Source organism: Haemorhous mexicanus, chromosome 1 (assembly GCF_027477595.1).
Source record: "Haemorhous mexicanus isolate bHaeMex1 chromosome 1, bHaeMex1.pri, whole genome shotgun sequence".
NCBI lineage: Eukaryota > Metazoa > Chordata > Aves > Passeriformes > Fringillidae > Haemorhous > Haemorhous mexicanus.
The window spans coordinates 84,436,052-84,565,257 of NC_082341.1; the positions used below are offsets into that span (position 1 = coordinate 84,436,052).

The following is a 129,206-nucleotide window of genomic DNA, read 5'->3' on the forward strand; positions in this document are numbered from 1 at the left end:
ACAAAGGTGTAAAAGTGTGTTAGAGAGCAAACAGAAAGGACCCCAAGTAATTCCTAGAAGGAGGAGGACAAAATTATCAGTGTGAACATCTTATTCCTCCTGGCAAAGGACATCAGGTGCTGACAATTCATCATAGCACCCAGCATATCCAAGGATAAAACCACAGACAGCAGGATCCAGAGGAGCAGGGAATGGGTATACAAAAAAAGGATATGAAAAAGAACAGCATTCACCACACCTCAGGAATGCTCAAGACAGCTGCAACAGGTTCATAAAAAAAAAAAAAACACTCAAAGAGAAAGTCACAGTCGGCCTCTGAGGCTTTTTCCATATTTAAATGAAGCAAATAGACAAGAAATATGGGGAATATTCCTAATTAGCTAAGCTGACTCCTATGTTTTTTGATTTGGGACACACTTGCAGGAGTGGCTGTAGAAGTAAAAAGGCTCTGTAAGGTGTCAGTCTAGAAAGCAGTAAACACTCCTATTAAGAGAAAGAATTGTTATAAGAGGATTAAACTTCAGTTTCTCATTCCTACTATGGATAAAGTAGCTATAGGTTTAAAGACAAATTATATAAAGAGATATTTGAACTGTTAAGTAGGTGGGAACAGAGATGCTCACATCCATTGAAATTCCCTGGCAGAGAAACTGAAATACCAAAGCATAGAAAACAGCTTTCTTCAGTTCACCCTGCACAGACCTGTTTAACAGGAAAGCTTTCCTCACTTCCCTTCACCTGCTGAGGGTATAAAATGTGATGAAGGAAGGGCTTCCCCTCCGAATAGTATGAGCTTGATGTGAAGAAGAAAAACAAAATTTATTCCTATTTTTATCTCAAGCAAAATGAAGGGGTCTTTTTTTAAGAGGAGAAACACTCTCTCGTTTATGCAATTCCCTACATATTCCATGCAGCTATCTCATAAAGTCAACCAAATTGGACAGAAAAATTGGGTCATAGAATAACACAGACTCAGAGGGACTTCAGCCTCTGAAGGTCATCTTATACAACCTCTGATCAACACAGGATCAGCAAAACAATCCCCAAGGGATTCTCCAACCTGGTCTTTAGTACAGAAGCAAGAACAGAACAGAAACAGGAGCAGTACAGACAGACTGGAATGGATTATTTCTGCTGCTCATAAAACAACCTGCTTCTATGGGGTTTTGTTTTCTTTAGATACAAAATTAATTCAAACTCATTATGTAAGATTTGTATTCACTGTTACCCTTTGAGCATGTTGCTTCTGCACAAATGTTATATTTAATCACTGTTCACCTCTCTACAGTTAAAATGGAACATGGAGCAGAGATCAGCTTGAACAATTTTACTCTTCATTGTTCAACTCAAATAATCAGTATGTGACTTTCTCAGAATTATGATTGTTTTCCAGCTTTTGAGAATAAAAGTAACTTCTGCAAACTGAAAAGAGTTTATAAGAAAATGAAAACAGCTCCAGTTGTTTCCAGTGAAAGAATACACAGTAGTTATTCCTGGTAAATTACAATCCTGTGTATGGACATTTTACTTTCTGAGATTCCCTGAGGTTAGCTACATTTTTTTTAAGAATATCATATCAAATAGAGAACAACTTAATTAGCAGCAGGATTTATATTCTAAGAAAACACAGAATGTACCTAAGGCAACAAAGGAGACAAATTTAATCAAATTGTTCTCTGCCTCCAATCTTGGTATCTGTCACACAAGAAAAACTGCACTTCAAGATGTAAGGGTGGGATGCAAGACCCATAAATAAGTCTAAAAGGCCATATATTTTTAGGGGAGTTTCCTGAGAAAACAAAGCTTATGCAATTCTACATTGTAGTTGTCCCATCTACATATCTTCTATTAGAAGACATCATTCTCTTGGCCTACTTCAGAAAGGCTCAGTGGGGGTGATTATCAAGAAGATGATCGTGTTACTCAAATTCACAGGAGTGTGAGCAGCCACACCTGATCACAGCAGCCTACTTGGGAAGGGAAAGTGCAGATTTCAGCTTCCACACACTCCATTTGCCAACAACTGACAAGATGCTGACGTTTAAATACATCATCCTACTATCTCCCTTTCAGATTTTTATAAGGACTTACCAATTACTTCATAAGGAAATAATTTTATTTTAAGTAAGTCCTATTTTATAAGGACTTACTAATGATTTCATTATTTTATACTTCTCAAGACATTTTACAGACATTATATCCTGCATTCAAATTTTTGAGAGCCCTTTCTTAGCTGCTGTAAATCAGCTAATCCAACAGTGGCATTCTGACATGCACCAACAGAGGAAGAATTTCCACAAAAAATAAACACTGCATCTAAGGAGAAAATAATTCCCCTGATGGATTAAATAGTCTATCTGATATAATTCTTCTTCCTATACAGGGGTATACTAAATGTTTTTATAATGAAGAAAACAGTCATACAGATTTCACCCCGAAAGTCCATGTATAGACAGAGTATTTACAAAATAAAAATGGAGTCATTCCCTGCATGTGAAATCCTTGAAAGGAAACCGGTTTAGTGTCAGACATTATTAAGCACAAAGATTAAGAATATTGCTGCATATCTCTGGTAAGTATTGTGTAGTATTGACTAAATACATAGAAACAGGGGGACATATTTAGTCTTAAAATAAAAAAACTCTTTAAAAGCATGACCAAGGGATTACCACAGAGGTTACAGCAGCTGTCAGGCTGCCCAAACCTGTACCAAATCAAAACAGACAACTGCCTAAGCCAGAGGGCAGACCCAGTAAACAACACTCCAAAATTTGATGCAGTTAAATAATCAGTGGTACATTGAAAGAATAAAGTACAGATTCATACCAAAGAGGCTTCTACACACTACAGAGAGCTTGTTTTCACATTCATAAGTGCATTAGCCTTACTAATATTCACCCCAGGCTGCTGGTGTGAATCCCACAGGTGGCCAGGACCTCACCTAAAAAAGCCTTGGCCACCCAGCAGGGTGGTGGCAACAGAGACAAACCAGAGAAGAGATGGATGGCAGAGCAAACAGCAGCTGGAGGCTGTAGAACCACAGAGCATTTTGTGCTAGGTGGGCAATTGGGGCACAGTGGACAAACAAAGCATTTAAGCCCCATAAACAGCTGCCAATGTTCTCTCTTTTTATTCTTCCACTTTTTCCTGACAAGTTCCACTAGTTCTACTTATCTCCTCCCCCCCTCCACTTCCCCTCTGTGCAATTAGCTCATTCTTAATTTTTCTCTTCTCTTCTCTCTAAAGCCTTTTACTGCTCTGCACTCTCCTGTACAGTTGAAGAAGTCAGTATCAACAGATTCCTTTAATGTAATTTTCTTTAATTTAACCTTATTATGCTTTTTCCTGGATCCTTTTCATTGTAACAACTCCTTCTCTTCTGTCCCTTTCCTTCCCCCTTCAGTTTATCTGGAGACAGTTTACCTCAACCTGAAGCCAGCCAAAGCTCTGGAAACAGTTGCCTGCCTCTGAAGGGGAGTGAAAAGATGCTTCCATCTGCACCACAAAGCTCCTTTTCCAAACCAACTCCTTTGCAGCTCTGGTTGCTGCATCCAGAGGCGTTATCTCACATTGAATAGTCCTGAATGGATTTCTTTTCTTGGGATTTGTCCAACTGATCTTCTAGCTCAAGATTTCACATCCAAAAATCTTTCAGGAAAAAATTCTACAACTAAACCAGGAGCTACAAATATTGTTCCCTTTGCTCTCTTTCAACCTGCATCTACATGATTTGTTAGATGATGTTCAACTGCTGTCAGAAGAGACTTGCAACTATTACCTCACCTGATAGTTTAGACCTTTGTCAAATCCACCTTCATTTATCTTTTGTCATAGGTGAAAAGTCCTACCTGTGTATCCTGTGTAGTCTTATGTGGAAACGATACAGTTTACATAGAAACTAAACAGGGTATTACTTTTCACATCCCCAAATCTGGCCATATTTGAATAGATGGCTTAGATTCTTAAATTCATCTGAATTGAAGCATGCATGTAATGATTGGGAACTATGTAAAATTTTGTGGCAAAAAGAAAAAAAAAAAGACATCTGCTCTAGGCTGCACTGCTGAAATCTTTTTTAAAATGTGTGTTGAATTCAAATTAAGATAAACAGAAACCAAACTAGAAATCTAAAATATTTTATGAACATTCAGCATACAAAAGTTTGGTAAAACACAGTAGGTTTGATACACAGGACTGACAAGCCATGATTATTTCTAAAGGACTACTCATTATACAGCATATGAAGTAGCTGGAGAAAGAAGCAGGCTCTAGGAAAGATTAAGTCCTTTTGCTATGGCAAAACAAATGCTTACTTCTGACAGTGAAAACCAAGCTCTGCAAACGCCCCTCCCATTACTCAGTGTTCATATAAACACAAGAAAATGAAAGTCTTAGATGCTCATTCTGAATGTGAGTCCAAATGGAGGCAACACCCCAGCAAATGGTACAGGAGAGAAACAGATATCAACACTCTAATCTCTAGTTACTTCTAGGGAGAAGTGGGGTGGGAGCTTTTGGGGTGGGGAACCCCGAACATAAAACCAACACCCATAGCTTGATTGAAATAATTCTAATTCTAATCTGCAAGAATGACCTAACCTTGTGAACAAACACAGTTGTGATTGTAAGTTCTTCAACTAAACGTAAGAGCCTATTTAAATACAATGCCTACCAATGCAGCCTGTTTCACTTGCAATTCCAATTCTTCTTTAAAAGCACAAATTTCACTCTGAAACCAAGGGTAACACAGACTCCCTGCTTTCAGCCTGAACTGCACTGAAGAACTGAATCAAGTTCTGGGTTGCACGTCTCTGCTCTGTGTTAGAAGTCTTACTCCTATTTACTCTTTCCCATGCACAGTTAGTGAACACAAACTTGTTTGCCAGGGTGATTGCTGATATTATGTTACTAAATAAAGATTTTGCTCTACCAATTCTAGTCTTAGAAAACTTTTTTAATGGTAAAGTAACCATTGAATTAAAGCTGGGTAACAGAAGGATCTGTGTTAGCTGAACACAAGTACTGGTTTGCACAAATCAATGAATCCCCAAACTGGATGATGCCTGGAGCTATTTTCAAGAGTGTCGTTTATATCCATGCTGAGTATATTCTATTTTTAGCTGAAATCTTAACGTTGAAGGGGAGGGAGGGGAAATCAACCTGCAACAGCCATTTCAGGCTAACTGGACAAAACCTGTCAGCATCCCAGTTCCATTTCGAAGAGCACTTAGGAAAAAAGAGCCTCTTCTGCATGCTAAAACAATTAGGAGCTCATGCACCTGAGCTGGATGTGTGTAGTAAAGGGACCGAGAGAACCATAAGAAGGAAACAAGAATTGAAGCTCTGGAAGGGTTAAACATTTTTCTATTGGTACAGCTGCACAGCACAAATCAAACGTGGCCCTCCCAAGTACAATTCTGATAGACAGAAAAACAACTACCTTGCTCAGACATCCATTACTGTTTATAAGTAAAGTGTTCTGAGCCTTATCCGTATGAAGCAAAAGAAAATTACCTTTAAAGCTACCCTGTGCCTCAGGAAAGGTTTCCCATCATGATAGCACCACCTCCAACCCAGAGACTGTCGAGCTGCTGCTTTTGCAGTGGGAAGTAAGAGTGATGCAAGAGCGCACCCTCCCCGTCGCTGGAGCAAATTGAATTTAGCAAATCGCATTTTCCTGATTACCAGCAGCAAAATCTTGTAATACCCTGTAAGAAGATAAATTAAAAAAAAAAAAAAATCCTCTGCTTGAGTCAATTTAGTGTCTTATTGCTAGATGAGCAACATTCAGTTCCCTGACTCCACAGGGACTTTTACTTAAACATAAGATAATAATAATTTAAAAAACCAAACTCTACAAAATGCACAAGAAAAAAAGCGTTTTTCCCTCTAGATTCAATATTCACTTGGAAAAGCACAAGGACAAACTAATTGTGAAGTAACAACTGACAGCAATCTGCTCAAACAATGTTAGAAAATTAATTTATGTTCACCACAATCCTTTTCATAAAACATCTTTAGAAAGATCCTGCTGAGCCTCTTTTTACCTCCTGCATCAAAAGGGTCTCTAAAATTTAAATGCATAATGAATGAATAGCGCATTTTTCCTTGGTAATTTTAATAGGATTCATGCTTGGACTATTACAGTCCTCACAATAAGATGCCTCCCCACCTCTCCTTCCCCATGGTTCTCTCTCCTCTCAGTTCACCAGAGCCAGAAACCACAGGTTTTTAGTTCCTACAGAATATAAAGGCTTGCAGGGACAAGTAGAAGGAAGCTGTGAGGTGGATGAACAGGGGGTCATTTTGAGAAGTGTTTATAAACCTTTTCTGTCTTTAAAGTTTGGCTGCCATTATTGTTTACAGCCTCAGATACTCCAGGCATCATCCTGAATCTTGGGCTCTGCCCAGGCATTTCCACGTCTTCCAATGAAATAGCTATCTCAGCACTGTCCTGCAGAATGCTGCTGTACACTTGGATGTTTCAGCATTTCCACAATGTTTGATGAAGACACAACCCATCTGGCTGCTCTGAGTCCATTGGAGGTAGAGACATTGGTGGTAAGAAGTGCCAGAAATTCTGCTTCATAAAGCTGTAAAACCATGCTATAATCTAAGGGCACATTGATGACAGATTTTTCTTTCAAGCATCAAATTTAGAACTGCAGGTAATGTACAGAGGGGGGAAAAACCTCCTCAACCATATCCTGCATAAATCTGAGAATGAGGAAGATTAAGTAACAGGTAAAGTCAGCCCAACAGTCATTGTCCCCTTCGGGACAGTATAGACTACATTAGGACAATAGATTCCAAGTGAAAGCAAATACACTAAACCAGTGGAGAAGAAAATTCTTTCATGTCACTAAGACCAGACTGTACAAGCAGATGGGAGGGGCAGCAACATTTATTCCATTTAAACACAGCAGTCCTGGGGTAGCTCTCTTCCTCCCTGTGGGAGGACCCTTCTCATTGATGAAGAATTAGCCATTTTCAAGCCATTGCAGACAGCCAAGTGCCACACAATGAGAATTTAAATACTTTTCATGCCTACAGGGTTACATTCCTCAAAATGTCAGATGCCCCCCACCCCTCCTCTCCTTTACTTTTGATATTGGGCCTATCTGTGCCAGTAGGCCAATGATCAGGAATGGGAAGCAAGGCCCATAAGTGACCAAGCTAGGATACCAAGCAAGGTCAAATTGTGTCATGAAACTCACATCCAGTTTTATCCACTAAAGTGGTCAGGGTTATTGGAGCGGTCTGAAATGTTGCATTCCTTTTTATTCCAGATACCACAAAAGCATCTAACAGAAAACCCAGAAAAAAGCCACACATATTTCTCCAACAAAATTGAGAGAGGAAGGCTGACTACCTCAGTCATACCATAGTCCCTAGACAGATTACATCCAGTCTGATCTTCCACTTGTCACCCGGAGATCTGAAGTGACAGCCAGCTAGCACGTTCAGCCATCCCCAGGAGGTAAGTCACTCCTACACCAAAGCCAAAGATCAAAAGTTTGTCAATGCAAGAACAGTGCAAATGGGTGCAAAAAGCTGGGTGATGGTATCTGTCATCTCTAGAACTTCACAGCATTTTGACATGGCATCATAAAAGCTAGCTTGTGCTTTGATGAATCTCCAGCTGAAGTAGATTCTCAGGTGTCAGAAAATTCTTTAAACCTGTGTCTGTAGCTGCTACCATAAAGAAACATGAATAAAGAAAACAAAAGGATTGGGCTTGTTTTCTTTTTTGTCTATTTCTTTCTCCCCCCCCCTGAAATGAGGAAAGCCACAGGTAGTTTAACCAGTAAAACTCTGGACTTGCAATAAAAGGAAATCATTAACACTAATGGAAACATTTCATCTGTTTGGTTCACTTATCAGCTCTGTGAGACAAGCTGGTGAATTTAATCATACTCTTAACAAATATGCCCAGGTGTCTCTCCTCTTCATAATTTCTAACCCATCAGCTTTCACTGTTTGGAAATAGCTATAAATTCTCATTTTCCAGCCCTGTGGTTTATACTTCATCCCATACCTATTTACTCAGTACTACAAAACTCCAACTCTGTGTACAGGCCACGTTTCCCATATTTGTCATATTAGGACACTCAGCCCATGCATGGCAGTTGTTGTGTCACAATCATTAGTAAACACAGATAAAATAATCTCTTTCCAAAGTTAATCTTCAACTAACTGCACCACTTTGGCCCAAAAATTTGCACTCAGCGCCATCTATTGATGCTATTCGGGTTCAGAATAGCCTGGCTCAGTCACCACCTAGCACTGAACCACACCACAGGCTTTACCAAACAATTTAAATATACAGATATTAACAGCAGCAATACTGGCTTAGGCATTAAAAACATTTGATAAATCAGTGTTATAATTTGCCTCTGTTTCTAATTAGCCTAGTTTGTTACGTGACAGAAATAAAAATTAAATACAGATATGAGTTTTCCAGATAAGGACTTTTGGCATGTCTTGCCCTTATTAGTGTCTTAGGCATCCTGGAGTTGTGCTCCATACATCATACTTCTAGTAGTAGCACTAACAGCAGTAGGGGGTGATTAAGTTCTTATTAATAGATCTGCAGCTTGGCATGTCACAATTCCCATTCTGCTGAAATGGTTATTTTATATTTCAAGTAAAGATCATTAAGGTCTTGGATTCTGCTTCCTTTTTCTTGTGCAAATTTTCTTTTCTACATATCCACTCTTAAAAAACATTGTTCAGTCTCAGACTTCTATGATGCATGGTAAGGAACAACTCTGATCTAGGCAGATACAACCTTTAGTTATTTAGGTAAAACTTAGGCTAATAGCAGCTTCCAAATCTTACCTCTAAAAAAACCTTTTCATGATGCTTTCAGCTCCATCAATACTGTTTTACAATTTTTCAGGGAGTGTAAGTAATCTACATATTCATTAATTGTAGAATAAAGACAAACAAGCAAATTTTAATTATCAAAAGTTTCCCCAGAAAAAAATGTGAAGGGCTTGGCAATTTGGAGTATTTTGCTGATGTCCTACACAAACTACTACTCCCACACACCTTCATTGTGTTACCATTGCAAATGCAAGTTGACTGAACTCAGAAAAGAAAAAATTGTTACCAGTAGTAATCATCATCATACAGAGAAGATACAAAAATTGTATCTCTTGATTAATAATTTATGCTGGAGGACTATTCATTTCCAGGGATTATCAACTTCAGAAATCACTAGGTTTTTACCTGTTTCAGTCTATTGGTCCTAGAATTTGCAGATATATTTTCACAAGTGCAGGACAAAGCAAAAAACCAAACAATACCTACCTGACTTATGTCCTCATTAAAAAAACTTCATAAACCCAGCAGAAAGTAAAATTTAAAAAAAAAGTTTTTTTTTTTTTGTGGTATCAGAGAAAAATCTAATGAGGAAAAGTCCTACAGAGGTAAAGTGGTGCAGCAGGACTGACTGAAATTAGAATAGTTTACCTGGGTTTTTTACAACTTCAATGGACAGAAATCTTACTACCAGACTAGAGCATTTATATCCCAGTGCTTAATCACTGATAATTCCTAAAGCTCACACCCACACAGCACATTTCCCATAACCTTCCATTCCCTGATGATTCTTTTCTAAAAGAGGAATGGGAGGAAAACAGCAAATAATTTTGTTCAACCACTGTATAAGGAACAGGTCAGAAAACTCTTGCACAGACCTGCTCTGTTACCCCCTAACCTGAGGGGCAAACACAGCTGCTGGGCTGCCTTGCCTCCCTCCAGGGCCCTTGTGAGGACAGAAAAAATCCTGCTCGTGCAGCTGGGAACCTCCACAGCACTCTGCTCATCTACAGAAGACTGAATACACATGTATGAATGACTGATAAAGTGATCTTGGTTTCTGCTCTTAAGTCTCCTAAGAAATTCCCCCAAGAGACCAGAGATAATCTGTTGATCTCACCCACAATTACACAGTAAGGGGTACCCAGGTGACTTTTACAACCTGGACATGCAAACCTTAACAAGGGTGAGATTACATGTACTCGTTTTGGCTCCTGAAATTAGCCAGATGTGTCCAACAGCAATCCTGAAGGAGTGGATGTAACCCATCCAAAGATTTGTTTGGTTTTTTTTTTCTGGACAGGGGGAGACTGAAGCAAGGAATTTTCTTACAATGATTTTCTCAGCAGAACATCCATCGAGGATCAGTGCCAAAGTTTTCACTAATAAAAAGTGGCAACTCCAGCACAGAGGTCATGGACTTCCAGTTTAAATATCACTTTCACTCTGTCACACACAAAATCCTGTAATAGGAGCTCCTAAATCCTGTTTGGTTTAGGTTTGAATATGAGTGAGTGAAGCGTTTATTTGGAAGACATGTTTGAGTAAGTCCATTAAATCTCCCTAGTGTTCAATTCCTTTAAGTTACTGAAGCAGGAAGCAGCTTGCTGCTTCCTAAGAATTCACATCAGAAGAACATGTCACATTTTGGTGGATAAGGGTAAAAATAGCTGGTGTTGGATGAAATGCCTTTTGTCTTTCCTGACCTCACACACAGACATATCATCAGTATGTGCTGAGCATGGGCCACTCATAATTTCTTTTTATACTCAGGCAACAATCTGTCAAGAGAAAAATATTATGAAAAAAGCAAATCCTTTTTTGAGAATCCTTAGCTGATTTCAAACCAAAAGGCTACTGCACCACAGGCAGCTCTAAGCCAAACTTTTGCAGTAGCACAACACTGAGAACTGCGAGCAGAGCTTTAGACAGGCACTATCAGTTCAGGTTCTGAGGCACCCTCTGGAATTTTCCTTCACACATTTTCCTGTTAACCCAGATGCTTCTTTTCAGACTTCTAAGGCTACTTCCAAAATCCTCCTTTTTTGGTACATCTGCTGTCCACAACACTTCAAGCTCCAGTCAAAACAGTGTAAGTGCACAAGAGCAGCCACCTAATCAATAGCTCTGACACGTCTTTCAATTGAAGAATTCAGGTCATAACTTTGGTTTAGTGCAGGTGTTACTAAATTTATAACCAGACTATACTGGCAGCAGTCAGCAAATAGGCAGCTTCCTGTCTTTGAGAGCGCAGAAGCTGACAGATTTACTTTCCCACAGTATACACCAAGTGATCAGTTCCCTGTTAGCTCACAATTTAGGCTTTTCTTTTTACCCACAATTGAGGAAGAGCTCACCTTGCTTGAAGGCATGCTGTTTTCCAATGCTACTCGGAGTATTGCTATGCCCATTCTCAAGAGGCTGTTCCCATGGAAAGAAACAGTGCTGAACCAGGAGCACAGTACCAGCAGTCACATTTCTGTCTTCCTACCCTGCCTCAGTGCACAGGGATGGAGTTACAGGGGAAGTCCAATGAAACACCAGCATTGACATCTCTTGTAAACAAGAATAGATCACAACTGAGCTCTTTCTACAATGGAATCTCTGGGTCCCATCCCTCTATTCAATTTGCAGCCTCTTCCTTTCACTTTTCAAATCCATGACTAGTTTTGCCTATGAACACCGTACAAAATAGTCACTAGGGCTGAGATCAAGGGGATTTCTCATTTTTTTTATCAGAGAACAGGGGGTCAAGGGAGAACACAAATGCATTAAATGCAGACTACTAACAAGGATAGACAGTTGAGCAGAATCTCTGGGAGGAATAAAGCAAAATCATCATCTGGGACAGGAGGAAAAAGGTGGAGTCTAGGAAGTTACAAAACCAATGCTGCTGCAGTTAATCTTTGTTTCTGCAGAGATCATATATCCCTCTGTCAGCCACGTCACACTGGCTAACTGACTGACAAAAAAATAATCATTATCCAAGCTACTGCTGAGTGGTTATTATTTTCCCTTCCCACTACTTCTCTGCTTTGCTCCAGCAGATACTCATTAAGATTGACCAAGAACGTCCCTGATTGCTAAACTCTAGCCCTGCATTGCTGTCTATTAAAAACACTTCAGCTCCCTTTCTCAGCATTCACATAAATATATATATATATATATACACACACACACTGGTTCCTTCCAAAGACTCATTTTTAAAAATTTTTTATTAGAGTCAGCTGCTGACACTTTCGAGTCCTTTCACACTCCACAAAAAAAAAAAGACAAGATACATCCAATCTCTGAGGAGGCTGAAACCTAGATTAAGTAAGATTTTGAAAGGAATTTAAAAACTACAGGGAGGAACTAGGAAAAAAAAAAGTTAATTAAAAGTTAAGGCATCCCAAGGAATTAGTCAGCTGATCTCCTCTCGAGAATACTGCAGGCACTGCCTCCCGCTCCTCTGCATTATCAAGGAACCAAATCCACAAGTACAAAAGAAATATCCATGCTCACTGCTCCCTTCAGAAAAACATCACCATCATTGGAGGGCACCCATCCACCTTCCAAGTTCATTCTGAAGGTGGTCAGCATGAACAATTTAAAGCAGGTGTTCAAAGTGTACATCAAAGAACGGGACAAGGTCAAGTTTCACTTCATCCATTTAGTATCCCATAAAAAAAATACAGAAGAGTGACTGGTCTCCAAAGTTTATTAAAAATCAAAGAATAGAAAACTTTACATAAAAATATGTCAATTTTAGCTTCCACATAGTTGTCCACACAAAAAATTTAAACATTTTTTTAAACCTGTAGCACATAACCACAGTGATAGCCAGGCCAATTCATTTGGTTCACCATGACTGAAGTGTTACATGATACCACTTTTCAAATGAGTTTTGCTTTAAAATGGACACTAGTATAAGACACCAATTAAAGCCTCTGAAGGCTCTTTAATGTAGTTATGCTCAATATTGCTAGTGTGTGAAGACTAAGCAGTACAGGCTCATGTAACAGCCCTTAGATATTATTTATGAATCAGCTCACAATTTTTAGAACTTTGTTATTGTGATGAATCTGGAGCATTAAGACAAACTTTCTGCAAACAGATATGCACTACTCTAGTTTGGAATGTTGCCCTCTCTCCCCTCACAAAAGGACCTGTTTGTGTTTGACAGATTCAGTAATAACATGAACTACTTCTGCTTCAAAGGCATACAGCATATTAAAAAGCTTCATGCTTGACACCTCATTTCAATATTCAGATACCAGTTTTAAAACCTTCTATATCTGTACACAGTATAGATGTCCTGTTAACAGGATTCTTCAGCTTTCTCTGCTAGTGGACTTACATAACTCACCTGTAGTTTTCTGTATAGCTTAAGAACTCTCACTTAAAAAAAGGGAAGTCAGAGGGCATGAGATGTGACCTACTCCCAGGACAACTATGGTGCTTTAAAAACTCAGGGTTAGGCAGGATGTACATTTTTCAAAAAGTTAGACAGTGTTTGTCATGGCAATACACACTTGCATAGTATACCTGTATGCATCTGTAAATTAAGTGCCAGCCACTCATACTGTGTACAACACTGGGCTGTGCTCTCCTGCAACACATTAAAAGATACTTCTTGTAATGCTTAGAGCAGCTGAAGTACTTTTTATATATTTGCTCTTAACAGAACTAATGCATACTACTATACAGATTCCTTAATGGAATCAACATATTTCCTTTCTCCACATTCCTTAAGCCGGGTACCTCTGTTTAATAGTGTTGTTTCAACCCAAACATTAACAGGTTATGTTACTAAAATGCATCAAAGCATGTAGTTCACAGCTTTTTAATTTCATATCAGGACTTGAACCAACCTTTTTCCCATTCCTCTCAAAAGTTTTACTTCTGGTACTACAAATGTTCGATTTGTTGTCTAGTTAAAGAAAATTAAAACTCATTGGTCAGAGCAAGACGATTGATAAAGGCCAGACAATGAGCTAAAAAACACAGGGTCAAAATGCTTTGGAGCTTAGTAAATTCTTAAAACTGTAAGCCAAATCGCACTTTCATTGTGAATCAGGAAGCCTCAAATATTACCAAATGTCATGTTTATAACACTGCTCAGACAACCTGCCAAAACTATGACCCCAACTTAGATAATGCAACCTGGGAAAGGATCTGTAAATTAAAAAACCTCTTCCCCTTAAATATAACTTATGTGATAATATGAAATTAAATTAAAAATTCCAAGTTATTGCACAAAACATACTTCCAATATTTACAGAGAAAAAAAACTGAGCTTTGGGAAAAAAAAAAAAAAACAGGAGAGCAGCAAATTCACTTTCATGATTTCCCAGCTTGATTTGCTGCAAAGAAGAAAAAAAAATAATTCCAAGGGGCTGAAGTTTCCTTCACTTCTGAAATAAAAGAAAAGGAACAGATATAGCCACAGCAAAAAAGCTACAGCATTTGTAAATGTCCTTGCAGTTCTATTGTCAGAGCTGCTTCGGCACTGAATGAACCATTGTGGGAAGGCAGAAAACAAACTTCCACATTGAATAAGGCTTCACAGATAAGCACAACTACTTCTTGAAGATGGACTGAACCACCACACAAAGAAACATGCAAAGAAGTCAGCTGCAGATATTTGGCAACACCAACAAAACGATGTGCTGGATGCTGGTCTCCATCCCTCAAGTGGAGTGGCATTCACTCAGTTTGTCTGAACAGGGAAGGTCATTTTGGCATCTGCCATTATCTGCTCAGACTAATAGGCAAGCTGTCTCTGTGTTTTTTCCTCCTCCATATATTACGATTGTACTGGTGGTGTCCACGGTTACCAACTGGTTGCCTCATGCCTCCACTGCTGACAGGGCTGTAGCTGTTGCCTTGATTATGAGTTCCTTTCATGGAAAACTTCATTCCGCTGTGCTGCTAAAAAAAACAAAATAAGATCAGCATTTGCTTAGGCATAAAAACCGCAAAGAAAACATATATTACCAGTTGTATTTCCTCAACATACAAGTCACTTCCACAAAACACTGCTTGAAGCAATGGGTCTTTTCATGCTTGTTTATTTGTAGCTGTGCAAGTCCCAAGGCACTAACAGCTTACTAAGTGTTTTCTGAAGAAAATGTCCTCCAAATGTAATGGTGTAGATTTCAAAGCATCCTTAACACCCTCGGATCTCAGGATGAAAAATACTCACTGTACAACTCCCTTATAAAACCACAAGAGAACTTCCACATTAAATAGTAATTGTGACAGATGAGTATATTTTGGAGTATCTCAGCAAGAGCATGACCAGATGAGATACTTCAGTCCTTCAGAAACTTCATGGAGAACTGTAAGGGCATGATCACATGAGCTGATGCATGGGGAGTACAAGTCGGCTTTGCCCGTAATCTCAAATCAGTGAAGGGTTAACAAAGTATGGTTTGTGAGGAGCTTGAAAATCCTACTGGTCTGATCATCAGCTTACACAGCTCCTGGACTGTACCTCATATGCAGACCAAGGCAAAACAATTATGTGATCAGAAAAGTAGCAGAACACTTTCTTTGGGGGGGATTTGCAATAATCATAAGGCACTACAAGTATCTCTATCACTTAATGACATACAGTAAATAAGTTGGCTTAATGTGTATGTACTTAAATTGGGTACAAGAGTTTCAGAAGATGAAACTGAAAGACTTCCTAAATATTGGTAACATCAATGCAAGCAACCTTTCCTGATGTCTAACAGCAGTAACTCAACAGGCAGCTGACTGCCTGTAACAAGAGCTAATTCTAACCTTAAGGGGTTTCACAGGAACACAGAGCTAACATTTGGGACAATTGCTTGGAACACTGAAGTAGCTGCAGGTATTTCATATTCTGTATTTCCCAACGAGTGCGAAGTTGAAAGAAATGAGAACACCAAGCCACAATTGTGTGCACAAAACAAAAAGAGTTATTGAAAGCATAATTCCATAAGCAAACTGCCAAACTGTTACTAGAAGAGACACTGAGCATCCAGAAAGACAAACTGGTGAAGACCAGTGTTGAAGAACAACCAGTTAACTGCAGGGTGGCAAAAAAACCTTAAAATTATTTTTGATTTATACAGTGTCCTACAGCAACCTAATCAACCTTCACCATGCAACTTCTAAACACCAAGTGTTGTTCTCAGACTACCACTGGCAAAATAATTCAAGGACAAACAGAAAAAGGAAACGCAAGCTGAGAATTTTCCATATTTAGGAGATACCACTCCCCAAACATTATTTAACAATATATCTTTCATAAATAGCTTCTAGTAGATATTTTAGCGAGTAAACAACATGAAACTATAAAAAATCAGAATGTTTTCTATTTTGGGCAAGTGGTCCTTCAAGCAAACACACCATGTCACATCCTTGGGCAAAGTTTTCTAGTTCAGTAAGTATAGCTCTGACTCAATTATATACAAACATTTACTTGAAATGACATCAAAATACTAAAAATTACCCTAAAATAGTAAAACACTAAAAGGAGCCAGTCATCACAGTGACCGTCAACTATGTGCTGAAGAAAGAGGAAAACTTTAGTAATGCTACTGAACAACCAGAACAAAACTGATCAAGGAGCATAAAAACTTCCAGGAAGCCAATCCATGCACTTCAGCTGAAAATGTGAAAAATCTGGGAATTTCTTCTTCAATATCAGTGAGGATTCACCAAAAAAACCTACTGGGAGCAGGATGGCAGGTGACCCCAAGATCAGACAAGCAGCACAGCAAGCATGACAAGTGCATCCACCTGTATCCTAAAAGATGTCATACCCCTTGTTTGCTCAAAAGGTAAACAAACCTTCAAAGAATGATTCATAACCTAGCCAGAACGTGAACTCGAGCTTGTGATGAAGCATTCTGCATTGTTTTTAGGCCATCAAGATAAACACTGTCAATCTACTGGAGCAGGATCTGAATCCATCAGTCTTATGACTCACCAGCTGAGAGAGGTGCTTAAGGAAGTTGACTCAGGGACCACTTCAGTCAGAGATGATACCTTTATCTTACCAGTTCTCACCTACACTAGTTTATTGAAAGTTCAACAAGTTCACAAGTTCTCAAGTTCACTAGTTTGCTCATTTTTTTGAAACCATCAGCTTTTAGTATCCTGCATCCTGTGCTATGGCATTTCACAGCTTAAATGAGCATCACATTTAATTTGAGCCTACTATGGGATGAATAATCAGCTCTTGGAGTAAAACATTTCTTGTCATTCTGCTCTCTTTTTCATATACAGCTGATGACCACACAGACCTAGCTCATATACCTCCCCTTGTCGAGGTTAAACAATCATTCATTCTTCACAGAGAAGCAGTTCCATGTGTTTGATCACTATTGACAACTTTCCCTATTCTGCTTTCATTTGTGTTTTGACTTTCCTCTGATGAGGTAAGAAATGGAAAAATTATACTCACTGGTGGCATTCTGCAAGATGTCATCTTTATAAGAAACTGTCTGCTCAGGGCCTACCACTCTCTACCAAGTTTAAATTATTTCTCTCCCTCCTCGCCATCACCTTGAAAGGACCTTTTCTCAAGTAGCCCTTAAGGTGCTTCACACCACCAGCAAACTTCACCAGGCTTCATCCAGTGTCTTTTAGATATTAGGCAGCACAAACTCCTGCAAGGCTTTCCTGATGAACTCAATCTTTTAGAAAAACTGAATGTTTTGTTCCTCATTTTCCGATTAGTTAATTTTTTAAAATGGGACACATATCATTCACTTAGCTTCCTTCAGAACCTTTGATAAAAGAAATTTACTTCTTGTTTTTGGAAATCTCCCGTGCACAAACCTCTGGACGTTCCCATGCTCAGGACACACAGTCACTGAGAGACGACATCTGCAGTAGATGATGTCTAGAGAGATCAGATAATCTAAAAAGAAAGCCCTTCCTCTGTGATATGACAGAAATCTTCAATTTAGAAGTTTCAACTTCTTTGGATTTATTCCTCTAGACAGAACAATCTCTCCCATCTTAAGGCTATTGATTCAACAAATAGAACAGGTCGAACTGGTTTGGTTTTTAGCTGCATTGAATAATCTGCTACATCTGGAGGGTAAACTAAAGAGTTCACATTTAAGACAAGGCTGGAGGTGGGGGTAAGGTGAAATTCTTCATCACATACCCAGTTGAAAAAGCTTCCAGGGGGAAAAAACCAACATAAAATAGAAAGATCAAACAAAACTCGCAGAATCTAACAAAAAAAAAAAACCCAACCAAAAAAACACCCCAACAAAGAAAAGAAAAAAAAAAAAAAACAAAAAAAACCCAAACAAAAACCAAAGAAAAACAAACCCAGAGGAAAATTTAAAAAAAGAAAAAGCCCCAGAAAAAAACCTCAAGAAAACAATTATGATTGCAATAGAAATTCCAAGTAATTATTTGCTAAGGAAACCAAATTTCTATTCTTAAATACTGGCAAATTTACTGTACAAAACTGCTGACATTTAAAGACTGCCATTATTCAAAAAGAAAGTTTTTAGTCAAAAAATCAATCCCCTGCAATTTGAAATAACACAAGTAACATAACAGAGCTGAAGTCTAAACATAAACAGCCTTCTGAATTGTTCTGGTCTTTAGTTAGGTTTCTTTTTATGCCTGATAGAACTTGTAAAGTAGGGAGAAAAGAAAGGCAGAAAAATGTTGGTAATATATATAGTACCAACATAAAGTATCTGTGCTAAAAAATATCTGTGCTCAACTTAAAAATTAATTATGCATACAGTGCTCCAAAATGATTGCTAAGTACTTACAGAGGTAAAGGAAAAGCTTAGAAAAGGCATAAGACAGTTTTGAAAGATCACATATTTAGTATTTTGTATTAAGAGGATTAAAGGCCATGACTGAATCTAGTCTGCAGCTGATCAGACTTGTAATCATACTCACACACCTCAAAACCATTTCATGTGAAATACCAGAGCAGTATTCAGTGCTACCTTAATGTACCATTAACATTTTAAGTATCCCTTAAATAACCTAGCATGCATTCTCGAAATATTTCACAAAGTTTGCATTATTTCCAAATTCTCTAATTTAGGCTTGTAGCACTCACCGACTTTCTGATCATAATATCTGTAAATACACCAAAAAATTTAACTTCTTTATGAAACAGATTTGTTGTTTTGCAGAGAAATAATGGACAATGACCTAACCAACATTTTAGTCACAACTACATCAGCAATAAGCCAATTATTAGGCACCCTAGCCTCATTACTTTAGATTAGTTAACAGGATTCTGCAAGATATTTGCATGTGCTATCTGGGTGTACTCTTAACCTGGTAAGATTTCTATGTGGTTTAGAATTCTAAGCTGAAGTAGAGACAAACCAAAATAAGTTATTCCAAAAGTTGTTCAGTAATGGCAATCTAGGGAAATAGGGTTCAAAGCACAGCAAACAAAGACACTTCTCTTTTTGGGACCTACAGGCCACTTTCAGCTAAAACCGATAAAATCTTGAGTCCTGAATAGATTTTATAAAATGAGCCCAAACTCTTTTCTGCCGTTACTAAAAAGGGAAATTTATGGACCCAACCATAAGAACAGCAAAGAAAAGGAAAAACCACATGGGGACTAAAAAGAGCTCAAAAGCAAGAAATTTTAGATGTTTCTTACTTTCCAGCACAAGAGAACTTGGAAAAATAAAAGCTTCAAGGGAACAGATGATTTCAATATTCCACCTCTTATTTCACTCCATTATAGATTACTGGCAGAGCTACCACACAAAGGTCAAGGTTCTCTTCACCTTTCACAACAGGTTAGGCAATATGAGTATGAGCAGCTCCAAGATAAATTAGTATCTGAGAGAGCAGAGGGCCTAGTCCCCAAAATCAGGGACTGACAGTGGACACTACCATCAGCATTGCAGCAAATAGTGAACTATGTTATGGTAAAGAAACTAGAATGACACATGAAATAAATACCCTTTCTGATCTTGTCAGTACTCAAGTTTCAAAACTGAGGGGCAAGAGTCAAAACAATGCTACCAGAAGACAGAACTCATACTGCAACTTTGCTGCTGTTGTGACATGGGCCATGAAGTGTATCTGCATACTTGTCACTACAGTGAACAAGAGATAATAGCTTCTTTAGCACAAAGCTGACAGCTTCAGACCTTAAAGAGAAATCTTACCTCACTGAGAATTCTGACTTTTGATTTGGAACAGAAAAACTATTACTACAGTAAGAACAACTCTTTCCAAATGATGAGGTGATACCAATACATGTGAAAAAGTCTGAAGAGGAAATACATATGTGATTAATCAAATCTATCTCAGTTTGTGAGCAAAAATCTGATTACAATGACACTGGAAGATAAAGGAATACTATGTTAACAAAAGGAAGGTATGGCTTCTGCATTTCCATAAATCTTTTATTTATGGTGGGGTTTTTTATGTTTCTAAGAAACTACTATGTAGACTTTCCTGCAACTCAGGAAGCAACCAACAATGCGGCCAGAGGATTTCATACAGTCCTTTAAACATCTAGACTAGACATTTATATGGAGACCTCTGGAGAGCACTTAATCCAACATTCTGTTCTAACAGTCAGATTAAGTTATCCAGGGTCTGGTCAGGCTAAATCAGTTTCCATAAGGAAGGATAACACCACATAAAGACTGTCTGCATAAGCACAGGGCAACCTAGATGAAAAATCTCCAGTACTGTTTTCAGCTGAACAATCTCTGAAACTCAGATCCAGTTTTTCCTTCTCCTCTTTCCTTAGAAAAGGAAATAAAATCCTTTATCATCCTCTCCTAAGTTTTTCATGTGTTAAAAACCAAACAATGTTCTGTCACACACAGAAGATTGGAGTCTGACACTGAGAATCAAAACTGTTTCCAAAGTAGACAACCATAGCCTACTTCCTATGAGAACACACGGACACTGAAAAATTATTCCACCCTAAATGAGAGCATTCTCAATTAAAAAAATAACAAAAATGTCATTTGGTTGAATGAAGAAGCCTTCAGTACCTAAACAGCTTAAAAATGCCATTGAACAAATCAGGTAATTTCTAAATTGAAGCTGACATACTGAAAACATGGAAGTATCTCAATATACCAAGGGAATTCAGCATACTTCTGTACTGACACAAATTAAAATGTATTTTTACAAACTTATCCTTCATCCAAGTGAGCTACACTTTACTGTTTGCACTCATCTAAAAGAAATTTTGACTCAAGTCCCCGACCAATTTTGTTAGCAAAGCTGCTAACCCTTCCAGCAATCATCTCAGAGATACAAGCAGTGTCAGCAGTACTAGTGAGACAAAGCAACACCATTAACAATTGTTCTGGATAAAAGAAAACTCTGAAACAAAGTATGCTAGCCACAGAAGTGCCTAAAATGCAATATGAAAAAGCAGTTTGTAAGTTTAAATGCTCTAATGTTCTGCCTTATTTGGCCAAACTCAAAAGAATCTGAAAAAAAAGAATCTACTCCTGCAAGTCTCTTTACAGGTTTTGACTGTGGTATTTCAGCAATGACATTAAGGTTTCACTTCCTAGTTGTCTCCAAAGCTACAAACATATTCCCGATCAGACACCACTCATCTTTACTGGAGACTTCCTCAGACACACTAGAAGCCAGCCAGTGCAGCAGAGGGACTGGTGTTTGCTGGCTTTAGATACTTTGGAATCAAAACATAACCCCCTTTGGGTGAAAAAAGAAAGCATCTTAAAAGTTAAATTAAAGAGTTCTTCTGACAAAATAAAATTCCTTCTGTCTTCATCTTGGTAACCTAGTGAACAGCAATCCAGCATGAATTAAACTTATCTCAAAGGAGCAACAGGGAATGTAGTCCCCTTCTCTCCTTGGGAAGTTACCAAGCTACTTCTGCCCCCTCAACTCATCTGGACACGCGTCTCAACATCTTTTTTTCTGCTTATTTCTAACGGGCAGCACTGCTTCATAAACTTCAAGTAAAATTTCAAAATGCTGTCAGCAGAGTAGAAAAATTATTACCTTGGAAAAATGATGGATGATAATGATCCTGAAAAGCACACAGACCTGTGCCAGGAGCTTAATCAGTCCCTGAACTACCTGGAAATTCTCCAATTAATTATGCAGTACATAAATAGAATTGGCAATCACACCAAACATGTTTCAAAAATGAAAATAGCAGGAAGCTTTAACAGCAGCAAACTTGCCTAGAAGGCAGTAATTTGTTCAAAATACAGTTAAATGCTCTTGGCACCTCCTGCTTTTGAGAGTTGTATTCAATACCTAGGTACAGCTTTCCAAGCTGAACTGAGGTGGAAAAAGTTGCCAGGGAAAAAGCTGAAGACACCATGCAGACAAATGAGTCCCTTTCAAAAATTTTTTAATGTGAAAGAAGACTTGCTTTTAAGAAAGTCTTACACATGCACAAATCTATCAGGGCAGGAGTCCTCTAAGATGGTAAGAGTGTACCTATTAAGAGTTATAAGCTAGCCAAATCTCATCCACTCAAAAGAAAAGCCACCAGCCTAATCTAGCACAGTCATGCTCCAGAAAGTTGGAAGTGGAAAGGAGATAATTACAGTATTCTGGGTAAAATGATTTCATTTCCTACTTCTGATTCAATCATAAACTTCATCAAAAAACCCCACTTCTACTTCACAAAATAAAAGCTTTTGGTAAATTCAATGCAAATAGCCTATTATCCCATTTCTAAGCTACAAGTAGCAAGAAATCCTTCTGATTCAATGTGATTCTCAAAGGCACATCTTTGTTAAACAAAGCCACAAAAAAAATTCCTGTTTTTAAACATTTAAGTACTATAAAACTACTAACAGAATAGTTAACAATCACTCGAAAGGACAGTCAAGGAACAGAAAGCCAGAAAAAGTGCTACAAAGCAGTTGTTTTCCAAGATTCAAAATTCTAGCAGACATCCAAAATTCACACAACACATTGCCTCTTCCCAACTGTGGGAAACACTCAGGGCCAACTTATTTTGTACTAACAACTGCATGCCTGCTAACTAGCTCCAGGGTACTTCAGAAAAGCAAAGCTGTTAAGGAAAGAATAATTTGCACCAAGTTTGTATTTTAGATGAAGTTTAACTTAAAATAACTCTCCAGTTTTATTCTTAAAAAACTTCTGAAGTTTCAGACTGGACTGTATTCACTAGCCAGTGAATATTCAATTGCAGACATTATAATAGAAGAATATTTATTCTATTAGCTTCTCACTAATACATTTCCTGTGCAGCTAAGCTGGTATTGCCTAGATGGGACTGAGCAGTAGGGAAAGAAAGGAGGGGAAGAATCTGTGCAATCAGTTAGAAGCTTAAAACCAAAGGCAAGTCAAGGGAAGTGATCATTTCCCCTCTACTCAGCATAGGTGAGGTCACACATGAAGTGCTGGGCCCAGGTCTGGGCTCCCCAGAACAGAGATAAGGACAAACAGGAGAGTGTCCAGTGAAGATCCATGAAGTAAGTGCTGAACCAAATTTTAAAAGGCATTAAGTTCAAAACCTCCTGGCCCTTGATTCCCAAGAACTCTCATAGAGGGACTTGGAGAAGTAGGAAGAGAAACTGACCAAAACTAAGTTTCAAAGAAACCAGCTCACTGTTTTGTTACCACAGGCAACCTACAACCCACAATTTGCATTAAGCCTCGTGTGAGGCATGTTTGACTAACAGCTGTTATTATCAAGACTGGGGGAGTGTTTTCCTGCAGAAAGAGGCACTGAGGTTGTACCAGAATAGATACATTAGCCAAAATACATTCAGGTCCCAGCACAATTATGCACACATTTAATTTTTGGTAAAAAACCTTGTGCACATATCCATAATTAATCTTCTGTTCTCTACCCTTAATATGTATTACAGAATATTACAAGTGTAACCAAATCTAATAATTCAAAATCAAGACAACAAAATAAGCCTAGAATGGTCAGTACTATTCCTTAAAATTCAAAAACTATCTTACAGCTCCACCACCTATATGGTGGTGGAAATTAAAGAGCCTAAAGATGCACAAATATCCCACCAGTTGGGCACCAGGATTCTCAAATACAACTTAAGGAGTCACACACCTGACACTCCTCCTTTAAGTTACTCCTAGGTGTCTGTGTTGTGGAGGGGCTCTTCTACACCAAACCCTTTCCCACCCTTTGCTCTCCCCACAGCTGTGACACAGCAGGTAAGTACTTTTATGACCCCAGCACATGCTCTGTGAAGGCTGGCTATGCTCAGAGGCTGACAGCCCAGCGCACATGACCTGCGGCTGCGGTGCGATCGCTCGCTCGTGACAGAGTTGCTGGCTCATACCTGATTACTGGCGGCCATTATCAGGGCTCTCGGAGGCGCAGATTGGGGTTTACCACTTGGCAGGGGCAATGCGGGCGCTAAACTGGCCATAAGCTGAGTCGGTGCTTGAAGACTGAACTGGTAAACATTAGGAGCTGTGCAAGGTGGTGTATCTGATTCCTTTTGGCAGAGAAAAAGGGGAAAAGAAAAGCAACTTTACAGAAAGTACAGTATATACAGGCTATGCACGTGAAAATGCACCCAAATATCAACTCAAGTGAATACTGTAAAACATAATGATTTTTGTTCAATAGTAAAAAAAAAATAAAATAAAAGCCAGCACTATGTTTATTTTATATATCCAGCAAAAGTTTAACTGAATGTCCATGAAGAAGACAATGTCAACAGGTCTATGGCAATCACAGGTCAGTTCCAGTCAGCACAAATCTAAAGCCAAAGTTATGTCTCTAGCAAATTCAAACTAGAAGATGAGAACAAAAGCTGGGAAAAAAACAGAACAAGAACAGCAACACTCTGGGTGACAGAAGGGCAAGAATTTTAGTTGTCATGACAGATTTGGTCCTCAGAACAGTGTTCTGGAGTGTACTGATTTATATGGCAAAGTGGCTCACTGTAATTGTTATAACCTTCCCCTACTCCACCCAGCAACAGTAAAGTTAGGGCTCCACCTCCCAAGAAAGTAGTTGATGCTCTGCCCCTCAGGACCAGTATATATGCACCAGTCACACAGGCCACTGCTCTCGGGGAGTTCTGCTCCCCTCACTTTCCATCTGAAATCTGGGGGATAGTTCTTCAGGGAAAGCAAGATGGATGCAGGATAACAGAAAAGATACTGCAATGGAACTGATCTCACTGATTACTGTTCTTCCTCCTTCCAGCCTGATCACCTGCTACCTCAGATGCATCCTAAGCAAACATATTGGTGATGCTAAAGTACTGTGTGTCTGGAGCACCTAACAGCAAGGAGAAAAACGCAGATCCAGGGCTTTGCAGGAAATTCTGAAGTCTGAAAATACCCAACTACCTGAGCTCTTAAATGATCAATTATTTTCTAAGTTGAGAAAGGTGGAAAGCAAGCTGCAGCCTTTTAAAACAACTTTAAACACAAAAACTCTTGTAAAACTTATTTTTCAGCCATAACATAATGGCAGAAGTAGCATCCCCTACATTTCACTGCTGGTTTTTACCACATTCTTAACTCCAAAGCATTCTGAACTTAAAAACAATGGAAAGACCTATTCTTTATCCCAAACCACTAGCCTTTTTTCCACTGCCAGCTGTTAGGTTCAAAATATAGCAAGAGATTGGGGTTGGCCAATTAGTAGTTTAGAAATTACCACATTAAAAGGCATTATTGGCTCAGGTCATCATGGATCTTTACTGTTGAAGTAATTACTAAAGTATTCTATTGCTCTGTCTCTAAAGATTAATCGCCTGGAAGCAAAGACTCTTCACTTAAATCACAAACTTTAAATATCTCTCCAGCACTATTTGCCCTCAAATGGCCTTGTTTTCTAAATTAGATTCTTCAGTTAGAGAATAGGCTGCTCAAGAACAGAAACAAGAGAATGTTTAAAAGCTTTTCTTGGGAAGAAGATGATATAAGTGAGACTGACAACTGTGAATACTGAGCAGCCTAAGCAATGAGCTACTACAAAGCAAAACTTGCATCCCAGCTGAATTGAATACTCACGGTAGAAAGAGTCCTCAATAAAACCAATTTGTTAGAACAACCAGTCTTTTATTGGTCTGTATAAAGTTGTGCTTACTAAAAAATAAGATCTAGAAAGGAAGGAGCTGCTCTCCTATTAGTTCAACTAGTGGTAAAAGTTACAGTATGCCTTTGTGAAGCAGATAACTGCATCATGAATTCACTAGAGACACATCATACTTGTAAAAAGAATCTGTGCAGAAATCAGATGAGATGAGATCAGATATTTATTATTTAATAAATATGTTCATCATCGAGGGAAACTACATGGTGTAACACTGACCAAAAATTAAGCTTAATTGATGCCTGGATTTAGTGGCATTTTTCTCCTTTGCTCAATCTTACAGCATCAACACTGTGGGAATAGGTTAAAGTCTTCACAAAGATGAGTTTCCTTGGACACTTTTGGTCATGGAATTTATTAGAAAGCTAATGAGAAGAGAGGGAAATGAAGAGACAAGTTCTAAGCATGCTCACAAGTACCCATGAGCTAGCAAATGGGATGGAGAAAGGAATCTTATTGTCTAGCCAAACCAATGTGCAAATCTGCAATGCAGCCTTCACAAACCTGACCAAAGAACAATTTTAGTATCTCCACTCAAAGGATTTCCCCTTCACTTCTGCTTAGATCCCTGAAGGTTCACATACCTAACTCAGATGGGACACTTCTCATTAATGAGATTTCTAAGAGGCTTTAAAGCAACAAAAAGTTGCTCAAAAGAAAAAGAGTAGCAGATGGAAGAGAAAAGAGCATCACAACATTTAACTGAGATTAGAATTCACCAAAAACTAAGCTTGTGTTTCTTTATTCTAATTTTTTTTAGGTATGTTTTTCTGCCTCAAGTGTTATTTACTGAAACACATCTCATACAGGCAGATTGTATCTTTTTTCTAAGGCAATCCTGGATTGCCAATGGCATTACTGTATGGAGTTGGTACTGACTGACTTATATTACTGATATTTTGATGCTCTTGACTTATTGAGAGTATCAAAATACTTCTGTAAAGAGCAGTATTACCCTTCTTAAACTGAAAGATTAAATTTGGATCAGAAAATTGAGCCCGATGTGAACAAATCTGATTTTCTGTAAGCACAGCCTACACAGAAGGATTAAATCTTTCTTGGTCTTCTGCACCAGATTCTTAAGTGTAACATGCAAACCTGAGACACTACAGAAGTTCAGATGACCTACAAGTAAATACATGGAGGTAACTCTTTTGACACATTAGGTACACATCTGGAAGACAAAAGCTCCAACCACTACTAGGGTGAGAGCTACAGAGGTCACATTAAAAAAGATAAATAAAGGGGTATGATCCCTCAACTGATTTTAGCAGACAATGTAGGGATGAAGCTACAAGACTGCGCCTCACAGCAGTACCTCATCCGGCAAGGAAAATACCGTGTAAAGATATCCTTTTGGAAACCAAGAAAGACTAACAGATGCAGGTTTATCCTCCTGGGATGTTTCCATTTTAAAACATGCTCTTTAACCAGTTTCAACTTCCTGATTAAGAACTTGTTATGCAGAAGGAAGATTTCTACTACTCACAGCCCTGATTACTGTGGACTCTAGTTTACTTTAATGCTGGAGAAGGAGAAAGTATGGAAGACACCTAGAAAGACTGATGAACTTCTGCCTAAACAGAAACAGTGAAGCACTGCAATCATACAAAACATGAAGAACTTAAATCCATACTTTTCTTCTTGACATAGGATGAAAACAAAGTAAAATAATTTACTTCTCTGCAAAATGCATCTCCCATTATAAGAAGACTAAGGACCCCATCACCAAGAGAATATTTACTTGTCAAAACTTCATTACTGACTTGTCTGGCCATAAGAGTTTATTTCAATTCCATCAATAACTCAAGGCTTAAGATACCTAGTAACTTCTCAGTTAACAACAGCTACCATTTCAGAACTTTCGATTTTCAAGACAGTGTACCTTCCTAAGAGCTGAAGTGGCCTAAGATTAATTCACGATCCCAGTGTGTTTAAGTCTGCCTCAATGCTAAAGGAGTCTAACTATCCTAAAGTCAGTACTCAGAAATAAAAACTTAAAACAAGAGAAGGCAAGTTTCTTGATAGCGTGATGAGTTTGGGTTTTCACCCCCATCTCTAAGAATGAACTACAAAAGTCTTGGCAAAAAGATCCTTATTGTTTCCACCCTCAAAATTTCTTCCATTAATTAAACAATATTTTTTCTCTTTCCCACAACATTCAGGAGCTGGAAGCTGTGAGAGAACAATGATCACTTCAGTAAACACTCTGTTCCATCTTTGAAAGCAAAGAACTGAAAAGTCTTGTTTTATAGTTAACACTTGACAGTGTACATTTTCAAGTGTTCCTCTCCTTACTTACAATTACAGTGATTTAACAGATGACTGCTGCCAGTCTTACTCCTTCTGCCTCTTTTCCCGTTCCATCCTTCTCCATTACATCTGTCTTAGCATCTGACATTTTGATGTGCTAATTCACAGAGGTGAACCACAGAAATCACCTTCTTACTAGCTTCACTTTCTGAATCAGCTCACCACAGGATTAAGTGTACACCAGTACAGAAAAGCAGGAGCAGCTAATGAAAGGAAATTTGGCTAGCAAATACATCCTATTGCTGAATTGGCTTAGTAACATGCAAAACCACATTCCTTTCAACATAAAGCAACACCAGAGGACTTCAGACACATCCTAGTTTGTATCCAGACATATCCCAGTTTGTATCCATGCACAGGAGAAGAACTTCAATGCATGCTCTCACTCGAATGGCTTTAGCCCCAGCCTACTTAACTGTGCTTGAGAAATCACCATGCTTCCAAAGGTGACTGTATGATCACCCCCTGCCCTCATTCCATTTCTTCCACATTGTGTGCCATTTCCTTTCTTGGTAGGTGGAGCCATAACTTCAACTATGGTGTAAATAAAGTAGAATGGAGATGAACAAAATTTCTACTTCTACGGAAGGTCACAAGATAATCTGCATCAATATAGTTGCTCCACTTCCACTGGCCAGCCTATAAACAATATAAGTCTTGAATTAAGGTGAAATTGGTTGATTTTTCTGCCTTTCATTGCAAAAAGAAAATATCTTTGTCATTGTGTTTACAGAAGGACAGAAATGAAAGAATATAGGATACACAAGCAAACTGAAAAATATGCATCCTCCAAAAGCATTAGTGTTTGTTTTACAGAAAGACAACTGAAAACATTATCTAATTAGCATGTACCAGATTAAACACAAACCCAGTACCCCTTCGACCGCACCTCATTACACCCTGAGAGACCTGACTGCAAGCTTATCCCATGTTTTATCAATACTCACTGTATTTCAGATAAGCCATCTTAAATAAAAAAGGTCCCAAGACTGTGTAATTTAAAACTTCATTTGTAGTCCCAATACTCTTATTTCACAGGCTTTCAACTGGTCTGTATTGCTAACAATATAAAAATATTTCCACTTTGATTTTTAAATTATGCACAGGACTCCTTATGAAAGCTGAACATGCACCATAGTAAACTATAATACTGAATTTAGGTTTTCTTCCATCCTAAAATGGCTTAGGTACCTCTGTGAGGTTTTTTTTTTTTTTCATGGGAGGGAATGTTTAGGTATGCAAGATTACAGTTTATGCTTTGGCATCAGAAATTAGTCTGAAGTCAACTTCTAAAAAATTATGTGCTCGTCTCCTTACTTCACTGACCTCACAGCAGTAAAATCCCACTTTACTTGCTGAATTGCAGATTCCCTCTGCAGCCTCTGCTGCTTAGAATAACTTATTAAATAAAATTACTTTAGAATTTGTATTCAAAATTGTGCCTCCTGCAGCTTTGCAGAAATTTACTCTTAGTTCAAGTGGATATGGAGAAGAGACTGCTCAAGGAACTGGTACAGAAAAACTGAAGAAAAGCATGAGACAGTATAAAATTCCACACTCTCAGAGATACAGGTTAAAAACTTTGAAAACAAACATGGGGCCATACAGTGAAAGAGGAAAATAGGCAAAAGCAGCACTGGAAAAGTCTGTTCCCCTCTAATTCACAGAAGTGTTCATAATCTGAACAGCAAGAATAAGAAAAAATAATGGCATTTCTAAGGATTTGGAGGCTTAAACTCTTAAATGCCCCAAATCGAATGTCAATTAAATGCTTTTCCCCAGTAAACACCAGGTTGTCTGTGTCTCTGCACTCAGTGTTGCCCACTGCTTTATTTGAAGACAAGCTTGTCTGCAAGTCAGCACTTAAATCTCTCCGAAGGCTAAACATTAAGAGAGGCTTTTTTAAGAATTTGCCTCTATTTGTTCAGGAAGGGGAGAAGCTTAAGACAAAACCTGCATTATTATACACAAAGATGATCAACTACTCATAACAGTTACTTTGGTTAGGGCACAAGAATATACAAGCACGTAAAAAGAAGAGAGAAAAAGTTGTGTAGCTCCTGCTTTCAAGGCTAAGAATTTTATTAGGCAACCTCCTTTTGCCCCCACTCCTTATACACACAATTTCAACTGCAACTCTAAAAATTAATCTGTCATTACAATGGATTTAACAAGACTTCAAGAAGAGCTGTTACATATTCTGAAGTGTCTGTCTCTCTACTGAAGATAAGCATACCTCATGCCTGCAAATTTAATCACTTTTAAAAAGCACAACATCTATCCAGACAAGATATGTCATGTACCCATGTATCACCTCTCTGTAAATATGGAAGCACAATAGCTCCTGCTAATAAGCTGAAATTTAGTCTGGCTAATAGGAAGGAAGGTGAGATGGTTGATAACTTCATTAGTTATGTTGAGTTCAAGTACTAAACCACCATTACTGTAAAGCAAGTAACAGCTCCAAAAATCAGTGTGGATTTTGTATGCATTCAGCAGAACAGAAAGAACAATGAGTCTTATTCTTATCAGTCATATTTATATATTAGTCTCAGAATGTAAGCATCCAGTCAAGGTACTGAACACAAAATACTTCAATACAGTGAAAAGACAGATTCACAGAACACTGAAGGTTCTGCTCAGCAGCATATTCTCTAGCTGATCAAGAGAATATGGGCAGACCCATGGGCAGATCAAGCACTGACATTCTGATGAAAGGGTTACAGTTAATTTCAAGAACAGTCTCAAAGAAGCTATTGGAAATGTTAAAAAGAGGCAAGGATTGTGTCATTTCCAAAGGTAGACTACAGGGGTACCTTGTTCACTGAAACTTTAGCTACATTGGCTTGACTGCAGAACTCAGAGGTCTTCACAAAATTATCTCATCACAGAAGCCCACACAACATTATCACCAGAAACACTGAGATAAGGTGTATGAAATTTGGTAGAAACACACTTCTAAGACTACTGTTTCTGTGATGGACTGGACATTATATATCCATAAGGAAACAGAAAAGGGCTTTAAGAATTTCCTATGGGCCATTTTATCTGCTACTGATATGCAGCCATCACTGTCACATAAAATCTTAAGCTTTACTTGGCCTAACATTATCAGAACTGCACAACATACTTAGCACCAGAAATCAAACCAGACCAAAATGAGACTGCAAAAACATACCTAGGATTATTTCTTACTTGGCAGAGACTGTTGATCACACAGTAGATATCCTCCAGCACTACTCTTGGACTTCCTGAGCTAATGAAGAGCATTTTTCCACAATGCTTAAGCAACAAGAAATCCTGGTCACCAGTTATAGAGTGCAGGTCCAGAATGAAAAAAAAAAATGCACCCAGAAATAGAAACCAAACCAACATAGCATTTTCAAGAGGAATTTGTTCACTGCTTGATTGTGAGACTGACATCTGTAACTACCCAAAACAAGTAGAGAGCTGGGGGTGAACATAGCTCATTTCATCTGGTTTCAGATCCTCATAGCAATGACTTAACTCAGTACCACGGTGAGATTTTTTTTAAATGCCAGAGGCTTGTTTTCTGTTGTTAAACAGTTTGACTCTGGCTTCCATAAAGTAAAATAAGGACACTTTGCACTGTCCTTGATGGCAAAGACATTTATAAAACATCTTCCATTACTCACTTCAACATTTGTTGGATCATGTAGGAATGCATCATATTGTACAACTTACCTGCTTGCAGGAGTGAGGAATATACCTGTTTTTTTCAGGGCAGCATAGGGCATTTGAAATCAGCAGAAAGCTTCATTGAGAGAAGACTTACTACATAGATCAGTTTGATAATTAACATAATTGAAAAAATATATGAATAGTCTGATATTTCTGATAAGCAGATTCCTTGTATCCATTAAGTTTTTTAATACATGTTCTTTAGTTTGCTCCTGATCACTAACATTTACATTCTTCACAGAGCCAAGGTAACACAGCAGGAATTTTAGTACTCAATATTTAGCACAGAACTATATTAGAAGTATTGCTAAGTGAGAGCTCTGCATTGACATGTACAGTAGGACAATCCCATTAACTGAACAGCTCTCCCACTAATAATTACAGCGATACCCGAAAACAGGCTTCTCTTCCACAATGTCTTTGATCCAAAATTTACTGGCCCTTTGAAAAGCTGTCCTTTGTTATTAAGATTTTACAGTTGGCTAGAACACCTACTAAAGACAGCATGGCTAGAATTTCATTGGCCAGAGAGTGCTAGACTAAGGCATTTTGAAAAAAGTTTTGCTACTTTGGGAAATTCACAAAAGGATACCTTTTGTTCAAATTATCATCTGGTCTCATTAGATCCAGTTCTTAATTTTGGGCTGTGCAGACATACAGTGGCCCAGAAGCATGTTCTCCTGCAAATTAGCCCTAAATGTGCAAAGATGAAAGTAAACATCCTCCTGAGTTTCACATGGTATGCTGAGAAAAAGCACATAGATCTAAAATATATGGGCAAAGAGAAGACTGTCCTTTAAGAAGACAGTTCTCTTGTTCGTCAGTGACACTTAAGTTCTCATCTTTAAAAGGTTGCCACCAGTATGGAGAACTCAGGGTAGTAACTGTAAGCTCTTATTTTCTTCCAATTTTCTGAGCATAACAGACATTGAGAGGCTGGCTTCTAAACGTTAGCTCAGGTTTATGACAACCCTTGTCTTGAGAAAAACATGCTCCTTGTTATTGTTCTGTTTTCCTGCTGCCAGAATAAATCTATAACCATTGCTTTAGCTGACAGACCCATAAGTCCAAGACACCAGAACAATTATCCATTCAGCTGCTGAGTCATATTTACAGATTATTAATGCAAAACCTGTAATGCTGTCAGAACTCCAAGGGAGCAAATCTTTAAAAACCAAACAGCATGCTGCATTGCAACCAACTATTAAACTACAGGGTTTAAAAATAAATTCTAGGATCCCTGTGAGCAATACTGCACTGCTCTGATAATGCCTGCACACTTAATATATACTGCCAATATTGCTTCCAGGACATGTTGACAAATATATGCAACGCCTCCAGACTTATCACCAGTGAACAGTGATGTGATGATTTCAAAATACAACTACTTCAGTGGACGGCTGGAGAGGGGCAATGTGAGAAAGTAATGTCACAAATTTTCAAGCCTATTTCCTCTTCCTCAACACTAGTAAGCTGACTTCTATTATACTGGCAGGTAGAACTCAGAACGGAGCACTTGATCACTATTACCAGTAAAACTTTAGCAGTAAATAGAAAAGCAAATATGCTATCTAATGTCTACAATTTAATAGATAGGATCCTGCACCTCATAAACAGCAAAAGATATTCTGCAGAAATGAAGAAAACACTTCCTGAAACAACGTAGAGTTTGTGTTTAAGGTTAATAGTGACAGAGGTAATATTATCTTGCTATTAAAATAAAACCTTAATTATTGGGAAGAAGTCAGCAAGCTCTAACTCTGGGGTGTCCTCATCTCCTGCACTTTCTTTATAATCTATACCTTGCTTTCAGTCTTCCAGTACCAGAAAATTTCAGATGATTTAACTTTAAATAAATAAAGAATCCTTTCTGAGGAACAGTCCTTCCACAAGATCAGAGGTAACACTGCGTGTAACTCTAAAGTGATGAGATGCACCATATTCATAATTACCTTCTTCTGAAGCTGACTGAAAAGCTCATCACATCATGCCTATTAATAATGAACCAGAAGTTCTGGCACAAATACCAAGTTGTCACACATGCCAGATGTTCTTCTGCTGCAACCTGGGCACAGCACTATGCCAGATCATGGCACACATCACATGAGTATGGCAGAATAGACTTCTCTTCCTGAATCAGGTGCAGCTCAGGACTGCTCAGCCAGAACTTTCTCCTCTTCGCACACCCGAGTAAGAGTAGGATGAACTCAGTCATTTTTTAGAAACCTGCCATTCCATTCCAAATTAAGTTAACATTCTATCAGTCTGCTAAGGACATAATGCCAATATATGACCTGGCCTTTCTCACAAGGACAGGGACGTGGTTTTTTATTTTGTTAGAAAACATAGCATTTCCTTTTACTTTGTGAATGCCCAAGTTGATTTCAGTTCTATCTTGTTTAGATCCTTTTCACTTTTCATTAATTTCTCTGGCATCAGGCAATGAAGTTTCACCTTCAACATCAGGCTAAACAGGACTACAGGGAGTTTATAACAACTCACCACCCAATACTGTGCACTCCCAATGTAATAAGCAAATATTTGCATTTTTCATAAAAATTTATTACAGCAAAATCTTTTCCACTGATATACTTAAACCAGGAGCACGGCTAATAGTATCACTGGCAAGTATCATGCTGTTCTTTGCTCATTAGCCAGATGGTAAAACTAAAACATTTGTTCTGTTTACTGAAGGTGGCATAAAAAGGCAATTCAACACCAAAAGAACAGTAGCATAAAATACTTACAGAAAGTAACCAGAACATATATAGGCAGTGCTTGTCCCTCAAAAATTACTAAATTTTTATTGAATACAATTCCCAATTTTTAATTCCATATTTGATTAGTTTTTGAAAGCAGTCAAGAAACAGGTATTTGGACCTCTCTTGGCATCATCTAGTTATTCACTGTCATAGCTGACTGCATATTACATCTCGTTCCATCAATGCCTTTACCTAAGACAAAATGCTTCAGAAGTTTTACAGTGAGCCGCTCATGTCTTGCTTTGCTGTGCTTTGTAATCTGCACTGCCCAATTCTGCACTGATTTAGCTTTATACCAAAACAAAACCACCTGGCAGAACCTTAAAAGAGTCTGGGAACATAGTTCAAGAGACTGCAGCCTCCTCTTCCAGGAAGTTATAATAAAAGCCAGCAACTACTTTAAATAAGGAAGCTGACAAGAGTTTATGCAAGTGCCCTGTTACCATTAAAACATGAACTGACTGCTTGGCTAAAAATAATGAGTGTTATTCACCTTTCACAGCACAATATAATGTTCATGTTCAAATTCAGGCATGGGGAACAAGGATCAGAATTTGACAATGGAAGATTTTGCTTAATGGAAGGATATAAGACGACATTTCTCCTCTTCAACTTAAGTAGCTACTGTTAAATTGGGTTGTTATATTTCATTGCATCTAACTACTAACACAAAGGGTACCAAAGATTTAGGATGGAAGTAAGACCCATTTAATTAATAAACAAAAAAAAATAGATTTCAGTAGTTTTTCTGAGCAGAGGACATTACCGATTTGCTGTTTAGAGACAGTATCCCATTAACTGCTATATATACTGCTGCATCAATTGAGGCTTTGAAGATAATATCTGCCACTCACTAGTTTAACCCATTAAAAGAAAAAGCTTACAATGTCACTGCTGGAGAGCGATGACACAGAAGAGGCAGATGAACCAGAGGATAACTGTTGTGTGCTGGCCAGTGACAACGCCAAGTGCTGATTGTAAGATGGTTCGGAGTCTCTGTTCTGCTGCTGTTCTCCATTGCAGAGAGCTATCGGGTCTCTTATTTTCAACCTATTATCTGTTAACAGAAAACATAAGTATCATTTAAGAGCACAGAATACAAACACATGGGCCTTGAAGTCTAAGAAGAGCTGCAATTTAACAAGCTAATTGAAAAACAGGCTCAGAGAAAACTAATCTTGGGTTAGAAAGTTACAGGCTCCTTTTATTTTTTTTTTCCTGTATATCTGAATGATTAATTTCAAGGCATGAGTATTTTGAATTACATCAAAGTCAAGAAAAAATTTTAAGTTGGTTTCCTGCTATACCTACCAAGTTCAGGTGATAAATTAATTTTGCTCCCCCACTTCTTTTTAATCCAGGCCCTGTAGTCAATCACTTCTTGGGTCACTTTGATGATTCTACCTAATGTGCTAAAAAAATTTTTCAATTAAGTATTAAACAAAGACTGTTCGTTACATATTTGCAAGCATTTTAACAAGCTACCAAATTACACTCAAAGTCAGTTTAAGATATCCCTAACCAAAGAATCTTTTTGAACCTTCTTTTTTTTAGCACACCACTTATATTCATATTATTTTTCTTTTACCATACTAACATGCAAGCAGCGACACACAGGTAAGATTTTTACTCCGTATTTCTAAATGGAATGCATATTAACTATAAAGAATGCACATGCTGATAACAGTATATTTGATAAAAGCAATTTATAGTTCTTGCATTTCTCCATACAGGAAGTTTTTCCACAAAATCTGGATTATAAACAGGTATGGGATGTACAGAAGACAAAAAACATCCCAGCATCACAACTGGTTGTGTGGAGACAGAGACCTTCACTAATCCTTGCTTCTGGATTTACAGAATAACTTATAAGGTGATAATGCTCCCACAATTACAAAGTACCATGGATTGTGAGGTAGTGGAATAAGAAACAGACTGGCTCCAAAACAAGGTAGAATTTCAATAAACTCATAACAGTAAGAGGCTCAGAGAAAAGCTTACCTGGTCCTGCTGAACAGTGACCAGTTATCAACAAAGTAGTGTTTTTCCAACACACTTTCCCAACATTCAGCTATTTGAATCATACTTCTTGAGTCTTCTTGTTTGAGAGATAAATTTTCAAGGTTTCTTTACCTTAGAGACTAGTCACTGAATCACTAACTATAAACTCCACACTCAAGATACATGAGAAATTACTATTGTACAAAAACGGGCTGTGCAAAGTTACCACTGTGGAACAGGTAATGTTATTTTTTTTTAACCTTCAAAGGTTACATTAAAGTTTATCTTGTATTTCACATCATAAAGGTACCTTGTACCGGTACTGGAATTTTGTTTTAGTTTAGGTGTACAATGGGAAGGCAGGACATACAAAAACCTAATATATTTAGACTATCTTAACTAGTTTTCACAGCAACCCTTTAGGTAGCAATAATTCTCCTATTATCCTAGCAATTACTATTTCATGCAAGACCAAATATCACATGTTCCATGTTAGTCTTCTGACTTTAAAGACATGTTACTGTTAGTACTGAAAAGGTCAGTCCAGCAAACATTGAACCAAATAATATCATCTAAATTACAAGTCCAAGTGCAGCTGCAGATGGGCCACCAGGACACAATGATCATCATCCACCATTCTATATGTGTAATGTGGATAAAATGATGGATGCTGGAAAATAAAATCTTGAATTTTACATGTAGAATTACAGGTGTGCTTGTCACCACTCAGAAATTAAAGATCTGGGTTATAATTGAAGATCAACTTTGGGACCCACAGTTCAATAGCTAAGCAGAGCACACTAAGAAAAGAATAAATAAATCAGAGGATCACATTTTGTTGATGTATACTCCCATGACATAACAAGCAGTTCTGGTTTCTCAGTCTCAAAGATGAGCAAGAGACAGAATGAAGATAGGGATGACCAAAACTGCAGAGGTTCAGCTGTGGCCCTAAAGCTGCAGCTCCCAAGAGAGCAACACCAATATAGGACTCAAATATGCACCAGCTGGGTCTCATCAGCACCAGGACAGGGAAGGAAATCTTGCAGTTAAAAAGTTTCATCTGAGAAGGCCTTCAGAAAGAGCTGAGCTTCTACTCTAGGATTACACAAATTTCAAAACTACCACCAGCTGTGGTCTCACAACCAGAAAGTGAACATGGGCTGACTAACAAGCTTGTTACATATAAGGAGTTTGTCAAACCTGATGCTCCTTGGAGGACTGTCCTGGAAGTGAACAGAGACTCATAATTTCATATAGCAGAAGCAAAATGAACAACAGACATTGGCATTTTCATCAGACTGGGTGACTGATATACCAAAGAACAGAAAATTTTAGGCGAAATGACGGCTACACCAACAATTGTGGAAGAGTTGTGTGCATAGAATGGGGGAATATGTTCTCTCACTACTTCATTTCAAAGAGCACAGAGATCAAAGCTCTGAACTCTCCTTTATGGTATCAAGGTAGAAAAAAGGAAATTCTCCAAGTTATAAGGTCAGGAGTCCAAAGGCAGACCCATGCTACAATGCTTGTGCAGCAAAATTAAAGACGTTCATTATGAGACATCAGAAGCTGAAAGGTGATCAAGGTTAAACTGACATAAACTTAATAAAGCAGCAAAGAGGAAGCAAGTGTGATCAAGCCAGGTATTGATCTCAAAAGAACACCATTTCCTATGTATGGGACTCAAGCACATCCATGGGTTCAAAGAACAATTTTTTAAAATAAGCATTTGAAAATTGTGCCGAAATTGATTTTCAACACCAAAAATGCTTAGGAACAAAACAAAGAGACCTATTAATCTACCCTGCCTTTATTGTGAAAAATGTCATGCTTTTGGGGCTTTTATTTTGACTGAGGCCACAATTTCTACAGATGTCTGAGACAAACAGTTCTTCAAATATGCTTGTTTGGAAGACATGAAAAAATACTGTTAACTGCTTAGTAAAATCAGACAGGTCTCCTGAGAAAGATGCCCCTTTAAGTTTTTTCCCTTAATATTATCATATAGTTAAGACCAGGAATAAGCTATTTACTGAACTAGTTTATTTTATATATTTTACATATATATATTTATATTTTCTATATTTCTATATTTTATATAAGGAAGAGACCCAACAACTTTCCAAGCACAGAGATGGAAAGATCACTTTCTAGCTGGCTGTGGTTGTTTTGAAGAATATCATCTGTAAATGACAACTCCAGACACGCAGTAGAAAACTGCCTAGGCTTTTGCAGACTCTGACTTGTTGGCATTACAGGTCTTTCCCTTATCCAGCTGCACCGCATCTAGCACAATACAGAAGATTTCCAAAGTTTAATTTATACTGAAGGGCATGTGACAGCAAAACCAAGTCTTCCATTCTTCCCTGCATATGACCTCCTCAGCTTCCCAAACGTGGCTGCAGAGCTGTTTAGAGATGCAGTCTGAGCACACATTCCTAGCCAACTATGTGACAGAACAGCGTGTGAGCCAACATCCCAATCTGCAAAACATAAATATTAACCTAAGGATGGATTTTTGTCACATTCAGAGCAGCACAACTTAGGGTTATGAAAGGGTACAAACTTCTCTCTCCCTCTTGCTCCAAATGTGAATTCCTGATGCTTCTGTCGCTTCTGATCTACCCATCATCAGCCACAAGCTGGATCAAGCTCTGGACATGACAGAAGCATTGAGATAATCGCTTTCAGTCAGACCAGAAAGTCCATCTGACTCATCTTCTGACTGCAAGGCTGCTAGATCTCATGCAAGGCAAGATTCAGACTAAGAAGGAAGGAACAGCACAGCTGACATTGGACAGTACACAGGTACTTAGCCTGGGCAAGGTATAATATGAAATTACACCTTAATATGAAGGCCATAGACAGGGTAACAGATAATCCACTATTTAAAGGTACACAAATCAATAAGCAGAGTTTATTGAGAGCTTGTTGTCAAATATCTGCTAAGGTTTCCTGTGGTTCATCAAGAAACAGAACTGGAAAAATGATCTCAAAACCAAGTCCAAAGAAGGGCAATAAAGCTGGTGAAGGGCCTGGAGCTTGAGTCCTGAGAAGATCCGAGTTGTTTGGCATGGGAAATAAAGAAGCTTAGGGTGGACCATATAATTCTCTACAACTACCTGAAAGGAGACTGTACCAGGTAGACATGGGTCTCTTCTCGCAGTAAGGGAAAGTATAAGAGGCAATGACCTCAGGCTGCATCACAGAAGGTTCAGATTAGATAAAAGAATGAATTTCAACAAACAGGTTGTCAAGCACTGGAACAGGGTGTCCAGGGAAGAAATGAAGTTACTGTCCCTGGGCGGACTTAAAAGCCATGTAACTGCGGCACTGGGGGACACGGTTTAGTGGTGAACACAAGAGTGGCTGCTGGGTTAACAGCTGAACCCAGTAATCTTTGGGGTCTTTTCCAACCTAAATGATTCTGTGAAAATATCATTCCTCACAGACTGAAGAAGTGAGCTCACTTGAGATGGCACACTCTTTCCCAGAGACAGGCTAGGAGCAAAGATCACATGAAAGCTGTTCAAAGCACATACTAACACCAATCCTTAAGCAGGAGATATCCTGCCCATGACTCTATTTCACAGCTAGACTCATGTCTCTGCAGCCCTAAATATTAAGAAATCAATCACAACTTTCAGTCACCTTGGCTGAAGACAACACCAAATTTTATCTTGCATACAAGCTGTACAAGTTCAAAATGGATCAGTCTTGTTTTCCTAAGAGGAAACTCCTTTTTCCAAGATGACAGGAATCTGCTTGCTCTAATAAAATCAACCAAACTGTCAATCAAACTCTCCTCAGCCATTCTCAGAAGGGGATAGGTAAGATTGACTGAGGACAAAATAGTGTTAAGGTAATTTCTGTAACTGTAAGAAACAGTTACAGACATTATCTTAACACTTCAGGATTCAACTGATTACTGTTTCCACTGAGAAGAAAGCTTTTCCATAATAGGACATAGCTTTTAATTCCCACTACACCTCAGATGTTCTATTTGGAAGCCTGAATGATGAAGGTAGTAAGTGATGTGAATCTATCCCTTATTCTGTGGGACTTGCTACCACACAACATGATGAAGAAAAAGGCCTATGCTGCAGAAGGACTACTATCTGACTTTTTTTTTCCCCCCCACTGGGACTACCAGAAGCAGCAACCCTTTAGAAAGCCTTCAATTAATGCAGACATTTTTGTGTTGGACTGACCCTGAAAAAGAACTACAACAATCACCAAGAAAGATGTGAAATCTACTGAGTATCATCTACAAAATAGAACTCTGTACACAGAAACCTTCCCTGGGAAGAGGAAATATAAAGTCAAAGCCATCAGACAGTTCAAGAACCATCCTACTGAGGAAAAAACTAGCCCAAAATTAGGACAAAACTGAATAAACTCAGCCTGGGGAGTTCAGCCTCCTGCAACTTCCTATCCTGTCAGGTAATCTTCATTTAGTCTTGATCCCTCTAGTAGAATGTGATGTTCTACTAGAAGCCAGTCCCTGCTCTTAAATGGAGCCTACTGTTTATAGTTACAGCTATGCTATATTTTAACCTACTTACTAACAAATCTAGAAAAGGGAAAAAATGGATCAGGACAAAGAGCTCCCAGATGGCCAGGCTTTAGGTCAAGCCAACCAGAAAGGTCTTTACACAGAGCACGGACCACTCTGCCTTACAGCAGGAAGAGGGATCCACAAACATACCTGGATTACCCAAGCACATCAGGTTTAACTGAGACCAAACATGGAATGTTGACTTCTGAAACAGATTTGTTACCAAACAGCTCATCATCCATTTACAAGTCCTTTGCACTGACAAGACTGGTGCTAGGGGAACTATTTGTATACAGTAATTTGTTGAATGCTGAAAACCTTGTAAGCCAGTGGCATGATGGGTTCTGAGATTCAGATGTCACTGGCAGAGACAGCCCAGAACTCAAAGACAGGTCAGACACGACACCTGAACACTGCTGCTGGGACTGCTCCACGAGTTTGCAGTTGTGAATAAAATTCAAACATTTCCCAGATACAGTAACAAGTGCAAGTCCATGCAAAGTGCATATAGTGATAACATCTGAGCCTCCCACTAGATGCTATACAAATATACTTTTTGATGCCTGTAGTAAATAAAGACACCTCATAAGAGAATGGCTATATTCTTCAGAGAAAAACAGAGAAGTTAACGGAGACCAGGACACAAGACAAGCAAAACTTCAGGAATCCCTAGGCTAGTCTACCTGTACTTAGATAAAAACAAAGTTTCATTCAGTATCAAGAACTGTCAGCCAATACACATTTAACAGTGACCTTTAATATCTTAAGACAGCAGTCTCAAATGTCAGTGTGCAACACTCCATACCCCTCCTTCTGTACCTCCAACACAGTGCAGTCTCAACCTCTGTGAATTTAATACCACTAAAAACCTAAAGGATTTACAGGCACTCCTCAAGTACTGTCAGTTTTCAACTCACAAGTGAAAGACTGTGTCCACTTTGATGTAAGCTTACTAGAGGAAACTATTTCACCTTCCAATGACATTAATGCTGAAAGTTTACATCATGACTAGAGTTTGCAGTTGTACTGAGATGGTTTATGTGACATCTTACAGCCATCCTTCCCTGTGATTATCTGGGGAGCTCAAAGCCACTGGGATTTTAGGGAAGTCTCGGGGAAGAGACATCCTCTGATCTAGCCCAAATTCACACTAAGGGTTAGAACAAAAGGTGCTAGAGCAGATACATGAATGGAAAAACCACATGGCAGCCATGCCTTCATTATCTTTCTCCCCTCTCTTTCAAAAACCAGAAGTTGCAAAGGTGAGAGCTCAAAGCACTGGTTGTATTCTATGAAAGACATTAAGAACTGCATTAAAAATGGCATGTCTAGAAGCATGCTACTTTTAATGGCAGTTCTGGCAACATGATCAAACTGGACTGATTCTATTAGGTTTTAATATAGTATTTTAAGTCTTTTTAAATCCTTAAATACATATCAAATCTTTTAAAACAGCTTATGGGAGCATTTATTAAAGAACCAGGGAAATTCTTAGCCTTGTTGTCTAGTTTTCTAATTGTCTAAACAAGTAATCTGATCACACACATTTCTTTCTGCCACAACACAGACATGCATCATACTAAACATTAAACCAGCAAACCCTCCTTTGAAATACTACAAGCAGAATGTTGGACTCATCCTGGGTTTTACCATACTCGCTTCATTTCAGTGCTGCACATTGAGGCACTGCACTCTCATATCCCTGGGCAGGTTAAATTTCTGGGCAGATTTCAATACAACCACAGTTAAACAATAAATAATAACATTCCTTTTATGAATCTAGAACCAAACATTCCTAACTGATTACACAGACAAATGGATATTGAAAAAGTGAACTAATTACCTCTCAGAATCTCTATTTGGATATGATCTTGCAAGTGGTGATACTGCATGGCTAAGAACAATGTAGGCATAATCAAAAACTTGCTTCACTTGCATGGCACCGTAAGAACTTCTGCCAACGTCGTTTCCTGAAATAATGTGACAGTCATCAGATCAACTTTTTTAACATCAGTTACCAAAACATTACTCATACTTAAAGCTCAGAAGCCTCACAATACAGCTTAATTCTGTTTAAACCAGTTATCCCATCCTAGCCACATCAGGAACGCCCAAGTGTGCCTACTTCAACAAAAGAAGTCGACCTTAGGAATAACACTTAACAATACGCACTCCATTTAGCACTTCTAAAATACTCATATATAGTCCTTGAAAGAAATAGAGCATAGAGATCAGCTTAAACCTCTTAGAGCTGTCTTCCAGAGGGAACCTACCAAGTTCAAAGTACCATGTCTCACTTACCAGTAGAGTTCTGCAGGCCAAATTCAGTTTAAAATTTCATTTGTGTAACCTTCATTATGTCATAGAGACTTACATAAAACCCTACTTAACCTTATCAAAACTACAGATTAATAAACCAGCACATACAGATTTATCTCCACAGGATAAGCCAGTTTTTAATAACTATCATAGAAGATTCCAGAAGCTTTTATAGCACTGTTTTTGATCAAGTTCGTAGCACTCTCAACTGCCCTACTTTAGGAATGAGTGACATTTTAACTGGAACTCTTACCAAGTCTATTGCCATGTGAAGAACTACAGATGTTAAGAACATTGTATCAGTGACAATGTACAAGAACAGATCACCCATCTGATACCTAGAACTATCTTGCTGTTACTAGCAGAAGGCATTTGGGAGGTTCATGTGGATGGTTTTGGCATCAGACATCAAAATTCACTGTCAGCATTCAATTTAAGAAACATAAATAAAACTGCTTTCAAATGGTATAAAATATGGACTAGGTCTTGAGTAGGTAGAAAACTGCTTACAGGGCAAGGGTCCTTCCTTCAGAATGATGTGTGAAATGCTGTGAGAACACTAGAAAGGGGTGAACCACCAAATATGAAAATAAGATGAGAGCCCATGAATTAAAAAAAAAAAAAAAAAAAAAAAATCTGCTTTGAAAAATTGATGGGTAAAGGACAGAATCCATCCTTTGGAGGACAGAATCCAACAAGGCTGAGTTTGACTTTAGAGGAACACTTCACTCTCGAGTGTTTTTTCCAGCAAGCCACTATAGACAACCTGCTGAAATTTGTCATCCAGGGGAAGAAAACAGATTCCTTTCAAAATTCCCCAACCATAATGCCACTCTAACAGAAAAGCATAATCAATGAAAACTAACTCAAAATATAAAAGCATTTTGGGAAAACAGAATTTTTCCAGTAATTCACATGGTCAAATAAAAACCGATCAAGAAATACTTCCTGTTTACTGACATAACTGAGTATCTTGCTCTGAAGGCACCACTGTTGTATACAGCAGCCACTAGGCTCAAAGTTAGAGAAGCCTCTCCAAATGGTTTATTTGCTTTTGGACTCTACTCTGAAGTAAAAGCAGAGATCAGTGTGGGCCTAGGACAGTGAATCTAGGAGGAAACACATGGTAATGTTCTTCACAGAGGACTTCACAAAGGACTTAGTCCAAAGGTGCTGAAAAGTGACCAAAATGTTTTAGTGGTCGTGAAACCAGAACACAATGCTAATTATACTAAAAAAGTAATGATTAATTCTGCAAGGGCTTTTCAGAGGTAGGACACTTGTGTCTAGCCACATAATGATATTCTAAACCTAGATATGTAAGAGAATTAAACTGAGAAGGAATACAGAAATGGAATATATACAAGTGGCGAAAAACACACCTACCACTAAATTAAAGTCATTCTATGGTTAGACTTAATGTTAGGGCTCTTCTCCAACCAAAATAATTCTATAAATTCACATAACACTAACTAAGAATACACACTCAACGTGCACTCAAAGAATCTTTATTCGTTTAGTCTAACCCAATGCTAGGCAGGTACATTTGGCATGTATCCTGCATAAAGTTATACCAAAATGAAGACAGGGCTGCCACAAAATATTGGCTATTCCTTTCAGCAGTCGCCACTACCTCCTCCGTTGTGCCAGCAAAAGAAATCACAAGCCTTTCCTAAACCAATTACAGCAAACCTGGGCAGTTTAGTTTAAATCAATGAAGTTGTGTTTGAGTCTTGATTGAAGCAGATTTGAGAACAGAGACAGAACAGCTCATGCCATACCATGGCATGCTTGGGTGCCTGGATTGCCTCATTCTGCACCTGTAACTCCTTCATAAAAATGTCTGAATTAACGGGTCTTAATGAATTATACAGTCTGCAGAGCTTTTTACTTGGGCTGCAGCAGGAGCTACTGTGAACTGACCTGTCAAGTCTGTATAAAGATGACCCTAGCCAATCCACAAAACAACATATTAAAGAAGCCAGAAGATCACACATTTGCATTTGCTGCCCTGAATAGATTTTCTTCTGAGAGATCACTCTCATTAGAGAGCCACGTCTTACGTAACTGAGCATCCTTCTTTGGTCACAATCTAGACTGATCAGTTAAAGCACGCAACTCAAATGCTGTCACTCTTTAAAAAAATCATACATACTTCAATCCTCAGATGTACATTAGCAGACAACAATGGTGTGTGATTTCATGTATAATTCAATCCTTATTCTTTCTTACAAAGCCTTCATCCCTAAAGGAGCATGTCCAAAATTTCCATCACTTGCTATCAGTATTACCACTCCATCAGGTAGCCTTCCTTTACCTGAAGCGGTTTTAAGAACACGGCCTGAAAAGGTAAAGGTAAGACCATGAGCTAGAACTGAAGCAGACCCATTCATGTTAAGCTATTAGCTAGTAGACAGCTTTTTGCAACATTCAGCATTAAAGAGGTTCTTTCAAATGCTAACTTCAATGAACCTGTGTATTTTTATAAACATTTATGCTTTATACACACACACATATATATTTACAGGTTCTAATGACAGATAGCTGATACTGAAAAGCTGCAACGAATCATTCTGGGCAGCCACTGAGGCTAGAAGAGAATCTCATAGATGTTGCCAATCTCAAATCTATTTACTTCCCATACTTGTGGCCTATCAAGATGCAGAAGCAAGCAACATGAAACATAATAAACCCTGCAAGTTAAAGATTCTCTTTTCCAAGGAAACACATTGAACTAAAGGTTTAGAACTTTCATTACTGCCCACAGCAATTCAGAATGAAGAACAAACTTGCTCATGAATGGAGCTGCACAGGTGGAACTCCAAGTTTTCAACTTGGTGTTAAAGAGTAGCAATTTAGCTACTCTAGCTACTGCCAGTCTGAAACTAGACCAAAAATTATTTCTGTTCTGAGCATCACAATGGTTGGAGGACCTTGATAATCACCTGATTCACAAAGGTATAAAACAACAAGCCCTCCCAACAGTCTGCTGGGTAAATGCCAAGTCTGTTTTACAGCCAGAGATTAAAAGATTTGTCAACTGCAAAGTTATGTCTGACAGGACACTGGTAGACCAACTCCAGACAAACCTCCAAGATGACATCATCTACCCTCCTCCAACATATTCCTGTGAACAAACTTCTAGGAGCCTGGCTTTGCAGCTCTCTTTAATAAATGCTTTTACTTTTTTATATATTTTTCAAAAAGGACAAGTGCTTTGAGAAACTGAAACGGTGCAGCTACAAGATGTTTATGGAAACTCCTTTAGACAATGCTAAGGGAATGATTTTCATTTCATTACCCTGTCCTAGGACACTAACTCAAGATGAAGGATCTTAAACTATGTACAAAGACCAAGTATAAATGACTACTTCAAAATGCATCACCGCTACATTAGTCTGATAACTCAAATCTGGACCTCAACAAGGTCCCCACTTGAAGTGTCGACTTCTGACATTTTTGTTGGAATCCTGGTTCTTAAATCACACAAATTATCTTCTGGCACACAATGATCAGTCTCTGAGAATCTCTGAGGAAACGCTGCAGTACCTAAGAGAACCTAAGAAAACCCACTGCAACCAAAACAACAACACAATATGAAACCTGGATGCCTGTTCCTCCCAAATCCAGGAACTAACACAAGGTAATGAGCAGGTTAGAGTGATGTATCACATCCTTCTGATGACACCTTTCATCGCTTAGCCAGACATCACACCATTTCACACTGAACAAAAAACAGTTCCTTCAACTTTAAGAAACTAATCCCACTAAACACATTTCTGTTCCCTGCAAGACCACTTTAAAGCTGTTCTTTTGAGTTATACCCTTCAGTATCCCATTGCTGAACTACTGCATACACTGACAGGAGTGACTTTTACACTACTTTGATAATCTTTGAGAAATTGAAAGGGAGAGCTTTTTTCATCCCTGTACTTTTTGTCTCATTTTGGGATTAAGAAGCTATCTTTCCAAGTATTCTTCCAAGGTTTAAAAGGAACCTTATAGACAGTGATCAGGCTACAAAAACAAAAGAAAGAAAAAAAAAAAAGATTGAAAAACAAAGTTAAAAACCTGTGCATACAGTGCAAACACAGGTTTGCAGGGGTAAAATTCACCAGCAGCTTAAAGTGGAGACATCTGTGTCCACTCTTTATGAAAATAACTTATTCCCATCTCCTTCACAGTACTACCACCAACCCTCAGAGTCAGACATTGAGTGGATCTGAACACAAACTCAGAGATGACTTGTAAACTGGGCAAGGACCTGAACCCTTGGGAAAGATTTTTGTACTGGGACAGAAGGAATAACAGAATTAAACTAATTAACAGAATTCTAGACGCTATTAACATACACCTGACAGGCAATTTTAGATACTGTACGAATATGTGATTAAGTCTGAATCTAAGGAGGCTGTACTCATCAGATCTGATTCAAAGAGATATCCTATATGTGCTATGTAATTTTCCTCCTAGCTTCTTCTGGCAAGTTCTGAAGGTCTGTGGTAGCTGCTGAAAAATATCCCTATGAGACACAGTGGTCAGATAACTTCAAAATATTGTCAGTTTTCATTTCCATTTCCAAAACACTATGCCCTGTAAGAATTATATTATCTCACACCATATAAACTCTTTATTTAATTTAATTCTTACCAACTCTTTGACAGCATACAGCTATTCTTTCTTCTAAACTACAGTTCTTTGTTTCTGCAAGATTAATGCTAGGAGGAACAGTTCAGAGTCCCTACTAGACTTTTTTTTTCCTTCTCCAGAGTACTATTGGCAGTGATTAAAACATGGCATAGCACACACAATTTATTCCCCTTCAGTCCCCAGCAGATAGAAAGGAACAGAACAGAAGGGCAGTAAGGATTTTTGACTCTAAACAATTGTGGCTCATGCTGCTATTCAAATGGGTCTTCAGGCAAGTAAGTACACAGCTCCTAAAGGAAATCTCAACGACAATGACAGTTCTGCACAATCACACCCTAACCTCTGCCTTGCCAAGTACAAGAGTCATGATGGACACAGAGTTACAAACATATCAGAGACATGGTTAGACCAATGAGCATCACAGCCTGAAACCTGTTCTAGGCAAGTATGAACATTCACCATATTGAGTATTTAAAAGGTGCCAGACTTCAGCTCCTGATCCATGGTGTTTGCTTTAAAAGTGCTGTAAAATGTCTACACACAAAATGTGACAGTATGGACTTGGACTGCCAATTACATTATAGAAATACTTGTGCTGAAGTCCAAATTAACTGAAAATTGACTTTGTTAAAAAGCTGGTTTGGAATTTCAGCTACTTGTGATGGTCTAAATAGAATACAAACTGAGTACTATAAAGCTGGAAATTTTCCCCGAGGCATTTAGCCAAAATTAAGCTCAATTATTTTGAGGGTTACTGAATTAAAACCAAATCTTAAAAAAAAAATTTTATGTTAAGTACTATCAAAAGAACATGCAACTCTAAAACTCTAACTGGCATTCCCTAAAGATCCCTGTGCAGCACAGAAGCCAGTTATGTAAAGTGCTCTCCACACCACCACTACTGCATCTGTTTTTTGCAGATACTCACCCCTGTTCCTGTGCAGTCTCTATGGTACCACCCTGCAGGACTGGCTCTGCACCTGGGGCATTTCTTTCCCATATGGTGCAACTTACCTGAAGTATGGCACCACACACTGTGGCAGTAAAACTACACCTTCCCATCTCATTCTCACAGCAAATAATGGAGAGCTGTTCTGCCAACAATCCCCCTAGCAGGATTTCCTGGAATTCTTTCTTTCACTACCACTCAATGCTGTCAGAGAATCTCATTATGTCCTCAACACAGTTCTGGATTCCAAAGCACTATGCAACTGCACTGTTTGTATGTAATCCAATTTACTCAGGCTAAGAATCTTGTGAGACCTCAGGCCCATATCCCTCAACCCTCCTACCTGGCTGTACCTCTACAGCAGCAAAAGCCTCTTCCCAGTGCAGCTTCTTAACTCATCTGACGGACTAACGCAAGCTGAGAGCACAAGCTGAGCCAGAGCTCCGGAATATTGCAAGAAGTGTGCAGTCTTACCAGGCAGAAGAGGATCTTCAATACATAGCATGGATGGTCTGTATCCATTAGTCATGACTTTCATGATTTCTTCTTTGGCAATATAGGCACCTCCATTTTTTATTCTAATACCAGTTTTCAAGTAGTTAAAATTCCTTCCATAAAGTTCAAAAAATTCTATTAGAAGCATTCCAAGGTTTTCATCAGCTCTTCTGGCATCAATTCTTGGATGTAGCTGTAACACAAACCAGTTTTTGCATATAAAAAATTAGTAGTTTTCAGACCATAACACAGGGCAACAAAAAGCTCATTTAAACAGCTGAGTATTTCACTCTTCATGTACTTAAACCACTCTTACACAACCTAGAGGGGGCAGCACTTCAGCAGTATCTGAAAGCCAAAGAATTCTTTCATCTTTCCTCATGTAGCTTTTTGAGGATTGTGGAATTATTTTCCCTAAGTCAAAAACAAGAAATAAGTACTGCATACTAAATTACAGCCTACTTAGTAACAAAGTAGTACCTGATTTTCCACAGCTAATCCATCCCTCAATGCTTTCAGAAAGTGGGGGGCAATCTAGTTGCCCCAAATGAAATACAGTTTGTGTCTCTATCTCTACTTATTACACTTGGTACACAAAATCCATAGCAATATATCAGTCAACACCACCAGCAGCAGAATATTTAAGTTTTCCATTACCACAGCTGCTGAGAGATGCTAACTCCATACCTCATCATACCTATAGGAGGCTCACTGTCACAAAAATGTATTAAGAGAAGTTGTAACTTGTTTCTAACATTATAACTTGTGACTATTTCATCAGTCAAGTACAGCACCTGCCAGTCTTAAGCATGTCAAAACCTAACCAATATATAAGGAAAAAAAAAGAACTTGACTGTTGGATTTCATCATTTTAATAAACATTGAAATCAACTACTCTGCACATTCAGTACCAGTAGTCTGGGAAGCAAAAGACAAAAATGCATCCTGCAGATTTATGAAGCACCATTAAGATGATTCAGGTAGAGGCCCTGGTGTAGAGAGCAATGCACAGCCTCTATGCCTTTCACAAGGCAATTGCTGCTGTTCCAGCTCACACAGGATAGATACTGGATGTTTGAGAGGTACTCCACAGGATCTTTAAAGAGTCCAACACTCAGAGCCGTAACAGCATAACAGTAATGCTGCACTTTGCAAGGGGCATCTGAAGAAACAGTACAATAAAAGGGCATAGATACAGAACCTAAAATATTTTGAAGAACACGGAAACAAATAAGGAACAGACTTACCTGAAGGAAACTAATTGCCATTAAAATTAGGCTGTAAGAGCTAATTCCACCAGTAAAAACTTCATTCAAATCCCTCTGAAGGAGGAACTGTTTTAATACTAAAATCAAGTAAGGTAGCAAAGAATATTTCTGCAAAGAAAAACAAGTTTTATCAATGAAAACGTCAACATTCCAAAACAAATAAAGAAGTACACAATCTCACCACACATAGATTCATCTAATACAAAAATATTTCCAGTGGTGTGCTATACAGTGTTTCCAGAGGAAGAACTGAAGCTTGTTTTTTTTAATTCTAGAAAGAGATGATAGACTTCAACTCTTATTTGATCAAAGACCTTACGTATCAAATTTATTTCCCACCTAAACAGTAAGACTTTTAGATCCTTCTTTGAATGCCAATGTCACTTACTATAGTCAAAGCTTTTACTCTAAATAGTACTTTTACTACAGAGCATGAAAGGAAACTTTTAAGTGTGTAGCTACACAAGAATTGTTTTTGATAGTTTAGCAGGACAGTATTCATAATGCAGCATCACTTAAATTCAAGGTAAGCAAAACCTGAAAAGAGACTTGCTTCAGAAGCAAAGTTTAGTGCCTATCTGTACATCTAGACATGACCAAAGTTTAGTGCCTATCTGTACATCTAGACATGACCATTGAAGCTCTTTCACAGTGTACAGGTTTATTCAAACACCTAGCACTCAAAGGGAACGCTGAATGGACACCAATAGATAATCAATTAAAATATACATGTTTAATTACTATTAATGAAAACAGTCTTCAGCAATAAATTGTCAGGCCATACCAAAAAAGGTTAGCTAAGCATCTAGCACATCCTTGGTAAGTAGCATAACATTCAATACATGGCTGATACCTTCATGTATTCCTTGATAAATCGAGCTGCCTTCACACCAGTTTCTACATTAAAACTGATGTCAACTTTCACTTCTGTCTCCTGGTCAGTGAGTTTTATTATTGGTACCTGAAAAGATTAAGACAAGAACGTGAATCCCCAGCAATACAACACTGGTGCTGTTCCCTAGCTCACTCAAGACACATGAATATAAACAGTCCAAATGATTGCAACTATCAGATCTGCCTGAGAGGAGGTAACAATCCTAACCTGACTGACCACTGAATGCTTTCTAGGGAGGTGATTAATGTACAACCACATTAACTTACCATCACTCTGGTACTCTACCATAGCCATTAGCTATGTGCCTTCATAGTTGCAACAGCAATGTTTCATATGACAATTTACTTAATTTAATGACTCATTCTAATTAATGGAAGATTTGTAATCTCATAACCTGTGGGAACTGCATTCCTGTGACCCAGTATTGCACCATTCACTCACTGAACTGACAGGAAACCAGCCTAGCAGAAAGTAATGCCAGATGGTTTATCAAGATGAACTGGTTCAATGCAGAGTCAAATGAAAGCCAGAAGAATTAAAGCAAAGCCACCATAGTAATATGGCAGGAATAAATTAATATAAAATGACTGAATATGTAGTTTAGCTTCACACCACCACCTGGAAGGCAGTGCCCTATGAAACCATCTAACAATCATAACCTAAACTTCAGCTGATAACACTTATTTTAAACTGAACTCCTCATATTTTTAATCTGAAACTGAAAACAGAAAAGAGCAGAAGTATAGCATCATTTTATACCAATATCAGAAGAAAAAAATAAGAAGGAATAGTAGAATTGTAAGCCTAGCCTAGTGCCATTTTCCATCATTAACTGGTAATACAGATTCGGAAAATCCCAACAGTTCTCAGTTAAACCAAAGACTATCAAACCTACTGTTATGTACTGCTACTCTAATGAAAGCCACAGGAATATTACGAACCTAAAAGAGGAAGACTGTTTTAAAGACAGAAGCTTGCTAACAGAAGTTTGGAATACTCACCTTAGTCCCCTGAAGAAAACATCACTTGCTCAGTAACATAAAATTCTCATGCATTAAGTTTTTAACATATTCAACATGATTCAGGCTTACAAGAAAGATGCAAGGGATACCACACATCAGTCTCCCAACTGACATAAAGCTCTCACATAGTATATATTGGACAGGAAAACCCAATGTTAGGTTTGGAATACTTCACTATGCCATCAGAAACAAGACAACCTGAAAAGCATGCTGAAAGCTAGACAGCTCTAGTTACTGGCTTAACAAATCTCCCTCAAAGGTCAGTGGAAAAATATTATGCAGTTAATTTATTTTACTGGATATTTTGCAAATACAAACTTTCATATCTTTATTGTCAACCTAAATATAAAGTATGGCTTTCAGCAAACACAGTACGCAGAATTACCGACGTCCATGCAAAAGACTCCATGCTATTTCTAAGGATATACAGATTACACTGAAATCTGGCAGAGAGTTTAAGACAATATAATTTGCTTCAGGAATTAAGAATACTATTTATCACCAATATCGGAAGGGGCCTGAAAGTTTTTCAGTTCAGTATTCCAAAGCTATGACTTACCGTAGCTTTGTCAAGTACTTTAATGGAATATGGCTCAGCCACATTGTGTTTTCTCAGTGCTTGCTCCAACAGCTGTAAAGGGGGTCGTTCCCATTTCCCAAAAACAACTAGATCAATATCACTAGACAAAAAGAACACAGCATGAAATCCAGTAAATCTAAAGCACAATACACTGCCAAAAAAATATGGTAAGATTGGCATTCTACATATTACAAGTCATACATGGTGATCATTTTGCAATTTACAAAACAGGTTACTAATAACCTTCTTCTAGGAGCATTAAGCAAGACAGTCCACGGTATTTTAGGACCCAAAGCAGTATTCTAGTTTCTTGCTTCCATTACTGATGAGTTTTTCTCCAAGTTCCTTTCCCTTTTACCTTTCATGCTCCCTCCCCTCTGACTTAAACAGTCCAATTCCATCCATCATCTATCTACTCATGTTGACAGGCATTTTAATAATCCAAAGAATTTTATCAGTGATTGGTATACACAGAAATGAAATTTCCCGTGCTTTCCTTCTGAAAATTTAACTTATATAAAGACAACTTCATCTTCAAGGCACAGCTACAGAGGTTTCCACAGCCAATTGAACCATTAAGTGATCCAAAATACCAAATTAAGTAAGACATTTTGCTCCCCAAAAAGATGGAAATACAGCACTGTGATGTTTCTTTTGACTTTACACAGTAACTCTGTGTTAACTGACACATTCTTAGTAATTTATCTTGTTTAACAAAACAATCTTTGCAAGGGAAATGCCAAACATTCCGTTTCACTGTCTGTTTTAAAAAAAAAGCCAAAGACTAACCCCAGACACAAGGAAGAAAAGGTAATTCACCAAAGGGTCAACAAGCAGAGCAGTAAGATAATACATCAAATACTTATCACAAATCTTGATGTTCAAAAGCTCTTCCCTTTGTCACATGTAATATAAAAGTTTTACTATAAGTTTGACACATTTGCACATTCCAAACTCCTCTTTGAAATTTAGCATTTCTCTAAAAGAAGACAAGAGTAAACTATTACTTACCTAGTTGGAAGATAAAGCCCTGTACTAAAGCTGCCAAATATCTGGACCTGAAAAGAAGACAGCAGGAAAACATCTTGCAATTATGAATGCTCACTTCCTTTTACTTTCACAAAACTTCATACTGTTCTTCAGTTGTTAAGGTTATAGCCAGTAAAAAAGTTACTTTACGATATACTCTCTGTACAAACACACTTTTTCTTAGAGATGCAACTTTAGAGGAAATTTGGCTTCTTTACCATGAAACAACTACCAATCCAGATAGCAGAGAGTAAATTTAAGGAAGTTCTTTTCATTACTTATTTCCAGTTTGACAGACATACAAGCTTTAATCAGTCTCCTTCCCTCCTGCTCCTTCCTTTCCTTACAGGACAATTTTACTGAAACTGAAAGAGTTTAAGGGAAATCTTTTCCACATTTTTATGTTTAAAGACCAGCAAGTACATCTAAACATATCATTCAGATAAATATGAATACTATAGATTTTTACTGTCAAGAACAACTATGAAGTAGCAGCAGTTGTTTGTGTGTGGGAAAGCAGGCACAATTAAGATACACCCACAGACCACATAAAATATTTTCAGTGAACTTCCCATCTAAAGAACTGAGATGTCCTTCTCTCTCTGATACAGCAGAGCCCAATGCACAAGCTCACTTAGTTTCTGGCCAGGCAACACACTCCCATTTCAGTGTTTATATCAATCTCAACAAGGTAGAAAAATCTCACTATGAAGGAAAAACATGGGTGAGGATGAAGCAGATCAGCTCTGCAGTATTTTTAGCTCAGTGCTGTAGCCTGAGCCCTCACTGTCTGCCATGGAAGGCTATGAAATCACCATGGTCTCAAACATTTTTCTGGTGGCTAAGGACAATGCTACAATCTGGCAATCACAAAGGTGATGCTAGAAATACAATTTAGAGCACATTCTTTTTGAATAAGCAAACTTATTCACTGGGTAACAAAGTGTTTGAAATTACTCTAGCTTAGATTGCAACATGTCTCAGGGAGTGCTATTTTCCCACTACAGTGGGGCTAAAGCAATTCTTGAATGTCAAATTCATGAAGAGTACAAAAAATCTGAGTTGAATTGCTCTTTCATAAAATATTTTGATTTAAAAATATCCACACATTCAGGACTCCTTGCAGAAATGAATACATAGGTAGTCAGTCTCACTTTAGTATTCAAAATTAAATTATACAGAGACAATCAATTTAATAAGCTTTTACTTTAAGAAAGGCACTACTAAAAGCTTCACATTCCCAGCTCTCAAAATGAAAAAACATTCAGTAGAAGTCATTAACCCAAAATCTAGGTTTGAAATTTCCCCATTTATTTTAAAATGAATTTCCAAATACTGCAAGAACTGCTATATTAATTCAATTGCCTTAAACTTGAAGAGCTACCTGTTCATTCCTAAAGGAAAGAAAGATAACAGCAAGGTTAAGTGAACCAAGCTCTACAATTTACTAGAGAAGCAAATCACAACTGAAGCTACACTCACATCAGCGGTAGGCCAAAGATCTTTGATGACTGTTTCTATCCTTTTTACCACTTCTCTTCTCATAGCTGCTTCTTCAGGACGAGGGGACATGAAGTCATAGAAGTCAATGATTTCTTCATGCAGTCTAATGGAGAAAGTAGAATCAGTTAAAGTGACAATTGAACTATTTAACTATTACCATGAATTTTACAAGAAACAGGCCATAGGCTTTATTTAATCTCATCCTTTAACCCAAGAGCTCAGAACACTAACTCTAGTAGATATTTACCAAATTTCTTACCAACTCATCAGTGAAAGCCAAAGTCAATTCCTGATCCTTAATGATTCTTTTCTTTAGAAAACAAAGCTGAGCCTTAAAAACTACATAATGATGCAAATGTGTAGCAGCACAAGATCAACCAAAGTCTCCAAGTAGGTTTATTCTTCCAGCAGTTCTTACTTCTGTGTATGCAGTAGTTTACACAGACTGCAAACAGGCCACTGGCATTAGTGAGTTTTTGCAGAGGACATTAAAAGGACATTTGAATATTTCTTGATGTAAAAACATAACACTTTGACACTCAGGCCCTTCATTAACCATTCATTCATATAGAAAGTGACCTTCCAACTGAACTCAAAGTGAGAAATGTTAAATATATTCTCAAGTGTAAAGTATTTTTATACCAATATTACATCAGGAGTCCTGACACTGGAACCTTATACACCTAATAAGCCCTTTTGTTTCACATCTACCAGTGCTATAGAACTCTTGCTGCCAAATCCGAGTATTCAGGTGAATGTCATGTTTGCCTTCAATGGAAAAGCATCAAGCCATGCCAAACAAAAATGCAAATAACTACCACTGTGACATTTTTTCCAAAACATCTTTTTGATGTTGACGTATTTCTAAGATTTCTGTCTAACTCGCAAAATGTATCTAGTTAACACCGTAGTGAAATCCAAATGCTGTCCTAAACCCAAAAATCAATCTATAGTTTATATACTTAGCCTTCCAAAAGCAAAATTTAATACCTCTCTAGTAGAACTCAACTCTTCAGCTGAGACTTTTGCAATTCATTTTACTCAGCAACTCCCCTGCTAGCACATAACTTCCAAGAGACCACATGCCTAATTTTTTAAATGTCAGTATTCCTTCCCATACACAAAGAGATTTTCGCAGCACAGCTCAAAGATACTTCCAAAAAGCATAAATATTTTGAATTACAGTTTGCCCTTTCTCTTTTCTTAAACTGAGCTTGGACCCAACAACCGAACATTTAACTACACAGCTGATTTAACTAACATTTCAATTTGCTGATGAATCCATTTGATTCCAAAATTTTAGAGCAAGACAGAAAATACAAACTAGCATGCTCTTATTTTGTTTTGCTTATAGAAAATATGCTTTTTTCCTACCTTCCCAAGACAAAAAGACCAATGAATAAAATACTTGAATACACCTAACAGCAATGGGGACAGCCTGAAGACTTCCTATTCTTCTGCCTATAATAATCTGCAGTAGGCAGATACAGGGTGAAAGCAAGAAAAGGCAAGAAAAGCCAAGGGGCAGCCATCCTTCCAAGCCTCCAGTAATTTCATCTGGCATACATTCAGGGTGAATCCCAACCTGATACCTATTAGCTCAAAGAGCTTCATTCCATACATTCTTCCAGGTCTTTTAGTCCATTTCTCTTTTGTTATTTGTAGCATTCAATGAGAATTTAAGTATGCATCAGAATAAAGAGTGCTTGATTTTAAACTGATGCCTGGTAATGATTTCATCTGATGTTTTTTCCTGGGGCAAAAAAAAAGTTGTTACTGGCAGTTCATCTCAAAACACAAGACTTCTCAGGCTCTCAATCCATTTATCTCTATCCACCAGTAATTTTCCAAGCTACTAATCCTCATAGGTTTTTGTCTCCTTTGATAAGAGGAAGTCCAAAGTTTGATCGTTGCTAACCTTCTTCAGCTTGTTTTCCATTTGCACCACATTTTCTGACAGGTGGGCAGAAACACAAACACAGTCAACATGTCATTCTGCCATTCAGTCCAGGACACACACCTGTTTTCATTTTATTGTCCCTACACTTGGGAATATTGCTGCTTGAGGGTACCTGAGCACATAGCTGCTCTTTAAAAGAAACCATAATGACGAAGCTTCAAACTGTTTTCTGAACAAAACTCTCAACATAGAGCCCACTCACTGTGTGCATTCAGCCTGACTTATTTTTTTTCAGTCATTATTCTATATTTACTAGAATTTAATTTTACCAGCAATTTTATAATCTAATGAACAATGAACTCCCACTGTGCCTGTCTGCAGTCAGCTCTAGCTTTCTATTATCCTTTCTATCCTCTTCTCACTCATTTCTTCCCTCCAGGTATTTATGAAGATATCGAGCAACAGGCTTGAGTACTTCTATTTGTAACTTTCCCTTATTATAAAGTAAATAATTTATTCTTCCCTTTGGTTATTTCTAAGAGCTAACCCAACAAACCTGTAAATGTTCGGTTTTTACAAAGTCTTCAAAAAGAATCTCAAACATTCTTCTGGAAAAAAATCCAGAAGTTATGTTATCAAACTGAACACAGGAATATGGATTAACAATGAATCTTTCAAGAAAAAGAGACCTGTGAGACACAACTACCTTAATCAAAACATGTACTAGACCCTTTCTTTATGTTTGGTCATGCAAGTAGTTCTGGGTTTTTATGGTATCAGCCCCATCCATCTGCTCCAGGAGATCTAGACATTTCTGGGAAAAAAAATGCATTCACAGTAGCCATCCTGTATTAGGGAAAAGAATAAAAGGGGAACTGTCCCTATCACAACTTCTACCACACACAGCACAGCCTTTCAAAAGCAGCCCCAGTGCATCAGTGAGCTCAGGAAAATAGCCAACACACAAGTACTCTCACTTTGATGCCACACTGAGCCTCTCTTCCAATGATTAACACAGTCACAATTGTTAATCACATTATGAAAGACTCAGAAGAGTATCACTGATCACTAGTCTACATGTCCTTCCCTCATCTGCTCTTTAATAGGAAGTCAGGTTCATATTTTCTACTTCACACTGGCAAGGCAGTACTTGGTTTAATGCTTCAATCTGCACCGGACAACAGCAGAGGTCTAGATATCAAAGCTCACTTAGAGTTCAAGCCATACTCATGGCTAATTCCCCTGAAATTCTTTGGCATATAACACAAGACATGGGTGTATAACCAGTATTATTCTGCTGACTGGATTTAAACTCTTACTGAAATTTAAAATTGCAGTTGCCTGGAGTCAAAGCTTTCTTAAGTCTCTGAAGTCCTTCTCTGACAGAAAGCAATTAGTTCACTTAGTTCTTACTACATGATTGTGTTCCCCCTAGTGCCCTCTCACGTCTCTTTCTGAGCCCTACTGACTCTGGCAAGTTTCTTGCTTTTGATGTGCAAGACTTTCAGGTCTTAATGCATTTGGCAAACCAGTTCTTAACCCTCTGACTTAAAAGACTTCTACTTTGCTTGCTCTTTCCAGTTTTCCTTAATTCAACAGTTTCTAAAGGATCATCTTCTTGGTCTATGTCCTTCTGGATAAGAATCAATGCTATACTCACAGTTAGATATGGCAGTGCAACCATTGTAGCATTTTACCTTCTGGTTTACACCTGAAGCTTTTCAAAACAGAGATGCTTTTTTAAAACTTAATGTTACAGTAGTTTGCATTTTTGTAAACATCTTAGCTCAGATAAAGTTATTGGAACACTGTCACAAAAAAAACCCCAACTCATGTATATAAAACAACATCCTGTATGCTGTTCAGGAGTAATCCCAGTGTAACTTCTCATTAGCTGAAAGAATAATGCAATGTCTGAAAAAAACCCACATAACCATGGAACAGTGAGCCAGCCAATACAGGGACAGTTTTACTTAAGTATTTTGTCCACGTACACTCTATGATTTTCATAAGCACTTTTTAAGTCAGGACTGTGACATTATTTTAACCATTAGGAACACAATTTCCATCTGCAGCACATAATGTACATGCAGATACAAGTAACATCCGACCTCCTCTTTTTTTTTTATAGAGCTTCCCTTAACATATAGATAAATCAGTCTTCTCAATTTCCTTCGGGCTTCTTAAAGAATTTGGATTCCCAACAGCATCACAGCACCTAGCAATCTTCTGTAACATTTTAGGATGCCCATTGTATTACCTCACTAGCAAATGTAGGCCTTTTAATCGACTTCTTCACAAGACAGCTTTACTGTATTTATAGAAATACTGGGAAAGAAACTTGTTGGTAAGCTATAACTGTACTCTTACTTAATATAAGATGGGAAAGATTAGAACACAGGAATGAAAAAGAGAGGCTACTTGTACTTGCTAGATTATTCAGGTTGCTAATTTTAACAGCCTGGAGGAACCTACCATTTACTGATGTTATTACTGCTAAGCACAGCAAGCATCTGATGCTTACAGGCTGAACTACTGCAACAAAATTAACATCTTCTGTTTATCAAAAAATTATCCCTTCTACTGTTTAAGGAAAGGCAGCCACTCTTCTAGCCTCTAGGTTTTTCCTCAAAGGCAGGTTTCTAAGAAAGGAGATCATCCATTTTACTCATTTACTGCAAACATATTATACATATGATTGACTTATTACTTCAAGGGCTAACTTCAATGCAGTGAAACAAAATTCTCAAACATCACAAACAAACCAGAAGGTAAATTAAAACCTACAGAGACTTTGTTCCCTCAAGTAAGCATCTGGTTCCTTTTCAACATGATTACACTACTAAGCACATTAATTTATTCTAAAAGAACAGTACAAACATGATTGCATCTTTTATGTGGAACAATTAACTCTTTTTAAAAACATATTCTTTACTGAGTATTTTTCTAGCTGAAGGCTAACACATCATCCAAGTAACCTTATAAAAGGAAAGAATAGATGCCACAGTTAAAGCATGGGGATTTAATACTAGGGATGTGTAGAAAATGGAGGTAAAGAAATGTGGAGGTATACACAGCATCTCAAAAGAATCTCTGTTGAAATAAAGGGTACAAGTCATAGAATACATTCCTTCAATGAAGCAGGAATTTCAAAACATGTGTGACTTCACTGTCTCAAGACTAAATGATGAAATGCACGTCAGTCACTGCACACATTTTGGAAATCTGTTGAACTGTACCTTCACCTATGACTAGGGCAAAGCACAATTGCATTATCATGGAAATGCAGGTGAGATCTCACACTACAACAATCAAATGCATTCAATAGTTGAAATCAGTCAATCAGTCTTACAGTCTAAAACTAAAGAAAACGGTTCAGTGAAATAAAGGAGGAGATACGTATCTATGCATCTATAACTACACACACACACACACACACACACACACACAGAGAGAGTGTGTGAAAACAAGGATGCATTCTGAGACAGCCTTCTCCCAGCATGACCTAAGATTAAGGCATCTGCAAAAGGGGCTAAAATACAGCCACGACCAAGAAGAGATGGACTACAATTCTTCCCATTCCCACTCACAACACCCATCGGATGCCTTTACCTTTGTATACTAGTCTCCTCAACACCAGTAAGGCTCAGGCAGCACTACTGCTACTCTATGCCCTATGCAATGTTCTAAGCTTACAGATGAGAGAAACTATGAAAACACAGTGCTACATTCACAGACCATACCGCTGCACCAAATCAGTCTCACACTACTACATTATTCAGACAGCAATTAACTTTGTCACTTTAATTGTATGGAAGGTAGCAAACTACAGTGACTGGCAGAACAAAAAAAAAAAAACCAACCCAACTATATAGTACTTATGAATCTGAACTCTGAAATGTTTTACAGACAGGTAAATACCAAACTGAAACAAGAATTGAGCTTGCTTTGCAAGTTAGCTACAAAGGAGAGATAGGAAGAAAAAAGTAACCACAGAACAAATATACTGTACATTTTCCACAAGAGATCATATTGTTCTTATTTCCTCTCTAAGCTTTCTCTTTGCCCCAGAGTCATGCAAGTCAGAGCCCATCCTAACTTCAGACCAAGTTTCTTGCCAATTTGATTTTACCTCTTAAAAACACCTTGACAAGTTGATACACCCAAGAAACTAAGTTTGTTGGACTGATTTATTGCAAATGTCCAGACCTAAATGACAATTTGTCTGCATTTTGAAGAAAATCAGAAACTAAAATATTTTTGTGAATTATATCAATCCAATAAAACTCAACCAATTACCTTATTAATGGCTGGATAGGCTCTGAAAAAGCTGCATCACCAAAAAAAAATTAAAAATAAGCAGATGTACATCTCCAATTCAATACATGGCAATGTACATCTGCTACATAAGCTTCTAAAGGGCATTACTCCTGACTTGGACTGATGGACCTCCCTACACCACCAAGAAAACATCACAATCATTTTGTTGCACCAGTGAAGGAGAATGCCATATGTTAAACCTTCGGACTGAATCAGCAAGCTTGCTATGCCAATAAATAGAACCACTAAACCCTGAAATTCCTGTCTTAATACCATTCTTTTCCAAATGCTCAAAGATAGCAAGCGACTAATATCCCAGACAAGTCAGACTGCAACAGCAGAAACGTATTAGTGATGAGAGACTAATTTAGCCCATGTAGATCAGGTATTCATTACATCAGGTTAGCCACTGAAACATTAAAGAGAAGCAACTCTTGACATAATTCTGAGCAGCAGACTCTAACTCAAAATGTGCCCATCAAAGCACTACTGGCAACAAACCCTTCACATTCAAAGTCAGCATCTCTGCAAGGCAAAAAAAAAAAAGCTAGAAAAGTCTTTTCTGGATTTAAGTACTGCTGCAGTTTGCCATATAATAGAGGAAGCTCCTTCAAAATCATAACCAAAAGAACAATGTGTTTCAGTCTTCTAAAGATATCACACTGGTTATTTAGTGTGCATCACTAATCAGATTTTAGGGGAAAAAAAGAGCTTTTACTACTTTGTCAGAGGATTCCATCAGAAGATGTCTTCAGAAATCCTCAAGTCATGTACAAAGCAGGAAAAGAGGATTGGAAGATTAAGGATATCAAAAACGATTATGAGGAACAACTTAACGAGATGCAAAGCTAGGACTGAGAAAGGCTAAACTAGTCAAGAGCCCAAAAACCTGCTTCTGTTAAGTGAATTAAGTTATCAGTACTGAGAAAGCTAAGTGATCCAAATGCATGATATGTAAAGAAGTTAGTATTTACTTTTTTTTAATTCCTCAGAGACTTCCCTGATCCACAACTATGAAAGAAGAACTTGCCTCAGACTTTTTGACAGAAAATACTTCACAGCAAAACCTATTCCTTGTAATTCAGTATTCACCAAAAGTCATACTCACGCGATACCACATTTGTACCAGAACAATAAGTAGTTATCTTTCTTTTTTTAATTTAAAGGGATTAGCTTTGACATTCAAAATAGTCAAAGTAGCCTAAAGCAGAAACACTGCAATAAATGAATAGCTATGACTATATCAAGATGCTAATATAACTATCATGAATGGATGCAATGCCTTAAAAAAAAAAAAAAACAACAACAACAAAAAAAAAACCACAAAAACAACACTCAGAGCTACTCTGAAGAATCAGAGAACCACACAGGAAAATCTACTATTTTCTTGGATTTCCAAATGGCATTTGACAATGGCCCCATACACCCTTATGCAGGCTTACGAAGAAATTAAGCTGACATGGGATGAGGGGAAAGACCCTTCATATAGATAAAGAAATGTTTTAACCAGGAAACAAGCAGATGGAACTCTTAGCTTCCACACTAAACGAATATCACAGGTGAAGTCTCCAAGCACAAAAACATCAGACAAGTCCCATGTTAGCAACAAGGAGACAGACTACAAGATAGAACAAGATAGCCCAAGATGTAGGAATACTGTGACATTATCACACACAGGTATGGTTCATATGAGTTCCAAAGATAAAGCAGGGACTGCAAAGCATACAGAGGAGATAAACATCTAGAGGCAGGAAACAGTTTCAATACAAGAAATGATTTAACAGACAGAAAACAAACAACTGTCAGGTGATTCAACCTCCCCCCTCCTCCTTTTTCAAGTCCTCTGCAAAAAGCATTCATGGTCTGCCTCTGTAATGCACAGACCTGCAACTGGCAGCCACTACAACCCTAGTGACACAGCCTCAGGATAAAAAAATAATCATTACATAATGCACAGCTTTACTGAGGAATATCATCCCACAGGTCATCGCTAATCCCAGATCATAAAAGATCAAAGCATGACACCTTCGTACATAAAATCTACAATAAGCATAACAATGCACTGCCTATAACCCAGGGAGCCCAAGGAAAACTAATAATTTAAAGCTGGGAGATGCTTCCAGAAAATATCACCATAAGCTCATGTTGATGTGTTCTTTTCCCAACATTTGGCACTGGCCTCTAAGGGTCTCACCCAGTACAGCTGTTGATGTTCTTAGTGCCAGCTGTCTCTACTGCCAAAGCCTAACAACTGGCAAAAACACCATGAAGCTGATGCCAGGATTAAACTGCTCCAAACATGACCCATTCTCCTTTACACACAGATGTGAGCACCTGTCATGCAAGGCCTTCTCATGTTTTACTACTGTAGCTCAGCCTTTCTGACCTCTAGTACCTCTGGTGACTCTGGAGCCTACTGCTGCCAAAACATTCCTTTCATTCCACTCCCCACAGCATCATCCTCTAACTGTCCATAGGTACCCACTATGCATGGAAATTTTGTGCTTTACCAAGGCAACTTACTCAACCACAGGAAAAATGAGATGTTCTATTCTTCTGGACAATTCATCCAGCAGCTACCCTGGAACTTCCCTTCATACCAAGCTTTAGGCATGAAAACAATCCATTTAACTACATCCTGATGCTTTCTCCTGACATTTACTATGACTAACAGGCAACTACTTCTCCTTGCATACACTCCAGCATATGCTGCCTACTTCTACCCTGACCCTATAGTCAAGCAAAACAAGAACTGAGTGTAACATGCCAGCGTGACCTGCCTCCTACATCAACACTTCCACTACAGGTGTCCACCTAGCACCACAGACAGCAGACACCAAGGATTGGACAGCAGGGTGAGTGAAGCATAGCCCACTATGTTGATTCTTTACTAGAAGGTGCTGGAGCAAGACAGCAATGTTAAGCGCAGGGAGAAGTTAAGAATAACCACCCTTGGGAGGCCCCTAAAGCCCTTACAACAAGTGCTGGACATCCCACTGCAGACAGTAAAGGCTTCAGAGCATTTTCAAAGTCTACATTCTTCCAGTTCAAAATACAAGAAAACAAAATTTGCAGAAGGGGCTGACAATGTGGCATGCCCACACATTAATTTGTATCTGACAGCTCTGACAGCAGGATAATAAGAAGAAAGGGTTGACAAACATGCAACCACAGCTATACACAGCCCTAAATTTAATGAATTTTTAACAGTGCACTGCACTAAACTGTAATTAAATTTATCTTAGTTAAAGTTCTGAAATATATCAAAAATTCAAAAAAACCCCTGTAAGACTGGAATCAGAAACACTGCATATAGGTGAAGAAAGAAAGATGATCTAATATAAACTTAGCATAGAGGTGCACCACCGTATCTCTAGACATCACTTTTGTGCACAGTATCATTCAGCTGCAAACTGGTGAACACTGAAACAAGTCTTCTGTAGAAGCACTGCCATAAGCTTACCTTGCTTATGAGAACTCTCTCCAAGTACCTGCTGTAGTCATTAGAGAATGCTGCCCTGAATCCTCCTTCAGCAAAGGAAATATGGAGGTCTTGGTGCTCTTGTACTCTACGGCAGAACTTGTTTGTCATTATCAAGAGAGAGTTAAAGACAACAGCTATACAGGGGGAAAAATGAATGCAGGAAGTCATCAGACACTGTGCAACACTAATTAGTCCAGGCAGAGGACCATTCCAATGTATCATACCAGTTCTGGTACCCAAACTAATCCTCAACAAGCCAGTTCTGCTGTTTCTGTACAGCACTGTAACGTGTCAAGCAGATACGCCAGGTATTTCAGCACTAATCCCATTCAACATCTACAATTAGACTGAACACCTAGTTGAAAGTATTAAGCAGTACAGACTCCTACTGTTAAAAATGCTTTAAATTTAAACTTACTTTGTTAAATTCATATTAAGAAATAAAATAATTAAATCTGATGTAATTTTATACTATTCACAAGCTATTTGCTACGTCTTCAGGGAAAGCACTCCATTAGCTGTGCATCCAAACAAAAGCCTTAGCAAAAAGGCTCAGTATAAAGGCTTAGCAAAAAGTTTAGAATAGCTTGATGCCATCTTTTGAAGTAATAGTCAAGCATTTCTAAACTCTCTGGATGCTTAAATTACTCAGATATATTTAAGATACTGACTTTACAGAAACAGAAGATATTTGCTGAGTAAAGAATGCACACCCTAAGAGACTAGATGTAGGTTTTACACAAAAGAGGACACTTTACAGTACCAAGAAATGACATGCACTTCTGAACATCAGTCACAACAGCTTGAATTAACCTCATAATATTAAAGGATACTTCTCTGCCTTGCATCTGAAACCAATCATTTTGTCATCTGTAGTCCTAAACTAAATCCAGGCACATAGGAATTAACACTGTTGCTATATTAATCACTCTGTTGAAGCACTGGAATAAAGATGGCTTCAATCTCCTCACTCCTTACCTTTCAAAATTCTGTTAAAACCATGACATGGGACAATCTAGGGTATCCAAAAGAACAGCTATAGGATGAAATGTAATCAAACATAGCTTTTCACACTTGTGCTTTATGGAAAAAATTTCCTTTACAAAGACTGTCATGCTGCTATCAAAGTGGTGAAAGCATGAGGCCACTGGAAAAAAAAGAATAATGTACATAAAACAGAGGAAAACACAGCATTTATACAGTATTCCCAAACATCACCACACCTACCATCACAAAGCCACTGACTACGAGCAGTGTGAATAAAACTATGACTTGCAGTGCTACAGACCAACCTCAGCTCTGAATGAGAAAGCAAGAAAGCACAGTACTGCTTCAAAGCACACAATTCATCAGAAGTAGGACTGCAGCCTGGGAGAGGGCTAACAGAGATTACCCTGCTTACTCTGTTACCAGATGACAATACAGTAACACTGTGAGCCACTGCGTATCACTTGGAAATTTCAGCATGTTGTAGAAAAGCATTTTTTTTATGAACAATATTCACAGCAGAGTAAGGTCCCCCATTCATGTACAGGGTATGCATAAGAGGACCTAGGATCAAGTCCTTCCTCCTCTAATCAATGCCCAAACCAGACTGCAGCTGAAGATTTTCAGGACCACATTTTTCAACAGTTGCGTATACCAGGACAGCAACACAGAAGATGCTCTGTCAACAGATGAATTATCAAAGAGATACTTCAGGACCCAGCTGACAGTTCCAGGGAACAGCAGGCAACTAAAGGAACATAAGGGATCCACAAGAAACTCCTGCAGGGATCTGTCCCCATCCCAGCCTTTTCAGTGCATTTTCATTTGAATTGCCAAATAACACACAAGCCAGGCTTCAGGAGAAAGTTAAGCTCACCACTAAACAGGAATTACTGCAGAAGACAGATACCTAAATCCATCAGTGAAAATATTCTTATTTCAATCATGCAAGCACTTCACAAAAAATTACTAACACTAAAGAGGAAATTGTTTAAGAATATAAACTTGTTAAAGATGCACCTGGGGTAACAGAACTCAGATTTTAAGGCAGAAACTGCTTGTCATATTTAGGTATATGGTTTCAAGATTCATGCTCTCCTTCAGCACTAGTTAGTTCCCTACTAAATGCCCCACCGGCATTTAAGGAATGCTCTGGAACTACAGGATCACACATGCTGCAGTTACTCGTATCCCACTGCCAGAATCAGGTCCCACTTTTGTAACAGAGATCCTTGACAGAAGATCAGGAAACACAGCTTCCACGCTCAAAGATATTGAGCAAAAAACTTGTCATTAACACATCAGAAAAAGAACTACCTACATTACAGAACTGAATAGCACAACTGAATCTCAGCTTAACAATTTCCTTGTGTATGGATTCTCTAGAAACTCACACTTGAAGAGTGGCATGGCCACTATTACATGAAAGCTGAAAGAAAACAGGACAGAAGATGAAAAATAAAGTTATGTGAAGGGCATAGGTGGTGCTGCCTAACAGCTACAGGACAGAACTTGCAACACTTGGATTTGATTCACAGGTTTGCCAATTGCCAAAGACCTGCTGGATGAATTCAGGCTGCTCCTTCCTCCACCTGCCTGGAGATCTGCCTCACTTACTCTGAGATGACTTAAATTAAAAAGCTACCACATCTCTACAAAAACAAAAAATAAAATTTCACACTATTTTAAAGATACTATTGGAACTTGAGACATACAAACTTCTTAGTATAGGACTCAAAGCTCCTAGTGCAAGACACCTCGTGAAGATTCAAATTCTAGCTTCCTGCAAGAAATTTGAAGTTTTAGTGTCAGTCTGGAATTAAAAAGTAGCAGTCACAAGTCTTGTCCTCCCTCTCTTGAGGTTATGGATTGCCAAAATATAACTTTAAAAGTGTATTTAAATACTTCTTAATGATTTTTAACACACTCAGCACCTGACGGTACTACATGAAAAAGAAAAGGAAGATACTGTCCTTAAGTTAAATCTCTCACTTAAAAATCCCCAGCTCATACCCTGTTATCTTTAGCTATCTCCCCTCTACAAATATGCAATGCCTTTATTCCGCAGGCATCCAAGGGTCTTGATGTTAAGATGTTCCAAGAAACTATTTTTGAAGTGACATCAGAAATCTGCTACAGTCAGTCAATGTAGCTAGCATTTTTTTCCAAGAATAAAATAACCTTAACTTTAGAAAGTAGCATTTCCCCTTGATTGAATGAAATTTGACAGGTGAAATACAGCAATTTCACAGAGCATCCCAGACACGCTTTGTTCAATTTTAGTCCCTTCTCCATGCCAATCAGATCAAGCTGAATACTCGGCCTTACTAACTAGCCATTTATAAGAGAAAGGTACAGCTTACAAGACAGGGTAAGCTTCATAAAAACGTTCTCTTCAAAAAGACAAGATTTCTGTACAGGTATTGGCTGGCTCAATTTATCCTAGAGCTAAAACACACTTGAGAGAAATGTTCTAAGACTACACTGACTTTCATGTCTCAGACAGAACTCGGCACCTCCCTTTCAAGTGATCTTGCTAACACTCCCCAAGCTAACCAGCTTGCTGTAGCCTAAGCAGAGGCATTTGAAAATTAACACAAAGGTTTTGAGTCCCCCTAAACGGAAGCCTTCCCCTTCCCCCTTACAATCTGAATTGAGACCTGACGGCTCTGACAAGCATCCTGGACACATCCTTGCTTTAATTATTGCAGTTGACCTCTAACAATGGCCTGACAACTTCACCTCTCAACCTATTACAAAGTAAGGCCTAACCCCTTGCATCTACGGCTTCCCTCGCACTGCATGAATCGCTGCTTCGGTCGCGAACCACCCCGCCGGCACAGACCAAGGTGATTTACAAAAGGGCACGGGTTTGTGCCCCGCCAACCCCTGCCATCGGCCCCCCTGCCGCGGCCGGCTCCACAGGAGTTCGTGTGATCCCAACCCACCGTCCCCCTTCCCGGAGGGGCCGCAGGAAGGAGGCGGCCGAGGTCCCCCTTCCCTCTGGGGCTGCAGCAGCCCCCGGGGCCGCAGCTGCTCACCCCTGCACGCCCGGGCTGTATTTCCTGGTCTTCCAGGGGGTGCCGGGGCTCTGCAGCGCTGGTTGAGGCGGCTGCCGCTGCTGGTGGGGGGAGTTGTTGACGGCGACGCCGCGGCTGCCGGAGAGCAGGTAATTCATCCCATAGGTGCTGGCTTTATTCTCCCGTTTCCTGCGGCCCGGGTGGTACTGGTGCTGCTGAGGAGACGCCGGGGGCGGGTGCGGGCTGCGCGCCGGGTGCGGCGGCTGGTGGTGCCCATTCACAGCGTTCACTTTGTTCTCGTGGAAGTTAAAAAACTCCCCGGGTCCAGCCCCGCTGCCCAGCAGCCCGGGAGGATCCACCGCCACCGCCCGGAGGCCGCCGGAGGAAGAGGAGGAGCCGCCGCCTCCGCCACCGCTGCACGATCCCGAGGAGGAGAAGCCGGGGCTCTCGGTGCCGGACTCCACCGACGAGCAGGAGGACGAGGAAGACACGGAAGGCGACTTCTGCAGCCGCCGCCCTCCCTCGCCGCCACCGTTCACTGCCGCGGGGCCGCCGGGGACAGCGGGCACCAGTCCGGTCAGCAGGGCCGGCGGGGAAGGCGAAGGCGACGGCGGCGAGGAAGAGGAGCAGCAGGCGCCGGGCGCCCCGAGCCGCACGCAGCCGTGCCCGCGGGGCGGAGAGGCGGCAGAGTCCAGCGCCGGGGAGTTGAGGCAGAGGTAGTGCGGGAAGCTGGCGCCGCCCCGGCCCCCCACGCCCTGCGAGGTCTCCCAGATCTGCATCCACAGCGCATTCGCGGGTCCTTTCTGCTCGGGCTGGATCCAGGCCACGCGGGGATCCATCCACGCCCGCCCGCCGCCGCCGCCGCCGTTCCTCACTGCCCGGCCAGAGCTCCGCGCCGCCGCCCGCTCACCGTCCGCTCCCTCGCTCGCTCGGCCCGGCAGCGGCGCTAGGAGCGGCCCGGCAGCAGCGGCATATGTCGCGGGGAGGAGGGAGCGAGCGAGGGCGGCAGGGCGGCCGGAGGCAGAGCCGGGCGAGGCGAGCGCGGCTCGGGGAGAAGCGAAGGCGGCGCAAACTGTACCCGGCGCTGCCCGGAGCGCTCCGCTCGCCGTTCCAATGTGGCGTGTCCCCCTCGCCAGGGCCAGAAGCGGCACTGCGCATGTCCCCCAGATTTTAAACCTTCACCGGAGACGGCCGCCCTGGCAACCGCACATGCGCGGGAAGCGGGAGGGAGACGGGAGCTGGGAATGCTCCCCCGCCCCGCGCCGGCGCGGAGCGCGCGGCCGTGCTTCAGCCCCGGCGGCGGGCGGGGGGAGCGGCGGCGCGGTGCCCGTAGCTCCGAGACTCCCAGAGTCACGGAATGGGTCCGGCTGGAAGGGACCACAGTGTCCAGCGTCCCTGCTCAAGCAGACGCGTCCCAGAGCATGTGGCATGCGGTTGCGTCCGGGCAGTTCTTGAAAATCTCCAGTGAGGGAGACTCGACAGCCTCTCTGGGCAACCTGTTCCAGTATGTGGTCACTCACACAGGAAAGAGGTTCTTCCTCATGTTTAGGTAGAACTTCTTTTGTATCAGTTGCTGCCCTTTTCTTGTTGTCTTATTGCTTGGCACCGCCAAGAAGAGCCTGGCTCCATCCCCTTGACAACTTTCCTTCAGATGCTTACAGACGTTCATGAGGTTCCCTCTCACTTGTCCTCCCTTGAAGCCTCTCCGTGAGCAGCTGGCACGGCTGCAGCCGTGCCTCCGTGTTGGTTTCTCACAAATACTGATTTGTCTGACCCCTCCATGACACAGCTCATCCCTGTGGAAAAGTGTAGCCCAGTTCCCACAAAAATAAAAGGGTGGATTTCGAGGACTAATTCAGGAGAGAAGCAAGTGCAGGCAGACCTCCTTTGGGGAGGCTGAGCAGCAGAGTGTGGGGCTGGGCAGGGCCACTGCTCCCTGGGGGAAAGGGGAGGCCTGGGTGATTTGTCCAGCAGCGCCATGCAAGTTCATAACCAAGAGAAGGCTTTCCTTGGATTGGTAGCCCCAAGAAAGCACTGCATTTCAACTGGGTACTTCAATTTTTATTGGGCTTGAGTCCAGGACTGAACAGGAGAGGGAGACAGTGCCTCTTCCAAGGGGTGTCTCTAAGGGATGGGTGTCGCATGCAGTGACCATTAAGTAAAATGGACGCTGCTAGTGGAACAGGATCAGACACAGTCTCACCATGATCTGAAGATGGGCTGTAAGAGCCAGCCTCCCAGAATTATGTCTGTAATGGTTCTCTTTCTAATCCAGTGGTTTGCCTATTTCCTTGAGCAACTTCAGTGTGCATATGGGTAAAGTGTCCTCTCCAGAGGTACCCCCAGAAACTCCAGCAGTCTAGGACTCCCCAAACTGTTCAGCAGAGCCCTTAACATGACTACAGAACAGCAGAGAGAAGAGTTGTGCGTGTATAAAGCCAAATACTATCAGGGAATCGTAGTTAGCACAGCCCTCCAATGCAGCTGCATGGTACTTCTTGAATGAACTAGCTGCTGCAGAAGGTGAGAAAAGGAGAGGTCCTGCTCTCTATAATCCTGCTAATTCCTTTCCCTGCTGCCTTGCACAATCTCTGATATTGATCAGTGAGCCAATTTAACTTTTTAATTCAGAGAAGACTGCACTTGGAAGAAAAGTAACAGTTTTCAGCAGTTCATTTTGAATTAGCTTACTTTGTGATCAGAGCTGGCACTAGGAGGGGGTGGAGAGAGGATGAGAGAACAAGACTGTCATTTGTTAGCAAAATTGTTGTGCTTGATGCAGTCGTATTCTCGAACTATGCCCTTAGACTTCAGAGCAAGGGAAACTGATATGAGGGTGACAGTCTAATATTTATTACCGGAAGTCATTCAGAAAAAGCAGGTCTTTAATTTATTTTTGTTAAAGAATAGGATTGCTTTCAGGACTAACAGCCAAAGTACACATAAAAGTACACAGTAAACTAACCAAGCCCAAACCACATGAAAGAGCTATTAATTATTTGTCATGTAGAAGTATGTTCACCACAATTTCTTGCATGGTCAATGAAGTGTTCAGATCTTCAACAGAGATTTCAACTTGATTTACTGATAGCAGTCCTTTGTTTTATGGTTCATCTTCCATAGGATTTTGGATTGTTTTGGTTTGGTTTTAATTGAACCTGAAGACAAATAAACAGGCCCCTCGACTCTGTTCTTATAGATGCTGTAAGAAATAAACCAGACAATTACACTGTCTCTTCTTTCAGCCCTAAATACTTTGCATTCTTGCCTCTATGATGGCCTGGGTACAGCAAGGAGAGGTGAAGATGGACAGTATTTCTGAAAGCATAGCTGCTGTGGTATGCTAATGGTTGAAGTAGCTGCTTTGTAGATCAGCTGTGAAAGGCTGAGGCAGCTATAGAGCCAACATCTCAGTCTTTTTATTTCCGTGTTTTGACTTTTCATACATCCAGTAAAGGTCACATCTTCAACCTGCTGAGCTAAAACTCTTAAAATAAAGAAATACTGATCGGTGTTTTCATAGAATCATAGAATCACTGAGTGGTTTGCATTGGAAGGAACCTTAAAGATCACCTAGTTCCACCTAGCTTTGTCAGTGCCAACCCTCCTGCCACAGGCAGGGACGCCTTCCACTAGACCAGGTTGCTCGAAGAGGTGGAGAGGGAAACCAAAAAGACACAATGGCCAATCATATGGAGACCTTTCCAAGCTCAACAGTTTCATGACCTGTTTGCTTTGTTTGCTTCCCTGCCCTGCTGCCTTTTTTAAAAGTCGACACTTTCAAGACGGCCTGATTTCCCTTTTTGCTAAAATTATCTTCAACTTCATTTTCAGGTCTAAGTGGTAGAGACCACTGCTTTGTAAGAGGCAGTAACTCAGAAACAGCTTTTGAATGAGGAGACACTCTCACCAGCACTGTCTTGGAAGAGGCTAGGCTGTTTCCTGAAGTAGCCACAAAGAGAGTTATCTCTCACCGGCTTAAGTTGTGTTAGAAAGAATTTCTGAAGATACAATAGAGCTTTGTCAGTTCTTTGTATGGGTTCAAGGCAGCAGATACTATGTAAATGTAATAGAGAACATGGGAAGGATGGATGGGCACAATGTGTTTGAAGGTCTGCATTTTAAGTACTTGAAGAAGAAGGACATCTCTGAGAAACCTATAAGCAATGATTTGATAGTACACCAGTTCCTTTATCTCATGATGATTTGTCAAATCTTGTAGCACATCACTGAAATATCTCTGCAAAAAAGGAGGTATTACATGTTTCCTACATAAATGTGCACAATATAGAGAAATAATACCCAGTGGTCTGTAGTGACACAACAAGAAGAAAGATTATCATCTTCTAACATCAGCTTTTTCTCTCCTCTGTTTCTAGCCTCTCCAGTGAGAAATCTAAATAAAGCGTGTTTCTAATCTTGTCTCCTTAAAGTGAGAATTTCCCTCTAAAAGTAGCAAGTGAGAACTTCCTTTGCAAGGATTAAGTTTTTTTAAAGTCTTGTTGATTTTAATTCAGTTGTTCTTTACTGACTGAAACTCCATACTGAAGATTAAATTCTCAGAATGTTTGGAAGTCAAGTACAGTTTGAATCAAAAATATCCTTTCTTTTTAATAAAGCTTCATTCCCACTGTTGAATTTGTGAGGATGCAGGTAATGAAAATTCTCCCTATATACTTGGCACTGGTGAGGCTGCACCTTGAATCCCGTGTCCAGTTCTGAGCCCCTCAAATCAGGAAAGACATTGAGGTGCTGGAGCAAGTCCAGAAGAGGGCAGCAAAACTGATGAAGGGTCTGGAGCACGAATTCCATAAGGAATGGCTGAGGGGGCTGAGGTTGTTAAGCCTGTAGAAAAGGAGGCTCGGGGTGTTATAACTCTCTACAACTGCCTGAAAGGAGGCTATAGGCAGCTGGGGGTTGGTCTCTTCTCCCAGCCAACCACTGACAGCCTCAAGGATACAGCCTCAAGCTGTGCCAGGGGAGGTTTAGGTTGGACATTAGGAGGAATTACTTCACAAAAGGGGTGATTAGACATTGGAATGGGCTGCCCAGGGAGGTAGTGGAGTCACCATCCCTAGAGGTGTATAAGGAAAGACTGGACATGAAATTTGGATTTTGCCCCGTATGATCTTGATTCTGGCCACCCACAATCACACTGCCAGCCTCTGATGCATCACCTCCTTCATGCTCACCAGCTCTGATCTCTTTTGTAGCATTTGTGGCCCTTAGCCATTCACTTAAGAGCTGGACTCAATTATCCTTGAGGGTCCCTTCCAGCTCAGAATATTCTGTGGTTCTGTGATGGGATGGATGGAGAAGGCACAGGGACTAGGGCTCAGCAGTATAACTGACCACACTTGTGCCTGATGAAGGTGAGGAGAGGAAAGAACTGGACAAACAAGGTCTCAAGCTAGATGGGGGTATGAGAGAAAGACTGTATCACCGAAGGAGGTGCATCTCTAACAAGTGACCTTCAGAGTGTGCTAGTCACCAGGAGATAATGTTGGGGAGGAGGTAACAGGGATACAGTTTCCTTAGCTGCATTATTATCACTTTTTTTTTTTTCCTCAGTAAATACATTCCTGAATGAGATAGTGGAGATACAATTTTCATGTCTCATATGTAGCTGATCACAACAGGGAGACAAGTAGAAATCCAGAACATCCGTTTCTGGTTCTAGCAAGACATGATTTGGGGCATTCTTTTAATCTGTTGTCTGGAAATGCAAGCTTTTACCTTCTTCAAAATGGCTTGTGTTTCCCTTTAAAGAAGGCCAAGTATGAGTAACCCTGAACAGGCTTAAACCATTTTAAATTTTCTCCCTTAAGCCTTCTACTTGGCTCAGTCCTTCCTCTCTTCAAGGCTCTATGTCCTCTTCTGATGAACTGTAAGCATCAGCCAAATTTAAGTTGTTGAGATATATTCAGAGCCAATTAAGTACAGAGCCTGAAACAGCTGTCAACCACCAGCCATCTCCTCTTCCCACCCTGTCTTCCTTGCTCTTACAAGGGCTGCCAGCCCTGTGTCAGAGAAGCTGAACACATGATAAATCAGCAGCTGAACAGCTGCAGCTTCCAGCCAGGCATGTTCATGCACATGAAAATCCTTCTCTAGCTGCCCACATGGAATAGCTGTGTGGTAAATGGAGAAGGCGTGGGAGGCGGTTCACAAGGCATTCCGTTCCCTTTGCATCCAGGGTGGGATCAGAGTAGGAGAGGGTGCACGGACAGCCGGGTGTGATTCTTGCCTCACACTGTTGGCTGTGTGTTAACACTTCTGGTGGGAACTCTGCCTCAGAGACCTTTCATCACTCTGTGCATGGCATGGATGGGCAATACTACAACAGGAGCAAGGTAAAGGTGCCGCCTTGACATTCCCACAGTTTATTTCCATTGCTGTATTTGGCACTCTGATAGGGATTACTTTCAAAAGTCTGCTTTATTATGAATGTTTATCTTAGCTTGTTACACAGTACTTAAATACTTAACACAGCATATTTTTACAGTATTTGGTGACACATTAAATTCCTCTGTATCAACGATGTTCTATGAAAGTTTTAAAGTTGTTCTTGTGTTGAAAGCTTTAAAGTTGTTCTTGTGCTCTGTTTTGTTTCTTTTAATCATTTAGAGAAGGTTTGGGAGCATATAGGTTTTGGAAAGTTTGTTTTTTAACTCAGGGATTGGGAACTCTGCCTTTGAGACTTGTCACTTTTCATAAGAGAGGATGTTCTGCTGCCAGCAGTAACACTTAATTGAAGACAAATCTCACAGACTTTATTTCTTCAATGCTTTATATAGATGTGAAATTGAATTGTGATAACAAGCACAAAGAGGGTTTTAAAAATAATTTTAGCACTAGAAAATACTCTATGAGAGAGATCATAAACAAATGAAGTTTATGCTAAATATCTATGAAGCTTTTGGAAGTACTTTTTTAAGTGGGATCTGTGGAGTGGTATGAAATCAGATGCTCTGTCTTCTGTCCTGGTTAACACAGAGCCCTGCAAAGAGTCACTTTTGTCGGAAGGGTTGCTTGCCTTTGAATGACAGGTTGAGAGAATATATTCAGGCCACTCTCATGGAAGTTCATAGTAATAAACTGGTTAGAATTCCTCCCTTACTTGTGTTTCCAATCTAGGTGGTCCCAGGATCATCTTTAAGTTGTTGCTCTCCAGGCTGCTGCAGAGGACAGCTGAGGGCATGCGGAACGTGTTGTGTGAGTCCTGGCAGAGGGCAGGGATCTATGAAGATTTTGGAAGTACTTTTTTAAGTGGGATCTGTGGAGTGGTATGAAATCAGATGCTCTGTCTTCTGTCCTGGTTAACACAGAGCCCTGCAAAGAGTCACTTTTGTCGGAAGGGTTGCTTGCCTTTGAATGACAGGTTGAGAGAATATATTCAGGCCACTCTCATGGAAGTTCATAGTAATAAACTGGTTAGAATTCCTCCCTTACTTGTGTTTCCAATCTAGGTGGTCCCAGGATCATCTTTAAGTTGTTGCTCTCCAGGCTGCTGCAGAGGACAGCTGAGGGCATGCGGAACGTGTTGTGTGAGTCCTGGCAGAGGGCAGGGATCCCAACTGACGGTGTGATTGCATGTGCACTAACATGGAAGGAAAAAGGAGATCTGGCTAGACTGTCTTCTAGGAGAAGAATCTATAAGTAATGCCTTGTTCCTCCTAGGAACAATATTAGAATAAAACCTCTTTCATCATATCTGCTGGGTGTAAGCTTTCTGCTGGGGAGAGCACGAGGAGACAAGCTGTGAGAAAGCTGATGTAAAAGTCTCTTAGTGAGGATGTGCCCTGGAACCTTGATCTGCCATGTTAACATGGCAATGAGACAGGGCACCAGCTGCTTCTGTACTAAACCTGGACAGATCATTTATGCATAGCAGAACGACCGTGGTTAGAATTAAGGTTACATCATGTGTCAGCAAAAACTATCATTGTGAAAGATGTAGCCCACTTTTATTAGATCTCATGCTAGATCAAAGCTGTATTTGATCTTGTACAGATTTTGAGAAGATAATTTCTCTTGTGTGGTCAGCTGCCTAAGTATTTATGATTGTTCATCCTGCCCACTGGTCCTCAGCTATAGGCAGCACAGGCACATACCTACACAAATTCACTCTTTAAATAGAAACTGCTCTATTGCAATGCACCTTCCTCTCCTTAAGTATATCTATGTCCTGCCTCTCCACCTTCAAAGCTATTATTTGTAACTGCTCTTGGGCCACAACTAAATCACTTGGACGTCTCAGAAAAGAGATTTCCATAAGAGAAACAGCTTTTTGCCAATATAAAAGTGCTGACCTGAGCTGTATTCGCATTGGGCCATGGATAAGTTAGCAGAGAAATACAGAAGATCAAAGGAGAGCAAGATTTTTTGGCAAGGTTTTTAGCTAAAGCTGATGTACAGCAGCTGTAGGATAGATTAGATAGGGACTGATAAGAAATAATAATATGGTTTAGCTGGTCCTTTAGAATGAGGATAGGAACAAAGACAGGAAAAGCATGCATTGGTAAGAGAACATGGCTGGCAATTTTATTTGATGTAAAGAAATATCTGGACTAGGCATAAGAGGAGCAGAAGAGGTGGAGTGGTCAGATGCAGATGTTGGCCAGGGGGCTAGGAAAACTGTCAGAGCGAAGGCTCATCAGTCAGCACACACATGTCCTTTTGCTCTTTGAGGGACCTAAAATCAAGGCCAGGAACCAGAAGAGCATTCAGTCACCTCTCCCCCAGACTTCCTACCAGCCCTCCAAATTTCTTGCACTAAATCCTCCTATGGGTCCGATCCTGTGGTACAATACTGGAATCGTGTAGCACTGTACAACTTTCTCTGCCTTCCTTGAGAAATAAAAACCAGCCTGACCATCAGCTCTTTCCAGTGCATGGACAGCCTGTGGACAGACATTAGCTGGGACTTCTCCAGAACTTCTTCAGCTTGTCAGTACCATTTCACCTTGGGACCTTACACACATGCAGTCCAACAGACATGCCTTTGGGATCCTGAAGGCTGTAGATGAGCAGAACATGCCTGGACATTCCAAACCCCCCTTGTGATGGCAGTGCCAGTATCTCCTGTCTGTGGGTATCAGCAGTGAATCACACTAAATTGTTTAGATTGGAAAAGACCTGGTCCAACCAGGTCCAACTGAGTCTGACCTTTAACCCAGCACTGCCAGGTCCACCACTAAACTGTGCCACATTTACACATCTTTTAAATACTTCCAGGATCCCTTCAGGGAGTCAACCCTTGGTGGCTCCACCAGTTCCCAGGCAGTCTGTGCCAATGCTTGACAACCCTTTCAGTGAAGATTTTTTTCCTAATAGCCAATCTAAAACTCCCCTGGTGCAGATTGAGGCCTTGATGTTCTGTAGCTTGTTACCTGGGAGGAGAGACCAACTCCCAGCTGGCTACACCCTCCTTTCAGGCAGTTCTAAAGAGTGATAAGGTCATCCCTGAGCCTCCTTTTCTCCAGGCTAAATAATTCCAGCTCCCTCAGATGCTCTCTATCAAAACTGTGCTCCAGACCCTTCCCCAGTCCATTGCCCTTCTCTGGACTTGCTCCAGCACCTCAATGTCCTTCTTGTAGTGAGGGCCCCAGAACTGAGCACAGGGTTTGAGTACTCACCAGTGCCAAGCAGAGGGGGAGGATCACTGCCCTGATGCTGCTGGCCACACTATTGCTGATACAGGCCAGGATGCCATTGGCCTTCTTGGCTACCTGGGCACATGCTGGCTCATGATCAGCACCCCCCAGGGCCTTTTCCAGTGTTCAGCTTTCCAGCCACTCTTTTCCCCAACCTCTGGTGGTATGATCCAAGGGCAGAACCCAGCATAGTGAACATGACTGTGACCTGCAATAGCAGATTCCATTCCACAGCCATGCAAACTGGGTTAAGGAGTCTGTTCATAATATTAGTCTCTAATCTCAGCAAACATGGGCTTCACAGTAAGTCTATGCCTCTGAGCTCCTGGGCTCATAAATTGTATGGACATGCAGGTAACATTGAAGAAACAACATTCATTTGTTGTGGTGAGAGAAGAAAAAGCATGAGGAAGGGTGAAATGCCAGCATTTAAGCAGATTAGGATTTCTGATAGCCTGAAATTACTGTGTTTAGTTTAAGAGAGTAGAATATCTGTTGCTCCCTCCAGGCAGGTCATGGGTCAGAGCAAGGAGACGCTGCCATTCCTGCTGCCCTGTGCCAAGCTGAAGCTCCCATGTAGCTTTGTGGTGGGGCAGCTTTGCTTTTACCCATGCCTCAAATTCACCACTGGCTCAAAGCATCCAGAAGCCTGGAAACAGCTCCAGGTTCCTGCAGTGAGGCTTCACAGGCTGGTGATCCACTCCACTGAGTCCAGAGAGTTAATTGGTGATTCTAGTGCTTCTCAGCTGAGTGAGAGGTCTGACAGCCCTGCAGCCAGGAGCCTGCCTTGGAGTAGTCTGACCTCCATCCAGTACTACAGCTCAAATTGAAGATCTTTGCCATCATTGCTGACAGATGACACTTGCAATGGGACAGGCTTTACTTGCAGAGTCTCCTGCAGAGCTCATGGTGTGGTATTGACTGATGCTGTCAAGCAGATAAGTATTCATTCTGTGCACAGAAACATAAAAGTCCCACTTTTTTCTTTCAATATGGTAGCAAGGATGCATGGACCTCCTTCTCCTGGGAAACAAGTCGATTTGGACACAAGACATGTACTGTGGCTCCATGCCTGCCTGGTGGGACACAGAAGGGCCCTTTTCATCCCCAGACTGTAGCTGTTTTCTCATTCAGGGTTGTCTGGTGATAGCTGTGAAGTTTATCCCAGCTGGTTCCTCATGAGGTGATGACAGACATGGTCCATGAGACTTATTTTTGTTAGATGGAAATAGTCAGTGTAGACTGATCAGTCCCTCTGCCCTCTCTTGATCTTTCTCTTCCATAATTTACCTTTGAGAACCATACACAGTATCAGCCTGTCGCCCCCACTACCCAGTGAGATGCTTCAGGAGTTCCATCATATAAATCTGTGGCTGACTCTTGGCTGTGGAGTGCAGACCCCTTCAGAGTCTTCCCTTAACTGGATCTGTTGCGGGTAGACAGGGGAACATACAAGGATCTGTCCTGAAGATGTGGAAGCTGCCTTTTTCACCTTTTGCCCTGTATTTCTTCCTGCTGTTTTCTGCTTTCAGAATCCTTGTGACAAGTGAAATCCTTTCCCTGCCCTGAGTGTGGTATGTTTCTTGTTGAGGACATGTTATGGTTAACCGTGCACTACTTGGCTTTGCAATAAGATTCTATTGCCTGGTGCTGGCCTGGAAACCATCTGTTACTTCTGGCAATGGCTCTGGCATAGGGCTGGGAGGCAGGGTGGAAGTGGTTTGACCTTGATTATACCATATAGGATAGACAGCTCTGCCTCAGCTTTCTACACAGCTACAAAGAACAATTTCTTGATATTATGGCATAATTCTTAGCTGGGCCTGATTCAAACTCTCTCATTCAGTTTGAACTCTCTCATTTGGGCCACATGGAAATCAGCAAGAATTATGGACAAAATGGTTTGATCTCACTGGACTTACATCTGCAGTTACCCACGAGGAAGAAAAAATGGTCTGTGATGTCTCAGGGCAGATCTCATCTATCATCCTGGAGAGTTTCAAATTGGATCTGCTAGAACAAAATATTTACAGTATACATTAGGAAAGATAAAACCTTTTCTAGATCAAGTAGAGCTCTGGCTGAATGCCCAGCCTTGCTGCCAAACAGCTGGCCTTGCTGTTGGACAAAGAGTAGTATGTTTCTCTGGAAGAATCTGTACAGAGGCTAACAAAGATAAGGGGCCTTGTCCCTGGAAATTAAAATTACCTGCAGTCTTCATGAGTATCCATTCCAAATACTTACTGGAGAGCCTTTCAGAAAACTTATTTACTTAAAATGAAAGCCCATTCAAAGGCTGTTGTTTAAAATGCCTTTGGAGACATTGGTTCCTAGGCTGAAAAATACGGTGTTATGGAAAGCAGTCTCTATAAAAAACAGCTGTGCTTTGTATTTTGTATTTTCCCCTACATCTTATGCTACAGTCACCTACTTTAGAACATATTTAAGTTGAAAATAGCTAATAAATGTAGAACCCAACTTTTCTGGTCAGCATTTCCCTTTCTGCTCCTTATGTAAACAGTGCTTTGCAAAAATTCACAAACAGCACAAATTCAAAATCGGCACAAACACAAACAATTCTATGATAAAGAGTTTCGATATTATTAAAAGAAAAAAACAGAAAAACCCAGACCAAAGCCCAACCAAACCAAAAAACCCCAAAACACAAAAAAATCCCACCCCAAAGTAAAACTTTGCTCTGGGTAAGCAATCGCTTCTCCCCAGGAAACTTTCCAGGAACCCCTCTTATTATCAGTTCATGAGATAGTCCATAAATTCACTGTGTGTTAAACAATGTTACATGAATAAATCATTGAATGGAATTTTTTCCCCCTGGTGTTGTTTATTATTTGTTTGTTTTAACTGAAGGTATTTAGTGAAAATCTGAGGCAAGAACAGGCTAAATATACCAGCAGCTAGGATGGAGCTGCAGGCCTCTCAGAATTTTGCATTTCCAAGTGGTGTCAGCTGTGGAGGTTGAGACACAGGGCCTCTTGCTGGATGTCCTCCGTGTCTGAGCACAGTCAGTGGTGGATTCAAACTGTGTATCCATGCATGCATGGGCTGGAGCCTCCAGGTGCCAGTGACTGAGGAGACTGAGATCCAGGGGCAGCTAGTGGGCAGACTGGGTGCCTGAGCCCATCTGCTGGAGGCATCCACTTTGTACATTTGTATTGACATATTTCCCAAAAACGGACAAAAAACTTCCAAGCCCAAACAAAAGTCGTAAGCCTCTGAAAGGCTGAATTAAGAAATGCTCTGGGTGGGTTTCCATCTTTCCTGGCCTGCTTGGCTGAGTGCTGTGACACCAAAGGAGGGTCTGTGCACTAAGTGCTGGCAAGGTTTAGCTATCAGTAACTTTGTAGAGGATGGTGCCTCTTACGGAGCACTGCCATGCTGGGGGCTGGAGGGAAAAGAGTATCATGAGCAGGAAGTTTAGCACTCCTTGTTGTTCTACATGTTGTGCAAAACAGACACAGATGGCTGGTGCAGACCTCTGCTGGTAATTTATTCATGCTTGTTTGGGGGTGCATTCTTGTCTGCTTCCAGGGTCCTTCAGCTAGAGGAGAGGACTGTCTTTGAATTTGCTGCTGTGAGTAACAATTTCTGCTCTAGGCAGTGCTTAGAGGGGACTGGAAACTATGATGCAATAGGTACCCAGTAAGCCCACATATGTGCAGTGCCACAATAAGACAATTGAGAACAGTGTTAGACTGGATTTTATGTGTTAGAAAATGTTAGATAATCATTTCATGTTTCTAATTAGCCCAGTGTTAATGAAGACACAAAGTGGCAGAAGATGATAGTGTTACTCGATGAAAAATAAGGCACGGTTTGTCATCTGCAGTGTTACTAACAATTTATCTTTTTTTGATCTGATGCAGAAACAAGAACATTCAAGAAGATCTCTGAGGTTTAGCCACAGTAGCAGATGGGGTTGCCTCTGCAAAGGAGATTGTTTTGTCTGCTTTGAATTGAAATTAAAAGCTGTTGCAATGACAATTCATCTAGTATGAAGAATTAGGAAACAAAGTACAATTACTTTGGGTTTTTTTACTTTTAATAGTAACCATTTAAAGAGTAGTAATTACAGCATATTATTCATTGAAGTCGGGAATGTCTACATTGCATGGCAATTTCAGTTTAGGAAAACAACTTAAAGCTATTGACAAAAGAATTTTCCTATAAGTGCCATGTTAGTGTTTTATTTTGAACTTTTAAAAATTCAAACATTTTATTGGGCTTGCACGGAAAGGTTTTGGTAATAGGGGGGCTACAGGGGTGGCTTTTGTGAGAAGCTGCCAGAAGCTTCTCCCATGTCCAGCAGAACCAATGCCAGCCAGCTCCAATAGAGACCTATCGCTGGCCAAGGCTGAACCCAGCAGTGATGGTGCTGGCATTGCTGGGATGACAGTTAAAAAGAGGCAAAAAAACCTGCAAGTGCAAGTGGAGAGAGGAGTGAGAGGAGCAGCTATGCAGACTCCAAGGTGCTCGAGGAAGGAGGGGAGAGGAGGTGCTCCATGTGCCAGAGCTGAGATTCCCTTGCAGCCGTGGTGAGGCAGCTGTGCCCCTGCAGCCCATGGAAGTCTGGAATGGAGCAGAGATCCACCTGCAGTCCAAGGAGGACTCCACACTAGAATAGTATCCTCTTTTTGCTTATGAAAATAACTTCTTCTTCGTCATTTAGCTTTCTATTCATAACATTATACTGCTGTATGCTCCCTGCATAACTACTCATATTTTCTAAACTACTCTTCCTAGCATTACTTTATTCTATCAGTAATTATCATATACTGCACTGTTTCAGATTAAGTATTATGTTTATTCTAATAATCTTTATTTCTGAGGCCTAGTAAAATCTGCAAGGGTTATTTGAAGTGTAAAAAGGACTATTTTCCTCTCTGGTTACTGATTTCAGTATATCCTGATGACTTTTATACTTTAACACTTGAGCACTTTCACAGTACTATTTGGGATTTCCAATTCAGTTCTCCTGTTCCATCCTGATGGTGATACCATCACCATTTTTCAAAGAGACAGGCAGAGAATGAAAGAGGAAACATACTTGCCTTTGAAAAGCATTAAAATCCCACAAATCTACACTATTGCACTGGGCTGCTTTGTCACAGGGCTTCCTTGCACATTAGCAGGACCCTGGCTCTGTACAGCATGTGCCTCTTGTTCTTCTGCAGCATAACAGCATGTGGAGTGGGAACATAACTGGAAGCCTCTTGAGCTGTTCACCAACATACTGATATGGATTAAAAAGGTCAGATTCCAGCCCCATGAAGCAGCCAGCAGGACACAAAAATGTAGGTACCTAAAAGAGGTTTTTCTTGCTTAAATTGGACTGGTCTTTAGTCTGGACAGTGCAGCTCAATGTCTGAGCCCCATTCCCAGATGACACAGCTGTTTCCTTTCTGGCAGAAGTTTATAACTAAATTTGCGGTGGTTTTCCCTTTCAGTAGCCCAAGAGAAATGGAATGCTCCCTCCCAGAGCAGCTGGAACATGTGGCTTTGCTAGTGCTATCTCTTTGGATCCAGCCACCCATGTCCTCTCAGAAACTGGACAGATATTTCCAAAACAAGGGGGAGCGGGGACAAACAACACCAAGGAGACACTCCTAGCACATTGGTAAGGCAACATCTCCAGGGAAGCATTACACCAAAGGATACCAATTGTTAGGTTTCCTTTCATCTCTGTGAGCAAATAACCTGTTGCTTCCACTACCCACTTGTACACAACAATGCATCATGTATTAGCTTTGATTTCTGAGCAGACATGGTAAATCAAGCAAGAGATGTAAAAAACATGTTGTTTTAAGAAGTTCAAGAGCAAGCTTCAGTTGGGCAATTCTTTCAGATGCCAGCCTTGGTTAAGGCTTTCTCCTCCAGTTGTCCTGCAGCAGAAATTTAATTGCTTGCTTACGCATGTTTTTGTGTGGGCACATGAGCACATAGATGGTGATAAATACGTTGCATCACTGCAAAAAGTGGTGCAATTTTAACTTGAGATCTGCTTTCCTTACAAAATGGATGTGTGTATGAAAGGCTGCCCTGACAACTGCAACTGTCATTGGTAAAAGTGAGAAGCATAAAACAGACTGGGACAGACTCATATTGAAGTTATTAATATATTTCAATAACAGAAAGGATATAAAAACTGTGGTAGGCACTCAGGATTTCCTGCCTGCTGGAAGAATTCAAGTTTATACAAGCAATTTGTATACTATCTTCACTCCCCCAATATATAATATCATGCTGAAGGTCAATTAAAATAGTTGAAACAGCAGGTGCTACAGTTTTTCGAGTGAAAAGTGACCTAGCAGCAGGAGAGGAACCCAAACGAGCTTGGTAATCTTTGCTCTAACTGCAAGTGTAGAACATCTCAGCTACATACTTTGTTTTACGTAACTAGGAATGTATCACTAGACAAATTTACCTTGTGACTTTTAATAACTGCTCTGAGTTCATCTCATCAAGTTTACACATGCATCTAGGTCATTCTAATCCAATCTTGTTTTTACACTCCCCAAGATCTCAGCTGGGATAATGAAATTGTGGGTACAAAAGCCTTGGTCAATCTCCACAAGTTAGAGAGGGGATTACTAACCGAAAATTTGTGGTGTCCTTCTTGAATACTTTTTTTATGTTTTATTAGTAAGGGATTTGGGGGAAAGATGTATCTGACTAGAACTAGAAGCATTTCTATTAAAAATAGCTACAGACATACCCAATAGCAAGCATGCATGTTTTCTCCCTCTGGAATGTGCAGAACAAAGTTCATTTTCACATTACATATTCTTGAGAAAAATGTTTCAGTATTAGATATTTTCCAAGAGAAAAATCTGTCAGAGCTGCAGAAAAAGAAAGGGATTACAAGGATGACAAATGAGTGGGATATTGTTTAAACAAAAGACAATTCTAGCATTTCACCAATGTACCTGGGTCTTGAAATGTGGGAATCATAGAGTCGTTTAGTTTGGAAAAGACCTCAAAGTTTTGAGTCCAGCACTACCAAGTCCACCACTAAAACATCTCCCTCAGTGCCACAACTACATGCATACCTCCAAGGACTGTGACTCCACCACTCCCCAGGCAGCTTGTTCCAGGGCTTAACAACCCTTTCAGTGAAGAAATTTTTCATTATAGCCAATCTAAACCCCCCCTGGCAGAACATAAGGTCATTTCCTCTCACTCTATCACTGGTTACCTGGGAGAAGAGATGAACTTCCACCTGGCTACAACTTCCTTTCAGGCAGTTGTAGAGAGTAGTAAAATTCCCCCTGGGCCTCTTTTTCTCCAGCTGCTCTTTCAGCTGCTCCTCATAAGACCTGCACTCTAAGAACTGCCTCAAATAAAATCTGTACTTTACTTAGGGAAGCCTTCAGAAGTATAATGAGAATATAAAATATAATCACACAAAGAACAAAACCGTCTGGCTTGGGTTTGGGATTTTTCTTATTAATCCAATTAACTAACATTTCTAAACATGCTGACATTCACAGCCCACAGACCTTAGCTTTTCCTTTTCTGTAACAAGAGAGAGAACAGGAATAAGCTGTCAGACTCACACTTCAGATCCTATCCCACTGTAGGCAAACCATAAATTAGCATTATGTGGGCAAACCAACTGAACTTTTAGGCAAGATAAATATTTATTAGCATAGTAGAAGAGCAAAATCAAGACATCTGTTCAAATTTTCTGGAAACTATGATAGAAGATACTGACTACAGAGCTACAGCTCTTGAATATAGAGATGTAATAAACACTGACCTTTCTTTCACTGTTTAGTATTAAAAGAACATTTGCCTTGTCAAAAAAGGCAAAAAAAGAAGTGGTGTTAGATTGGAATCTAAAGTGCTGCAGAAAGGTGATTTTTTTTTTACTGTAGATTGTCCCATTAGTGTTTTTAAAACAAATATCCCTGAAGATATAAGATATTTTGGTGAGTTGACCCTGGCCAAATGCCAGGTGTCCACCAAAGCCACTCTGTCACTCCTCTCCACAACTGGACAGGGAGAACAAACCAAAGCCCAAGCTTCATGGGTTGAGATAATGACCAGGAGAGATCACTCATCAAATATTGCCAGAAAAAAGAGACTCAAATTGGGGATATTAACTGAATTTATTACTAACAAACAAAGAGCAGGATAATGAAAAGTAAAATACATCTTAAAAATACCTTCCCTCCACCTTTCTCTTCTTCCCAAGCTCTACCTTCTCCCCCAGGGAGGCTCAGAGAGACAGGGAATGGGGGCTATGATCAGTTCATCATCTGTGGTTTCTCCTGCTCTTCAAGGAGAGGGGGCCTTCCCCTGCTCCAACTGTCCCTCCCATGGGCAACAGCTCTCCATGAACTGCTCAGAGAGACAGGGAATGGGGGCTATGATCAGTTCATCATCTGTGGTTTCTCCTGCTCTTCAAGGAGAGGGGGCCTTCCCCTGCTCCAACAAGGGGTCCCTCCCATGGGCAACAGCTCTCCATGAACTGCTCCAACATGGATCGCTCTTCCACAGGGTGCAGCTGTTCAGGCACAGCTACTCCAGTATGTGTCCTCCACAGCGTCACAAGTCATGAAACCTGCCCTAGAATGGGCTCCTCTCTCCAAACGTCCCTGTCACAACCCTAATCCAGCACAGGCTTCCCATGGGTTCACAACCTTGTCTCAGGGCCACCTGCTCCAGCATGACGATCCTCCACAAGCTGCAGATCCTGCATGAGGATCCTCCACAGGCTGCAGATGGATCTCTGGATCCCCATGGTCCTCCATGGGCTGCAGGGACACAGCTCCAGCAGGGAGCTGTTCAGTTCCAACACCTGAAGCGCCTCCTCCCACTCCTCCACTTGGTGTCTGTATAGATGTTGCTCTGCCCAAGAACATATTTTTCTTCTTTCTTAAATACACTATTACAAAGACATTACTGTCCTTCATGATGGGCTCAGCCTTGGTTAGGAGCAGGCTGGCCCTGGGACAAGCTGGCATTGGCTCTACCAGACATGAGGGAAGCTTCTAGCAGCTTCTTACAGAAGTCATCCCTGTAGCCCTCATCACCAAAATCTAGGCACACAAACCCAATAAAGATATTAGCTCACCATAAACTACATAAGTGTTTAAACACCTTGGGTAGACAGTGGTTTTTGAATCCTATATTTTTTTCCACTAAAAGAGATTTTGATAGGTGGATGATTTGGACAAGAAGATTTAAAAAAATGCTGCAGAGATGACAGGATTTACAAATATCCTAAGATTCTAAAATTATCTTCAGAATATGCTTTAAGTGAACTATTTAACTTTCACTGTCAAATAACTCCATTTTAGCATTGAGGAGTAAACCAAACTCTTCACCATTGTCTCTCTCCAACAAGCATCATGACTGCTCATGAAAACAAATCTTACTGCAATACCCTACTGGAAAACTTAGCATCTGGCAACATTATGTTACTAATTTGTTTTGAAGAACATAACCCAGCACAGAAGTGCAAACAGAGCAGATGACACTTGGCAAAAGTTTGAATTCCATTTATTTTCAAATTATAGTAGCAGCAGAGTTTTGGGGTTTTGTGGAAAGTTTTCTTAGTGTTCATTTGTTTGTTTTTAATTTTTTTTTAATTATTAGAATTTGCTTGTTCACTTGGGGGCTTTGTTGGATTGCTTTTTTTTTTTTTTTTTTTTTTTTAGTTTTCCCTTGAATTGTTTTGGGTTTGGTTTTTTTTTTTTTTTTTTGGTGTCAGCAATTCTGAAAGATTCTTTATTATTACAATCATGCATAAGACACAGATAACTTGAAAATCTATATGCTTGGGATCCCATCATGTTCTTGAAACCATCTGGAGTCCTTTGAGAGCAAAAGGTTGGGGTATGAGAATAGACACAAGGCTCCAGAATTTTAGAATATAGAATAATCTAGAATGTTAGCAACAGAAGAAGGAAGACACTTGATTTTTTTAAAACAGCATAATAAGATTTTTTTTTTAAATCTCAAGGTTTTTTTATAAATTAAGTTAGAAAACATTACACAATTGTTAACAATGCTAGATTGGCCTAAGTATCCTAAGTAGACTTCCAAAACCAGTTTAGAGTGAGAAGACACATTGCATTTTGAGATAGCTATCACTTTTAAGAGGTAGATGACAGTATTAATCTATTAGCAGTACAACTTTTATGTAACTATCATTAGATATTGTCTGTACAGTGTCCCTATATTTGTAAGGGTACAAAGAGAAGGAAAACCCTGCCTCTCATCTAAAAGCAACTGTATTCATCTAATTCTTTGGTCTACATCACCAGCTCTTCTGGAAATGCAGGTGGGGAGAATTTAAAGGATTAGTAAGGCAAGGAAAAAAAAATAAAATCAACCCTATTTGTGTATGTAGGCAGAACACACCATCCAGACTGCAGTGAGGGTGGCTGAGCTCACAGCACAATCCTCAGGACAGCTTGGCTACATTGAGTGGAAACAGCAGAAGCCCTCACAGGCAGAAAAAAAAGCATCAGAAGTCATGCACAGTACTTCCCATGATGCCAATTCAGACTCATTGCCTAATGTATTTATGAAGGTGCTTCACTGCTGGAAAACCATTTCTGTTCCTATTCACCCTGTCCATCAGATTTCTGCATTACCGTTAAGAGGAAAAAGCAGTAAGTAATAGCAGCACTGATGGAAAGGCTTTGTCACAGTGGTGATCCGAGTGTGTTGCTAACCTGCCAGCATCTGTAAAATGTTGGCTGTTACTAAAAGCATCCATCTCAAAGTGTTAAAAGCACAGCTCAGTACAAAAATGGGATGACAATTTTTCTGTCCTTTGGATAGTCTTCAAATTTCTCAAGGTACCATCTGAAAAACAAAGAAAAATTGGATGAGTATTGAGTCTTCAAAACACTGCTGAGGAAATGAAATAATTGTACAATGTGTTTAATTTAACCCATACATGTTTTTGTCTACAAAAAAAAAAGCCTTTATAACCTACTCTGGATAGAAAAATGGCATTTACTGCACTCATTCTAATGACATCTAATCACCAAATATAACAAAACTAAGTTACAGCTGCCAGCAATGGGAAATCAAACCAACAGATGTGGTGAGATATGTCAGGGAAGGAATAACCCTTTCTTTCAAAATGTATGGTGTAACACATACTGAATATTTACACATTTTAAAATTAGAGGGAGAAAAAATAAAATCAAAAACCTGTCATTGCATAATGACTTCACATGGAAGCAAGGGATATTTCACACACTGGAATGAGAGTCCCATTTTGCATAGAAGCTTCTTTGGCTGCAGTTAGAATTTGGGTAATCAAACTGAACACAACAAACATTGCACTTACCTTACTGCTAACACCCCTCAAAGACCATCACTATTTTCAAATCCAGACAATTAAAAAAATGCAGAGCCCTATCAGATATTATTTGTGCTTTCACCTTCCATAACAAGCATGTTTACTCCCATTTTTGAACATTTATTCTGCTTGTCTGAAATAAAAGAGCTAAGTTCACCTGGGCTCCTTGAAAGTGCAGATATTCATAATATCAATAGCTAACTAACTGCAAAATCAAAGCTGGAATAAACAGAACAAAACATGCAATGCATGATAGGTGCAACCTGCATTTAGGGACTACAATTATCCTATTTACCCATTTCAGTAATTTATTCTAAGTTTGTTTTTAAATAAACAAACTTCACTGACATGTTTCTTCGCTTACATGGATTTGCTATTTTTAGTTGCTTGGGTATTTTTTCCTGTACCCCCATTCCATTTTCATGCATTTTTCCTTTAATGTAAAAAACTTCCTTTAACAACATTTAGCCTTTCTTGATGTTCTGAAAGAGTGCCAGCAAGGCTTAAGATTGATGGAAACCAGCCATGGATTTGAGCTTGAAGAAGGTAATATACAAGGAGAGGCAGGAGAACCTGTCCTTTCTTCACCTGGCAAGGAGAAGACACTCAGAACTCAATTGGATGAGCCCTGGGCAGAGCCTTGTGGTTTGCCACACACCAGCTGACTGGACAACCCTCAAATGCTCCTCCCAGCTCAAGATACTCTGCAACTCTGCTCACTAGTAGCAGGTGATAAAACAGGAAGAGATGGTCAAAGGCAACAGGTTTGGAAGGCTCAGGTTGGATACTGGAAGAAACTTGTTCACTGGGAGGGTATCACAGACCTGGACCATGCTACAGACAAGGGACAGGAAAACCTCCTTCTGGAGGTTTTTAGCACTCCATTAGACATAGACATGGCTGCCCTCATAGATGGTCAGTATTTTTTTTTCAACCCATTTCCTCTGTAAATTCATGTTTATGCCACTAAGTTTCAACATGAGAACCAAAGCAGGAAGCTGAAAGTAACCAAAATAAAATCAACATGTTCAAATTCTTTTAAGCATGCTATTCCTTAATGAGAATCCTTTCAGGAAACAAGTCTCCCCAAACTATGGTCCTTCTTGTGAGCAGGAAAGCCACACTATAAATACAGTACATGAAGAGTCGGATTGTTTAGAGCAGCAACTTCATTAAACGTCATCTATCAGAACTGTTTTCATAACGTCCATACAATTGATTATAGACAATATGATACAGACATGACTATAAACTGTGCCTGTTAAAGACAGCTTGGGTGATTTTCAAAAATTTATATATTAGAGAAACAAGTCTGAGAAAGTAAAATATAGTATTTGATTAATTAAGACAATATTGCTAAACTTGCCTATAATCTTTACAGATCCAAGATGAACTATCTTCATTTAAACATTATTTTGACCGCCTTGTTGTACTCTGTTTATTGTCTGTACTATCCTGCTGAAATTCAGCAGTATTTAATCTTCTCAGAGTATTCTCTATCATATTCTGCCCTACAGCAGTAGTCTCTTTCACAAGACTTGCTCTGCAACATCCCTGTAGGATGAGGCATAATTTGTGAAATGGAAATGCAGTGCGGCATAGAGACAACAGAACTGACAAGGCAGGAACACTTACTTGTGGTGTTGTCTAGCCCTTGAACTCAGGATGAAGAGACTACACAAAGCAAATGCAAAGCTTTCAATGGTGCAGCAGGCAAGGGCAAACCCAAACCATTCCAGGATCTCTCCAAAAAAGTTGGCTCCGCTGACATACTCAAACATTCCTCCTGAAAGCAGGACAGAGTTAGTTCAAAATACCTTAGGATGTTCAATGTTACCTTTTCTGTACACCAAGTAGGAGCTATATCACCAATGTCGCAATTTAATCTTTAAAGGCAGTGGAGACAGTATTTTTCAGTTCAAGCTGTGCTATGAAGGAACATTTCAGAGCTCATTCTAAGACCAACCTTTTGTAGCTCCACTTTTCCTCTTTAAATAAATAAAGAAAAGCAGATTTACTAGCAGCAGAAGCAAGTACATGCCTTTGTGAATAATTACTTTAAGACATGTTCTTTGACCATACCCTAAAACTCTTTTAAAATATGTAGAAATAGAAGACATACTCCCCTTGAGTCCCAGAAAATACTCATAGGGTTACTTAGCCTACAATTTCATTTCTTAAAGTACTTTAGAAAACAAGTTAATTATGAACAATACCATTATTATGAAGTAAAGTTCCAAATTTATTCTCTGGCTTACAAAGTTATTGCACCTCTGTTCCCATTCCTCATCAGATCTGCTGTTCCAGCCTCTACACTCAGTGAAAAATTGGCAGTCTGTGTTAAATCAATTGTATAGACAACTGTGCATAAACTCAGCTGCTGGGAATTTTATAAATCAAGAATTTCACCCTAATTCTAAAGTCTGTGTACAAAAGGATAATATCTCAGTATGTGCTTTACCAGTGGGACTAAAACAGGTATTTGGCAAATGTAATAAAGGACATGCTTTGACTTTGCTCTAATTACACTACTTTTGTGACAAAAGTAAAATTCTAGCACTTAAATTGGATAAGCAACATCAAAAAGACCAGCTACTCCTGATCTTACAGCAAATACCATATTTCCTCCAGAAATTTCCTTCAGAACCTTTTTGTACACTGAACACAGTATAGTATGTTCATATTCATTTTTCACATGAGCACTTCAATTTACATCTATTAAAATTATAATTATTTTCACCTTCTTGGTGAAAAATAACAGTCTACCTTATATATCTTAGTTCTTACAGTTTTATTTAAAAAAAATTAACAACCAAGAAAAAGCAACAACTAGGAAAAAAAATGTAGTGAGATAACAGAATTCAGAAGTATTATTATCTTTCCGCTTTCAGTGAGTGTAATGTACCCAGAAGAGTGCCTGTTTCCAAAAGTGATAATAAACCTTAACACTTCAGTATAGGCTCCATAAGAAAGCCTTTCATATTTTCCATTTTCCTACAAAAGCCAGGATTTACAATGTCAAATTCATTTGGATTTCTGTCCTCCTTTCCTGTGTCTCCCTTTTCAAAATTTTTGCTGTTCTCTAATTACTTTAGGTACCTCCCTCTTATATCCGACATGAGATGTGTCACATGCTGAGTACTTGCTTCATTTCCCAGCTGTCCCCACACTGAGTGAATAACTTAGGTCTTTCTTCTCCACCCACGGGCTGATTCTCTGAAAAGTTGGGCAATGCTGTTTCATTTTTACCCCTTTTTAAAAACATAGCCAATGTTGGTCAAGAAACTCAAAGATTTGCACAAGCCAAGTGATATAATGAAACAGATTCCTTCCAATATTTGGGGTCAGAAGAAAAAGAAAATGTTTCCCAAACTATAAAATTACTTCCTGCGGTAGAAAACAAAATGCTATTTCCAGTTGCCTTTTATATCATAAATTACTACCTCCTCTAAAATACACCAAGCTTTAGAAGGCCATTTTCACACAGAATCATTTTAGATTGGAAAGGATCTCTTGAAATAATCTTGTTCAACCACCACTGTTGAAGCAGGATCACCCAGAACAGGTTGTCCAGGACTATAGAGGGAGACTCAAAACCAGACTGGGCAATCTCTCTGAGCAACCTGCTCCACACCTGTGTGTTTGACCATCCTCCCAGCCAAACAAACAAACAAACAAACTCAGAAATAATTGTGTCTACTGCCTCTCGCCACTAGGCACCACTAAGGAGAGCCTGGTTCTCTCTTCTTCATAATATATAAACTTTGGTAAGACCTCCCTGAGCCTTCTCTTCTCCAGTCTGAAGAGTCCGAGCTCTCTCCACTTCTTATATGAGAGATACTTCTTTTTGTTGTATTAATTTCTGTACCATTTTACTTACCTCTCGGGATTTTGTAACCAGTTTCTCCTGGTTTTCTCAGATTTCTGAGAATATGATCAGAATGAATATTGATGGCCATGCCAATCAACCATCCTAAGAAACCTGAAGAGAAATATTGAAAATACTGTATTTAGTATTTCCACTAAATACACTTTGTTCAGAAAACAAACTACAGTCCGATATCACATTAGGTATATTGTCTCAAGGCAGTAGTAATGTAAGCAGCATAAACAGCTCTGGTGACATCCTGCACAGTCCCAGTCCCACACTGTCCTCTTCAATCAGCAGAGCTCACACTATCACCAGCTCCCTAGATGGGAAATAGCACTTTAAAAATGAAGTTTATTCTTATGTTGCTAGACTTATATAAACATATGTATGTGCATATATGCAGATGTAACGTGTATGTTTCCCTAACTTCAACATAGAAAAACAAATACGCCAAAATTTTACCCACTGAAACAAACAGCCATTTTTAATCTTCCCAGAGGGACACATATTAGCCTCACTCTCCTTTGACTGTTTTACTGATAGCATATCAGAATTTCCCCAATAGATTTCTGTACAATAAAAGGAATACAACTGTGAAGGAATTAATGTACCATTTTCTCGTGCCATTCAACAAAATGGTTTAGCCAATTATTACAGCCTTTCACAGAAACTGAGATTGTTGTCACATTCTGCATCTTTATGTTGCCATGAGGGTGGGATAAATCAAAAGGAATTTAGGATTGAAATTCATTATTTTTATCCTTTGGCAACATGTTACCTATGTTATCTTCCCTTGAAGGCAGCATTCCCTGCTGATAAGGAACAGGTAAGATCTGTGTTTTGAGGTTAAGAAGTGCCTCATCTCAGATTCTGTGGTAAGTTTTTCCAACAAGACAACCATCTGGAGCATCTAGATACCTACCAATATTAGGAGAGATAACCCACATCCCTTGCCTACAAGATTATATCCAGATTTGGACAATGCATACACGCTCTTCAGGTTTGATGTGCAAAGAGAGCAGAGGTGACACATGCACTTAGTTGCCTGGTTGCCAGATGAAAAGTTGAGGTGCTGATGTTCTGTAACGTGCACCTTGTGAGTTACAGGTGCTGTTCTGCATTGCAGAACTGCTATTAAAGAAGTGTTTTGATGCACAAATGAGTTAGCCATCAACACTTGAAGGAAGTAGTTGAATAGGGACTTAAAGGAGTAAGAAAAGACATGGCATACTGCAAAGGGTTTGAAGAAGCTAAAGCAAGCAACAGAAGAAAAGTTTCCAACTAAAAGTGCAGACAGATTACGAAGGTGGTGTTGGTGTCCTGTTTGTAGCAGTCACCACTTCAGGGTATCACCAGCTCTCTTGGTAAATTCACAAGTTCACTGAGAACTAAACCAACACACAATCCAGAGAAACCATGAGGAAATCACATCAAAACCATATTCCTGCTCCAAATAAATTGTTGCTGTAGATATAAGTTATTGTGTTCCCCAAAACAGACAAACTATATAAAAAGGTTCTACAATCAGAGAACATATCACTTGTTTGAAACTTCTCACCACAACAGTTAATCAGCCTGACTTTGCCAAATTTCTGTCTTCACTGGAAATTTATCTCATTTCAGCTTCCAGATATTGAACATTAGTTGGCTGCTATTTGTAGACACTCTCTCACTTAACTTCCACATATAACTTCATACAGCTTTAGAAATATCATCTTAACTACCAGGACATATGCTTTCTTGCTATCATTATTTTCTAATATTCTAGTAATATTTATTTTTGTAATTTTAAACAGAAGCTTAAAGACACTGTCAGATATTTTTGACGTACTAGAACAAAATAGTCCAATTGTTCAGGGAGTACCCAGTGTACAATACTTCACTTTGGCATTTGCTTTGACCAAAGCCATAAGCATAAACTGCAGGTATTTAGAGGTTCCCAGCTGGGATGAATGCCAAATAGCAATTATAAATTGCTACGATCCAATTATGTTAGTATGAACTACAAAACAAAAAAAATGCAAAAGATATTCTAATTACAGGAATAAAAAAAAAGGAAAAATAAAGTCTTCAGTTTAGCTGTTTAATGGGCATGCCAAATTTTATCTCAAGATTTGTTGGAATTACAGTCTTAAAAAATCAGCAGTGGTCACACTATTAAAGTGGTTGATATGTATATCAGGAATCTTCACTTCCTTAGTTTTCAGGATAACTTTTTAAAGCACTGTATTGACTAACAATAGTCACCAGAACAACACTTCACTTCTAGTACCACTTAGTGGTACTAGACATATATATAAGCATATATTTCAGACTGGTTTGGAAAAAAACCAACCAAACAAAACCACAAATACAAAACAAACTAATTCATGCACAGAAGTATTCATAATTGAAGGCAGATGAATTGTCATTTATACATTTGCATCTTTCAGAAATCCTTGAAGCTTAAAAAAGCCAAAAACAACACCCAAAAGTACCCAAGGAAACTTGAGCAACAAGTCTTATTAACTTAATTTTTTAAAAGATATTGGAGTAAGGAGGAACAGATTTACGGCTCCTTAATCATGATTCAGTCACAGCACTGTATTGAGATATCTTTCAACTAAGGTACTGAAAACAAAGTCTGCCTGGCTTCAGTCTTCAAAAATTTTGATCAAGAATCTTTTAATCTTTTTTTGCTGGCTTCTGATTTAAGGAAAGTGGAAATTTTAAATGACCAAGAAAATTTCAAATATATTCTAGTGCCCTCTGAAGTAATTCCCTTGTACCTCAATTTCTCTGTCTTTAGCATACAAACAGAACTGCCTCCTAATCTTGGCAAGAGAATCTACTTATATTGAAATTTCTTCAACCTTATAATCATGGCAGCATTCACCACAGTTGTCCTCTATTGTGATCCAAAATAGCACTGAAATAAAGACAAAAAATATCTTTTTTTTTTGTTGTTGTTGCTGTAAAAGGCTTGAGAAATAAGGGAGAAACACCAACTTGCTCTGGTTACTGAATAACAAAAAGGGTACTGACTGAGATCAAGGATCTACACAGTCCACTACTCTGCCTTTGACTGATGAAGCAAAATATTCTGGTTTATCTTCAGATGAACATGACCTTTCTGTAAAGATTTCATTAGGAAATTATACTATCATTTTGACAGTAGGCATAAGTAGATTGTCTAGGAAACAAAAAAATTGAGTAAATAAAATACTTTGCTGCTAAATACCATAGTCTTTTAATCATATCCCTGGCTTCAATTATAAATATAGCCTCACTTCCTAATTGGGAGTGAATGATCAACCCCTCCACCCCTTCCTTGTGTGGCCAGTTTTGTTGTTTGACAAAGCCGCCCCCAATTACAAGGGCAGCTGGATTGGTGCCTGTGTGTGTATACAGTGTAGATATCCTGACACCAAGGACTTGTGAGCATTTGCCATGGCATGTCGGTAGTTTGCAGCTACCCTTGCTAGATTTTTTACTTCATGAATTTGTTACTTTAGTTTAATCTACATGTTAGACAGAAACGCTTTGCTTCTTCTAAACATGCATGCTGCTGGTTCCAGGTAGGGCTTCAAGCTTCTACGAGAAAAAAAAATAAATTACCTTGATTTACTTGGCTGTTAGAGACTAAAGATGACAATCAGATCATCTAGCACTGCAGAAAGAAGTGGCAGTTCACAGGTTAAAAAAGGTTAAAAGGCCTCCAGCTACACCAATGAGAAAATTATCAGAAGACTTATAAAATGGCATTGAAGTTACTATAAAATCACAATAAAAAATTAAGAGCTATGAAGGCAGAGGAAAATTACACATAATGTTCTCATAATACAATTTAACTCACCTGTAATGAAGCGTGCGTCACCCAGCCAGTCTGGAGGGTAAGTTGCATAGGTGGTTAAGCTTCGACCCTGCAAGTACCCGTTGAAAACACAGAACAGAAGTGCTAACACAAAAGTGAAAAATGGTGTTGGTTTTCCTGCACGGATCAGAAGAGGAAAGATGAGTGCCCTATAGTGAACAAAGAAAAGAAAACTTACTGTATTAACCAAAAGAAAAAGACAGTTTTGAAGTCCAAACCTTGTCCACACTACCCTACTTTACAAATTCTCAGCACCAGCCCTTGGTGTGAGTTTGAGAGGATAGCTGCATTTGCTTTAACATCTAAAACATTCTCTTTTTTTGCCTAGTTGGAATTACAAGACCAGTCCTCTCTACTGTATGGCAGAAATTTTGAACTTTGCATGCAAAGCAACTACTTTGGTGAGAGGAATAAAGACAACTGATATTAAGCACAGTCCATTTTTGTTCCTAAACTCTCAGTTGTATCATCAAGCTTTCTGAGATGAGCTAGGAAACAAGACCCCTTCACTAAATTCCTGCATTTCCAGAGGGAAAGTCAATCCCCTTTAAATTAACTTAACTGACCTCAGTTTCCTCCCTACCCTGTACGCCAAAACATTAATTGCTTCACCTCAAGTAGTTTTGGTCTACTCTAGGACACCTCTAAAGATGTGACAAACCCACAATTGCTATCCCATTTGGGAAAGGAATCTTGATTGCTTTTCCTGGGAGATTATGCAAGTAAACAAACTAGCTCCAAACAAGAAGAGCAGGTGAATACTCTTGTGCTCTTTCTTGTGGAACTAGCCAACTCCCAATTGTCTATTGATTTAATTATGATCCATAATGATACAGAAGCAGGATCACTGAAGCCTGAGCATTCTTCACGTGTTTTCCACCTACCCAAGGATGAGTGCTTCAAAATAACCTTTCCAAAGGAAGTCCAACCCTAACAGCTTTCAAGAAAGAGTAATAAATTAATCATGAAATAAATTAATTATCACACAATTATTTAAAGCACACAATGCTACAAGAAACAGAACTAGATAACAGGTGTCTCTTCCAGTCCACGTTCACATACAGAAGAGTCCCTCAGGTTTCACAGTAGCAACAAGCAACTGGAAAAAAAGAAACTGCAGCACAGCTCACCTTTTTGTACAACTCATTGCCTCACATTCCTAGTTATTCCCAGACTTCAAGGATGAGTTAAGATCCCATGTAAAAACTAATGTCCTTATGCTTGAGAATAGAAAAAGGGGGAGCAAAGACACGATTACAGGTTTTCAAAGGCAGCCTCCAGGCACCGTATGTCATACACCTCCCCACCACAAGGATGTGGAACACACTTGGTCAAAAGCAAAAGATTTCTCAATAAGTATCAGAAAAAAACATATCAGCCATACAAGTGGCTTAAAATAAACCTGACAAATCCAACCCTCCTGTCTTGGTGGCAAATTTACTTGTGGAGTATGACGAGTAGCTACTGTCCCTAACTTAAAGGGAACAGCAAGATCGCACCTGGGCTCCGACTAACCTGCCTTCTCCAAGTATTTTTACAAAATGCCTGAATACTGTTGACTGCCTGGCAACATAGGGCACTCAGCCTCACCTTTGCCAGTATTTTAATGAATCATTGAATATACGGAGCTGGAGGAAACACACAAGGCTCATCCAGTCCAACTCCTGCAAAGAACGCTATGTTGAAAGACAATGTTGAACAATATAATTAGAAAACAGCTATTGTTTAGCAACATCAAGATTATATCAATACACGGTGCTGAACTTTTCTTGTTGTAACAGTGACCTTAAGACAGCCTGCTCAAGTCACTGCGGAAGCGGGAGTCACCAGGAGGCACAGCAGCAGGAGCACAGCGATGGAGCGGCGCGCTTAGGGAGCGCCAAGCGCTCCTGTTGCACGCCGGAGCATCGCAGCGCACAGAGCGCACAAGGCAGCCGGCACCGCATCGCCACGGCTATTCGCCCGGCTACCGTAACAACACAGGGCACATCGTAGTGTAGCGAAGCAGAAGAGACGTCAGTAACTACTATATTAAGTAACAAACGCTAAGTAGCAGAACCTCAACCCCTTCGGTCGGGAAGCAGCAACCAGGTATCTCTATGAAGAGCGATCCCTTCTCCTGCCCCCAGCACGGCAGGGGGCAGGAGAAGGGATCCGCCATCCGCCCCCGCCCCGCCGGTGCCCGCGGGCAGCGCCTCCCTCCCGACCCCGCACCTGTGCGCGTAGTGCAGGAGGAAGCAGCCCAGCAGGACGCGGTTGGGCCGGGCGGCCGCGACCGCCCCGCCACAGGCGGCGAGCCCGAGCGGGACGAGGAGGGAGGGCAGCTCCTGCAGCACCCAGGCGAGGCGGGCGGGCAGCAGCCAGCCGAAGCGCCGCGAGGAGTACCGGCCGTAGGGCATGGGGATGAAGCGGAGCAGCAGGGAGGACACGGCGCCCATCGCCATCAGCCCGTAGGAGAAGAGCTCCAGCAGCCGCCGCTCCTCGGGGCCCTCGGCCCGGCGCCACAGCGCGCACACGCCGCCATCGCCGGCGAAGCCCATCGCGCTCCGCCGCCTCGGTTCATCTGGCACCGCCAGTGGCCGCCGGGGGCGTGCTCGCCGCCGCCCCGCCCCCGCCCGCCCGTTGTGGGTGGGGCCGAGCCGGGCCGGGCTGGGCCGGGCGCTCGGGAAGTTCCGCCGGGAAGGAGCGCCGGGAAGCAGCGCCGGGAGAAGGCGGGCCCGCGCGTGCGCGCCGGGAGCACGCGGCAGCCGCGCGGTCCCTCCGGCCGGCCGCGAGCGGGAGCAAAGCGGGAGCCGCCGCTCTTCCTCACGGCGGGGCTGGTGGCGCGGCTCGGCCGCCGCCTGGCTGCCATGGGCCGCAGGGCGCGGGACCGTCGGCGACAGCAGCAGCGACAGGAGCGGCAGGAGCGGGGCGGCGGCGGGGACCAGGCGGTGAGAGCCGGGCCGGGGGAGGTGAAGCGGGGCGGGGAGTGCCGGGGCCGCCGGGCTGACGGCGGCGGCGCTTTTCTTCAGGGCTGGGCCGGCGGCTACCCCGAGATCGTGAAGGAGAACGAGCTGTTCGAGCGGTACTACCGGGAGCTGGGCATCGTGCCCGCCGGAGAGTGGGACGCGTTCATGGCGGCGCTGCGGGAGCCGCTGCCCGCCACGCTGCGCATCACCGGCTACCGCAGGTACGGGCTGGGGGCTCCCGGACAGCGGCTGCCAGAGCCGCCCGGCGCACGGGGAGGTGTCCCACCCACGGCAGGGGGGTGGAACTGCGCCATCCTTAGGGCTCCTTCCGACCCGAACCGTGCTGTGATTCTGTGATTCTCCATCCGGTGTCCCTCCGGGTGTCTCTCGCATGCAGCCACGCTAGAGAGATTCTCCACTGCTTGAAGGAAAAGTACTTCCGAGAGCTGCAGGACCTGGAGGTGGATGGCCAAAAAGTCGAGATGCCGCAGTCGCTGAGCTGGTGAGTGATCTGGAGGCGAGAATAGGCCTTCTGCATGGTTCCCACCAACCAGCCTGGCTTATCCGTGTATTTCTTCTGTCTCTGTTCTTTTCCCATCTCTTTTCCACCAGGTATCCTGAAGAGTTAGCCTGGCACACTAACTTGAGTAGAAAAATCCTACGCAAGTCCCCACAACTGGAGAAGTTTCATCAGTTTCTGGTTAGCGAGACAGAATGTGTAAGTTTTGGATAGATCTTGATTTTTTTTTTTTTCTGGCATATCCTGAACAATATTTTATTGAAATACATTATGAAAGATGGATACTTTACTTTTTCTCTCAGAATTTGAATAGCTCAGAAGAATCTGGATTTTGCTGTGCAGTTGGTAGTGGTGCATCCAATGATTCTGGTGCATAACTGCAGCTACAAATATTTGCCTAAACGAATTATATTTTTTTGCTGTTGTTTGGGATGTTAAAATGAGTGCCTGTAAAATGATCAGTTGCTGTTAGAAACCAAATATTTAAACCTGATAAAAAATGCATGCATGGGCATGACAGCATTTAAGTGATGGATGTTTGTCACTTGATTCAAGCCGGTTGCTCCTCTCTTTTGAGCAGAAACTGCAGCATTAATACAATTAGAGTAAATACACAATTGTTAGAAATTACAATCGGGTGAGATACTGTGATTTTGTTTTTTTTTTGTTAGATTCTAACAGAATTTAGTCTTAAGCTTATAGTTGCGTGTTTCTGACTGCTTTCTTATTTTATTACATAGCAATTTAAAAGTTTTATTGCAAAAGAAATGCATTCTTTCATGGAATAAAAGCAAATTTAATTTATTTTTTCCTTTCAAGGGAAACATCAGTCGTCAGGAGGCTGTTAGTATGATCCCACCTCTGCTGCTTAATGTTAGCCCTCATCATAAGGTAAGTCTTGAATATAATGTATGCTGAAGTTTTTTTTCTGAAATTAGCTTAATTGAGCTACAAATCACAAGAGCAGTATCAGGGCTAATACTCAGTTCTGTTTTGTGTTGGTACATTTTATGCTTTCTGCACATCAACAGCAACATTCAACTAATGTTCAGATCACAAAAACACTATCAAAGGAACATCTCCTTTTTCAGCTGTGTGTAATACCTTGCAAAAAACACTTCAATTTTAGGCAGTTGCATAGTCTTGTTTTCAAAGTGTAAATATGTTTAGCTGCATCTGAGTTATGTACTCTTGTTATAACCTGCTTTTAAAGTAAGGTGACTATTTTTAACTCTCTCTCCATCACACTGAACAGATATAGTTTTCAAGGTGCAACTGATAATTATCCCTACCTTGTAGATTTCTCTCCTCTGTGCCTTTTGAAGGAGCTGAAAAATTCTACTCTATAAATAATCTGTTAGATGAAATATTTTGGGTGAGCTGGAACATGCTGTTGGTGGTGGCTAAGGACTATAGGGTGCTAACTTTAACTGAAGTGTGTAGGGAATGTCCATGGTATTTTCTTAGGGCATGCCATAGGAATGAGGATATCTGGTAGCAAACTTTCTGTTCTAACTTTGTGGTGTTTTCATACTCTGTGCTTGTTTACAGATTGAATCTGTCAGGCAGCCTTACTCTCTTAATCTGTTAAATTAATGAGCTAGTTGCCTTGCTATCTCAAGCAGCCACATTGTGTTCTTCTTTCTTAAGTTTTCATGCTGTATCTTAAAATTTTATGTTTATCAAACTTCTGACGTGTTTTAAAGACTAGTTTGTACACAGTTGTTTTTATATTAACATTACTTAGTATATGTAGCTTTTCATCTTTTCTTCTCCTACTTTTCACCCCAACCCAGTGTATGTCAGTTATGGCTGTTTTATGTGAGGCAAGGTCTTCTCATCTCTTTTAAGTGAATAGTAAATTGAAAGTCTTGGTCCTGATGTGTCCCAGGTGTATTTTTAGTTCTGTTTGGAATTGAACAGGGGGTGAACACATTTGTCTTAAAGGAAAACACAAATTGTGGGGATATTTTTGCACACACCTTACACTATATATGATAGGCTAGCAGTATGTAGGCTTTACATTGAATATTTCATTTAGGTGAGTATTACGGCATTTTCGAGAAATGCGAGAAATTTCATAAATCAGACTAAGAATAGGTTCTTTATCCTCTCTTGTGCCAAAACAACAAATGTTTAATGATGTAATGGTACCCTGACTTGTTATTTAGGACCTTTTATGGTCCTTAGTGCCTTAGTTTAGGAGCTGCTTCTTAGGACCAGAATTGCAGGTTACTTTTGCTTAACCAGCATGTTCTGTATGTCACGTCTAACATGCTGATTCAGTCTTCCACAAGGATAAAATTAATGATTGTCAAGCATTCCCATAGCTGTGTTCATTTTTAATCTATTTTTCCCATTTAATTTTCCCCCACCACCAGTTTGCTGGACAGTTTTAGAATATGTTTAGCCTTGTATATTCTTCATAATCTTTTGCATTATCTGCTAAAGTAGAAAACAGTAGCATCACATCTCCTAATTTAAACAGCAGATCTGATACTGTCTTGTAGGGTGTGTTCCGTGATGTGTTAGCACTGCTGCATGGCAGCACTTACCACACATTCCCTGGAGCTCTCTTTGTGTTTCTCTGGGGACTCTCCTGGTTTAGTCTTGTTTGTGCCAGGATGATCCTCGCATGAGGATCTGAGCAGATCATTCCCATCCTTTATCCTGTTGCACGATCTCAGCTGATTTTTACTGGAGCCAAAGGGCCAGGAGATAGACATAGGTTTCTGGAAATCTGTAACTAGGCAAGAGGAAAGACTCTAAGCTTCTTTGCTTAAGAGAATGGTTTGAGATGTCATTTCTTTTGATGTGAATGTGACTCTGCCAATGACTCCATCACAAGCTGAGTAACTGATTTATTAAGAGGGAGAAACACACTAGAATTTAGGTGTTGGTGTCTCTGCTGTTATGTTCAGCTGCCTCAGGGCAGTTCAAACACTTCCCAAGTGCTTCTTCCAAGATAAAGAAGCAGGAGATCTATACTGCCCTGATTGTGTGCATTGAAATGTAAATGTGTGGGGAAGGACAACAATTAATTTTTATAAAATCTGTATACACTGCTGTCTCTGATTAATTTATTAATAGTTTAAAGAAAAGTACTATTTGCTCTTGAATGTAACTTTGTCTTCAATATAGGTGTATATATGTAAAGTTGCAGGTAACTTCAGCTGGAATTGTTTGTGAACTGGTAAAAGGATCATATCCCCAAATCTGTATTTGGGTTCCTCTTTCAAATTGTATTTCAGCTGATGTTTTTGTTCCTTACAAACTGAAGTCCTTTTTATATTTTCAGCCTTTAAAGGTAAAACATCCAAAGAACAGGATTGTATTTTGTTTTTTTCAAACTGGTGTTCAGAGCAGTCATAATCCTACATATTCAAAAATACCTAATTTAAACAAGAGCATAGTAAATTTCTCAAGTACTGAAAAAGTGCAAGGCAGGAATTTTTAATTTTTTCCTATGTTCTAGATTCTAGATATGTGTGCTGCTCCTGGATCTAAGACTGCACAGCTCATTGAAATGTTGCATGCAGACATGAATGTTCCCTTTCCCAGTAAGTCTGGAAAACTAAAAACTTGTGACTTGGCATTTCTGCTTTTCCTTGTAGTAGATTGTTTTTAATGTCACAGATGAGTAACTGCATTTAACTACATACTGAATTCCCCAAGAGATTGTTATGAGATTAAAGATTAAAGATTGGAAACTTCATGGGCTTCCTTTGCTTGAAAAACAGACGTGAATTATATCTATCTTTAGAGTTCAGATTGCAGTACCTGTGATCAGAGCTTTATTTCTGTATATATACCAGGTTTACTTAGTAGATGGCAGCCCAGCTTTCATGGTGTCCTGCAAACACTGGATTAAACTGCTTTAGACTTGAAGAAATTGTGATATTTATTGGTTTTGTAAACTTCAGAATCTTTATTTTTGGTTAGATGCTCACAGAAAATATTGCCCCTTGACACTGTAAAGTTGTAGAGAATGTGTGGATCCTTTCTGTATTGTACTGAAAATTCGCGGATGTGGAGATTGCCTGTGGTGACAGTGGGAGTTTTTTCTGTTTTAGAGGTTTTCCTTTCAAAAGTGGAAGGGCCCTTGGCTGTGTCTTACTGCCAGAGGATGGGAGCTAAAACTTGAGACTGACACATCAATTAACCTGCAATATGCTTTAAGGTATTTTACACTCAGCAAGGGCTCCCCTATTCATGAGCAGTCTTTTAAGTAAAAATCTCCAGTGAAAGGTTTACGGAACTTTCAGAGATAAGGTAATAAACTATGTAAAATTATTTGTCTGTTGAATAGTAAAGGATTTTCCTACTTTTTTATGTTCCCAGGTGGTTTTGTAATTGCCAATGATGTTGACAACAAGCGCTGCTATTTGCTGGTTCATCAGGCTAAGAGATTAAACAGTCCTTGCATCATGGTGGTAAATCATGATGCCTCCAGCATTCCTAACCTTCAAATAGATGTTGATGGAAGAAAAGAGATCCTCTTCTATGACAGGATTTTATGTGATGTCCCCTGCAGGTACCTTGCACATAAACTTGAATACATGGATTTTACTGCTTTAAGTGCAGTGCTAATTTTTTTATATTACTGAATTGTGCCTTTTGTAGGTTAGTGAGTTAGGATTTATAGTTTGGAATGCCTTTTAAGTGTGGGGATACAGAGTCGAGGTGAATTTTTTCATTCCAAGCGGTCCTTAAATTTGATCAGTTAAAGGGCTTCAAATTTTGACCTTATGTTGAGGATACTGAAATACAAAGGCAGTGAGGAAGCAAAACAGAACAGTGTAGGAGAACTAGTTACAAGGGAGAGGGACTGCTATTGTGCTGCTGTAAATGGCTTTGATATGGAAAGAGTCTTACACACAAATAATACAAATCTGTTTGATCTCTGTTGCAGCGGAGATGGAACCATGAGGAAAAACATTGATGTGTGGAAGAAGTGGACAACACAAAACAGTTTGCAGCTCCATGGGTAAAAATGCTTATTGCACATCTGCACTTCTTTCATTTTCCTCTCCTTTTTCTATATCTTTAACATCTGCAGGCATTCACATGTTAATATGACAAAGTGGAGAGTAGGAGGAGTCATTTTTCTCTCAAATCAAGAGCTTAGTGCTATTGAGAGGAAGTGTAGGGTTTCAGATGTCAGGATGGAAGCATGTGAATCTAAATTTCTTGTATTGTTATGAATACCTGTCATGTAATTATTTATTGAATTGATTTAGACAGTATAGCTAATAAAATGGAAGAAATCACTTGGTTGGGATTTATTAGCATTTAGGCAGGTGTAATACTGCTGGAAAATACAGAAAGTTGTAAAATTTATTAGTGATATTCTAAAGTCTTTAGTATTCTAGAGATCATATACAAATGGTTTCAGTTACCTGAGATGGATATATGTAAACTGATAGTGAATAAGTACTTAGCCTAGTGAAGGCACATGGCAAAATGTAGTAATTGAAAAGATAAAAAAAACCTCAGAACATTTTGCTGTGTATTTTTAACAAGTTGGGGATACCATTGGTTACTGTGACTCAGCTGACCTATGACTTCTTGGCAACTCATTCATTTTTGCAGGTCTCATTTTAGTTGGAAGTATGCAGGTAGAGTCTAAACTCATATTCCGGCTCAGTGATACCTTTCTCAGAAGTCCACTGCTAGTTAAACTATGTTGTACATAATATTTGTAATAGTCAGATTATCCCTCATTTAACTGGATTTCTGAGAAGAATCATGTTTTCAGGTGTTACTTTTTTAGTTTTGAGTAGTTCTTAATAAAACTGATTGGGCACTAGAAAGAACAGAATAGAGAATGTTATGTTCAAAGTTATGCTGCGTTAGTGTTAATATTTGACCTAATTTAATAGGTGTCATTGTGAGTGTGTCTGCAGTATAGACTGCACTAAGCTGACTTAGTTCAGCACTGACTATAATTTGTGTAGTTCTGACAGCTGTAGAAATGCCCAAGTGCTGGCTTAGTCTCTGCAGAGTTGTGTGTCTACAGTAAAGCTTTGGGTGGGTTCCTGAATGATAGCTGGCTAGACCAAGAGTGTTCTGTTAGTTTGCAGTTGAGAATTGCAACCCGTGGTGTTGAGCAGCTGGCAGAAGGCGGGAGAATGGTGTATTCCACGTGTTCCTTGAATCCCATCGAAAATGAAGCTGTGATCGCATCTCTGCTGGAAAAGAGTCAAGGTGAGAATGCAAGCTTGAACAGAGTGGGGAACTCTTTCATTTTCATTTATTTTTTTCTCTCAGCCAAAAAAGGCTATGTGTATGATGGTACTAGTGATAATCTTAGTGTGGGTAATATGCTGCTACTTTCCACAACTATGGAAATCTTTTGGTACCAGTAGGATTTCATTAATGTTGCTATGAGCCGTTTTCTTAAATGGGAGTGTATCAGCTGCAAATACAAAACCTGAAGAGTTGTGTTAATGACACAGAAGACACTTCTACAGATCAGTGGCATTCAGTCTTTGTTATCTGGCTTCCACTGACTGCTTTCACTGGTTGGAATCCATGTCTGACATCTGTAATTGCTTTGGAAAACTCAGTGTGGAACATTGCTGCTGTGCACTCTAGGAGTAAAAAGCCTGGGGTGTAGTTAAGCAGTTAAGAGTGAAGTAATTGTACACCAGTAGGTGGGAGTCACTGATACCTTTAGCATCCTTTGCCCCACATTTTGACATGATTGTATTTTTAATGTGTTTAAACCCAGGGGGCTTTTTTGCATTTTTGGCTTGAATGTGAAGGCTGAGGTTACAAGAGGTAGAAAAACAGATGAGCTGGGAAGCTGCACTGCATCACTTTGTGATAGTAGGGTTCAGCAGCCCATTTAGTAGCTGGTGTATACTGTTTTTTTCTGAATCAATGACCTGAAATTTGGAAACATCTAATTGGATTTGGCATGAAAAGTTCCACAGACTTTTTAAAGTTGAGCCTTTTACAGAGCAGAAGCAGCTCTATTGCTCCTGGAGCTGCACTTACTCTGGAAGTTGGTAGCTTGTTTTGTGTAATGTTTGCTTTGTGCCAGTAGCTATTCTGCCCCCAATTATGCATGAAATTTCATTATCTTAAAACCAGCACTTTAGCTAAAGTGTTTGCAGGTTGATTAGGAATTGACTGTCATTTCTACTCCCACTCTTCTGTGCACTGGGGCAGCTTCATCTTATGTCCTATGTGCAGTTTTGATCATTTTTTTATAAGAAAGTCATTAAACTATTAGAGAGCATGCAAAGGAGGGCAGCAAAGGTGATAAAGGGCCTACAGGAAAAGCCTGATGATGAGTGGCTGGAGGAGACTGAGGGGAGACCTCATTGCAGTCTGAAGCTTCCTTGTGAAGGGAAGAGGAAGGGCAGGTGACCGGTGACAGGACCCATGGAAATGGCCTGAAGTTGTGTCAGGGTAGGTTTAGATTGGATATCAGGCAAAGGTTTATCACCCAGAGGGTGGCTGGGCACTGGAACAGGCTCCCCAGGGGAGTTGTCGCAGCTCAACAGTTCAAGAAGCGTTTGGACAGTGCTCTCAGGCACAGGGTGTGACTCGTGGGGTGTCCTGCAGAGGGCCTGAGTTGGACCCGGTGATCTTGGTGAGTCTCTTCCAACTCGGCTGATTCTGTGAAAGAACATTTTTATTTAGAAGTAATTTCTTTGGTAATCATATACATGTTTCCAGTGAATTACAGTATGCTTGGCTTATTGGAGGCCATACTAAGCGAGCATTAATTTTAACAGTGACAAGATTGGAAAGCAGTAAGATCTAGTTGGGATAGGAACGCAAAAGCAGCAGGATGTGGAGGCAAGCAATTGCAGCGCCTGGGGGAAATTCAATACTTTAAAGGAAGGACTGGCTATGATGTTCAGATCTAGTCTCTGCCCAGTGGAGGTGTTTTGAGGCATACTTGGAGGCTGTGATGTGTCCCAGCAAGTGGATGTTATCCTTGAAACTTGAACACAGGTGTAGCTTAAGCAGGTAGTAGTAAAGAGGTAGTGCGGTGGTCTGCAAGGGGCTTTGTACCTCAAGAATTAGTTCAGGTCAGTCCAGAAGGTTTGTTGGTAGTCTGGCAGTGCTACCTTGCTGAAGCAGAAGAAGATGAGAGATTGCTTTCCCCTTAGGCATGAGGGAGAAGGGAGAAGGCCTTTTTGTACCATGTAGCAGCTATTGGAAACTGTAGCACTTGTGACAGACTCTTCAGTGCCTGATAAGTCTGATGTAGTCTTGAGACGTCAACTGAAGTCATGCTGTAAGGAGGCAGAAGTATTCAAAGGATGATGCAAAACATCAAGTGTAATCACATTTGAGATGTCATTTTTGATTTTTTCTATGAATTCATGTATCTCCTTTTCATTTATTTGAAAGACTTACTTAAGCTGTCACTGTAAGAGTAAATGGTCATAGTCATGTAGAGTATAAATAATATAAGTATTTAGAATCACAGAAAAGCAATGTTAAAAGTTATTATTTTCTAGGGAGTTCACCTATTTAAGCAGTAAATTTTTATATAATTCCTTCTAGACTTTAGGCAGCTTGAAGATTTTATTCAGTAAATTAAGCTGTTGATGTTTCTTGTAGTAATTTGATATATTTTAGGCACATAGTCTTCTGTCATGTTAGTGTTAAAAGTTTGGAATTTTCCTTTCCGTTTTAAAAATAACAAATTCTCTTTCCTCTCTCACTGTAATATAGTGAGATTGTAAGTCCTTGAAATGAGAATATTGTAGGCATTTCAGAAGGCTTAGTTATACCAAAAGTTATTCCCTGAAAAATACTTAATCAGTGTAGTAAATCCAAATGCTGAATAAATGAGAATAAGAACTTCAGTGATTCCATTGCTTAGAACACTGATGTTTAATGAAACAGGTTGTAGAGTATTTCTCTGCTGCTGCTACAAAAATATCTAACCATTATATTTTGGGTAATTTATGGTCGTATCTTATGTAGTTGTTATAAACAGTTCTTCCCACCTTCTTTGTTAATATAAGTGGTAGAAGTTGTATAGCATTTTATTTCTTGAAAATTTTAAAAAGTACTATTCATAAAATGGCTTAAAACTTGAGGGAAAACTATTTTTGTGAAAGTCAATTGGCAACATAACTCTTGAATTCTGTTTTCAAAAAGTTTATGTGCTTGGGATTTCAGGTGCCTTAGAACTTGCTGATGTCTCTTCTGAGTTACCAGGTTTGAAGAGGATGCCAGGAATTACAAAATGGAAGGTATTTAACCTGATATTTTTGTGAAGTTCTTGGTCTGTGGTAGAGTGTTAAATTAGGGAAATTCTGAAGTGTAACATTTCACAAAATTAGGTTGAGCTGCATTAATGGCAGTGATTTGATGTTTAGGGGAGAGAACTAAGCTGAAAATCTTTGCAAGGGTGGGTTCTTTCTTCTCATCAGCTCTCTCCTTACCTCTAGGTTTCTTTCCTGTCTCCTACGCTTTCTTGCTACAGTTCCCTATTCTGTTGTGTGTATGTGGCCTGTAGATGGCAACATAATTTCAGCCACTTTTAATGTTAGCCATATATCTCTGTCTTCAGGGTCCGTGAATGTTAGATTCTGCAGTGCTTCAGCTGGTCCATTTTATTTCATTTGGAAGTAAAAGCTGTGAAACTCTTTCTGCAAATAAGCTGTAAAGCCTGCAGTGATGTGACTAATCCTAGAATAGTAATAGAATCCTGTATTTTGTTCCAGGCCTTAAATGATTTCAGTTCTGGAAACAAACTAATAGGGAGGGGCAAAAAACCCAAAGCTGCTTCAGCTTCCTGTCAAGAGTATAGTCAAAAAAAGTAGAAGGCCATTGTGGTAGTGGGGAAAGATACTGATTAGATTTTAGTTATGAGTGTGTGCCTTTGCAATGCCATTGGGTCTTCTGTCTTACCATCTCACTAGTCTCTTGCAATGCCAGGTAGGTTTATGCTTGTGTACAGGCTAATGAACAAGGTGCAGGGAATAAAGATTTGTATCTGTTTTGCTACTGGAAATGCAGCTTAGCAACTAGTTGATTTCTTTCTTCTTACAGTTCCTAAAGTTTACACTGTATACTTGTACCTGAAGAATAAATGTAATGCATAACTGTGGCTCTGTGATCTTAATTTTACCCTTTTTTGGTACTCCATAAAGGCACTATATATATATATATTTCTATAAGGATCACTAAGGACATTTTCTATTCCCTGTAGCATCTATTTCTCTGTTTGCAGTTGAAATATAAATCTCCCTAATAACTTTTAAAAACTAGTGTGATAAAATGTGTGAAAGTTTGCCAGACTTTCTTCAGACCTGATTTTCTGCTACTGTATATTTTCATGCCTCACTGGCTAGCGTGCCACTATGGATGTAGTTGCTTACTTCGGTGCTGTTTTTACTTGGTGTAGTTTTTTTGTTCCCTGGTGCAGCATTTGTTTTCTAGGAGCTCTGTGACTTATTGCATTGAATATTCCTGAACATCAGTTGATTGTAAATCTCTGGAAACAGCAAAAACAAAAATAAGGTTTTGTTCAAGGGACACTTGGGTGCTTGGAAATAGTATTCAGTACTCCCTCCTTAAGCCAGATGATGAGTGAACTCCAGTGAATTATTTTGGGCTTGAAGGAAGACACCTTTTTAACTCCAGATTTGGTCATCTGTTCCTGCAACACTTTTACTCTTCCTTCTGCTCTAACAGGCGGTCAGTAAAATGTGCAATAGAGAAGAGTTCAGAGTGTTCTTTGGTGCTTTGTCATTCTACCAGTCACACCAACTTACCAGTTAGGCTGGTAAACCAAATCTGAACAGCACAGGACTGATAGGCAGTTTTTCTGGTAAAACCAAAATAGTTTTTTTTTTTAGACTTCGGTTATTTATCAGTCCTATTGTTGGTTTTTCTCAAGCTTGAGTCATGACTTCCAAAGAAGAGCAGTTCAGAAGTACAGTCTGTCTTGTCTCCATCTAGCACTATGAAATGTAGCATATTTTGATTTGAAATACTAATTCTGAAAGTACAGTAATTTCTATTTCAGGAAATGTAGAAAGGCACAAGGTGTGATCTGATCAGTGAGAAGTGCCAGACTTGATGATGTTGAAATCTGCATTCCAAAGTTCTTAGTGAAATCGTAGTCTAGATAAATGTTACATTTCAGTTTCCACTAGAGCACTTGATTCAACTTTCAAGACAGTCACAGTGAGATGCATGAAACTGCTTCACCATGTTTGCCAGTCCTGAAGTTGCCATCACTGCAACTACTTTGTTGCCTTAACAACAAAAATGGGCCTTCATTTCAGTGATTAATTTTAGGCATTTGCCTTGTGCATCCCCATTTGCGACCCTTCTTACAACTTTAGCATCCAGTACAAAACCAGGCATCTAGAGCTCTGAAGTCAAAATTTCCCTGGCTTATTTTTTCACTTTGGTATCATTGCTTGAAGAGCATTCCAAATGCCTTCCTGTAAGAGCTGTGGCTCTAACCTTCTGCTTGTATCTTAAGAGTCCATCAAAAGCTTTGGCCCTTAGCCATACTGAGGTGATGTTATGTCTACACAGTGTCTTAGAGCGGATCTGTAGATAAGTTTTGAGTTCTAAATAAAGGTACAGGTGCTATAAAATTCATGGGGACATTTCTTCAGCAACTCTCCACAAACTCATCTCTGTCAGTGACTTGTATATGCCTGTATCATGCTGCTTTCTGCCTACCAAGCTGTTGTGTTGCACTCTTGCATATTCCTTATGTAAGGAAATTGGGATTCTTCAGTTCTGATCTTTACTAGACTGCAGTAGCTCTTTTCCCTTGTATGCTGCTTGGAAAATGCCTGTAACACAACATTTCACAGCCAGTCTCATGGGAAAAAAGGAACAGTGTATCTTAAATCTGATAGCTCACTGATCTTATATATTTCACCACTGTCCTTCCACTGCATTTTGCTAGTTCACATGTTTTGACAGGTCAACAGAGATCTTTGCAGTTGATTCAGCATCAATCTGCACTTTGACTGTATGCTTTCTTTTAGAAGTATATGAAGTGGAGCTGCAGCTGGCAAGAATCTTCTACTCTGAAGTGCACATGTACAATGCACAAAGAAACAATACACTTAAAGTAACTTAATTTTCTGTACCAGAAAATAACTTTTTTGTTTTGGTGTCTGAACCTTAGTTTGCAAGTATTTTAATTAAAACTTGTAAAATGGTGACCTATATTCTTCACTGAATTTATATTTACCCCTTTGAAGGTGATGCTGAAAGATGGGCAGTGGTTTGAGGAGTGGAAAGATGTGCCTTCAAATAGACAAACACAAATACGTCCTACTATGTTTCCAGTGAAAGATGAAGAGAAGCTAAAGGCAATGAATCTGGAGCGCTGGTAAGTTTTCCCAGAGTAAATCTTATGAGGATTTGAGGTAACATGTATGGTTGTGGGCAAATTATAATTAGGTCAGATTAGGAATGTGTAGGTTTGAGTATATTTTGATTGCTTCATATGTCATGGCAGTGCACAATATTTTAACTCCAGTGGATCAGGAGAAATTACTTCAAGTTGCATAAGAGGAATAAGTGCTCACATGAAAAGGTCAAATTCTTTGCATCCCATAGAGATAAACAGTCAAAAATATTGAAAAAGTATGTAAAACTTTAACATATTGACAGTGTGACTTACTTGCTTTTAAAGGCTTTCCACAGCTATTCTAAAAATATTATTTAGAAATGAGTCATTAAAGCTCAAGTGTGAACAGTGAATGAATGTGTTGCGTTGATGGAAGTAATTTTGCCAGAGTGCTCTATTTAGATCCTGTTTGTAGTTTGATAAATTAAATCTGCACAATCCTACTAGGAATACTTACCTTATCCTGAAAGTAAGTATAAATGTGGGCCTTCTAGTGTCTTGTGATTATGAATGCAGCAATGAATGTGCTGCTACATTTTTTTTCTTTTTTCTCTAGTCTTAGGATATTACCACATCACCAGAACACAGGTGGCTTCTTTGTGGCTGTCTTAATAAAAAAGTCTCCAATGCCATGGAATAAACGTCAGCCTAAGGTAACTTCCTTTAGATTATCTAAAATTTAAATTACTAATAATGTTTTGGGCTTTTTTTTTTTTTTGAATTTCCGCGTAATAGAAGACATACTATAGCTGTTCTGTATCTGCCCTTCATTATAGTTCAGTGTATCAATTAAAAATAAATTCCTAAATCTGTGAAGTACTAAAGAAGTACTTATGAAAAAACCATGAAAACTTTTAAAATAGAAAAAAAAATGAAAAGAAAAGGGATTTTGAAATGGTAGTAAAATAACAAGCTAAATCTTGACCCTAAAATTAAGGCTTTGAAAGAATTACAGAAGCAGATTATATCGGATAGCTAAAGCTGTCACTTCCTTCAGCTGTGTGTGGTCCCCTGCTAAAAGGCTTTTTTCTGCTGTGTTGTAAGCTAATTCTGATGTCAGTTTATCTCACTCTGTGGCTGGTTGCTCAGGAGTGATTCACTAGCAGATTAGCAGATCAGCAGCACAGGGAGTGGATGTAAAACTGTTTGGAGCAGCAGCTTCAGCCATCTGACTTTAATCCATTTGTTGTCAATTGTCTTTAAAATCCTGTCAACAGGGTTTTAAGTTGATGTGATTTATTTGATCTCTTAGATTGTCATGTCTGTGAGAACTTCTGTTGTGAATCCCTTTTAGGTGTTTATTTGATTTGCTTCATTAGAACAACTTATGAGTAAAATGTATGTGGCAATAGGAAGCAGAATTTATTCAGAAGTAAGCACCCTCCAAATAGTTTATGATGTTCTAAGTTAAAACATCGTAGCACTCTTACAGAAGGTGTGCAGCAGCAGGATGCATATGTCACTTTGAGTGTTAGGAGGAAAACAGCACATCCTGTTTCAAAATAGTCTTCTCTCAGGGCTTGAACATGATTTTATAGATGGTAAAAAAATAGCTTTCTTGGGCAGTTGGTATGAAACTATCCAGATCAGTACTGGAGGTAAATGCAATTTATAGTGGTATCTTGATCTAGTAATCAGATTAACTCCCTGAATGGATCTGTTTAAGCACTTGCATACAAATTGACAGGAATTAAGCACATACAAAGAGAACATAGGTGCCTTCTGTTACAAGTTGGATGCTACTTTTGCTTTTTTGAAAATACTGTAATTTGAAATAGGTTCATCAGAAATTACCACAAAGAACAGGAGATACTGAAGTGACAGCAGCTAATTCAGGTAATGGTTCTGACTGTATTATTGAAGAACCAACACATGCTGAAAATGAAGAGTCTAAGAAAATGCAAGAATTGCAGAATTTGGACGCTGAGCAGAGTAAAAAGGAAGGAGTATGCGGGTAAGGACCACATCTAAGTATTTGTCCTGTGACAGCTCTGCAATTCCTGAGTATTCTTTAGTTATTTTGTAATTTAGAAGTCCATCAAAAAAATTCATTCATTCATTCAGTTGTCTTGCATTTCCATGTTTTCTGTCTCATCTGTGTTCCATTCAGCAAGTTTGGAAAATAACCAGTTTTTTTATTAGCGGTTGTTAAGTCTGCTGATACTTTCTTCTCTGTTAAGGGAAAAAATACTTTCAGAAGCTGGAAGATCTGTATTGCCTTAATAATCATTCCATCAGAAATCTCTGTTTACTTGTTTTTGTGAACTCTGTTTCCAAGCACTGCTTGATTTCCTTATTTTAACAAGTTAAACTGTGTGTAGTGTTAGTGAAGCACAAGAAAATGCCAATATTCTCTTTGGCGTACTGTGTTGACTAAATGAACTGAATATACTGATTTTGAAGCAAGCAAAATTTTAGTGAAATTGACAATGCAATGTTACTTCCTTTCCAGACCACCACCATCTAAAAAAATGAAGTTGTTTGGTTTTAAAGAAGACCCCTTTGTGTTTCTCCCTGAAGATGATCCATTGTTCATTCCTATCCAGTAAGAAAAAAGATGTGTCTGTTTTGGCAGTAAGATTCCTGTTAGTTCAGGGATGTTAGTAGTTCAAGTTTGGTTCATTACAAAGGATGGGTCTCGTTGGTCTTGCATAACAGCTTTTGCCTGACTTTGCACCAGGGCCCCCTCTCCTCAACACTTAAATACTTAAATGAAAATAGCCAGCTAGAGTTTGTACTGGAAATTTTCCAGTGTGTCTCAGTCTCTATAACAGCTTGTCTTTTCTGATGTCATGCAGCTTAGAAAGTCTAATCTTTGTGTTCTGAAGCCAAAGTGCTAAGTGTTTGCAGAGATAGCTGGAGGAAATGGGCTAAACCATGCATTTTGAGTATGTGATTTTATTGCTCAGTTAATCAAAACAAGTATTATGGCCACAGGAAGTTTTATGCATTGGACCCATCATTTCCCAAGATGAATTTACTGACTCGAACTCAAGAAGGAAAAAAGAGGCAGCTGTACATGGTTTCTAAGGAGCTAAGGAATGTGCTTCTGAACAATAGTGAGAAGATGAAGGTATGGTTCATAAGCATCAGTGTCTATCTCCTTGAACTTGCCAAGTGTGCTCTGTTTACATAGAGGATTAGCCCTCTGACAGGCTGTATTTTTTTTTTTTAAGTCTAGATTAATGTTTTCCTCTCTGTCCCTCCTGTGTTAGAGATGAAAAGTTGACTCTGAGAGGTAAATAACAGTCTCTGAGATAAAAATCAGTACACATATTTGGTGGATGAAAGAGAACTTAAAAGTAGAGAAAGGGAATATATAACTGTTGTGTGTGTGCCAGCATTTTTATGTAGTCTTCAGGTAACATTACATGTTTGCATTGATGATGTTGTTTTTATCACCCCCTTAATTATAAAAGTATTAAGAGCTTTGAAAGCCAACCAAAAAGATAAGTTCAGCTGAATTATTTACTGGCTGTGTTACACAGGGATATTGTTTCAAAGTAATTTTAATAATTAAACATTTTGAAAGTTCATTAAGCTGAGTGATAATGGGATAATAAGTAGTTTTTGTGAATAGAGGGAAATTTTTTTTATTATTCCCTGTGGAAAATGTCTTGCAAATGCTAAAGATTTGTCTCAAAAGTCATTGTGTAATTTAGGTTGGAATGAGTTATGTAGTCCAGCTTCCTTCCTACATCAAACAGAGCTGACTTCAGAGCTAGATCAGATACATTCTGGGGCCTCATCCAGTTAAATCTTGAACGTTTTTGAGGATATTCAGTACATCTTTGCAACAGATCTTTGAGATGGGTAAACAGTTATTCTTTTATCCCCTATGCAGGAAATGGCTACATAAGTGACAAAATTTTAAGAAACTGGTGCATTATATTAGGTAGTGAGGCTTTGAGTACCACAAAGGATAGTGTCCAAATAGTAATCACTTGTACATTTTTGAAATCCTGCCCTTGACTGACTTTCCCAGAATCATACAGAAAATTCTTACTCAAATTAAAATTAGATATTAGTAGTTTCTTGCCCTCTTTTTAAAACTGCCACTTCCTCACGCTATTCAGTTTTCAGTATGGAAAGGAAGAAAGGCATTTTATGTTGAGGGAGAGCCACATTTTTATAGCAGGAGTTCCTTTTTCTCTTGAATGGAATTCTTTTCCCTTGAAATGGAATTTTCACATTAATTCAGTATTCAGTGCAAATGAACTTTTAGTCGAAGAGTTGAGGAAAAAACAAGTTCAGAGTGGTAATTTAGAATTCCCCTAATGATGTTTATTAATTATTATTAATGTTCCCTACTGATGTTTATTGGCTTTGCTGTTTGCAGGTTATCAACACAGGGATAAAAGTCTGGTCTCGCAACAGTGATGGTGAACAGTTTGGATGTGCCTTCAGATTAGCACAAGAGGTAATTGCATAGCACTGTGTTCTCAAAGGAGATACTTTGGTTTCCTCGAGAGCCCATAAGACAGCTGGCATTAACTTTGTCAGATTAATGGTAATTGACATTTTCATTATGGTTTAAATTTTTTTTTCTGGTATTAGGTAAAGCGCATACGGTTTTTAACTCTCTTCCTTCAGAAATCAGTGGTTAAATTTTGAAATAATTGTCTTTATTTATTAAACAGGGCATTTATACTCTGTACCCATTCATTCATGCAAGGATTATAAACGTCTGCATAGAGGATGTCAAAATTCTGCTAACCCAGGAAAATCCATTCTTAAGTAAATTTAGCAGTGAAACACAGAAGAAAGTCAAAGATATGGGTAAGCCTGCTAATTTTGCCATCACAAAATTATTTTTCTTCTTTGCACAGAACGCTATGAAATCCTGCAGCATAAACTGTGTTTGTTTGCTAAAAGTTTGGACGAAATAGCCAGTGTGCTGCTAGAAATTGTAGTCCTTTCTGATTGCAGCCTCTGAGGAATTTGAGCTTTAGAGAACAGAAGAGTTGCCAAACTTACGACTTCTGCAAAGTAGTGCTGTGAGGCAGCATTTAAAATATCTGATGAACAAAGACTTTATACATGCTTCTGGTTTTTCTGCTTGTTAATGCTCCAGTTGAAACTGTTTGTCATCTGCAATTGCTTGTCATGACCTTATGTATCAAATGTAGTTACTCGGATTTGATTCCATAAATATGGGGAGCGATGTCTACTCATATTAAACTTTTCATTTCCTCTGCACTGGATGCTTAAAGATATGAAAATTGGTTTTCAGCCTTTTGTTTATTGTTTCATTTCCAATTCATTGCTGATCCTTGTACTTCCATGTTTCATGAGACAAAATGGGAAGAAAAAAATGTTCCTAAGTTTGGTCTGGCATACTCTTACATTCATTTTAATTAATTAAAAGTTTCTTGCTGGATTCACTGAGTTAATCCACTGTGTGGATTTTGTATTTTAATTTGTTTGTTTGAGATTTTGGAGGAGCCAATGTTGGCAATTGCATCTGTGACCATGTAAATACTTTGGTTTGAAAAAAAGGGAATAAAATCTGGTATTGTCTATAGTTCAATGTATTGATGTGGATAACTGCTAACCATGTCATGCACTGTGTTTGTCTAAAAACTTGTTTTCTTGAACATTTTTAGATTACACTCATTGTATCATTGTACCAAATAACGCATCTGTTTTGTTTTTGTTCCCCCTTCCCTGTAGCGATGGGAAGTATAGTTCTGAAGTACGACCCAGACCCTGAGTAAGTAGATGTGTTGCTTTCCATTTATACACTCCTAAGACCTGGACAAGAATTTATTTTCACTCAGCAAAAATAGAAGTAGAGGCATAGAAATGCAGTAAGGGAAACAGTAAAGCCATATAGGATGCAGTGAATAAGACAGGAAAAGAAGCTGTCTTGTCTGTGAATTCTTAAAACAAGTGTAGAATTTAGCTTCATAAAGGAGAGCTGGTAGTTGTGCCAGAGATCAAGAGATAATTGCATGTGATTTATTTGTTTGTTTCCCTGTGAAGTCCAGCATTTGGAATGGAAAAAATACTTTTTATTGTTCCTTTTTGTGGACAAAGTAACTTTTGTGGACAAAACTTTTGAGAATTTTCTAAATGTAAACTTTCATTTTGCTGTTCCTGTATTAGTTTTGAACCAAGAGCCAGAAAATTATTTTGCTTGTTGCAAAAACTTAATAGCATTGAGTTTCTTGGTTTTTGGCTTGCATGCTTGCTTGTAGACAAGCAGGTGTCTCTGTAGGTGTTGAAGTGGAGAACAATGTACTTTCATCTTCTGTGAATAGTTACAAAATGCATTCAGTGTTAGAACTGAATTGGTGTATGACTATAAAATGAAGTTTTGAAGATGAACTCTCTCATAATTAACTGAACTTTACTGCTTGTTTGTAGAAAACCTCATGATCTTCAGTGTCCAATAGTGCTGTGTGGTTGGCAAGGGAAGACATCACTGCGTGCCTTTGTGCCCAAGAATGAGAGACTCCATTACCTGAGGATGATGGGAGTTGAAGTGTTTAAAGCAAAGAGGAAAGAGGAGGAATTGGAAGACAAAACTGAGGAAGAAGTTCAACACAGACAGGTGCAAACAGAGGAAGGAATGGATGTGGAAGATAAAGAACATGATTTAGTCGCAAAAATGGAAGCAGAAATAGGTGAAGAGTCTTCTCAGAGTCCTGTCAAAAGCAGTGCTATGGAAATAGAAAATAAAATTGAGGATTTAGATCAATCTAGTAAAAATGCCAACACTCATGTAAGTCAGGAAGGCAAAGACACGGATGCGAGTAATGTGAAAGATTAAGTTTCTTCTGTATTGCTTGACAGCTTCCAGGAGGCTCACATCCAGACTTTTGCTTTTAGCATGAAACTGTATTTTAAAATTTGGTTAGAATGGGATGTTCTTCTTTTAAAGTTTCACCTATTTTTTATTTTAAATGAAAGCTATAAAGAGATTTCTCTTCAAGTGTGTCTTCTTTTCACCATTTTAAAGTCCTTTTTATTGGTGGGTTTGTGTGTCTGTTGCTGGCAACAGACCAGGCTCCAGTGAAATCTCAAGTCTGTATTTTTAATGGAACAGTGATATGCACAAATGCACTGCATGTGTGTAACTGGTCAAAAATTCCTTCAGAAGAAAAACCTGGGGTTCCATTCAAAGCACATAGATTCCAAAAATGTTTTTTCTCCTAGGATTGCTTATCCCACCTACCACCTGATCTGGTTACTGTTGATAACTGCAGGTTCTTTAAAGGGTAAGAGAATCGGTGTATCCATGCAAGGGCACATTTAGGATATCTGACTGACAAGCTGGTGCATGGTTATTCAGAAGAAAACCATGTCCAGCATCCTGGGGGAAAAAAAAGAATGCACTTTATCAGAGACTGGTGTCTGAGGTTCTTCTTCAGAGTGATTAATTGCTTGACTGACCCAGCTAGTAAATATTGTTAGCTAGATGTTCAAGTGTGCTGAGTGTGCCTCAGACTCCTGTCTTGAAATGTGCCTGGGAACCATCACTCAAATCTGCTGCAGTCATCTGTTCCTCTTTCAGTTCTTCAAGTGGGAGTCATCTCTGATTTTTGTAAGATAACTTGTTTATAGCTGAAATGATAGTTTAAAAGAAAAAGCATGGTGGTATATATGTTGTTGTATAGTAGATGTTTAAAAGGTTATTTAGGTCTAGAAGGGTAATTTATTTAATCTGACTTGAAAAAAAGTTGACTACCTCAGAGACTTGGAATATAAATTCTGTCCTTTGTGGCTTGGTTTCAGCAGCACTCTGTACTTCTGTCAAGTTGGTCTGAAAGGAAAGTGACCAGCAGTACAAGGTACTGTCCTCCTCTAGGACCACAGTGATGCAAATATTTGTTATGCTTGTCAAGCGTAATTTTACCATGTGTATTTTTATTGATGAAGTCTTATGGGGCTTGGATCCATTTGCTGTGCCTTGCTACAACAGACTTTTTGATGTTTGCCCTTGAACTACTTCATCAAAGGGAGAATTCTTGAGGGACAGACATAAAAGTGAAATAATGCCATGTCCTCTGATGAGATATTAGTCTCTTGCAGTGAGGAACCATTGACAGGACTCATTTTCCTCTTGAGAGTCCATAAAATAGGTTAATAAAAAACCAGTTCTTGCCCTTGTATTTTGCAAAGGTTTGAGTTTGTTCTTTGAGTCGAGAGCTGTGATGGGACAGCTTCTGTTCTGGCAGCTCCATAGGCTGATGAGCAGCATAGCAGAATTTTCTTTTGAGCAGAGATGAGTGCAAAGTATATTTTTTATTTCTTAGAGTATATGAGGAAAAAGATTTTGCAAGTTAAAACTTCAAGCATGTTTTCATATCTTTGCATTTATTCTGGCATATTGGGCATTTGAAAGGGAAGAAGGGTGGAAAGGCCAGTGTCACTGACAAATCATCACTGTATTCTGCAGTACTCAGCCCTGAGGATGATTTGAATCCATCTAATCTTTATGTTCTGATGATCTCCCCATAAATTATAAAAAGGTCAAGTGTTAAAACCTGTGTGAAGAAATGAAAATTTGTTTTCAATTATGCCTGCTGCTACTGTATCTACTGATGTTCCTGAGTAGCAGCTTCAGCTTCTTTTCAGTCAGTGGCTCTGCTAAGCACACAAGTTTGACAGGTTAAGCTGAGAAGAATACTTGTTGATATAGACAATCCAGCAGAAAGCAAACTATAGAAAATGAACTGTCCTGGTTAGGTTTTTTTGACTGAGCTTATGACTGGCAGACTAAAATGAGAATAGGAAGCTTTTATCTGGGAGCTAAAGAAAAGTAGCTTCTTGTATCATAAACTGGCTGAAATTTGGTATAACTTAGACTTGTAATAGAGAAAGAACCCATAATTTTAAATGTTCTCAGTAGTCCCATTTTCCTGTGTTATCTATGAATTTTTTTTTTTTTTGCTTTGCTCATGGCATTTTTGAGATGTATTTTTTTGCTGTCAAGTGCAAGTGGGAGAAAGCTAAGAAACTAGGGGTCTTATTTTCTTGTGCTGTTCAGCAGTTTCTACATCTCCAAGCAAATCCAGAGATTGCAGATTTATTGTATTTTTTTTTTTAATACTGCAATTTTCATTACACCAATTGCTCTGTCCCAGTTGATCTTGCCTTGATAGCCAGAAAGGAAGATGCCCAAAAATTGTTTAGGTAGTGGCTGAAAGCACTGTCTGAGTTTCCCAGGCTGGAAGCCCGATGAAATGGGTGTGATCTGTTTGCCCGAGTGGTTTCTGCAAATAATTTGAAAGGAAGACAAAAGAAAAGTGATAAGCAATCACATTGAGCTTGAACACAAATTATGAAGTCTGTCCTCATAAGTAGTCCCAATTAAATTTAGTGGGATTTCTCTAGTTAGCATTGCTGGTTTTTAGAAACACAGGACTATAAATGCCTGCACTGATGGCAGGGGGTTTTATATGTGATAGAGGGGAGAACAGAAAAAAATTCATGCATCTAAGTGAATAGTCTGATGTGCTGCTCAGAGAAATCCTTGGTAATAACTGCTGGATCCTTAAGAAAATCTGCTGACTGAAAAGCCTAGAAAGCTAAGGAGAGAACAAAGGGAACTCCCCATATGGGATGCTTTTCTTTAACGTTTACCTGATGTTAGTAATTTATTACTTTTGGAAATTTTTTAGAATTTTCTTATTTTAGTTTGCTGAAAAATTAATGTGCAGTGGCCTAGTGCCTCTGAGGTGATTTATTCTTTTTCCTTAAAGGTCTGAATCCTATCAAAAGTCAATGAGGTTTCTCAAAGTATACAGACCCCTTCAAAAAAATCCTGCCCATGAATTTCAAATTTAGATTAAACAGCAAAAAAAAGCAATTTAACTCGCGTAACAAGCCCTTTTTGAAGCTGCGGCGGCGAAGGAAAATCAGCGCGTGTGTTCCTTCCAGCGGGAAAACTCCGTCCCGGAAAACAGTCGGCGGCGAGCTCACGCTGCACCGCTGCCGGCGCTGAGCTCGGCACGCCGGCTGTGCCCAGGACGGGCCTTGTAAACAACCCCCGGCCAAGGGAGGCGGACACAACAGCGGGTCTGTTCTTGCGGCGAAGGTCCCGGCCGAGCCGGGCCGTGCAGCTGCGGCCGGCGAGGGCGCTCCGCACCTGCGGTGCCCGCAGCGCCCAACACGCACCGGGCTGCGGACCCTGCCCGCGCCTTTCTCCCTCCAGGGGGATTAGCCACACCTGTGGCTCACCCTTGTGCCACGTACGTGGTTGGATTTAATTGTCATTTCATTTGTTGCTCCGTGTTTCTTAAACAAATGTAAGTGTTGCTTTTTGACTAAAAGCTGGGGTTTTTTCTAGGGTGAGACTGCTTGTGTGACATATAAGTTTCTTTGGCACTCGGTATTTCTGTTTACTTAACATTTAAGCAAACTGTTGGCTATATAGGTGCTTGCCCAGGTAGCCAAATGTTTTCTTTAAATGATTTATCCATGCGTGGTTTTGGCAGGATGGGTAACTCCAAACCATCACTCAAGAATATGCCTGTACACTCCTGCCTCACCTGAATAATATCTCCTTGTATTTCTGATGTTTTGCCTCTCTCTTCCCATTTGCTGCTTGTCATCCCTTGAAATTACAGACTTCTCCCTAGGTTTTTTTTGGTTTTTTTTTTTTTTTTGGTTTTTTTGGTGTGGTGGGTTTTTTTTTTGTTTTTTTTTTTTTTGTGTGTGTGTGTGCGTGTGTCACTCAAATGCTTTCAGGTTTGTTAATAACAAACTTTTGCCTGTTCTCAAAGGGAAAACCAATATGAGTGGTGGCCAAAACAGTTCTTACAATTTAGGTAAGAATGAGGTAAATATACAGTGATCCTTGCCCAGAATACTCTTCCACACTCCAGGAGTTCCTTGGACCAGAGATTATATCTTTGGGTTTAATGGTCCTTTATGTATTTGCTCCCTGAGACCGTGTGGACTTGTAGCTCTCATGACATCCTGTAGCAGGGAGCCCCAGAATCCTACTTCCTGCTGTGTCAAGAACTATTTTAGCATCTAATAGTTTTGTTCAATGATCCCAATTTCTTGCACTGAAAGCCACAGCAAGCAACTGATTGCTGAGTGGTTTTTTCAGGACACTTGTGATTTTATTGTCTTCTGTGATATCCCTTATCAGTCATCTTTTTTTCCAAGCTGAAGGGTCCTAGCTAACTTGTTTATTCCCTCTATGGAGACTACTCCAGATCTTTTGTCATCTTTATCAAATGTTTCTGAACTTTTCTCAATTTTTATGTCCTTTTTCAGAGGGGAATAACTGCACATGTTACTTAGGATGTGGTTTTTGTAGAAGCATGTGCTCACTCTTCTGTCCTCCAGTACACTGCTTGGTGATTCTTCATGCTACTTAAGTATCAAGCTGATTTTTCACTGGAATTGCCTGTCATAGCCTCATTATTATGTTCTGAGAGAGAGCCTGTTTTTTTTTACATGTGCTGATAGCATTATATTTCCCCACATAAATCACTTTTGTCTGCATTGAGATTTGTTTTCTGTTTCATCACTCAGTTGCCTTGGTCTTGTAAGGTCCTTCTGAAGAACGACTAAAGTTCTTTGAAGCTGGAGCTAAACCAGTAGTTGCTGACTGAATTGCATCCCTCCCAGAATAGTTTTCTGGAGTCTGCAGGTCCTTAGTCACTCTGAAGGGATCCTAAGCTGGTTGTTTCATTATGACTATGTCACAGGAACAGAATTTTTCAAAATGCCAATGAGCAGGATGACCAAGCCCAAAGAGACTATAGTAATTTCTTTCTAATATTTGAGTAATTAAATATACATCTACAAAATACTCACATAAAATCTCTGTTGTTTGGAAAATAGTAACTTATTGGAGGGAAAAAAGGGTCCTTAGAAGTACAGTAAAACTTCTGACAGTTTTCCCCTAAATCTTTGCCAGGGCTCATCAACCTAGAAGACTACCAAGGATGGTCTTGAGAACAATCCCCTAGACTCCTATGGCTTCTCAGCCTTCAAATTCACCAACTAACTTGTTGTGCAGCAAAGTGATATTCTGTACATTGTGTTACCAGGATTTCTTGCCCTTGTATGTCTGGATGTCTCCCTGACCAGCTCTTAGTCTGGTACACTGTCCAACTGTGTGTCCATATTTTCAGCTGATAATTCAGGGCAGTGAAGAAGGAGTTTGAAACAGCCTGAAATACTAAAAAAGTCTATGGCATTTTTCTCAAGTGACTTTTAAAGCCATTTTAACCTATGGAAAACTTTGCATTTCCTCTATCTTAAAATTTCCTAACTTTCAATCTGAATATAGAGAGACAAGTGCACTCAGCTGATCCCAAATGGTCTTCACCTTAGAACTATTTTTCTTTTACACCTTAGTAATATATTTTATGGTGGTGTTTAAATTCATTGCTGCAAAATCAGCTTAGGTTATCTGGGTTTATATTTTTTATTGGTGAAAATACTGTAGAGCTTGTGAAAGGTGGCAGATTGACAGCCTTGAAGTTAAGCTGATTGTTCCATTATTTCCCAGCCTCTCTCAGCCTTTTAAAGACATCTGCTCTTTTCTAATCTCCCATACTCAGTTTTTCAGATGACTGCTGAGTCAGTGAGAGCTACTTCTCTGGGTATCCTTTGATGATGTTGATCAGGCTTGACTAATTTGTGAATCTGTCTAATTTGGTTTGGTGTAACTTATTTCATTACTGTCTATCTTGTCCTTCCTCGGGTCCCCAAGAGGAAGAACATTCATTGATATTACATGCATGAACAGCCTCATATTGTTAAAAGGTTAGGTCATCATTTTAGATATATTAATTACTATAGAGAGAATGCAGGTTCAAAAGAGATAACAGGTAACTCAGTTTCAAATCATCTGCTGATCCTTTTTTCTTGAATTTATTAATCAGCATTTTCTTTGGGCCATTCCTCAAGGTAAGAACAAACTGCAGAGAATGGTATCTTGTTATCCTGAAATTCTCTTGCTAAGTGGAATCTCATTTTGCATAGGCACTTCTCAGGGCAAAGTGATGTAACTCACAGCAAAGGATACAAAGATGCAGCAAGAGAGGCTACAGTGGGACATGAGGAAGAAATTATTCCCCACAAAAGGAACGGAGCACTGAGGCAAGTGGCCCAGAGAGATATGGATCTCCATCCTTGGAGATCTTCAAAACTTGTCTGAGTGAGGCCCTGAACAAGCTGACCTAGCCAGGCAGCCAGCTCAGCTTTGAGAAGGGGGTTGGAGCAGCTCTCCTCCAGAGCTGATTCAAACCTTAGTCTTTTTCTGATTTTAGGATCACTTCCCAGGTGAATGCCTTCAGCCAAGCACAGGCAGCCACAGCTCCCTGAGACTTTTTGCTGAGTACACCTTCACTCACCCTCTGGCTCTTCAGATATGGAAATGTTGCATTTAGTGACTGGGGAAGTACCTGCGCCTGTCTAAATTGAGTTAAACCAGCCTGCAGTGGTCTAAAAATGCATTTACTGGATCCCATACTGACTATCTGCAGTTGGTATTGCCAGTGCTTTTCATTTTCTGTAATTCAAGCTGATTCAGTGGAATCTGTCAAAATACAGGAGGAATAGCTTCATGGTTCCTTCAACTATATCATGAATCAGAGGATAAAAGAGTCGAAACTGCTGATGAAATTATTAATGTGAGATTGCTGTGGTAGAAATGGATCTCCAGGGTGGCATTTTGTACCACTACCACTGTTTTGTTACTTCAGGAACACTGCGGAAGCACAAGGCTGTGTCCTGTGTTCCAAAATGCTGCATTGCTGGCTGAGGAGAGCTGCAGCAGATGAATAATGTGAGGCATCTACAGATCTGAATTGTTCCTGTTTTCATTAAGTCGTATGTTCAGCTGTAAATGTTACGTTGTCTCTAGAGGCAGAGGATGAGTTGTACATAATGACTGAATTTCAGATAGAAAGGGCAGATCTGAGCAGTTTTAGAACTATTTTATTCCCTCAAAAAAAAAAAAAGAGAAAAAGCAGGCATGGTCATTTGATTACTAGACAGCACAGGAAAACCCATGCCCCCTTCAGTTTTGATCAAGAGATGGCCACTCACCCCAGCAAGCACCAGCCCAGGCCTGAGCTTTGGCCAGGGGGATGGACACACTGCTCAGTGGTGTGTGGTAAAATCAGATGGTGCAGGAAATTCGGTGTGTTCATGCTCTCAAAAAGGAAGTGACAGCACAAAAGGAATGACAGCTGTGAGGCACTTGTCCTGGTGGGACTACAGGATGTTCCAAGGAAGTTGGAAAGTGCCTCTCTAGGGAAGAAATACCAGTGGAAGGTGTTGATAGCAGGCAAGTGGTTTGACTGTCTTAAAAAGAAATGTTCTGTGGAGAGAAGTAACACATGTGTGTGCTGATGGTCTCCTGTAGGTCATACAGGATGTCAGCCAGTCCATGGAGATATTTCTGGTGCTCTGGAACATCTTAAAGGCACTCAGAGACAACACTAGGGCAACTGAGCAACTGAGCCTTACTTCCCAGTGGGTGGGACTTCAGGGTTTACTGAATTGCTTCTGATATTAGCCAATCTGGGTTTTGTTTCTGATTAAAAAAGTTGTTTTGTGGGGTGGCTTTTGGTTGATCTTTGACTTTTTGTTTTGTATTGTTTTGTTTTCTCATCAAAGCATCGTCAAGCAACACTGGCAAAAAAGGGGAGAGAAAGACAAACCTAGAAAATGTGTGGCAAATAACAAAAGCAGTCGTCACAACTGATGAACAATTTTTTTGATTCCTATGGAGAATCCAGTTATTCTGCTTTTCACATCCAAACAGGATTTGAATTTACATCCAATGTTTGGAAAACTCGCATAATACCTTGCTCAAAAGCCTCAAAAAAGAACTAAATCTTTAATGTGTTCCTTCCTGTGACAAATTGCAACAGGTCATGGATGTGACACACTTTGTTAAGGACTGATGTCATACAAGGGGGTTTACAGGGTTAAAATAATATGATATTGCTGATCATGCTATTACAGAGACTGTGCTGTTTCCTTGGAGAAGAAATAGGAGGGATAATGTAATACAAATGGTGTGTCTGAACAGAGGG

At 39.6% G+C, this 129,206-nt stretch overlaps 3 protein-coding genes and 1 long non-coding RNA gene across 7 annotated transcripts; 2 read left to right on the forward strand and 2 right to left on the reverse strand.

Annotated features, from left to right (window-relative positions):
* Window positions 1–12,508: 12,508 nt before the first annotated feature.
* On the reverse strand, window positions 12,509–70,744 carry TENT4A (terminal nucleotidyltransferase 4A). Of its 4 annotated transcripts, none has more exons than XM_059855094.1 (12): window positions 69,652–70,744; window positions 55,899–56,022; window positions 54,399–54,445; window positions 53,367–53,487; window positions 51,744–51,851; window positions 50,870–50,998; window positions 49,602–49,815; window positions 43,053–43,179; window positions 35,956–36,056; window positions 35,529–35,701; window positions 24,093–24,251; window positions 12,509–14,736 (listed from the first exon to the last, which is right to left on the reverse strand). In XM_059855094.1, exons 1-12 carry the CDS (start codon window positions 70,467–70,469, stop codon window positions 14,560–14,562), a joined length of 2,298 nt encoding a protein of 765 aa, XP_059711077.1. In that variant the 5' UTR covers window positions 70,470–70,744; the 3' UTR covers window positions 12,509–14,559. The 4 variants fall into 4 exon arrangements, with proteins under 4 accessions (XP_059711077.1, XP_059711069.1, XP_059711092.1 ...); XM_059855086.1 differs by having other exon boundaries at window positions 12,509–14,739; XM_059855109.1 differs by lacking the exon at window positions 24,093–24,251.
* Window positions 70,745–70,765: 21 nt separating this feature from the next.
* On the forward strand, window positions 70,766–77,342 carry LOC132331608 (uncharacterized). The gene is made up of 2 exons (XR_009487640.1): window positions 70,766–75,983; window positions 76,768–77,342. It is a non-coding gene; the product is annotated as an uncharacterized LOC132331608 (long non-coding RNA).
* Window positions 77,343–88,794: 11,452 nt separating this feature from the next.
* On the reverse strand, window positions 88,795–100,943 carry SRD5A1 (steroid 5 alpha-reductase 1). Its single transcript, XM_059855120.1, has 5 exons — window positions 100,569–100,943; window positions 98,337–98,503; window positions 94,511–94,612; window positions 92,266–92,416; window positions 88,795–90,125 (listed from the first exon to the last, which is right to left on the reverse strand). Exons 1-5 carry the CDS (start codon window positions 100,892–100,894, stop codon window positions 90,059–90,061), a joined length of 813 nt encoding a protein of 270 aa, XP_059711103.1. The 5' UTR covers window positions 100,895–100,943; the 3' UTR covers window positions 88,795–90,058.
* Window positions 100,944–101,098: 155 nt separating this feature from the next.
* Window positions 101,099–121,112, forward strand: NSUN2 (NOP2/Sun RNA methyltransferase 2). Its single transcript, XM_059855143.1, has 19 exons — window positions 101,099–101,284; window positions 101,366–101,523; window positions 101,700–101,804; window positions 101,915–102,020; window positions 102,642–102,713; window positions 105,298–105,382; window positions 106,164–106,356; window positions 106,735–106,809; window positions 107,899–108,029; window positions 110,976–111,049; window positions 114,035–114,165; window positions 114,743–114,839; window positions 115,965–116,140; window positions 116,639–116,731; window positions 117,124–117,259; window positions 118,526–118,606; window positions 118,827–118,965; window positions 119,860–119,899; window positions 120,556–121,112. The coding sequence occupies exons 1-19, from the start codon at window positions 101,204–101,206 to the stop codon at window positions 120,959–120,961; spliced, it is 2,379 nt and encodes a 792-aa protein (XP_059711126.1). The 5' UTR covers window positions 101,099–101,203; the 3' UTR covers window positions 120,962–121,112.
* Window positions 121,113–129,206: the final 8,094 nt, after the last annotated feature.

Bases quoted from the DNA above. Each gene is read 5' to 3' on its own strand.
- TENT4A (XM_059855086.1), bottom strand. From the start codon at position 70,469: ATGGATCCCCGCGTGGCCTGGATCCAGCCCGAGCAGAAAGGACCCGCG. The intron at 53,488-54,398 runs GTAAGTAATAGT...CTTTTTGTCTAG, and splicing joins GGGCTTTATCTTCCAACTAG to TGATATTGATCTAGTTGTTT. The intron at 35,702-35,955 runs GTAGGTATAGCA...TTCTGTTAACAG, and splicing joins TAATTTATCACCTGAACTTG to ATAATAGGTTGAAAATAAGA.
- SRD5A1 (XM_059855120.1), bottom strand. From the start codon at position 100,894: ATGGGCTTCGCCGGCGATGGCGGCGTGTGCGCGCTGTGGCGCCGGGCC. The intron at 92,417-94,510 runs GTAAGTAAAATG...TCCTGCTTTCAG, and splicing joins TGGTTACAAAATCCCGAGAG to GAGGAATGTTTGAGTATGTC. The intron at 90,126-92,265 runs GTAAGTGTTCCT...TTTGTTTTTCAG, and splicing joins AGGGCTAGACAACACCACAA to ATGGTACCTTGAGAAATTTG.
- NSUN2 (XM_059855143.1), top strand. From the start codon at position 101,204: ATGGGCCGCAGGGCGCGGGACCGTCGGCGACAGCAGCAGCGACAGGAG. The intron at 106,810-107,898 runs GTAAAAATGCTT...GTGTTCTGTTAG, and splicing joins AACAGTTTGCAGCTCCATGG to TTTGCAGTTGAGAATTGCAA. The intron at 116,732-117,123 runs GTAAGAAAAAAG...TTATGGCCACAG, and splicing joins CCATTGTTCATTCCTATCCA to GAAGTTTTATGCATTGGACC.